The sequence below is a fragment of the Paroedura picta genome, chromosome 6, assembly GCF_049243985.1.
Source record: "Paroedura picta isolate Pp20150507F chromosome 6, Ppicta_v3.0, whole genome shotgun sequence".
In the NCBI taxonomy this organism is placed as follows: Eukaryota; Metazoa; Chordata; class Lepidosauria; order Squamata; family Gekkonidae; genus Paroedura; species Paroedura picta.
In genome coordinates, this window is record NC_135374.1 from 56,410,904 (window position 1) to 56,554,171 (window position 143,268).

General features: G+C 41.6%; 5 protein-coding genes across 17 annotated transcripts; 2 read left to right on the top strand and 3 right to left on the bottom strand.

The window, feature by feature from the left end:
* The first annotated feature begins 31,294 nt into the window (after window positions 1-31,294).
* On the top strand, window positions 31,295-38,423 carry HEMK2 (HemK methyltransferase 2, ETF1 glutamine and histone H4 lysine). 2 transcript variants are annotated; one of them, XM_077342494.1, is made up of 6 exons: window positions 31,367-31,594; window positions 33,333-33,419; window positions 34,816-34,906; window positions 35,864-35,947; window positions 37,295-37,436; window positions 38,256-38,423. In XM_077342494.1, the coding sequence occupies exons 1-6, from the start codon at window positions 31,464-31,466 to the stop codon at window positions 38,360-38,362; spliced, it is 642 nt and encodes a 213-aa protein (XP_077198609.1). In that variant the 5' UTR covers window positions 31,367-31,463; the 3' UTR covers window positions 38,363-38,423. The 2 variants fall into 2 exon arrangements, with proteins under 2 accessions (XP_077198610.1, XP_077198609.1); XM_077342495.1 differs by lacking the exon at window positions 35,864-35,947 and having other exon boundaries at window positions 31,295-31,594.
* An 885-nt stretch (window positions 38,424-39,308) lies between these two features.
* Window positions 39,309-73,883, bottom strand: LTN1 (listerin E3 ubiquitin protein ligase 1). Of its 2 annotated transcripts, XM_077342479.1 has the most exons (30): window positions 73,689-73,883; window positions 71,863-72,066; window positions 69,504-69,602; window positions 67,714-67,944; window positions 66,993-67,045; window positions 66,352-66,532; window positions 64,877-65,050; window positions 64,018-64,208; window positions 63,500-63,647; window positions 61,663-62,430; window positions 60,929-60,970; window positions 58,449-58,641; window positions 57,897-58,136; window positions 57,404-57,557; window positions 57,164-57,314; window positions 55,035-55,236; window positions 53,811-53,970; window positions 53,537-53,641; window positions 51,474-51,616; window positions 50,769-50,904; window positions 49,578-49,719; window positions 46,564-46,777; window positions 44,925-45,162; window positions 44,063-44,137; window positions 43,321-43,507; window positions 42,105-42,276; window positions 40,838-41,058; window positions 40,302-40,496; window positions 39,701-39,868; window positions 39,309-39,485 (listed from the first exon to the last, which is right to left on the bottom strand). In XM_077342479.1, the coding sequence occupies exons 1-30, from the start codon at window positions 73,728-73,730 to the stop codon at window positions 39,423-39,425; spliced, it is 5,292 nt and encodes a 1,763-aa protein (XP_077198594.1). In that variant the 5' UTR covers window positions 73,731-73,883; the 3' UTR covers window positions 39,309-39,422. The 2 variants fall into 2 exon arrangements, with proteins under 2 accessions (XP_077198594.1, XP_077198593.1); XM_077342478.1 differs by having other exon boundaries at window positions 39,309-39,868.
* Window positions 73,884-76,532: 2,649 nt separating this feature from the next.
* Window positions 76,533-84,372, bottom strand: RWDD2B (RWD domain containing 2B). 3 transcript variants are annotated; one of them, XM_077342490.1, is made up of 5 exons: window positions 84,183-84,372; window positions 81,351-81,574; window positions 81,196-81,263; window positions 80,369-80,731; window positions 76,533-77,111 (listed from the first exon to the last, which is right to left on the bottom strand). In XM_077342490.1, the coding sequence occupies exons 2-5, from the start codon at window positions 81,555-81,557 to the stop codon at window positions 76,877-76,879; spliced, it is 873 nt and encodes a 290-aa protein (XP_077198605.1). In that variant the 5' UTR covers window positions 81,558-81,574; window positions 84,183-84,372; the 3' UTR covers window positions 76,533-76,876. The 3 variants fall into 3 exon arrangements, with proteins under 3 accessions (XP_077198605.1, XP_077198607.1, XP_077198608.1); XM_077342492.1 differs by lacking the exon at window positions 84,183-84,372 and adding an exon at window positions 83,766-84,161; XM_077342493.1 differs by lacking the exon at window positions 76,533-77,111 and adding an exon at window positions 77,150-77,379.
* On the top strand, window positions 84,248-119,736 carry USP16 (ubiquitin specific peptidase 16). Of its 7 annotated transcripts, none has more exons than XM_077342481.1 (20): window positions 84,273-84,408; window positions 87,935-88,182; window positions 89,334-89,391; window positions 94,057-94,152; window positions 95,764-95,975; window positions 96,095-96,198; window positions 101,461-101,564; window positions 103,466-103,653; window positions 105,225-105,320; window positions 106,699-106,829; window positions 107,333-107,420; window positions 108,629-108,707; window positions 109,846-109,937; window positions 112,356-112,412; window positions 113,875-114,048; window positions 115,757-116,507; window positions 117,323-117,417; window positions 117,895-117,981; window positions 119,197-119,353; window positions 119,452-119,736. In XM_077342481.1, exons 4-20 carry the CDS (start codon window positions 94,092-94,094, stop codon window positions 119,574-119,576), a joined length of 2,601 nt encoding a protein of 866 aa, XP_077198596.1. In that variant the 5' UTR covers window positions 84,273-84,408; window positions 87,935-88,182; window positions 89,334-89,391; window positions 94,057-94,091; the 3' UTR covers window positions 119,577-119,736. The 7 variants fall into 7 exon arrangements, 6 of the variants coding, with proteins under 6 accessions (XP_077198595.1, XP_077198601.1, XP_077198596.1 ...); XM_077342483.1 differs by lacking the exon at window positions 84,273-84,408 and adding an exon at window positions 84,630-84,870; XM_077342480.1 differs by lacking the exon at window positions 87,935-88,182 and having other exon boundaries at window positions 84,248-84,408.
* Window positions 119,737-120,798: 1,062 nt separating this feature from the next.
* On the bottom strand, window positions 120,799-138,859 carry CCT8 (chaperonin containing TCP1 subunit 8). Of its 3 annotated transcripts, none has more exons than XM_077342487.1 (16): window positions 138,682-138,859; window positions 137,348-137,438; window positions 136,989-137,068; window positions 135,741-135,890; window positions 134,558-134,738; window positions 133,325-133,386; window positions 131,173-131,310; window positions 129,225-129,403; window positions 127,623-127,689; window positions 127,233-127,320; window positions 126,638-126,753; window positions 126,391-126,462; window positions 126,144-126,308; window positions 124,135-124,254; window positions 123,583-123,681; window positions 120,799-121,030 (listed from the first exon to the last, which is right to left on the bottom strand). In XM_077342487.1, the coding sequence occupies exons 1-15, from the start codon at window positions 138,739-138,741 to the stop codon at window positions 123,589-123,591; spliced, it is 1,662 nt and encodes a 553-aa protein (XP_077198602.1). In that variant the 5' UTR covers window positions 138,742-138,859; the 3' UTR covers window positions 120,799-121,030; window positions 123,583-123,588. The 3 variants fall into 3 exon arrangements, with proteins under 3 accessions (XP_077198602.1, XP_077198604.1, XP_077198603.1); XM_077342489.1 differs by lacking the exon at window positions 138,682-138,859 and adding an exon at window positions 138,148-138,292; XM_077342488.1 differs by lacking the exon at window positions 123,583-123,681.
* Window positions 138,860-143,268: the final 4,409 nt, after the last annotated feature.

Here is a 143,268-nt window from a genome sequence, read left to right on the forward strand (position 1 = left end):
ACTTGGTGTCACTATAAATGGAGGCTGGGGAGTTCATTCTAGTTGTGCTATCCACTACAAAACATTTTATGATATACTTGGTTTCAGTAGCTTGTAGAACAGTTTATAGAATTCCAAAGCAATGTGCTGAAATATCACTGTCGTAAACTATCAACTGGATCCATGGAACTTAGTTGTGACAACTGGCATATCAAACTTTTTGTTTCCTTCTGGCTCCAGATGTTTGAACTGGAATTCCTCTATAAATATTTTCATTTAGTAAAAGATGAAGAAACCCAAAATTGCTTGCTTAGGGTTGAAGATGAACACACGTGTCTGGCTGAGTGCTTAAGAGGGCTGTCTTAAGCACAGCTACATGTTTCTAAGCCCATTGACTTCAATGAACTTTGAAGAGTGTAACTTGACTTAGCTTTGCATTGAAATCCCCGATAGGTTGATTGAATGCAACTGAGGTGTCAACCATAGGCCCTAGTAGTTATTTCATATAACATAGCATATTAATGCCATTCCTCACTCCTTACACTCATGGAGAGCTCTGCTATACTACCTACACAAGTTCATGGGTGCATTTCCGTACAGCAGTCTGTTATTGCAACCGTTATTATCTGCCTATTCTTGTATATGCTTTTGACAGTGACAGAAAATTAATTGCTGGAAATATATTGGCAATTACTCTTCTAACACTTTCAAGAATAATAGACATTTATTTATTTGTTTGTTTGTTTGTTTGTTTATTTATTTATTTATTTGGCTTGACTGGCTAATGGCGGGTTACAACTTGTCCATATGAAATAAACCCTATTAAAACCCAATAAAACAATTCTGACATAACATACAATAAAATCAGGTTCTTAAAAAACATGGTGGTCTTCAACCCCCTACTCCCCTAAAATATCTATATAGAGGAGTGGGAAGAAGGAGCATAAACGATGATGCTATCGCTTACCCTCTTAGCAATGGGGGGCCAAACAGATTTTCCTCGCCATGCCGGCCTCAACCATAGACCTGCTGGAAGAGCTCCATCTTGCAGGCCCTGCAGAACACCGGAAGCTCTTGCAGGGCCTCTAGCTCGTCCAGGAGCTAATTCCACCAGGTGGGGGCTAGGAACAAAAGGGCCCTGGCCCTGGCCCTGGCCCTGGTTGAGGCCAGGCATGCCTCCATGGGATTGGGGAATACCAATAAATTAGTACTCACAGAGCGTAGAGCTCTTCAGGGGGCATAGGGCAAAAGGTGGTCCCTCAGATATGTGGGTCCCAGATTGTGAAGGGCCTTGAAGCGGATCCTTGAACTGGATCCAAGCAGCATTGTTAGTTCCTTCTGATTATGATATTATACTACACTTTGCAGACTGGAGCAGATAATAAATATACAAAATCAAAGAAAAGAGCTGTGGCAGATGCTGCAAAATATATACATACTAGTAAAAAAGCCCATTGTATACCAAATACAATGGGCGCTAGCAGGCGGGGGCAGAGCGAGGGACTGGCGAGGGTAGGGTGAGGAAAGGTGACTTACCCGTGAGAGGGCTGTAGCGATGGCGGGCGGCTCCTTGATGGTGTCTTGTGGCCAGCGGCGGTGTCTTCGTCGAGGCTTGCGGCGGCTGTCAGAGGTGGCGGCCTGACACAGCGAGAGGTGCGAAGCTCCGCGTGACTGCTGGGGGTTCCCTCGGGTGGCGGCCTGATGCGGCGAGAGGCGCTTCGCGCCTCTCGCCGCATCAGGCCGGGAGCAACTGCGAGCCACGCTGCGCGCGGCTCGCAGTTGCTGGGGCTGGGAATCAGAGGGACCAATCGGCAGGCGCACAGCGCCTGCCGATTGATCCCTCCGATTGTCTGTGTACAGACAATCTGTGTACAGATAGCTGATGGTTTCACCTGTACAACCTCAAATAGGTTTATATTGGCCAATGACTCATTCTGGAGCAACAGCATAAACAGAAGGCAAAGCATAGCTGAAGTCTGAGGGTCTTCCACACACTCATTTCTGTCTCTTCTGTACTCATACTGCTTCAGTTTTTTTTTTTCCGTTTCTGCACATGTTTTGCTGTACCGAGTGGACAATTTGATATTACATCTTTTTGTATTTATATTTTCAAACTGTATTTATTTATATTTGTTTAAATAGTTTCAAACTGTGGGGAAATATGCTGGACTTGACCATGACGTAATAGCAGATGTAACAGCGGATCAAACACTAAAGAAAGCAAAATACATGCAGAAAAGAAAAAAAAAACAAAGCAAAAATGAAGAACACTCCTGGCCAGGAGCCATAGCGAGAAAGTATCTGTGAGCATACATTGCAAGCAGATATCAAGCAAAAGCAGGTCCCTTCTCTGCTTGTCACTCACCTTACCTCTGCAAATTGACACACTGTTTGGGAGGCAGGAGACAGGTCAAGAGCAACAACACTGAACTTTCTTAATCTAATATGCATATTATTGAAAACAGATTCCAGGGAAGTGGAATTATTGAAAACAGATTCCAACTTCATTACATCTGTACTGGTTTTTAGGGGGCCCATTAATGTCTCACTAAGTGGATGAAAACTGAGGGTCATTCCGCACACCATTAATGTTGCTGAAGTGTTACCATTAGGCTTGTGCGATTCGGCCGCTTTGGCGGCCGTTCCCTCCGGGCGCAGCCAGCACCGCGCCGCAGGGGAAGAGGGCGGTGCCGGCAGCGGTAACTAGGCTTGTTACAAGCCTAGTTACCAATTCCGCGCCTGCGTGGTTGCGCCCGCTGTCACGTCGCTGCCAGCACCGCCCTCCCCCCCACGGCGCGGCACTGGCTGCGCCCGGAGGAAACAGCCGCTTTGGCGGCTGAATCGCACAAGCCTAGTTACCATTGTGTAACGCTATTTATTCTTCGTTATTTACGATGTCGTACACAATCTGCAACACTCCTGCAAAAATCGCTTTGTTGTAAAAAAAAAACCCGCTAGACTCTTGAGAACAACCTGCAACACATCCGAAAATGACATGTGCATTCTCAGTATAGCGGTAGCAAGCATGTCCCTCCCTAATTTCTCGTACCCGAGCTTCCGGCGTCGCGATCGCCATTTTTCTCCTTAAACTGGCAAAAGCAATGAATAAGCGATGCTTCTTTTGCTGAAATCAATCCACAAGCAATTGTCTGTAAAGTTTCCAAGCACAATACAACCCCCCGTTCGGCACTGCCCGTAATTTCAGCCAGAAATAACACTGGGGGGAGTGATTTTTTTTTTTACTTTCAGAGCGTGTAAACGAATAAGCGCCAGCTCCTAAGCCAGCAAAAAAGGTCTTTCTGATACATCAAATGAACGAATATGTGTTGCTACTGGTGTTTTCGTGTTTTTAAAAAAACAGTTTTTAAAGGGAAACACAAACACAACAGTTAATTGGCTGCTCTGTTTGATTGATGGCCAGGGGAGGGAGGAAGCGTGGAAAAATATCACTTCCTTTGTTTCAATTTCGGCGAGACCGGAAACTTGTGCGTTACGAGAGCAGCGCTAGTGAGAGAACCTTTTTTTCGACTGAACCAGCTGTGTGTGTTACCGAGACCTGCCGCTTTTGCTTGCAGTGCTTTTCAATAGCGCTCAGATTTAGCAACAGTGCCCGTTGTGCAGAATGGCCCTGATTCTATATCCAGAAGCATTTCACTTGACCTAGTAGCAAATAACATGATCTGCTGATTCTAACCAAATGGGTAATACCTTTGTGGACTTAGTCCGAGGGTGTGATGTGTCTGGTAAATTTCAGTTTGTGTCCATGTGCAACTCTCTGCTACTACTCTGTAGTGAATAATGTAGGCCAAAAATCTGGCTGCTTCTTGGCCAGTTTGGAACGTGATACATATTTCTCTATCAACTCCTGATTGTGTCCTCATTTACTTGCTTGGTAACAAAACTCCACATAGACAGAGGTTTGTTGACCATGACAACTCTGAAGAAATCATGCACACAATGACCTGCTATAAAGTACAAGATGACATATACAGCTCCATTTCATAAAGAACAGCCCTTATATAGTCATACTTTCATTGAAAGTTTCTGCTTTGTCTATACTAATCCCATAGGAATCCAAACCGTTTGAATCTGTACCCTGCCTCTGTGTGTGTGTGTGTGTGTGTGGTGCAAGTGCCTAGCAAATAACTGGCAACCTCAGTTTGCTTTATATAAGTACATATATGTAATGCAATTTCTATCATGGAAATTTCCAAATTTGTTTTCAGTATTATCAGTGGAACATCTCTTAGTAACTTGGATACAATTAAAACCAAACCAAACATTTCTTTGGACTTCACAGTGGTACAGTGCCAAGCTTCAGCTTAATATATTACTATTTCCTAAATGTCAATAATAGGATTCCCAGAACCCAGTGTTTCTATTTTCCATAAAAGTAAGACATGACCCTATTTGTCACTTAAAATATGAACATTATCGGGGGGAGGGGGAGACAAAGATAGCAGAGCCAGAGGAAAGAGAAACTTATATCATTTCTTAGCTGTGTCGGAAAGTATTTTGTTGTCTTTACAGGGCACTTTAGAACTTAAGAACTTGTTTTGTGAAACCACAATGAAACATAGTGTAACAGCAATTTTATATTATGACTACATCAGTGTACTACACACCCTGACCTGGATAGGCCAAGCAAGCCCACTGTCATCAGATCTCAGAAGCTAAGCAAGCTAGTATTTGGATGAGAGACCCCCAAGGAACACTATGATCATGAATCAGAGCCAGACAATGGCAAACCACCTTCAAATTTCTCTTGCCCAGCTGCCAGACAATCCTGGAATTTCCCCTTCACATATTTTGGTTTGATTACCTAATGTTACTCCACACTGGTGTGGACCTAGAGGGAAAATGTGGGTTACTAGGCAGAAAGTTACCGATCAGGACCTCAAAGTTATTATTCTCAGAAGTGCTGCACAAGGCTAGCTAGACAAGCATGGATCCGGGGTCTTAATGCATGGATGAGCAACTGGTATCACAAGGAAGGATTTAGATTTGTTAGACATCAGGGAACTTTCTGGGACAACTTAGCCTGTACAAAAGAAACAGTCTTCACTTGAACCTAAAGGAAACCAGGCTGCTGGTGAATAATATCAAAAGGTGAGACATGCAGCTTTTAAACTAATCCCAGAAGGGAAGCCAGCAGGAACTGTGGAGCCTTTGACACAGGACAAGTCAGTCCAAAGAGAGTATTGCATAAACAGTCAGGGTAATATTGATAGGAGCATAATAGAATGTGGGAGTAGGGCACGATAACAGCTGAGGGCCATGGGACTAAGATGTTCAAGGAGGTGTGAGTTACTGGAGAAGGATACATTGTAGATATTTATATGCCAGTGCTAGAGGTTTCTGAGCCAAGATGGGATTCCTGGAGTGCTTGGTGTTCAATCACAATTTGGATATAGTAAGTATCTCAGAAACATAGTAGAATGGGCAAAATCTAAGGGATACAGTCATTCCTCGGCATAAGCTCTATAGGCAGGACACGGAAGACTGGGTTCATAGTGGTGTTGCGTTGTACATCGAAGAGGGCATAAAATCAAATAAATTAGAAAACATTAGCTCCCCAGCACATTGGCTGGGTAAATGTAAGCTCAAGTCATGCTGTAGAAATAAGATTCCTAGACATCATAAATGACTGTACACTGGAACAGTTAGTCACGGCCAGCCAGAAGGGTCATGATCTTGGATTTGGTTCTGGGCAGGTCTCAAGTCCTGGTGAGAGATGTATAGGTTGTTACACCAATAGGGAACAGTGACCACAATGCTATTAAATTCAAGTCAATTGAAAGTTATCACTAAAGATCAAAACTGTAACATTTGATTTCAAAAGAGGGAACTTTTGAATTCAAGAATTTTCAAAGAATATTCAAAGACAAGAATATTCAAAAAGAAGCTGAAGGGAAAACACAAAAGAGTCGAATCCCTATAGGATGCTTGGAAGCTATTTAAAACTACACGAATTGAAGTTCAAAGAGAATACATTGCACAGGATAGGAAAGGCACTGCCAAATCTAAAAGAAGGCCTGCATGGTTAGCACTACATTCAAAGAAGCTATAAAAGAGGCTTCTTTTAAAAAGTGGAAGTTATTTGAATAGTTATTTGATTAGGTTAGACCAAAGGATTTGGCAAAATACATGCAAGTCAATCATTAAAAATGCAAAAAGCAGTTTTGAGGAGCAGATTGCTAAAAGCATTAAGACAAAAACTAAAATTTAAATATATATATATCGAGCAGGGAACCATTTAGAGAAGCAGTGGGACCTTTGGATGATAAAGGAATCAAGAAATTGGTAAAGGAAGATGGGGAGATGGAGGAAAAGCGAAATGACTTTTTTGCTTCTATGTTCACTCTGGAAAGTATGGGCACAACCTCTATTTTCAGGAAGGGAATATGAAGAATTGAGCCAAATTGAGGTTACCAGAGATTAAGTTCATGACCTACTAGGGAAATTAAAATTTGATAAGTCTCTAGGTCCTGATGGCATACACCTGAGAGTTCTTAAGGAACTCAAATGTGAGATCATTCATCTACTAACCCAGTGGTCCCCAACCTTTTTATCACCGGGGACCACTCAACGCTTGACAATTTTACTGAGGCCCGGTGGGAGGGGGGTAGTTTACTCCTCTACTCTCAACCACTGCCCTAACGCTCTCTGAGCGCTATGGTAATGTTTAAACATCCCTTCAAAATAAGATACAGACACGCCACAACAATGAAGGAACAATGGCTGGAACATTTTATTTTCATGGAAATTTTAACTCATGACAACGACAAATCAGTGGGAACCCTGAGCTTGTTTTTCTGCATCGAGATAGTCCCATCTGGGAGTGATGGGAGACAATGACACCCGAAGTGTGTTGTAAAGGGCTGGGGGAGATGAAGTAAAGGGGGAGGGAGAAGGCGTCCTTCGCGGCCCACCTCCAATTAGTCGAAGGACCACATGTGTTGGGGTTGGGGATCGCTATACTAACCCATCTATGTGATATATCACTAATACTAAAGTGACCATAAATCTGGGGCCACAAGGCGGGGTGGCAGCAGCAGGCAGGCCCTCCCCCTTTAATTTTTTTTTAAATTGTAGAACACCGCGGGACAATTAGAAAACGCTGCAAATGCCCCAAATGCAGGCCTGTCCCACCAATGGACATCTGGCCACCTTAACCAATACAGCCATTGTACCAGAAGACTAGAGGGTAGCAAATGTTACACCAATTTTTAAAAAGGGATCCAGAAGGGAACCAGGAAATTACAGGCAAATCAGCGTAATGTCTGTCCCAGGCAAATTAGTAGAAACTGTACTCAAAGATAGAATTGTTAGGTACATAGAGGGACAAAGACTGCTGAGGAAAAATCATCCTGGTTTCTGCAAAGGAAAGTCCTGCCTCACCAAGTTGTTGTTCTTCGAGCAAGTGAACTAGCATGAAGACAATGGTGACCTGATAGACATATACCTGGTCTTTCAAAAGGCTTTTGACAAAGTACCTCACTGAAGATGCCTGAGTCAACTTAGCAATCATGGGATAAGAGGACAGGTTCTCTTCTGGATTAAAAACTGGTTAAATGACAGGAAGCAAAGAGCAGGAATCACTGGACAGTTCTCACAATGGAGGGAAGTAAGCAGTGGGGTCCCACAAGGTTACGTATTGAGGATGGTGCGATTTAATTTGTTCATAAATGATCTGGAACTGAGGGTTCCATAGCTAAAGGGTTCCATGGCATAATAGCTAAACTTGCAGATAACACAAAATGATTCAAGATGGTGAAAGCTGAGGCTGACTGTGAAAACCTCCAAGAGGACCTTCACAAACTGGGTGAGTACGTGACAATGTGGCAAATGAAGTTCAACATTGGTAAGTGTCAGGTGATGCACATTGGGACAAAAAAAAACAATTTCAAGGATAGGCTAATGGGGTCTAAACTTGCTGAGACTGAGTGGGGAACGATCTCAGAGTGATAGTAGATAGCTCAGGGAAAATGTCAGTATGCTGCCACAGTGAAAAAGGCAAACTTTAAGTTAGGGATTATTATGAAAAAGATTGACAATAAAAGGGTCAATATTGTGATGCCCCTGTATAGATTTATGGCTCTGCCTTATTCAGAATACTGTGTACTGGTCACCATATCTCCCAAAGGAAATTGTAGAGCTGGAAAAAGTACAGAGAAGGGCAATCAAGAAGATTAGAGGGTTGGAGTACCTCCCTTATGAGGAAAGGATGAAGATTCTTTCCATTTAGAAAAATGATGACTAAGGGAAGATATGGCAAAGGTTTTTTAAATTCTGCATCTTCACCTGAAGGTCTCAGGGCAAGTCACAACAATACAGAATAAAATAATCTAAAATACATTAAATATTTAAAACATAACTCCTACCTGCCCTCAAAGAGCCCGAAAGCAACATCAGAGAAGGCTTCAGCCTCTTGGCCATGTTGGCTGTCCATAGGAACTGGTTAGCCACTGCGTGAGACAAGATGCTGGACTAGATGAACTATTGGTCTGACCCAACAGGGTTTTTTGTCCGTTTACAAACATGGACAAACACAAACAAACACCATCAGCATTTAGACAACATGATTCATAATAGAGATCCTTGTGAATGGACAGAGCATGCTTCTGGATCAAGTTTTCTACATTCAAGGTTTTGACATTTTAAAGTTTTATGAACTTTCCAGCTTTGCCATAGCATGGCGACCTCATAGCCCATTCCAACTTTTTGAATACATTATTTAATGGAAAAAATGTAATTTAAAAGTTATACAACCTCTTCCTAACTTTTGTGATAGGTAAACTAGAAGTATTAAGTGTTAATTAATATAGATTTTGGTCTTCTGCCACCAATTACAGAGGGATGACAGCATAGTATAGCCTGATTGTGTTAGATCTCATAAGCTAGCAGTGTCAGTACTTGGAGGGAGACCACCAAGGAAGACACTGCAGAGGAAGGCAATGGCCAACCACCTCTGCTTCTCACATACTTTGAAAGCTCCTTGCTGAGATTGCTATAAGTCCATTGTGACTTGACCGCACTTAACACGCATACATAGACACACAGCTGCATCAACAAAATGTGCCAGTTGCATCTTCCCATAAACTAAGAATGGCAGTAATAAATGAAATAACAAATTTATTCCTAGAATGAACAAAAAAGTGGCTTTTAGTGGGGGGAAATACAGCAAGAACATTTGTTTTCATTGTTCTTTAATAATAGCCTAATTAATCATAAGATAACTTTAAACAGAGTAGAACATAATATGTATGTTTTTGTGTCGCCTTGGGCAGCCAAAGGAAAAACATCATTTTTTAAGTAACTTGAATAAGGGGAAAACATTTGAGTTCAAAACATTTGCAAAATTGCCAAATCACACCAACTCTGAAATGAAAATATTTAAATTGGTTCTTAAAATAGTATTGATAGTACAAATGTGCTATCTTTCCCAGCCAAATACCTAAAGCTGTTCTTGCAGTCTTGTGTCTGTCTATCCTAATTATTGTTTGTGAAATGTTCACAGAACTATTAAATTAGTCCAGCTATTATGCAATGTCACACAAATCAAAGTAGTGATTTTCAGTATGTTCTTAATGGTTAGTACAGAGCCACACCCTTAGAAGTCCAGTGCAGTCAATAAGCTTTGATGGATGTAACTCTGTTTAGTACTGCACTATGAGGATCTTAAATATTTTTAAAAGTTATTTATTGTTATTGTTGTTATTATTATTATTATGTCTGTACCCTCAATCTCTACGAGGGCACATCTGAAGCTCCTTTATTATATTAAACTAGCAAGAAAACCCATTGCAACCAGAAATGCAATGAGCGCTAGGACCCAGGGGACACTGGCAGACACAGATCTCTCTCTCTCTCTCTCTCTCTCTCTCTCTCTCTCTCTCATAGCAGGTAAGCAGGGCTGGTTTGCAGTTTGGCAGGGCTCTCTGTGTCTCTCTCTTACACAAGCTGGCTCCTGCAGCGTCTGAGAGAAAAGGGGATTCCCATGTTCCGCTGGAAGGCTGGCTTCCTATTTCCAAGTGTCAACCATTTGCTACTGAAACATGAGACATCTATTCACCTGATAAATGCTTGCTAAACCAGTACCTTTCTCTTGACACATAATTACTGCTCTTCTGCCCCATTTACCTTTAGCAATTAACAAGCCACTCAGAAGGACCTGCTTCAAATAACAGCTCTCTTGTATAGGAAAGAATCAGATTATATAGGAAAGAATCAGCCTCCTCACCCTATAATAACATGCCATCCATTCTCCAAAGAGTATGTTTTCTCTAAAGAAACTGATCTCTGTAGCTTGTAGATCAGCTGTAATTCCGGGAGATCTCCAAGCCCTGCCTGGAAACTGGCAACCCTTACTAGAGAACATACTAATATGTTATTCCTTTGTTCTTTACTTCTAGGCTTGAACTCTCTTTCAGCATGTTTAGTTGAGCATCCTAGCTAGCCTTGTTTCTGTCCTGCAGAAGTATCCTCCGTAATTTTCTCACTCATGATCAGCAATTGCTCCCCTATATTTCTGGGTGTACTGTATTTGCTAGCATATAAGACTACTTTCCCCCCCTGAAAAACATGCTTCCAAGTGGGGGGGGTCATCCTATATGCCGGGTGCACTTCAGTTAGGATAGACATAGCTGCCCATAGTGGCCTCCTGATGCTTGCCCGGTGCCCATAGTGGCCTCCTGATGCCCACCCACCTCATTCTACATACCATCTAGTATCGTGTGGTATCCAGCGTGGCCATGGCGGGTCATCAGCATGGCTGCGGCGAGCATCAGCAGTGAGACAGGGGTGCCAGCCTTTTTGGCATGACCGGCCCATTCTGCTCAGCGGGAAGCAGCAGTGCTCCGGCCCGCTCCGGTCACAGGGAGATGCAGGGGCAGGCCGGGTGTATAACAAACTCTATATTTTGAGTGGAAATGTTGGGGGTCGTCTTATACGCCCAGTCATCTTATATGTTGGCAAATACGGTATATATCCATGACACTCCTATATCACAAAATATACCTTTTGATGCAAGGTAGGAAATGTTCAAGGAGATCAGCTGAAGATCAGTTTGCCTTGGAAATCTGGTATGCTGTGAGTTCTGTAAATTTGAAATTATTCTCTTGTCTGCTAAATGTTTATCTGAGAACAAAGGTCAAAGAGGTTATTATCCTTTCAAGCTGCCTTTGTGAGCAATGAGGAGTAATATGGAATACAAGAAGGAATTATATGCCAGTGAAATGTGTACCATGCAAGAAAACAATGTTACTTGATAATAAACAAAAAGCCTGAAAAATATGTATTAATTCCTTTCAAGCTCATATCCCAAATTTGTATATCTTGTAAAAATAGAAAAGATTATGATTTATTGTAATGACTACACATTTACTGAAACCATTTTAGCATATTATCCAGCCCTTCAAAGTATTTCTGAACTAGAGAACACTTGCACATGATTTAAGATTGAAGCAGCTAAGGGAATACTACAGAACGGTATTATTTTGTACTTGAAGTCTCCAATAGGAAGTGACTCAAAGATCAAAGAATAAAGGCCTTGGCTTAGTGGTAGAACATTTGCTGGACATGCAGAAGGTGTAGGGTTCAGTCCTTTGCTTCTCCAGTTAAAAGGTTCAGGTAGAAGATTACAGAAAAAATCTCTGCCTGGGACCTGGGCAGAGTCTGCACTTACTTTCTTTATTCCATTGTCAATCCTGTTGAATTCAGATCGCTTTGAACTCGATTCTTCCTTCCCCCCCTCTTCCCCATTAAAACAGGAAAGTCTTCTGCACGTGGTTAGGCAGGGTCAGAAGGTGGGGGGAGCCAAGCCTCTTTCTTTCTTTTCTTGAAGAGGGGGGGGGAGAGGAGCCAGGCAGGGAGCCTCTTTCTTTTCTTGGAGGGGAGGGGGAGATGATCAAAAAAGGCAGAGGAGGGAGGAAAAATCCAGGACCAACAGAAGTTGAGAGAAATTAGGGGCTTCTCCTTTAAGGCAAGCGTGTCACATGACCAGGTGTAGCCTATCAGAGGTTCTCTACCACGGAGCTTTCTTTCCCAATCTGGATATTCAGGCTTAAAAACAGTCTGAGATATCACACAATAAAGGTAGGGTCACTCCGAAACAATCCTTCTTGCTGCAGAAGGAAAATTAAAATCGCCCAAAATCTAAACGGAAATCACATTCTGTGTAGACGGCAGAGATTGAATCGATCTGGGGTTGGAATAAAAGCTCCGTGCAGTTTACACCCAGGACAGCTGTTGCCAGTAACAGTAGACAGACCTTTATGAGTCTGATTCAGTGCAAGGCTGCTTAATTCATTCAAGAAAGATGTGAGCTCTATGAAGCTTGAAAAAGAGTAATCCTGTGTATTAAATGTACATTTAAAGTATGCATCAAGAGAGCTGCATATTTTAGTAAGGTATTTAGATTAGATATGATGATTGATTTTAATTTTTTTGATCAACAAGAAAAATTGGAGAACACTTTTAAATGAAATTTTAGCTTTAATATAAACATAGCAACAGTAGAATACCAGCTCCATCTTAGAACAAAAGCGTGTGTTTTTGTGGTGCCTGCTGCAACACTTTATTAATCTTTAATAAATATTTTATTAATATTCAAACTTGTGCATTGATTTGGGGACGAGCTGTGACTCACTGGCAGAACATCTGCTTGGCATGTGGTTGCAGTGGGGGTTGCAGTGGGGGATGAGTTCTTGCGCTCCTACAGACTTCCTTGCAGGGTCCCTCAGGGCGCGGTCCTCTCCCCCACACTGTTCGACATCATCATGCGCCCTCTGGTCCAGCTGGTACAGAGTTTTGAGCTGGGTTGTCACCAGTACGCTGATGACACCCAGCTCTATCTCCTCATGGACAGCCACCCGGACTCCCCCCGGAACCATTCGCCAGATGTTTGGAAGCAGTGACTGAATGGTTCGAGCAGAGTCGCCTGAAACTCAACCCCTCCAAGATGGAGGTCCTGTGGCTGGGATGTTGGGGGCGGGACCAGGAAGCACTCCTACCCACCCTGGCAGGGAGGCAACTTACCATCATGTCCCAGGCCAGGAACTTGGGTGTGACCATTGACACCTCCCTGACTTTGGAGACACAGGTCAAGAAAGTAGCCGGCCAGGCCCGACTACTAGCGCCCTACCTGTCCCCCGAACACCTAGCCACAGTGATCCATGCAACGGTCACCTCCAGAATAGATTTCTGTAACTCGCTCTACGCAGGCCTTCCCTTGTCCTTGATCCAGAAACTCCAGCTAGTGCAAAACACAGCTGCTAGGGTCCTCACTGGCACATCTTGGCACATCCAGCCAGTGCTGAGGCAGCTGCATTGGTTGCCAATTGCTGTCCGGATCTGGTTCAAGGTTTGGTTTTAACCTTCAAGGCTTTATGCGGGTTGGGACCCACATACCTGAGGGACCGCCTATCGCCCTATGCCCCCCGCAGGGCTTTGCGCTCTGCGGGTGAAAATCTGCTGCTCGTTTACGGCCCTAGGGAAGCATGCCTGGCCTTGACCAGGGCCAGGGCCTTTGCAGGATATTTCAATGTTTCGCAGGGCCTGCAAAACAGAGCTCTTCCGCCAGGTTTATGGGTGAGGCTGGGGTTGGTAAGATAGATCTACGCCCCCCCTGGGATCTGGGACCTGAAGTAAACATCATCAGGACCTTCTCTCCATCCGCCAGTAGTCGGGGGGGGGAGGAGTTCACTGATCTCCGCCATGTCGGTAATGTTTATGTCTTTTAATGGGGGTTTGAAGGGGGATTTTAAGACACTGTAACCCGCCACGAGCCGTAAGGGAGTGGCGAGAAACAAATATAATAATAATAATAATAATAATAATAATAATAATAATAATAATAATAATAATAATAATAATAATAATTAGCTGAATACCAAATTATGGGAACAATAGGAACGGCATTCCTTTATAAACCATGTGTGTCATATCAAAATGCTTTTGTCTGACACATCTTTGAAATTCTCTCCTTGGTTTTCAGAATTGGCGACATCTTTACAGGGGAAATGTGTGTTTAAAAACCTGTGTGTAGGAAGAATTATGTTTTGTGAAAACAAAATAAATTCCATATTGTAAAATATTATTAAGAGTGGATTGGCACTATGCCTGACATTCTGGTAAAATCAAAAACCACCCTTATCCCTTATCCACAGATCAACCATATAGGCCTGGACATCTTACTTATGAGAATGCTATAGCCTTTGCTTTGGACCAGAGAGCTGAAAACCAGTTCAACTGCAGATTTAACATGCCAGTGGGACTGTGATGAGATGCAACTAGATTATTTATCTGTCTCTGTGTCTGAGATGAAACTCTGTGACACATCTGGTACACAAATCTCTCCAAAATCTTGGAACTATTAAAATGTATGAAGGGTAAAGACCTGCACTTTGTATTCCACCAGAGAGATGTCTGCAACTTGCTATGTAATGACATGCCAGCTGCTTGTAAACTTGATGCAACTTCAGATTATTTTTAAAAATCCCTTTTCCAGAATTTTCTAGTGATTACATATGAAGCACAGTGTATGCACTACTCCAGTAGATTGTCATCATTTTTATTCTCATTGGCAGCTTCTCCTTGAGTAACAAATCAACAAATCGCTTCAATAAGAGAATACAGAGTTTTGTTACACTCTTCCTATTTTTCCTATCAGTGAGAAGTTTCAAGAGCCTGGGGAGGTGCACCTCCTGATCAGGTCACTTCTTTCACAGCATGAGGACCTCTGTCTTTGAGGGGTCCCATTTGAGGTAGCTTGCTTTGAGCCACTCTATCACTGCCTCCAGACATTGGACATTGGACTTATGTAGTCTGGTTCCTATTGGAGGACAAAGCACTGGAGATTTTCTGTAATATCAATGCATTTGATTCTAAATGCAGCCAAAACTGAGGATACTTAAATCTGGACACTTGACTCCAGAATGGACAAACCTGAAAAATGTCCTGGGTTTGCAAGGAAAAAATTATTTTTATTTATAGATTGATTTACATACCACCTGTCTTGGACTTGCCATCTTGGGCTGGTGAAGAACTGTTTGAAATTACATTGACAATAAAGCAATAAAATTACATCAATAATAAAACAATGTCTACATGGATCACAATGGCTAGGCACTCCATGGCCAGGTAGATTGCTAGTAGTTTAGCTTGGCATAGATGGAAGAATGCCAGCTGTGCTACTTTTTGGACAAAGATCATTCCTGGGTCCCTGGCTGACTGTGCAGTTGTAAACTGCACCCCATCCAGCCTGGGGAGGTGCACCTCCTGATCAGGTCACTTCTTTCACAGCATGAGGACCTCTGTCTTTGAGGGGTCCCATTTGAGGTAGCTTGCTTTGAGCCACTCTATCACTGCCTCCAGACATTGGACCAATGCAGTTAGAGGGGCATCTGGCCAAACATCCATCAGGGGATAGAGCTGGATATCATCTGTGTATTTGAAATATAAATACACACACATATGGGGAGGTTAAAACCTCTAAAGTGATAAAAGGAGCATCTGTAGCTTTAAGAAACAGATGTCCTCAGTGGTCATTGCTAGGCAGTCTCAAGAGTTTTGCCAGTTTCATTGTCTCCCCATTAAGCCATTTTCCCAGGACACTATCTGTGACCAATGTTGGACTTTACAGTCTGCTGACCATATTAGCTGGATCCTTCCTCATGCCGTGCCAATACTCCTGTTTGGAGTTGTAATAAAGCTGCAACCTATATTTATTCCAAAGATATATATTGTGTAGCGTCTTTTGTTCCCGGGCTGAAATATGCCCTCTTGCTAGGCAATCTTCCCCTTTGAGCCTGCAGCTCAGAACCTAACTGCGCATTATGTTTTTCTCATGTCTTCCAGGGCCCCACCTAATCAAACATATAGGGTGAATTCTACACCTAGAACTCAGTTCCCAGGCATATGAAGTAGGGCTTCGATGGGGACCATGGAGAACACCCCACATCATTTCCTTGACAGTCCCAGAGAGGCACTATTTGTTTTGTTGAAGAAAGATACATGCAGCCCATCAGAAAAAGTTATTTCACCACATGCTACAAGAACTATCTGAGGATGGGGGCAAGGACAGGTTCTTCCATGTGATACAACTTAAGGACCATACATGCATGGATCATACATGCAAACATGAATCCAGCAGCAGAATTTCTGGACAGGTCTGGAATCAGTATCACACAGGGTTAATTTCTTCCAGATGGTGGCAATTCATACCAAAGATCAGAACATGTAAGAATGCTGTGAAGTGTGCATAAAGCCCCTTTAACAACATATGCTCAGAAGTGATAACATGGGTCAATGAAATCTTATGTTGGAATAACATGTTTTTAGTTTTTTAAATGTCACAAGAGTATTTTTACTGCAACTAGCTAGTGCTTCTACCTCTCTGGAATTCACTGATTTATTTAAATGTATCAGTGATGCTAAATATATCTAGTGTTCACCACTTTGAAATGGTTAATTGAACTTGCTTTCCCTTCAGATTTCCATCTACCCCAAGCAGTAAAAAAATCTGGTTTGCCAACAATAATTATATTTTTGAAAGTCTAAATAATTTAGAAGTGTAACAATTGCTCAACGAATTAACTGAGAAAGTTTGGCATTTAGAAACTTCGTTCATTTTAATTAAAACTGATGGTCCCTGATTAAATTAAGAGGTTTGTATAATGTGCGGTCTAATTCTTGGAATGTGAAATGTAAAGCTAAGTAGAACTTTTTGTTTTTAGTTCCAGCAGCCAAATAAGATAATCTACAGTTCTTTGCTTTTATGAAGGTACCTCCTTCTGTTAAGATAATATAGGCAAGTATTACTGATATCTACTACTGGCAGTGTTCTCAAGGTTATCTTTGAGACTGACCACCTTAGGAGTGTGTCTACACAGGAGGTTTCATGTTCCCAGTCTGGACATTTGGAGCTCAACAAAAAGTATAGAGAAATTATCTCAAACATAAGCACACACGTGGGAAAGCCTTACCTTGCTAACCTGACTCAGGTTGCCTGGAACAAGGAGGCAGTTCCTCAGTGGTAAACCGCCTACTTTTCCTGTACACATTCCCCAGATTCCATCTCTGATATCCCGAGATAACAGGAAGGAAAAGATTTGTCCTATTACAATAAGGAACTTCTGCTTTTCCTGGTAAGCAATACTGGACTTAACAAGACAGACTAGTTTCAGCACAGCTCCTTAGAAGGCAAATCATATCATTATGACAGTTTACATGTCTTTGGAACGATAAGGATTTGCTTTAAAAAAAACTTTCAAAACTTTGACCCAAGACTGCCTTTCAAGAGTTATTTGTTCATTTCTATATAGTATAGTTAATTTCTTATTCCATTTTTCATTAAGAAAACATTTGTGGCACACGAAACCATGATGATTGTCCAGGACTGCCAACTCTGTCATGAAGCTTCAATGCAAATTAAAGGTTTTCTCACTAGCGGACTGTGAAATACAGAACTTGTTTCTGTAGTATAATAATACTGTACTTGCTGTAACTCTTTCCTTCTTCATTTATGGATGGAAGACCAAGACTAATGATACTGAATTTCAATTAGACATCATCATAAGTGATGGAAACTTATGTCACCCTAAACCATAGAGAGTTTGACAAAAAAAAATCCCTACAACATCTAAATGGATAATCAATCCATCTATTAATCAATCCAGCAATGTCATTCATTCATCCACTCATTCATTTTATTTCTTTACTGCCCTCCCTACAGGCTCAGGGTGGTTTACATATAACAAAGAGGAAGTACATATAACAAGTAGTTGTTGTTATGTGCGAAGTCGTGTCCGACCCATCGCGACCCCATGGACAATGATCCTCCAGGCCTTCCTGTCCTCTACCATTCCCCGGAGTCCATTTAAGTTTGCACCTACTGCTTCAGTGACTCCATCCATCCACCTCATTCTCTGTCGTCCCCTTCTTCTTTTGCCCTCGATCTCTCCCAGCATTAGGCTCTTCTCCAGGGAGTCCTTCCTTCTCATGAGGTGGCCAAAATATTTGAGTTTCATCTTCAGGATCTGGCCTTCTAAAGAGCAGTCAGGGCTGATCTCCTCTAGGACTGACTGGTTTGTTCGCCTTGCAGTCCAAGGGACTCGCAAGAGTCTTCTCCAGCACCAGAGTTCAAAAGCCTCAATTCTTTGACGCTCGGCCTTCCTTATGGTCCAACTTTCGCAGCCATACATTGCAACTGGGAAGACCATAGCCTTGACTAAACGCACTTTTGTTGGCAGGGTGATGTCTCTGCTTTTTAGGATGCTGTCTAGATTTGCCATAGCTTTCCTCCCCAGGAGCAAGCGTCTTTTAATTTCTTTGCTGCAGTCCCCATCTGCAGTGATCTTGGAGCCCAGGAAAATAAAATCTGTCACTATCTCCATTTCTTCCCCTTCTATTTGCCAGGAATTGAGAGGGCCGGATGCCATGATCTTTGTTTTCTTGATGTTGAGTTTCAAGCCAACTTTGGCACTCTCCTCCTTCACCCGCATCAACAGGCTCTTTAGTTCCTCTTCACTTTCTGCCATTAGAGTGGTATCATCTGCATATCTGAGGTTGTTGATATTTCTCCCTGCAATCTTGATCCCAATTTGTGACTCCTCTAATCCCGCATTTCTCATGATGTGCTCTGCATACAAGTTAAATAGGCAAGGCGACAGTATACAGCCTTGCCGAACTCCTTTCTCAATTTTGAACCAGTCAGTGATTCCATGTTCAGTTCTCACTGTTGCTTCTTGACCTGCATATAAATTTCTCAAGAGACAAATAAGATGCTCTGGTATTCCCATCTCTTTAAGAACTTGCCACAATTTGTTGTGCTCCACACAATCAAAGGCTTTAGCATAGTCAATGAAGCAGAAGTAGACGTTCTTCTGGTACTCCCTAGCTTTCTCCATGATCCAGCGTATGTTGGCAATTTGATCTCTAGTTCCTCTGCCTCTTCGAAATCCTGCCTGTACTTCTGGAAGTTCTCGGTCCACATATTGCTGGAGCCTAGCTTGTAGGATTTTGAGCATAACTTTGCTAGCATGAGAAATTAGTGCAATGGTGCGGTAGTTTGAACATTCTTTGGCATTGCCCTTCTTTGGGATTGGAATGTAAACTGACCTTTTCCAATCCTGTGGCCATTGTTGAGTTTTCCAAATTTGCTGGCATATTGAGTGTAGCACTTTTACTGCATCGTCCTTTAAGATTTTGAATAGTTCAACTGGAATGCTGTCACTACCACTAGCTTTATTGTTGCTCAGACTTCCTAAGGCCCATTTGACTTCACATTCCAGGATGTCTGGCTCCAGGTCAGTAACTACCCCATTGTGGTCATCAGGGATGTTAAGCTCGCTCTTGTATAGTTCTTCTGTATAATTTTGCCACCTTTGTTTGATCTCTTCTGCTTCTGTGAGGTCCCTACCATTTTGGTCCCTTATCATACCCACCTTTGCATGAAACGTTCTCTTCATATCTCCAATTTTCTTGAAAAGATCTCTGGTCCTCCCCATTCTATTGTTTTCTTCTATTTGTTTGCACTGTTCATTTAAGAAGGCATTCTTATCTCTTCTAGCTTTTCTCTGGAATAACAAGTAGTAGTACAGTGTAATTCATACATTCGGGTAAAATATAGTCACAGTGGTTTTAACTGGTGATAACAATGTGTGTAACATCTAGTTAACTTGCTAACTGTGCAACAATGTTTCCATGGGTAGACCGGTTCAGGATTCAATATATGGATAGGAGTTCTCCGGGGGCCCATTGTTACCTCAACCAAATGCCTGGTGGAAGAACTCCATTTTTCAGGAAGTTCAGACAGAGTCCTGATCTCTTCAGGGAGCTTGTTCCACCAAGAGGGGAACAGGACAGAGAATGCTCTGGCCCTGGTTGAGGTCCGAACTGCTGCGGCGAGGAATCACCAGCCAGTTGGAGGTGGTGGTGCATAGAGCTCTTTAGGGGTGTAGGCAGTGTGACAGTTTCTCAGGTACACTGGGCCCAGACCACGTATGGCCTTGAAGGTGATAACCAAAAACCTTAAGTCTGATTCAGAATTCAATTGGGAACCAGTGCAGTTGTCGGAAAGCGGGCCGAATGTGGGACCTCTCTGGTGTTCCTGTGAGGATCCTGGCTGTGGCATTCTGGACCATTTGCAGTTTCCAGATCAAGGTTAAGGCCTGCATAGAGTGAATTACAGAAGTCTAGTCTAGAAGTGACTGTCACATGGATCACTGTGGCTAGGTGATCTGGGGCCAAGAAGGGCACTAGAAGTTTGGCTTGGCATAGATGGTAGAAAGCCAGCTGCACTGCTCTTGTGACCTGCACCTCCATAGAGAGGGAGGCATTGAGGATCACGCCCAGGTTCCTGGTGGAGTGAGCCGTTGATAGCCACACCTCATCCAGGTTGGGCAGACACGTTTCCATGCTTAGACCCTTCCTGCCCAACCATAGGACTTCTGTCTTTGAGGGGTTGAGGTTCAGATGACTCTGCTTGAGCCATCTCATCACTGCTTCAAGACATCTGGCTATGGCTTCTGAGGGAGAATCATAGTGGCCATCCATCAGGAGGAAGAGTTCGGTGTCATCTGTATATTATAAAAATGTAAATGCATTTAAATAAATCCTGATACAATCTTATTCCAGGGGCCTTATTTGGGTTTTATCAAGTCCTTATTAATAATAATAGTGATGTGGATATGAATTATGTACTGAAGAGTTCTGACGGCAACAGCTCTAGGTGGCAATGGCTAAATAAGGATTAAGTAGGGTTGCAAATCCTGGGTTGGGAAATACTTCTATATTTTGGAGCCTGAGGAAGGTGGGGTCTGAAGAGTGGAGGGATATAATGCCATACAGTTCACCTTCCAAGGTGGCCATTTTCTCCAGATGAATTTATCATGGTTACCAATTCTAATCGCAGGACCTCTCCAGCCACCACCTGGAGGATATCAAGCAGGGCCTGAGGCTGAAGAGGCAATGGGAAGAGATAGGTAATCCAGACAAGATGGATGGAGAAAGCTGTAGCCTAGGAAGAGATATGGAAATCACAGTGTACAAGAGAAGGAAAACTGGAGCAGTACCACTTGGGAGAACTTTTAAAAAGAGAATCTCTCATTCCATCTACCTCATTTTTATTCCACCATTCCTTCAAAGAGCTCAAAGAGATGTATGTAGGGTTCTCACTAATTTTATACTTAGAATAACTCTATAAGGTAGGTTCAGCTCTGACGTTGTTACTAGCCCAAGATCTCTCAATGAACTTCATGATTATAGGGAAATGTACAGGTCCTCCTAGTCTTACTTTCTGGCTTTACATCACACTGGCTTCCAACAGAGGGTGAGGCAATGTGGAAAGGAGAGAGAAGCAGCCAAATTTTAGGAGGGAAAAGGAAGAATGAATTCAACAAGAGGGATCTCAGAGCCTAACCTACCTCATAGAGTTGATCCAAGTATAAAATGGGTGGGAACTCTACATACATCTTGAACTCTTTGAAGGCATGGTTTGTGCAGTCCAGTCCTTCCCTGAACAGATTGATTGGCATTGCTGCTAGAAGCCCATGTTCTCCATGGCTCCATCAGACAAATTATCAAGCTAAATATGTTACCTCTTTGACTATCCTTAAATATCTACTATACCAAGTAAACAATGCTATTAATTTTGTTGAAGGGCAGAATTAGGTGAATTCCTTCATCTGAAAGGATATGTCTTTGGGGGAGTAATGATGCTGAGTTTGTTTTGCCTGCATTATCTTGCAGAGTTTATTCTGAATCTTGATTTAATTTGCTTGAGCCCCAGATTTGTAAACTTTTGGTATGTCTAAACTTTATAAACTTTCTTTGCTATATTATATAATGGAAAAGATTGTTTTATTGGTAGCAAAATTCTTATATATTGCAGTTAAGGAGTGTGATTTCTAAAGGTCAAGCCTATGTAAGAAAGTATTTTGCTCATGTTCTAAGATTTGTGATGTTTGTTTTGTGTAATACGATCTAAACATAAAACTAAAAATGAATTACTCATTTTAATTTGGAAGGAAAACCTCCCACAAAACAGATTTTTTAAAACCTGAATAAAAACTGAACAGGCCAGTTTACCCCTGTGGTGACCTCCCTCTCTACCCTGGGGCAGCCTAACCATATATGTGGAGGTCTGGAAGTCATGCTGTCAAATCACAGTATTTTCCATATAGAACTGTAACTATGGACTAACCATGAAAAAAATATTTGCAGGGATCTGGTGCTAATATGCCTTTAATAGAAGTATCAGTAAAAAAACATAGTGAAAATGAATGACTTCTGGTTACTTGGCATTCCATTATTATTTATATATTCAGCATTAAAAACTTATTTCCTGAGAGACAGCCAAGATTCTATTAAATAATTACAATTAAGCTAAATTTGTTAGAATCATTAATGCAGTTCTGATATGAAGCAACGCTTCAAATATTTGGATAGATTTAGCCCTTGGGACATATGAAAGCATTGTTTCCTCAAACAGTCTGTAAATCTATCCAAAGGAATTCAAGCGAGTTTGGCAAATATGTGCTAAAATAAACTGATATTTATATAGATTGAATGTTTATAAGTCATATCCGTTAAATTCTTATGTGTACCTTAGGGTATCTGCAAATTAAATAGAATAGCAGTTTATTTTTACAGCACTGTATTTTACTGCAAATACAAAAAAAGTTATGTAAGAGCCTAGATACAGTAAAAATTTATAACAAGAATTTTATAGTAGTTTGGTGGATTTTTTTAAAAACAAAGACTATTCATTTCCTTAAAATGTGCCATACCATAAAACTAGTTATCATGAACTATTGTTTATATGTATATACGTTTATTATCTTAATTGCCAAGTTCCTGTATCAAATAATACTATAAAGTTCCTGATGGTCACCATCTGGAATATTTCACTCAACAAAACAAAATTTCTGGATTCTTTTAACCATGTGAACTAAGCACTGTAATTTTCTGGGAGAAACATAATCGTATTATTTCTGAAAATGCAGCCTTTGTGAAAACTACCTCTATTTGGCTATAGACCTAACAAAAAGACTTCCCTCCCCCCTCAGAGCAGTTCTAATTTATCATCGGGGTTTCCAGGGCAATGGCTACCCCTCCCCCTCCAGACACACATTATGTTGGAAGCTTCTGCCAGGCTGCTCTTCCATTGGTATGCCTTCAAGTAGAACATTTGGTACAGAAGAGTGAAGTAAAATAGTTCTGCTTACAGACAGTTAAAGAAATAGCCATACTGTGTAATTCAATGAATTTCAGTGTTGCTCAGTTGTCATCTAGTGCAGTGGTCCCCAACCTGCGGGCCGCGGCCCGGCGCCGGGCCGCAAAGGCCATGGCGCCGGGCCGCGCTCCCTCTCCCCGCCCCCCCCGCAGTAAAAAACTTCCCAGGCCGCAAGCTTGCGGCCCGGGAAGCTACTTACTGCGGGAGGGCGGGCAGGGAATCAGGGCCGGGCCGCGCCCGTGCAGGCCGCGCCCACTCGGCCCGATCCGCGGGCGTGGCCCGATCCGCGGGCGTGGCCCGATCCGTGGGTGCGGCCCGCGGGCGCGGCCGGGCGCGGCTCGTGGGTGCGTCACGCGGGCGCGGCCGAGCGCGTCTCGGGGGTGCGGCCCGCGGGCGCGGCCCGATCCGCGGGCGCAGCTCGCGGGCGCGGCCCGAAACATGGGCTCGCGGGCGCGGTCCCTGCGGGCGCGACCCAATGCCCTGCCGGTCCCCAGCCTAATAAAGGTTGGGGACCACTGATCTAGTGTAGCGATCCCCAACCTGTGGGCCGCAGACCACATGTGGTCCTTCGACTAATTGGAGGTGGGCCCCGAAGGACGCGTTCTCCCCCCCCCCGGCCCTTTACAACACACTTCGGGTGTCATTGTCTCCCATCACTCCCAGATGGGACTATCTCGTTGCAGAGAAACAAGCTCAGGGTTCCTATTGATTTGTCATTGTCATGAGTTAAAATTTCCATGAAAATAATGTTCCTTATGTTCATTGTTGTGGCGTGTCTGTATCTTATTTTGAAGGGATGTTTAAACATTACCATAGCGATCAGAGAGTGTTAGGGCAGTGGTTTAACAAATATGTTTAGTTCCTTCCACTGTAAATGGACATTTGTAAACAGTAGAACATGATAGTAATATAACTAATTCTTCTTTAATGACCATTCCACATTCAGCTATTCAGGAGTTAATTCCTTGAATTAAGTGCTTCTTATATAGAATCATAGAGTTGGAAGGGGCCATACAGGCCATCCAGTCCAACCCCCTGCTCAACGCAGGATCAGCCCAAGGCATCCAAAAGCATCCAAGAAAAGTGTGTATCTAACCTTTGCTTAGAAGAGCCTCTTGTGGCGCAGAGTGATAAGGCAGCCGTCTGAAAACTTTGCCCATAAGGCTGGGAGTTCAAGCCCAGCAGCCGGCTCAAGGTCGACTCAGCCTTCCATCCTTCCGAGGTCGGTAAAATGAGTACCCAGCTTGCTGGGGGGTAAACGGTCATGACTGGGGAAGGCACTGGCAAACCACCCCGTATTGAGTCTGCCATGAAAACGCTAGAGGGCGTCACCCCAAGGGTCAGACATGACTCGGTGCTTGCACAGGGGATACCTTTACCTTTACCTTTTAACCTTTGCTTGAAGACTGCCAGTGAGGGGGAGCTCACCACCTCCTTAGGCAGCCTATTCCACTGCTGAACTACTCTGACTGTGAAATTTTTTTTCCTGATATCTAGCCTATATCGTTTTACTTGTAGTTTAAATCCATTACTGCGCGTCCTTTCCTCTGCAGCCAACGGAAACAGCATCCTGCCCTCCTCCAAGTGACAACCTTTCAAATACTTAAAGAGGCCTATCATGTCCCCTCTCAACCTCCTTTTCTCCAGGCTGAACATTCCCAAGTCCCTCAACCTCTTTTCATAGGGCTTGGTCCCTTGGCCCCAGATCATCCTCGCTGCTCTCCTCTGTACCCTTTCAATTTTATCTGCGTCCTTCTTGAAGTGAGGCCTCCAGAACTGCACACAGTACTCCAGGTGTAGTTTAACCAGTGCCGTATACAATGGGACTATGACATCTTGTGATTTTGATGTGATGCCCCTGTTGACACAGCTCAAAATGGCATTTGCCTTTCTTACCATTTCATCACACTGCCTGCTCATATTTAGCTTACAATCCACAAGTACCCCAAGGTCTCATTCACACACAGTGTTACCTAGAAGCATATCCCCTATCCAGTAGGCATGCTTTTCATTTTTCTGACCAAGATGCAGAACTTTACACTTATCTTTATTAAATTGCATCTTGTTCTCATTTGCCCATTTTTCCATTGTGTTCAGATCACGTTCAGATCTTCTTATAAAATGCCACAGCCCAATAGAACAAAATAGAAATCATACAAGCAGTGCTCCCCAACCATTTTTGGGCCGGGGACCGGGGGGGAAGAGGGAGGCCCGGGGACCGGGGGGGAAGGAGGCGCAAGTGTGCTGGCAAGCACAAACATACAGGCGCAGCAGCTCCATACCTGCGGGTTTGCGCCTGCGCCTCCCTCCCCCCCACAGCGTGCCGCTCGCTGCGCCGGGGCCCGGGAACGATCGGCCACCAAAAACAACCGGTTGGTCTCGGCGCAGTGAGCGCCGTGCTGCTAGGGGAGGGAGGTACCCCCACCGGCGTCCCAGTGCCCGCACCTCCCTCCCCCAAGGATGTATCTTCTTTTGGATTATTACTATCTCATTAAGATACTAGAATGTAAGCCTACTGTATGTAAAATACAGCAGTCGCTAGCCTCGGGTCAGGCAAAGGGGCAGTCCTGCCATGTCCGCGATGCGGTGGGGCTTTCCCTTTGGCTGGGCCTTCCCCTACACCCGCCTCCCCCCTGATACCACGGCCTCGGAACCTACCTGGCGTGTCGGTGGGCAGCACAGTAATTGCGGCCGTGGGCCAAAGGTGGCCCACGTTGGGGTTGGACGGGTTGGGAGGCGCTTTGCGCCTCTCAACTGGCCAGTCCTGGCCCAAGGGGCCAATCGGCAGCTGATTGGGCCCTCTGCTTGTCAGTCTGGGACCAAGGGGCCAATTGTTGGCCCCCCCATCCCGGACAGCACCCACCCACACATCCCTTACTGCTTTATTTATACCGCAGAGGGTTGTAAAGATAATTAGTTAAAGCTATAAAACCATTTCAGAGCAGCATCGACATCTATTTTTACTGTAATTCTAGTATACTCTTCACATTTGTCTTTTTATCTAGTAATGGGTGCTTTCATATGGGGACCCTTAGATGTTAATACTCACTGGCCCCAACTGAAACCTTGGTGGAAAAGCTCCATCTTACAGGCCCTAGAGAACTGAACCAGCTCTGTCAGGGCTTGGATCTCCACTGGGAGCTCAAATGTTTTTAATTAATCAAATCCTTTTATGTGCTGCTTTTAAGAACCTGGGTGGAAAGATGGCATTAAATGTTTTAAATAAATAGATCTGTAATCAGCATAACAATGAATTTTTTGACTTGGAAGAAATCTTGTATGGCATCTTCCTCACTTCTCAGACTAACAAAGAAAAGTGAACCCTGCATCATATAAGTGACAGTTTCCATCAAGAAAAATGTTTAATATCTATAAGATAATTACATGATAGAAATGCTGTCAAAACAAATATTAACTTGCCAGTAATTTTTAGAAACTGAAAAAGACTCTTTTTTGGCAACAACATCATGCCTTCTTCCAAGGCAAGCAATAAATTCAGGTTATGTAAGCACTAAAAACAAATGTTGTATAAGCACAATTTTAAAGTATTTCTTTAAAACAGAAATAATTAAGCAGATTTCATGAGCACTGAGATGGCCAAAACCAACATCTACTACAGATCAAAACTATGAGGTCATTTTCTTGTATGATAATCCAAATGTTGGCCACCTGTAGAGATAAAACAACCTTCAGATGAATTAACTGAATAAATATTGATAATAAATAAAAAGTTTCAGCACCTATTGCAATTCTCCATTTCAATAATAAGGGAATGCATCCCAGTTAATTTCCTTTACGGGAGTAACTGTAGACAACAGGATACGTCTAGAAGACAACAGATTCAGAAAAGAAAATGTCATAGAGATATCAGCTAAAACTACTCTAGCATGTAATCAGTGTTAGCCTATTCCATACTATAAAAAAATATCCCAAGAATACAATAATATTGTGCCTAGCATTAGACCTCAGGCTCCATACAAAATCACAAGCCTATAAACCATCACAAATAACATTTTATTCTTGGCTACTACAGCTTTCCAGTGTTGTTCAAAAAGACCAGAGATAATTTTAGATCAGCCCACAGGAGCTTTTGCTGAAGCTGAGTTTCCTTGGCCACCCATAAACAAGCTGAAGAATTGGAATTGATCTTCATTCCTGGACAGAATTTCATATTTGCCCATCAAGTTACACAGCAGGGCTGGCTGTTATTGGGTTGCAAAGAAGGGGAAGTGTGTTCTAAAGGCACTCTTTTGAGAACATTCTGATATCATATTTGTTTCTTGTGAATCCTACATCAACAGTGTATTTATTACTTGCATTTATTAATCATCTTTTTACTCAAATGGATACATAATAAAACACTAGGAAAGCACATTTTGAAATGGACCTTACAACATTTATTTAACATTATTTATAGTCCGCCTTTCTCACATGGACTCAAAGCAAAGTACACACAGTGAGTCAGTACAATGAACAAAATGCAATATTCAATAATGAATGCATGAGCCAGTGTGGTGCCGTGGCTAAAAGTGGCAGACTCTAATCTGGAGAACCAGGTTTGAATCCTCCACATGAAGAATGCTAGGTGATCTTGGGCCAACATGATTCTCCCAGAATTCTCTCAGCCCCTCCTACCTCACAGGGTGATGTGGGGAAAGAAAGGGAAGGTGGTTGAAAGCTACTTTGAGACTCCTTAGTGTAGAGAAAAACAAGATTTAAAACCCAGCTATTCTAAAAGAATGGGAACACCAGAAAGGAGAATAGCGTAAGTATTAACATGACATGTTAGGTAGTACCTGAAATTACAAAATAGGGTCCTACTTACAAATACTCTATACAGCAGGTCCCAATCACTTATCTTAGTAACTTTATGAAACCATTTTAGCCTGCACAGCCTGCACAGAAAGCCCTCTTGAACAGTTCAGTTTTGCATAGTTTGAAGAAGGCCAAGAGATCAGGAACTTTCCTAACCTCCTCAGTCAGGCCATTCCACAAGATGGGAGCCACAATGGAGAAAGCACATGTCATGTTGCTGATTTGCAGGTCAGTAGCTGAAAAAATCCCTGCTGCCATGAGTGGAGTTGTCATGGCAGAGCCTAGAGAGACAGGAAGTCCTGCAAATAAGGAGCCAAGACCATGATGGGCTTTATATGTGTTAGTCGATACTTTAACCTGAGCTCAGTAACAAATAGGCAGCCAATGGAGGGTTTGCATAATTGGTGTAATATGCACACTGAGTCTAGTTCCCACTAATAGTTGAGCTGCAGCACTCTGGACCAGCTGAAGTTTCAAAATTGATTTTGAGGGGAGACCAATGTACAGTGCATACAGCCTTGATATTACTGTGGCATGGATCTAAGTGGGCAGGCTACATGTATCAAGGTATGGGGCCATTTTACAGAATAGGCAGAGTTGGAAGAAAGCCTTTTTTGCAGCTGCATTAACTTGCTTCTCCAGCAATAAAGCTGGGTCCAGTATGTCTCCAAATATTTCAACTGAACTCAGTTGAGCTCCTTCAAAAGTGAAGAGAAAAATGTCCTTCCAAGCTTCCACTTTCCCAGCCAGCTAATGCACTGGGTTTCATTTAGCTAAGTTAACCACTGCAACCAGACAGCAATTCGCCCTCAGAAAATCGCTACACTCTTGCCAACAACCTGCAACACCTGCGAAAAAGACATGTGCGTTCTCAATGTAGCAGTTGCAACGAAGTCCCTCCCGGGGCTCTCTCCTCTGAACTTCCAGAGAAGCAATCGCCATTTTTTTTTTCCTTGGAGCGGGGAAAGCAACAAACCAGCGAGGCTTGATTCAACCTGCGAAGCTACAGTCCCTCCACAGAAGTGCTTTAAAGCTCCCCTAAGTCCCCAAGCACAACACAGCCCCCTGTTCGCCATTTCTCTTTAATTACTCATTTATATGATTTCTGATTGATTTGTCTACTTAAATCACATTTTTTTTACAACTGAGAGACCCCTGAAACTGTCCTTAGGCTTCAAGAAACCCTACAAGTGGTGCAATTGTGAAGAATATGCTTGGGAAACAGCAGAGTACATGCCCACCTGGGGCCCTTCCCCTTCCTAATCCCTCCAGGTCTATCATTGACCATTTTGGGAGGGGAGGCAAATCAACATGACCATATTATGGTCATATCACCTAATACATGTTTAACAAATTGAAAAAAAAATTAAAAAATTAACTCCCTTTCAGGAAATCCTCCCAGGACCATCAAAAAACCCCAGGGTTTCACAAAATCCTGGTTGAGGAAACCTGACTTAAACAATTGCCTACTAAGATCACTGAAGCAACAAGAAATGAGGGGAGGGTAGCATAGGTTCCTATATCATGGTTAACCTGTTAATGGAGGCTGGAGTGCAGTGTCCTCTTGGGGTTGGTGGGGGGGGGGGATTCAGGTTTTTATTACTCTGAGTGGGTTGGAAGGGGAGGGGGGCCTAACTCAGCCTCAGCTCTGTGGGCTGCTTCAGGGTGGGTGGAGACCAGGGCCTAGCTCCTGCCCACCATTGGAGCCTGGCATTTCGGTCTCAGGGTGTGTGAAACAGGCTGCTGTTCTCTAGTTGGGTGAGTTCTCTTGGGGCAAGTTGGATAAGGGGATTGTTTCAGGTTGTTTTTGTTTTTTTTTGGGGGGGGGGTGACGTCAGTGACAAGTCAATTCCAGGAACATGGCAGGAAGGTGTGGTCAGCTGACCCTTCAGGTTTACTTCAAAGGCTGTTTTAGAGGCTACTCCACAGTCAAAAAGTTAGAAAAGACTGCTCTCAGGTCTCCAGTTCCTTCCTTTTCTGTTTCCCCTCAAGCCATTGATCTGCCTTCCCTTCTCTCCTGTGCTACTCAGAAATGCTACTTCTAACTCCACCAAAGAATGGACACAAATCTGACATCAAAGATCACAGGACTGAGAACCTGTATACTTCAACCTTCCAGGGCATTCAACAAGGGATCTCAAAGTAGCTGTTTTATTGCAAAAAAACTTCAAGAACAGACTGGAAAGGGAGGTTGCAGAAATGCAAGTTATTAAAACATTCAAAATGATGGAATCCCCAGGACTCAACAAGGACACTGGGTTTTGTCTCACTACGTATGTTAACCTCATTCAATTCTTATATCCACACTCCTTACAATCCCCTTTATTTTATTTGGGATGGGACAATGTGACTGTAATGTTATGTAGGACAAAATAGCAAACTCAGCACGGCTTGTCACCTGTGGGGATGCTTCCGTGCTTGGGTGGAGACAGATGGGGCTAGCGGCTAGACTCTTTTAATTTTTTTTCCACAACTGGGAAAGTGTCTGCCATTAATTACTAACCTTGACATTTTTATTCCCCCTATAATTTTGTGAACTACAATTGAACTGAAAGTGTTGCAAGATTGATCATACTTCTTATTTAGGATGTTGTGACGCTGTTTACTGATTTGCTACTAACCTTTTTTCTCCTTACATTTGAACTCTTATGATCCTTGTTCCATGGTCTGAGGAACTGTGCATACACAGGAAAGCTCACGCTTTGAATAAATCATTGTTGGTCTTAAAGAGGCAATTGGGACTCAAATGTTGTTGTTCTCCCAGATTTTGTTCCTCCTGGCAAGCATCTGAAGTTAACTTTTGTTCTGTTATTGCGCTGTCTCAATAACTGAGCTACCTTCCGAATGCCTAACTGCCCATTACCAATTTGCACACACATGTTCCTTCTGCATGGATAAATGCTCACTTGCCTCCGGCGTTCCCTGATTTCTGACACCCAAATCGGGCCCACCCCCATGTCCTCTGGAGTTTCCGCCCGGAACCGCAGCTGCATCACCCCCTTCCAGGCAATCTCCTTCAGACCCCGATTAAAGCCATTGCCAAACTCGAAGAAAATCGCGTTGCTACTCTGCGGTCCTCTCCCAATTAGCCCGCAGCCTCTTCAGCTGCCGCGCACCCATGAGGACAAGACTGCGCGCCTGGCGCTCCTCCTGCTAAATCATCCCTAATCCCGAGAGGAAAACTGTACAGCCCGTCTCTCGCCGGAACAGGGGCAGCAGGGTGGGCCGGAGGGGCCCTGGGGCGGGGCACTTGCGCACAGAGAATTTCGGGCCCGAATCCATCGCTCGTCCATCGTTTCTGAAGCCTGCTATCGAAGTCTGGGGCACCAGCGCGCTCGCAGGCAGGCAGGCAGGCAGGCAGGCGGGGCTTGAGTCGCGTAGGAAGGAAAGGCACAAGGCCGCTTGCGCCGCCGGGCGAGGAAGGGGGCGTGTCATGATCCCCACGCCGTGGCACGCGCATGCCGGGGCGCAAGGCCCCTTCAGCGAAGTCTACGCGCCGGCCGAGGACACTTTCCTGCTGCTGGACGCCCTGGAGCTGGACGCCGAGAAGCTGAGACGCGCCAAGTGAGGCCCGGGAGCATCCCTCGGGAGGGGCGGGCAGGGGCTAGGAGAGAGGAGGCCTCCGGGATCTCTGTAATGCAGACATTGGTAAGAGCCGCCAACGAGGCTCATCAAGGTTTGTGATGAACGACTGGCGTCTTACAGGGTGGTGCATAAGGTTGCCAACTCTGGGGTGTAAAATTCCTGGAGATTTGGGGGTGGAGCCTGAGTAAGGACCTCAGCAAAGCTTGATATTACAGACTTCACCCGCCAGTCCACCCATTTGCTCCAGGGGGACTGAGCTCCGTATACTGGAGTTCAGTTGTAATTCTCGGTGGGTCTCCGGGCCCCACCTAGAGGTTGGCAACCCTCTAGGGAGCAACCGTGTTTGCAGCTTTTCTCGGTGGGAAAACACAGTTAAGTGGTTCCCCTCCTATGAAAATTTTTTAAAATTGGGTGGGGGGGGGAATTTAACATGTTAAAAGTGTTTTACTTCTGTGTGTTGGTATCAATGTGTGTAAGAGCTTCTAGGATTTAACACAGAGCAACTCAGCAGCACAAAGAGTATCAATGTATTTGATAAGAGCAAGTCTGGAACTCAGTGCATAACATTTAATACCAACCTCTTCCACTAATGAACAAGAAGACCACAGGTACATAGTATTGCTGTTCAGTGGTTTCAGCTGGACTTGACAGAATTGCTGATAACTTGTCATGTGAGCCAGAGCTGCCTTTTGCCCTAAAGGCCCCCAAAATACAGATTGCCAAAGGAAGCAGCTACTTCACTTGATCTCATTCTTTGCATGAATGAAATTGCATCTCTTAATAATCCAAGTTGCATCAGATGTTGGGAGAGTTTACTGGTGGAAGCAGTTATCCCAGGCAACAGGTGGCCTTTCCAGCACCTCCTATTGTGATAAGTATCCTGTGTTTCAAAGGTTGCTATTCACTTTATTGCCATTTCCTCAGCTGTGTGCACCCAAACTACCATTTCCTCTCTCATGTCACCATGGGGCTTCTCAAAAACCTTTAATATCTAAACTGATATAGCATTATAACTTTATGAAGATCAATCTGCTAAGTCTTTGGGATTCTAAACTAAACGATGTCTCCAGCCGTTTCAGTTGCCAAGATCCACCTTTTCCATTTTATGTCCACAATAAAAACTAAACAGGAGTAGAGATTTTTCAGAATGCAAGCTGGGAATTCAGAGAATATAATGTTAGATTTTTATAACATCATTGAGATCTAGATGTTGTCAGTTGTTTAAAAAAGGCCTCTGGTGGTAGGTGAGAATGGAAGCTGTGAGACAGTGTCACGAACACCCAACACCCACTATTATGAGAAACCATGATACTGTACTGAGTTGGAAAATGTGGCAACAGGAATGCTACAGGGATTGTTGCTGTGTAGAATACTCTGTTTCCAACACACACAAACTATTTTGTTTGCAAGCAGTACATTTTGAATGAGCTACAGCATCTTGGAAAACTAGATGTAATGTTTAGGAAAGATAGACAGCATGAATTCAGGATTCTTAATAGTTACAGGGTATTCTACTAAATTAAAGCTTATGCTAAACATTGGTTTCTTTATCTTTTTCATTAATAAGAAAATGCAAATGTTAAAAGTTCAGGATTTTAACAACATTGTATAGAATAATCAGAAATATTAGAACCGATATAGCCATTCTTAGGTAATCTGTATATATAACAGTATGACATTCATTTTCTTCCAATATTTTTATGTTGAAAACATTTAGTGTTGAAATTTGCCTGGAAGTAGGATCCGGATCTGGTGTAGTTTCAACGTTTGTGGCATCATTAATTGAATCCAAAGCTTTATACTTGTAAGTATTAAGTCATTTCATATTGGGGCTAGGTGAAAAGTTGGATGCATTTTTCTGTTTAAAACCATCCCTCCCTCCAATATAAAAGTCATATAAAGGTAACTGTTTATTTGTAGTAGTGAAATAAAGAGCTGTCTGCATTTCTTTCTTTGCTTCATATTCACTCCTACCTAATTATATTGTATCCTCTGGAGCAAAGGGCACAATTATGGCTAGCCAATGCAGACAAAGAAAAAAGTGGGTTGCAAATAAACTCCATAGTGTAAAAGACTTTATTGGTTATTGACAATTCCAGCACCAGGAGCGTGTTCTGATTCTCCCGATGAAACCTACATGGCAAAACGCATAGAGACTTTGTAAAATAAATCTATTTCTGGCATTTTTTCTTTTTCAGTTTGTAGTCAGACGGTATGCAAACCGTGCATTTCCAGCCCTACTGATTAATTTTACTTTACCAGTTTTGATTACATGCTTTTAAAACCATGGTTTGACATGATCAGTTGACCTGTTGTATCGATGGAAGCACTCTCCTCTTTCATAAGGCTTGGTTAGTGGTAATAAATGAGGATCACAACTATGCTTTCTTTGCTTTAGTGGCAGATACATCCCTGTGCCTGATAAAACTCCCCTTAAAGCTATGTACCAGCTATTTAGTTACAGTTACTAATATCTGAACTATATTGATATAACAGTTTTATGAGCAATGTTTCTCATGTCTTTAATAGGAATGTGCAGTATACCATCAGGCTATGTTTCAATTCTGAGTATGATGTTCTTTGTAAATAGTATCCTAATCCTTAAACTGGGTAAATAATAATGTATTGGATTAGATTTTTATCATACCACTCTTCAAATGAATTCAGATCAGCCTGTGCAGGTGCTAGCCTTCTGCCATTTCTCACATCAAAAGGCAAGGCACAGGGTGCAATCCTAAGCACCCTTAATAGGGAAGAAATCCCACTGCACTTAGTGGGTTTTACTTCTCCGTATACTTTTTAACGTAGTAAAACATTTATCTCCCACCTTTTGTCTTGGTGGTAACAGTATGCTTAGGATTGGACTGTAAGTCTCCCAGTGCCCAAGATACCCCAGTAAGCTTTGTGGTACAGCAAGGATTTGAACCCATTCTGCCTCTTCTTTCTCCATTTTATATGCATTGTAAGCCTGTGAAGTAGATTAGGCTATTGAGCTGTATGGAAGAACAGGAATTTGAACCAGTGGCTCTGTAGTGATGGTGTGGCTTGCCATCTACTGTGTCGCAATAGCTGGATTGCCTGAGATTTTAGTAGGCAATGCAATTTGTATGTACTAAATTACCCATAAGGTTTCCTAAATGTGTAAGTTCATAAAAGATAAAATGTGTTAATTAAAAATGTTACTCATTTTGTGCTTACAGATGCACGGATATTAACCCTGTTGCAGGTCTGTGCACAGTGGAGACAGCTATACATAATAAGGTTGACATTCAACCCATAATTACTGATTTGGTGAGATATAGATTATAATTGATCTATCTGATAAGCCAGCCATTTTAGTGGGTTGTTAAAGTTGTCCTATGATTGCATTTTTAAAAATTGCTGTTTCTGATCAATTTCAACAAGCCTTTCAGGTTAGCTCAGATCCTCTGCTTTTTTCACTTACCTATTAACTGTTATAAAGAATGATTTCTCCTGCCTTCCTTGTTTATCCTGAGCCAGACTTAGTGGTGTTGGTAGCATCTGGCTTTGGCAAGCATACGACCGGCTGTCAGAAACAACAACTGTTTCTTTAAGAATGTGCCAACAAAAGATACTAAAAGAGTAGAAAAAAGATTGGGCTGAGTTTGGAAGAAAATGTTTGCCACAAGTAGTGTGGAGTGTTAGTGTGACTGAAGGGGGAAAGAGGCTGCTCTCTTGTCCCAGGTTAGTTTTCTTTCCCAGTGAAGAGACAGCCATTTGCATTGGGGCTCAGTGCACTTTAATGCTGACAGCTATACATCCTATTAACATTTTGTTTAATCTTGGGTAGGGTCCTGTCATTCCACTGCGCTCAGAAACACTCTCTGGAAGATCAGGGTCTGTATTTTGCAAAGCAGAGACAGGATACAGACTACCTTTCACTGTTCAGCTTTCAGTGTATCCATTATGGCAGCATTGTGGGAGAACTAGGCTTGTTCTAATAGACTGGCAAGTTCATGGGAAATTTTACAAGACTAATTTAGCATTATATTTGTGGTGTTTTGAAAGACTGCAGAACTGTCAGTTTTCTGTATGTAAGTCACTTGCCCTGTTTGCATCGCTGTAATTCCCCCCTCCCCAAATTCTGGAAGATGTTTTTTTTGTATTTTTTAAACTCCTGTTGCATTTCATGTAATGAGATTTATTATATGTAACCTTTAATGCAAAATGGAATTTCTTGATTAAAAAATAAAAGCCATCTTTTATTTTGCTTCAACTCATGCCTAGGTCACAGGACTGTTGCCACGACTTTTCGGGAAAGTTGATTTGCTGTTGTTTAACCCACCTTATGTGGTAACTCCTTCTGTTGAGGTGAGATCATGTATTAAAGGAAAGGCACACTAGATACCAGCTGTTACACTGAGAGTATGCAGTATTTCACTGTAGGTCTATGGAGGTTTTAATATTTAACAATTCACCTTCAGTTCCAAAGCTGTTGTCATATTTAATTAGGTAATCTTGTGAGAAATTCTTATCCTCAATATTGGTTGAGAAAATGTTTTCTGACACCTGCACCCTTACCATAAGCATGCTTCTCAGGAGCACAGTCCTCTGATCTATGGGGCATGTTCTCAGATAATAGCTGGTGGTGAGTAGTATGTGTTTCGATATGTGATTCCCCCCCCCTATTTTCCTTCCACTGCAAAACCCCCCCCCCCCACCCCACTTTAACCCACATACTGTTCCCTATCTACCAGGAACAGGACAGCAATGAAGTCCATTTTCAAATACAGAAATCTATTTTGTCAGTAGAAATGACTACTACACCTAACCCACTATTTACAAAATGTGCTCAGGGCCGTAGTTTGCTAAGGATCAAAGTAATCCTTGAAAATAATTAGCGAAAAACCTAAAATGTACCTTTGAGTTTAATAATATTTACTGAAGTGAGGTGATGGTTTCAGTAAATATCCTAAGATGGATGGAAGTTTTATTTATTTACAAAATTTATACCTTGTATTTTCTGGCCTCTTGAGAGCCATCAAGACAGCTAATAGATTAAAAACATACACCATAAAAACAACTAAAACCAAGCTTAAAATACAAATACAAATATATTTAAAACATCAACTTAAACAGAACAGGGGAAAGGATCACTGAGGGAATGTCATATGAAATAAAAAACGGTTTCACCTACTGGTAGATAGAAACAGAAGGGGACAGAGTTTTCGTGCCACAACCCAATAAGGCCTTCTTTTGGGTTATTAACTGCTTCTCAGGTGGGGCTCCTTGAGCAGGGTGTTGGAAAATGTTCCTAAGGAAGTTGTTGGTTGTTCCGGTGTGCTTGTCCAGTTTGGTGTAGTGGTTAGGAGCGCAGACTTCTAATATGGCATGCCGGGTTCGATTCTGCACTCCCAAACATGCAACAAGCTGGGTGACCTTGGGCTCGCCATGGTGCTGATAAAGCTATTCTGATCGAGCAGTGATATCAGGGCTCTCTCAGCCTCACCCATCTCATGGGGTGTCTGTTGTGGGGAGAGGAAAGGGAAGGCGACTGTAAGCCTCTTTGAGCCTCCTTGGAGTATTGAAAAGCAGCATAGAAGAACGAACTCTTCTTCTTTTCCTTCCAGGATTTTTAGAGCCCTAAAGATAAACACCTGCGCTTTGAATTGTGCCTGGAAATGTGTGTTCAGAATGCATTTTTCTTATTTATTCTAGGTGGAAAGCCATGGAATAGAAGCAGCCTGGGCTGGAGGTAAAAACGGCAGAGAAGTTATGGATAGGCTCTTTCCAGTCGTGTCAGACTTGCTTTCAACAAGAGGTTTATTTTACCTAGTTACAATTAAAGAAAATAATCCAGGTATTGTTATTTGCTTTAAATTCTTTAGTTCACTGAAAGATTTTTAAATACTTATCCTGAACTTGTCATGTTAATAATTGCCTGAAAATACTGTTTGTGAAATTTTTGAATATGTCTTGGAGATGATTTTATATTCTGAGCTACATATGTCCTTCAAGGTGGAGCTATTGCCACTGAACACATCCTATCAATAGATAACCTTGTGTAGAACTTAAAATTTTATTAAGCATGTAACAAAGGGTGTAAACGGGTGAATGGTACCTTATAGCCCAGAATTTCTATATCTTTGTTAAGCAGGTAATAATGGGGACTGCCAGAAGTGACAGTACAATACCAGTACTGTTAAAGTAGGCTTGTCCTGGGTATTTATTAGATAATAAATAAATAAATGCAAATCTGCCTTTTTAAATCCAAGTTTAGGGAGCTTTCTCATAGGGAGTATATATACATGATCATTTTGCCTGCTCAGAATGGCAATGGCCCTATACTCTCAGCACAAGTTATTTCACATAAACTACTGCCTGATCCCTTGAACTGGCAATATGAGGGATTGAACCGAGGACATTCTGCATGCCACGCAGATGCTCTGCCACTGAGCTTTGGTCCCTCCCCACATGTAACTGTCCTGTATACTTCTTTTCCTGTTATTTTTCTAGCTTCAGTCTCCCCTTTTGCCTTTGTTTTTTGCACTTTCTCAAATAATCAAAAGGGAAGAGATTTCCAAATTAGAGCCATTTTTGAAGAGATGTAGCAAATAATTATTTAATAGAATGTGGCTAATAACTGAATTTAAACTGAATTTTTATTGTTTAATTGCAGATGAAATTATAGAAATCTTACAGAAAAGTGGTTTAAAAGGCACCAAGGCAGTATGTAGACAAGCTGGAAGTGAAAATCTCTCAATACTCAGATTTTGTAAATCCTGAAGACTTCGTATGCTATTACAGTGGGGGTAAATAATTAATTAAAATATTATTTGTACCATTATGCTATCAAGAATTTGTGAACAGTTTGTCAGGGGGAGAGGCAGCCAGGCTTTGTTTGTTGAAAGAAGCTAATTTGTAAACTTTTACAAGAAACACAACTGGGTGAAGACCATTACCAGAAATACAATGTGGACTGTTCTTTTCTACCATCCTGATTGTAAGCAGAGTACTTTTTGCCTCCCTTCATCTCACAGCATCCTGAACACTTGCTAGGGCCATCTTCCATACACTTTACCAATAGTTTGAAACATGGAAGTAGGAAGCACTGAATGCACAGCAAAATAGCTGCCATGGGTACTGAGATCCAATCATAAAATACTGGGACATTCTATACTACACGTCCTCCTACAATAAATATAGCTGTTTCCAAACTGGTGATCCCTGCAGCAGCAGAGGTGACAACTGCTGAACTCTTCTGATGTTATCTCATACTGCAGCAATACACATTGGTTTGGCTTTTTTTTTTGGAGAAAGAAGCAAATGGGCACTACGAATCAAACTGGCGGCCACAGGAATGGCAGTGGGTACCACTGTTGTAAAAAAATTCATTGGGTTTATTGGTTTACCTTTGCAGAATCCCTAGTTTTAAACATGGGATGGAAAATTTTAGTGTTGGGGACTTTATGAATCTATTCTGATCTGGGACCAACTGACACAGTGCAGTCACCTCCCCGCACATTCCCCCCCCCCCCATGCTGTTTTCCCTGATTGAAAGTGTGAGGTAGACCGAAGACCTTGGGCTTAAGGGTTAGATGTTTTACCATTGGAGGGGGTGGGGAGCATGGGAATCAAATCTTCCTTTGCTTTCAAATTCCTTATCGCATTCTTACAATGTGTGTAAGTGAAGGGAGGAAAAAAACAAGTCTCTTTAATAAAAATTCGCAGATTATGATGACCAAACAATGCAAGATTTTTATTTTAAATATAAGGCTAATAATAGCTGATTTCATAACTGAATCCAGGTGTGCTTGGTGTCTGACAAATTCACAGAAGATATATTTCAGAAGAAGGTCTCCCGACAAAGTGGACAGGTGGACTTGTTAGAGGATGTAAACCACTTGTACTGGAGAAGAAGAAAACACATTAAAGGCAGTCATGGAGCAAATATGCTTGATATTAGGCAGCTACTTAAAGGGACAGATCAGTGCTGCCTTTTTAAGGAATATTCATTATCTCTTTTTCACTAAAATGATGGCAGTTATTTACCCATGGCACTTCTTGGCTCTGTTTTGCTTCTTGCCGTTTTAAATGAAAAGTGTATCTATTTGAGGTACTTACAAGGCAGGCGGAGTGGAACTTTTTCTTGCATGTTCTGCAGGCTTTTTTGGGAAGAGAGTAGTTAGAGCCATGTATAACAGAGAAACAGATCATGCAGTCTTCAACACCCTCAAAACGCTTATCCACATTGTTTTTCCATAATGCCAAGCCTTCCATAATGCTTCCATTCTGGGGGGGAAAGAAAAGAGGAAAGCCTTCATAATAATGGTTACTGTCAGAAACAATATAACCCTTCTTTAGATTTCCCTCTCCTCTAGATGGTTATCTCAGGGGAAAGCCAAGTTGTGGTGAGGTATTTTAACTATTATTGTAAGCTGTCTTGAACTGAGGAAAAGTGGGATATAAATGTTTTAATAAACTATCAATTTAACTATATGATATTTCAAGGCAGCACTGTCTTAGAAAAAGCTGGGTTTCTTGATGGGACAAAGTTATACTGGTCAAGCCATACTGGCCATGTCCAATGGTCAACTGCAGGAATAGCACCATTTTCCTACACCTCAAAGCAAATCTCTTCTATAATGGGGGTTGTCTGATATACAGAAAGAGCTGAATTACTACAGTGTTCTTCAAATTGAGAGGGATTTGATTCAAAACATACCTGATGTGTGAGATATGTACTCAACTGTAGCATCCAGTTGCGCCACTGTTGAACAGCTACACCAACCCTCTTTCCGCTCTCCACAGTGATGGAGCCTAGGGGGTAATTGGGGGGAAGCTGTATGATCAACTCGATGAAGATATCATCGACTGAGTATGTAGCAATGACTTCTCGAGTAGCAGACCGAGCCTTTACCTGTGGAAAACAGAAATGTTCAGTGCCCAGAACACTTCCCAGGGATCTTTATACTGCCAAATGGTTTTGAATGTACATCAATGCAGAGCATTTTACTGTGGTACATGCAGAGTTCAGTAAGTGGCCACCTGATCTGTAAAATAATAAATCATTCAACCTTTATTTACGGAACAGTTGTTGGTACTAGGGGCGCAGAATTACTTCTTTGGCAAGCTTTGATTTTTTTGGTCTTCCTTATTACTAAGCACAAGAAAGGGTCAGAAAGCTGGCCAAGACTTTTTATCTGGACCCATTTATGATGGGAGGGTCGGTTTACAAAGAGGTAAATGCATTATACAAACCATCATGCCATTAAACAACTGTGTGCTGGTTTGCACTGAAGATATTTCTTGGGACGAAAGGATGTTACTGACGTATCTGCTTGTAAATTTATCTACAATACTGAAGACACGTTTCTCACAGCTATTCCACCAAAGGCGAACCATGGCAGGCAAATCTTTTAATGCCATGCAATAAACCGAGCAAGCCAGGTGTGGGATCTGCGATGGCAGTGCTGACATATCTGGAGAACACATTGGAAGAGTGGTTATAAAACAAAAGAAGTTAGACTATGGATCCTCCCCCCGTCTCCCACTATTTCAATGACTGTCTTCTCATGATGTAATAAAATATGTCATACTTAGAATCAGACTTGGAAGGGACATCCAAGGTCATCTAGTCCACCCCCCTGCACAATTTAGGAACTCAGAACTACTTGCCCACCCACTGTGACCCCAGTTTCATGTCCGAGTGATCCCTTCACCAAAAATCTATAGAATCCAGCCTGGCCTGAAAGAAATCACCTACTATCCCACAGTAGCAATCAGTAATTGCCTGGAAGTGTCACATGAGACAAACACTGGCACATCCCTTCCTGCCCACCCACTCACAGTCCGCCTAAATACTCCTTGTTGTTGGAATACACGAAAGACCAAGCGAGAGACAAAGCTTTGCCTGTTGACAATCCTGACAATCCCCCTGCCTACTCTACAATGACTAATTTTCTTTGCTCCTCACCTTCCCCATGCTAAAGGGAAAAATGTAAGTCAAAATAAACAATAGACTGTTAACAGTTTCCTTTCTCGGACACCAAAGCTATCACTCATCGTCTGAACAATTACATACTGCATCAGTTATAGCATGAGAACTTATTTGGCAGATATAACCGAGCACCTCAACTGGGGAAAATCGAGACGAAATGTGCAGAATAACTATTATAATGAACGACAAATGTAGAATTAACTTCAACTGTAAGAGATATAAATTCCAAAACTGTCCAGTTCGTTTTGGGGGTTCTGTTCCTTGCATGATTTGGATCATGACAAAACAATTACAATAAATTTGCTGTGTCTGCTTTGAAGGAAATGTTTAATGACAGGTGTTTTCTAACAATAGCTTTGCTTAGGATTTAAAATTAGAAAGGGTTTTTTTAGATGGCCGTTCTAAGAACACTCCTGGGAGCCTCACTGACTAAAGCGGGAACCCTGAGACCTGCACGGGATAATTTTGTTTGACTTTGAAATATGTTTAAACTTAATAACGTAAAAGCTTAAAACCACTTTGACTGACCTTTAATGTCTAGATTCAGCTCTTCAGTAAAATATGTTTTTGTGTCCTTATTAGGAAATTCAGCTGTTGATCCTGAAAAAGCTGGGTTTTCTGGCATAAGCCTGAACAGGTGATACAATAGTTTATTCAAACTCTTAGTTCTTCGAAGATACAGGGAATAAAGAGCTCGTAACTGATAGTGAAGACAAAATACATAAAAATGAAATTTTGTTTTCAAAAGAATGTATCCAACAACAAAAAGTTTAGTGTAATTCAAGGCAGATTTGATAATGTTCCTCTACCAAGTTTTAACTCAAGCCGTTTCAAGAGTATCAAAATCCAACACGCAGTCGTGTAGATAGGATGAAATTATCCTGTCTAGCGAAATGTATCTTCTTGAGATTTATTGAATCCTAAATAATTTTGCAACCAGAACGGGGTTCCAGGTATTCAATTGAAGAAGTGACCCCTTTATTGAAGAGCTATTGCATATATGATATCATCTACTTGTAATACTGGTGATTTTATATGTTATATATGATGTTATATTAAGACTATAATTGCAACCACTGAAGAAGCAATAGAAAGCGGGATTGAATACCTGGGACCCCGTTCTGGTTGCAAAATTATTTAGGATTTAATAAATCTCAAGAAGACACAACCTGTTGCCTATTGGTTTCATTTGTTTTGGGTGTATTTCTACAAGTAACCAATGGTGTTTCTTCAATGTGCCAAACAATACAAATTCCACCAAAATCTTTATGTTGGTGAGACACTGCAGAAGGGAACAGAGAAAAGGACCATGAACAAAAGGTTCACTCAACAAAATGCCAGGTCACCCCAATATCAATTGTGCATACAGTTCATAGGCAAGTAGAACTAAATCCAACACACAGTCATTCAGAGAAGATGAAATAATCCTGTCTAGCTAAACTATTTGCCAAACAATACAAGCCCTGCCAAAAACTGTACATGAGTCGATAAGCGTTCCTTTCAGCATACCATTAACATTCAGTATACCATTTTTCTATAAACACAGCTATTTAGTTCCTTGGAAACTGCTCACATATGGAAGAGCCAGTGTAAGAAGTGCCTTCCAAATCTTTCCTTCCTCGAGCCAGAAATGACATCTCTAGTGCCATATTGTGTGCAGTTCAATGCTATTCATCCCAACTGCTACAGAACAACTCATGTGCAAATATATGGAAGTGCAATTTGCATAGAGGGCTACATTTACCTGAGAAGATGCTGCCTTGAAAAAGGTTAATATTAACTTCCATGTGAGCAGATACCCTAAAACAAGGCAAAATTCCTCACTCAATGGCTGAACAACCACAAACTCTCCGACTGGAATGCATTCTAGGATGTTTTCTAGTAAGTCTTCTTGAGTGGCAAGAACAGTCATAAGAGCTGCTGGAGGAGACCTAGAATGAAAGGGAGAAAGGAAGCTATTGATTTTACTGTCAAACAGGCTTTCCTATTCAGAACATAAAAACAGATTGTTTCTGGGATCACATGCGTGCCTCCCCATCCCTAGTTTGTTTTGAAAATCATGATGAAACAATTAACTACCTATGATATACACTGCCAGTCCCTTTTAGCTGTGGCTTCCTTCCATATTTACAAGTCTTTTTGCAGTTCTGTACATACAGATAGGTCTGTATATCTTTAGCTGTGAAAGTACTTAGTACTAGTAACTAGTACCCAGTACCTAGTACTGATTATCTGCTCCTTGCTTCAAAGCCTGAAATGTGGTATTATACCAAAGAAGTCATATTAGGTAAAGCTAATAAGTTAAAGGGGGGGGATCTCCATCTGACTGAAATTCATGTTTAAGAAAAATGTTGTAGGAGCAAATAAAGCCTTAAAATTTGTTTGCAAAACCATCTCCATTATATTTATAAACATCCCCCTATATATAAAACAAATGTTCCAAATGTGTCAATTTCAACCTCTATTCTATTAGCAAAGAAACATACAGTGATAATTCTTCCTCTTCATCACCATAGGATTTGAGGTCTTTATTGTCAAATGCAGGCAAATCAGACATTAATCTGGAAATTGAAAAAGGAGAAAAGAGGGGGGGGAATTAGTCCTTACTTTTAACATACTGAATTTATCGTATCCTGAAAGGGTTTTTTTTTTACTAATCACTGGTAATTATGTAAGAAAGTGAACACACTGTTACATGCTACAGATAAAACTGCATAATTGTTTGGAGACAAGAAAGTTTTCTATCCCTAGCACCTGAGCTGGTGACTTTCATAATGCAAAATATGCTATGATGCTGACTTTGTATTGTCATCTCTCATCCTTGGCCCACCATTGATTATATTTAATATACTAGCCACTGTATATGGCAAGAGTAGACCTGCAATATCTCACTATTGGATGAAGGAAGGCAGAAGGAACAGAAGATTCACCAGTTTTCCCTTTCCTTCACCCGTTTGCCCTTGGGAAAGGAACATGTGGAGGAACCCACCATGAGACAGCAATGGTTGGCCATTTGTCTGCAGAAGATTGGCCCAGATGAGACACTCTCTGGGCCCCTTACTCCAGGGATTTTCCAGTAATGTGTATTTATGACAGAAAGAGCTGTGTTTTAGGATGATGTTGGGTGGGGTGGGGGGCACTTGACTGTGAGGATTTAACAGACTCCTGATTTATATGATTAAACAAGGTCAGGTAATTGCTAGTACATAGACTATATTTATTGCTTGTGTAATCTGTGGAACATTAAGGCTCATTTGTTAACACAAGATGATGCCTAGTTGTTTTTCTCTAGGCATGTTTTCGACTGAAAAGAATCAAAATATATATATAGTGGAGTAACCAACTTACTTATTTAGCATGTGGTATACTGTGATCTGAATAGGTCTAGCTCTGAACAGCAGTAGTGGAGATAATGTATTTAACAAGGTCTGCACTTTATCGGGAAGGTTTGTTTTCTGGCTAGCAACAAATCTGGCGGGAAGTTTGTGGTTCAGTAACTGATCCTTTGAGACAAACATCAGAGCTTCGCCCAAGGGCTTCAACACCGAGTTCTGAAATGATGTTTCTGAGGTATTTTTTTCTTCTCCTAGTGAAAGGAAGATAAAAGACAAATTTCATTTAGTTTTGCGTTTGTCGCAAAGGTTACAGAGCACACTTTCCCCCCCCCCCAAACCATCCAAAAATATTAAAAACAAGCATGATACTGTTCTTGTATGTTTTCTCAACAGCCAAAGGGAAAAATGGGATAACGTATTTTAATAAACATGTAAACAGACTTCAAAAGAAAATGCATTATCAGACAGTTTAACTGGCTCATAATTTTAATGTTTAAAAGTGTGGAAAACAAATGGATGTAAAATGGATGGCTATTTATCCTATTCTCATCAATTTAGCCTATGTGGAAAGGTTTAGAAAAGTCAACAAGAGGTAGAGAAAGTGGACGGAGGGAGCTGTTTGTCCCTTTGCCATAATACTAGAACTCAAAAGTCACCCATGTAGTTGATGGGCAATGGATTCAAGATTAATAAATGAAAGGAATGTCTTTACCCAACAAACAATTAAATTGTGGAATTTGCTACCAGAGGATGCAGTGAGGGCCATGGGCACAGATGGCTTTAAACGGGGTTTAGTTAGATTTATGGAGGATGTGTCCACTGGAGCTGCTAGAATTAAGAGAACCTCCGCGTTCAGAAGCAGCAAACCTAGAAAGCAACATTAAGCCTTGACTCCTATACCCTATTTGTTAACCCTCTAGGGCAGCTGCTGAGCTATTCTGTAAAACAGGATGCTGGGATAGATGGACCACTGCTCTGAGCAAGCAAAGCTCTTCTGTTCTTATGATTCTACAAGAAGATAAAAGACTGGACTTTTCACAAATCTTTAAAAATTGAGTTTGTTATTCAGTGGTGGCAACTGTTAAATGCAGGCTACGTGTGGTAAATGTCTTACTACAACCAACCAAGCTACAGCTTTAACAGGAGCAGGGACGTGTACATGTGTTTTTAAGAAGATTACAGCTTTGGTACCTTCTGCCCCTTTACCAAAAGCTACATTCACTGGATATAAACTTAAAGATCTGTGAAAAAGAAGACACATTTTTAAGACTGCAAGTAATATCACTATAAGCATGCAATGCACATAAATTTAGGAAATCTTGATTTAGGAAATATTCTTACAAATGCCGAAGTATGTAGGGAGCTTCCCAAGGGGAAATGGGAAGGCACTCAAAGCAGCAGGATTAAAACTGGAGGCATTGGCAGAATGAAAGGAGATTGAAATCATGGGAACAATACCTCTAACTGAGGATTGTGTATCACTTGAGAATAATTGGCTGTAGCTTGCACTGCAACTCTAATGTTACAGCATCAGTTTCAACAAAATTAACAGAAATAAATGTTATTAAAATTAATTACCTGGCACTATTGACAGTGTATCATGGATTCCATACTATGTCAATTAGTACACTTGTGTTTTGACACAAACTTACTTGTGATTTTTACCATTAAAGGTAAAAGTAAGCTATGAATGCCTTCAGAAAAGAACTCCTGCCATTCACTTATGAGGTTGTCTGGAAATTTTTCAATGATTTCTGGAGTTAATGTCTGGAAGTAGACGCTCAAGGCAGTAGTCAAGTCACAGCTCACGCAGGCAAACACTTGTACCAGTGCAACAGAAAAGACTGCCTGGCTTTCACTTGTGGTCTGAAAAGGAAGAAGACATTCTTTTTCTCTCATGCTAGTACCCAAACACACAATGTTGACTAATGTTGCACATTTATTTAATTCATCAACTCAATCAAGCTCCTTATTTTCTTTTGACAAATAAAAACAATTTCCGTCTTTGAGTACCAGTCTCAAAAGTCTTTAAATCTTAAGTCATGAATGAAGTAAATATAAGTAATAAATAAAGCTGAAGATGGAGGGGCAGACAAAAGGTTGGCTGGCAGGTTCCCCAGTATACAACTGGGCTTGCTTTGTCAATCATCACCATACAACTTGGCTGTAGATTTCCTGGGTAAAGAGTGCTGGGGTAGGATGAAAGATGGGGAGATAATAAGCATAAGTGGATGTGAAGTAAAGGAGGAAGAGCTATGGAAGCTTTCAAGAAAGAGTAAGAAGGAGATAGTGGGGGAGAGGGAAATTCATCCCACATGTCCTTGTAGATTCCTGCTTGTCAATACATCTAATTCTCAACATGGCTAATTCTGAGGATACTTTAATAACTGAGGACATGAAGACAAGACAGATCTATGAACCTGAAATTGCCCAGATTTGCAATTTCTAGTTTTAAAAAATGCACTAAGGAGTTAAGCTGTACTTCTCAAATAACAGAAGCATCACCCATAGTTTTAAAAGCAAATACCCTCAGTGGTCACTGCTAGGCAATCACACCAGTACTGCCACCCTTTAAGCCTTGGTTGGTGTGAGAAAAAGGTGGGAGGAAAAAACAGTTGTTTCCAGGGCTATTTTGGCCTTTTAAGGGTGCACTCATCAGCGCCAGGCCTGGCCACAACCCCTGGGTGACTTGAACAATCCAACCAGATCTGGCTACTTGCTTCTCCTGTTCAACAGCAGTCACTCCATGAAAGCAAGTGTTTGGTAAGGGTTAGATCTGAGTTCAAATCATCACTGTGCTGTGGAAGTTCATTAAGTGATCTTGGGCCAGTTATACATTTTCAGCCTTATAAAATGTTTGGATGGATGACCACTGTGTTAAAAGGTGAGATATAAATTAAATAAGTCATAGAATCATAGAGTTGGAAGGGGCCATAAGGCCCATCTAGTCCAACCCCCTGCTCAATGCAGGATCAGCCTAAAGCATCTACAATAAATAGCTGTCCACCTGCCATTAGTACGGCAAATCTCACCACCTCCTTAGGCAACCAATTCCACTACTGAACTACTCTGATTTTTTTTAACTTATATCTGGCCAATTAAACCCATTACTGTGGATTCTATCCTGTTACTAACAGGAACTGCTCCCTGCCCTATGAGTGACAACCTTTCAAATACTTAAAGAGAGCAATCCTGTCTGTTCCCTTCTCAATCTCTTCTTCTCCAGGCTGAATATTCCTAAGTCCATCCACCTTTCTTCATAGGTCTTGGTCCCCAGACCCTGGACCTTCCTCATCACTCTCCTCAGCACCTTCTCAATTTTGTCCATGTCCTTTTTGAAGAACTGCACACAGTACTTCAAGTGCTGTCTGACCAATGCAGGATTATGATATGTTGCATTGTTGATGTGATGATTCTGTTGGGACAGCTCAAGATTGCATTTGCCTTCTTTACCACTGCATCACATCAAAGGCTACATTCCAACAGTTGGTTTATGACACACAAATTCCCAGAGAGGAGAAGAAGTATGGATAATGGTTTGGGTAAACAACAGACTCGAAGGGAATAGCACTTCTCGAGGGAAAAGGCAGATAAATCCCAAAACAAAACATCACTGACTACAAAAGCTCCAGGGGAGTGCGGGAGAAAAAAGGCACAGACATCACAAAAGGATAGTAGGAATGAGCTCCCTGCCTGGTGGAATGAGCTCCCCAGTGAGATATGGGCCCTGATGGAATTTGCTAAGTTCTACAGGGCCTGTAAGGTGGAGCTCTTCTGCTGGGCTTATGGCTGAGGCCTATCAAGAACTATACCACAGCATCCAATCAGGCCTCCTGCCCTCCATCCCATGACTCCTCCCCCAATTCCTTTACCTCCGTATATTATAACACTCATGTCAGTGATCACTTATTCCTGGTGCTGATAGCTACATTTTAATTATAAGCTTAAATTCTGATTCATTGTTTTATTCTTGCTGAAATAAATTGCAAGTTGACATTGCTGTTCTCTACCCTGAGAGTGGAGTGGAAAGTATTTAAATAAAATATAAATAAATAAAATAGGAAGCAGGGAATGGCAAGGAAGTGGAGAGGTGCCAAGAGGTGAGTGGCAAGGAAGTGGAGAGGCGCCAAGAGGGTGAAAAGAGGAAATACTATGGGTAAGTGGATACAAGGGAAATGAGGTGCCCCCTGTAAGTCCTTGGCATTCGCCATCATGCAACTGTGCTTGGCTCCATGTCCATAAGTGGGCCACAATTTTCCTATGTAGAGGCTGCCAGAAGAAGAGAAGAAAAGAAGGCTGGCTGGTGGCTGGGAAGAAAAAAGTAATTGGAGGGGAGAGGCTATGGGGGCTTTCAGGGAAGACAAAAATAATAGGAGGGGGGAAATATGTTACTGCAGCTTTCTTACATATTTCTGAACAAGAAAAACATATCAGCATTGTTGTGAGAAGGAGACCAATCAAATATGTTAATTTGTAAGCCGTGACTTCTTCAGGTAGTAAGTTAATATGGAATAATACCGTAACTATGTTATTCTATCAGGATGGTTTACATGCTAGCCTCTGGTAGCACTGCCACCCTGTGGATTAAAAGGAAAAAAACTTGGAAGTTTAAGCCTTTATATAGAAGAAAATGATATCAATTTCTCCATTTATATTTGTTACTTACCTCTAGCCAAGCCAGCATGGAGCACATGACAAAATCCCACTCGGTGTCCAGAAGAGAGCAAGAGTTTTTCAGCAAGAGAGATAGGAAACGCATCATCTCAATATTGAAACCAAGTAACTGAGGGCTTGCTTCCTTTAGATTGCTTGGGAATGGAGAAGAGTTAAGAAAATAATTGCATGTTTTTATATGTAAAGATTCTTAATTTTTTGATGTGGGAACATCTAGTGGCACACCATGGTCCTGCCCCATGGTCCTGCACATCCACGGTCCTGCCCCAGGGAGCGTGCCAGTATGAATGGCAGTGGCAGTGGCAGTAGCAGCAGCACCAGGATCAACGGCAGGGGTGGGGGCAGCAGGAATGGGCACAGGAACAACTGCAGCAGCAGGAATGGCAGTGGAAATAGCCGCAGCAGCACGAATGGCCACAGCGGCAGGGTCAATAGCTGTGGTGGCGGCAGTATCCACCCAGACTAAGCACCTGCCCTTACCACCATGCCATTCCACCACCACCAGGGCCCTGGTTGCCTTCTGGCTTCATGCCAGAACCTAAATTCCCGGGCTGGGGGTGCATCTGGCTGTGGAAGATGGCTAGCAGAGGAGGCAACCTGGCTGAGAGGGGTGGTAGTTGGAGTGGGACGTAGCGCCAGGGAAAATGGAGCCTGGCACAAAACAGGTGAAACAAGGTAAAAGCAGCCACAGTCTGCTCTGCTTTTGCTGCCTGCTGGACCTCAGTGGCCTCCCTGCCCAGCCAGCGGTGAGCCAGCAACTCTCCCGATCTTCTCCAGGCCTTCCCTGTGTGGAAGGAGGAAGGGCTAAAGCAGCATGCAGGCTGGAGGGTGTATGTTTGGGGGCCGGTCTGGCCACAAATGCCAGGTCAGCAGCAAGGCAGGAGCCACCCCTTAGGTCACCACTGACCAGAAGACCCCTCTCAAGCGTGCTGATCTGAAGCGTGCACAATCTGATTCATGCACATTTTTATTAATCCTTATTAAGATATTCCTTTATAATGAGTCTTATTGTACTGTATAGCTTTGCTTCTTGAGAAGGCTTACGTTCCTATTCTGGAACTCTAAGTGAAAGTCTGCGTCCAAAATTTCAACAGAAGAAATTTTCACAGTGAACTTAGTAAACACTCTGAATACATATGTGTAACAATTTAATCATATCATAATAAATACAAATACCACCTACCAACTGAAAAGAAAGATGTCTTCATAGTCATGACGCCAGGATATAATAATCTTTAATATTCCAGGCATTAGTTCTCCACAATCAATGTTTCCACCACTCAAGCAAGAGTTTAAAATAGCAAGATACCCAAAAGGTCCTATAACAGAGTCAAATACTAGGATTAAAAGGCTATATTAAATGTCCTAACACAGAGCAAGAAAACAAACATCAGAGCAAACTAACAAAGAAAGAGACGTAAACAAATAATTCCCAATATTCCCCAACTATCTTTCCACCCTTTATTTTACAGGTCTGTGCCAGAACAAGGTTGTGCTATAGTTTCTCTTAATGTAAATTTGTATAACCAAGGACTTTCTCTTAAAATCCTAAAAATCCCAAATATCCATTTATTTTTGACATGGTTGCACAGAATTTACAGTCTTACTGTTAAACTTCATTGACTGCATCTTATAATAAATTAAAAACTATTAAAAAGAAGCTTATTTATACCTGATTTGTCTGTTAGGCTCCCTTGAGAAATAAGCAGTAATAAGCATCTAATAATAAAGGGTACCAATGAAATCCACAAGTCAACAGACAGACTTATGACTCTTAAGGAGTTTTCATATTGTCTTCAAAGACAGAGCCAACTAAACTGATTAAATATATATATAAATAAAATATACATTTAATATATCACTGGAGAACAAAAAATAAGGGACTGACCATCGATCTCAGAACGCCCAATTTTGTCACATGTCATAAGTTTAGCAGTACACTGAATGACAAGCTCTTCCTTATCTTCTTCAAGTAAAAATGGAGACAAATTCTGAAGTGTGTGCAAGTTGCCTTCTGTTAAAGGAAAAAACCTGCCCATTGAAATGAAACAAAGTGAATACCGAAATAAATAGCAGTTACTACTAAACATACAGTATGGAACGAAGAAAGAAGACTTCATATGCACTTTTCATTGCAGAATTTATGAAGGATGCCTTTTACAAACAAGGGCACAATATTTATTGACTTTAAATGACAGTAAAATCAAAATTATGCAGGAAAATGGGACCAAAGGAACAAGAAATACTAAAGATAGGCTAAAGCAGTGGCCACCTCACTGCTTCTATACCCTGATCACAAAATCATCTCAAATATTTCAAATAATAATGTCTGCAGTAATGTGATAATTATTAGGTATTTTGAGCACAGCTATAAGTTATGTCAGAAACAGAAAGTTTCAGTGAAACTAATTCAGAATAATGGGTATTTAAGACCTAGGTTTATAATAAGGCTCAAATGCAAGGCCACATCAGCATTACCTGCATCATTGTCTGTGTACCTCAATATGGTAATGTGCTTTCCTTGGAGTGAATCTTCATCACACCTGAGAGCCAGGGTGGTCGGTGTATGCATGTTTTGTTAGCTGCCTTGTAGCCCTATAAGGGCAGAAAGGCAGAGTAAAAATCTTGTAGATTAATACTAGTAATAGTATTTGCATTATCATCATTATTACGATGGTTAGAGTCTCTTACTAAGACTTGGAGGCCCATTCAGCCATGATGTTCAGTGAATGACCTTGGGCTAACTGATCTCTCTTAAACTTAAACATACCACATAGGGTTGTGAGGATAAAATGGAGGCAGGGAGAACTATGTAGCTGCTCTAACCTCCTGAGAGGTTAAGCAGAATACAAATAAAGTAAAATGGGGTTGCCATCTTGGCTCCAATCCACAACCAAGTTAGAACATCCAGACATTGCAGTAATATAATAGCTAATAATCTAGTCAAGGTCTTCCCAGTTGCAATGTATGGCTGTGAAAGTTGGACCATAAGGAAGGCCGAGCATCAAAGAATTGAGGCTTTTGAACTCTGGTGCTGGAGAAGACTCCTGAGAGTCCCTTGGACTGCAAAGCGAACAAACTGATCAGTCCTAGAGGAGATCAGCCCTGACTGCTCCTTAGAAGGCCAGATCCTGAAGATGAAACTCAAATACTTTGGCCACCTCATGAGAAGGAAGGACTCCCTGGAGTAGAGCCTAATGCTGGGAGCGGTTGAGGGCAAAAGAAGAAGGGGATGACAGAGAATGAGGTGGCTGGATGGAGTCACTGAAGCAGTCGGTGCAAACTTAAATGGACTCCAGGGAATGGTAGAGGACCGAGGACAGGAAGGCCTGGAGGATCATTGTCCATGGGGTTGTGATGGGTTGGACATGACTTCGCACCTAACAACAAATATCATATCACTGCAGGAACTTTGGGCGTTCTGCAGGGCCTGCAAGACGGACCTCTTCCACCAGGTCTATGGTTGAGGCCAGCATGGCAGGGAAGATCTGACCATCTATGCTCCTTCTTCCCATTCCTCTATATAAATGTTTTTTGGGGGATGGGGGTCCACCATGTTTTTTAGGAATCTAATTTTATTGCATGTTGTGTCAAAATAGTTTTATTGGGTTTTAATGGGGTTATTGGGTTTTTATATGGACAAGTTGTAACCTGCCAGAAGCTGGTTCGGGAGTGGCAGGTAATAAGCTTAATAATAAATAAATGAAATATATGATTTTGTCTCTCATCTTTTTTCAGACTAGAATACTGCTTCTGTTTCTAGCATTAAATGTGAAATAACAATTCCTACTTTGTCAGTGTGCCAGCAGCAGACCAATATCCCCACAGCATGCAAACAAGACTTTTATACATCCAGGTACCATAATCCCCAGCAGTCAATGAGGACCCCCTTCTTCTTCTTTCATCACTAGAAAAGTCAGTTGGATTCATCCCATAATGAGACAATTATACCTTTCTGTTGTATTGAAAAGGGCTTTTATCTCACAGGATGAAATATTCTTTGTATTTATTAATTTAGCCAAAGTTAAGGTCCAAAGTCTTCCACTCTCTTTAGATCTATGAAAGAACAGAAGAGTAACCATGATATACCTGATTTGTTTAAGAAATAAAAATAGGATTATTTCCATGAAGAATTCACAAGACAACATTTTGAAGGTAAGTAAAATGATATCCAACCAAGCAAAATGCTAGAAAGAAAAGCAGACTAATTGAAATATATACTTACTTTCTAAATAAGATTTGTAATAGACAGGGGATATCACTAAGTGCACATAATTTTTCAGATGAAATGTTCATTGCTTGGAGTTTATGAAGAAATTCAAGAAGCAGGGGTGGTGGGTTCGCTAGTTCTTCAATCCACTGTAATGAATAAAGCTGTTCTGCAACTAAGGAAAGTCAACAACATAAATAAATAAAGTATTCCATAATAAAATTTGGAAAAGGAATGAAAAGCCCAGTTCGCTAAGGAAAACTGACAGTAGATTACTGCTGTTCTCATGTAAAAAATATTGTACTGGCTCCACTGACTACCTTGCCCCCAAGTTAGATATGGACCCTATGAATCCATTCCACTAGTTGTAGTCATTTCCATTGGTACAAGCATCCTTCCTAAATGCAAAAGGGTCTTTTTCTCACAAAGAAACCCTGCTTTTTACTACTCAAAAGTCTCAAAACAGTTTACAATCGCCTCTCCTGTTCTCTCCACAACATCCACCCTGTGAGTGAGGTAGGTGAGGCTGAGAGAGCTCTGAAAGAACTGTGACTGGCTCAAGGTCACCCGACTGGCTGAATATTTAGGACTGGAGAATCAAACCCAGCTCTCATTAGAGGCCACCTCTCTTAACCACTGCACCAAGCTGGCTCTCAAAAGTGAAGAGTATCTCTGTAATAGAACAGCTCCATAGGGTCCAACCTAATGACTCCCCTTTTGCTAAGTCTTCTTCTTTCAAAGCAAAGGAAAAACAAAAGCAAAATGGAACGAGTGGATCCAACAAGTAGAGGAGTCTCCAGTAGGATCTTCCAGTAGGATCTTAGTTTACAAACAGAATTCCAACTGAGATCTGCTGACATTCCCTTTTTCCAAGTTTTAAATCCAGCATATCATTCAGTGGACCATACTGGTCTGCTTGTTGTTCATATATGCATTCAAAAGACCTAAAGAGTTTTCACAGAGTCTTCCCCATTCAATTCACCTGACAAGGCAGCTTTCTTTAGAAAGCTCATCTCTGTATTGCCAATGAACAGAATGTGAATGAGAAAGATCTGTGTGAGCAGCGATACTCCGTCTTTTAAGTCAGTCACAGTTTCAAGAAACAAGCCATAGAAAGCACAACGTAAAAGTGGATTATTATAACTAAAATTATCTTAACCAATTAATAACTGTAAAAAAAAATCAGATATCAAAATATTGGTTATTTTATGTCTATTTTCCTTTTTGGTTGTTACTTACTGACACTTTCAAGTTTGCCTTTTTCCATGTCCTGGTTTTGACAGCACACTCCTTTTCCCAATATCAACAATGTCACACTACTTAACAACGCTGTAGCACACAGATGATTTGGAAGTTTGTCCATCACACAAAGCCTCAGGTCTGTTCCAGAAAATTGGCAATTCATACTCAGCCTTCCTTCCAAAAGAGGTTTCTTTAGCCACTAAGGTAACATACAAGAAATGATCATTAAATATTAATTTTCCAAAAAATAATGCAACATGTTAAATGTCAATATACTTTTGAAACAATATCACACTACAATTCCACACTGTAGTTAAAACAGGCAGATGAAGCTATAATCACTAATTTATTTATTATATTTATTATATTATATTTAAGAAACACATTTGCATTCTATGTACAAGCATGGGAGAATTGTACATGCTAACTTTGTTCTTATGTTCATTAACAGATTAGATTACATTCTAGAGAAAAAAAAATCAAGGATTAATTTACCAGTTTATACACAAAGCACCTTTGCTGTAGACACCAACCTTAGCAGTGGTAACATCCCTCTGAGCAGTTACAAAGTAATCCTGTCCACTTTAACAAGATCACACTGTGCATAAGTATTTACAAAATCAGATCATGGTAGTATTCCTTTTGAAAATCATACTAAGGGAATAAAAAAACCCATGCCAATTTGACGTGGGTCCTTTTGCAATAATTTGTTTGCAGTTTTGCCAGTCAAATCACTTTCTTCTTTTTGAAAAGATGCTTCTACAACATATGCATATGTACAAGGAATCTATTACAAACAGCTATAATTTTATGTATTTATTTAATTTGCACACCCCCTTCCCCTAAGGCTCAGGGTGGTTCACATAGAATGTAAACAGAACAATACATCTATTATTATTATTATTATTATTATTATTATTATTATTATTATTATTATTATTATTATTATTTAGATTTATTTCCCGCCACTCCCCATAGGCTCATGGCAGGTCACAATAGTCTTACCCCCATTAAAATACCCATTAAAAGACTTTAAAACAATCCCAACATGGCGGAAGCTCTCATTATTCCCACCTCTGCTATCAGAGCGGTAGGGAGGGTGGGGAGGAGATCTAACTTACTAGGTCCGGGGGGGGGGGGAATGTGGCACTCATTCGCTGACCCCGGCCTCAATCAAAAACCCTGCGGAAGAGCTCCGTCTTGCAGACTGGTAAATCCCACAGGGCCCGCAGCTCACCTGGGAGCTCATTCCACCAGGTAGGGGCCAGTGATGATAAATTCAGTGATTATAATGGATGAAAGGGAACAGTAATAATAATCACAATAAACATAGAAAATAACATTCTAACACAGTAACAATCTAACAGATCCATGGTTAGTCAGATCTGTCATATGGGTTCAAGGGAGGAAGGTTCAGGGTAATACCATTGTTTATCTAATAGTATTGTTCACTGTTAATAATATCTAAAACTTAATTATTACAAACATGTTAGTATTTACAAAAGAATCTGTAAACTATAAATAGGAGAGGTAGAGTTTGTAAGAAGGAAGGAGATATTTTCACTTCCCCTCAGAACCAGCTTGGGGATCTACCCCATCCTTCTGCTACTATAGCTGCCTGATATCTCTATTTGTCCTATAGGAAATGACTCCTTCCAAACTTCTGAAAGCCTGCAGTCCAAGGCTGGTGACAGCATGCCTGCAAATTAGGATTCTTGGTTGTATCTGCAGAGAGTATTAATGTCATTATGAAAAGCCTAGCTAAGTTGGGAAGGTAAGAAAACACATTCTGTCCCCAATTAGGTCAAGACAGAGCTCTTGATATAGCTGTTAAAGTGGAGTCCAGAAAATCAAAAAAGGAGGCAGAGGAAGTGCTCTTCTTCCATTGCAAGGGACAAAGATTTCTTAAATGTGCAAGCACTATAACCTTTAGGGTAACCACCTAACGTTATTCACTAATAAAGAACATGTCAATGTCTATATTTGAAAAAAATATATCCTGTGCAATATACATGTTTGGACTCTCCATATTCAAGTTTTCATCTCTTACATGGATTTCTCGCTCATAGCACAAATTTTCTTGGGTAACGTGAAGTCACATTGCACATTATAAGTCAACTCTATACCTCTGAAGATAGGGATTCCTGCATCTTTTCCCATTCACATTGGCTTGGGGTCAGCCATTCAATGTAGTCTTTCAAAATATAAGCAGAAACTTCATCAGCTACCAACAGTTCAGTTAGCAAATCGCTGACTGCAGAGATCAAAACCTGCAGACTGATATGAAAGGAAACCAGCATTTTACATGAAGAGTAAAACACAAAACACAATAGTGAAATCTGTATTTCATAAGATTATGGTGCTACCTTTTAACATCCATCACAGATGCCTGAAGCTGGTTCTTCACCCAGAATGCAGATCTCTGCAGGAAGGTGCTCTCTTTATGTGTACCTCCAAGCTGATGCACAAGTGATGTTAAGCCACACATCCAAGTGTGCTTCAGCTTATTTACAAGGAAATCTACATCAATGAAAGAAAATGGTACAGTGTTTTAAATGCTGAACTAGTAAACATAATGAGCACTACGATTAAGAACAGAATCCAATCTGTAACTTGCTTTTGAAAGGAGTTTATGCTGTCTATTTCTCAACCAATTATCATATATCTTTTAAAAACCCGAGGAAGGACCCCATGAGTGAGGAAGGAAGTCAGAGCACTTGGGAGCAAGCAGACTGATAACTAAACAGGCTTTCCATCTCCTGCCTGCTGGGGCAGGTGGAAGACGTAATCCCACATACTGAACATCTTCCCACCAAAGCAGCATCAATAAGCAGCTGATCTGGCTACACAGAAACATACCTGACAAATGTGTTGTAGCTTGGCTTTTTGCACACAACTGAAAAATGGTGAACAACAAATCTTCTGACGATGGCATTAACAAACATCCTTTCACTGAGCAAAAGAAGTTAGAGGCTACGTCACAGATGAATGACACAGACGGCTCAGTATTTCCAGCTTCTGAAAGATCCTTTGCTTTAGAAAGAGCCGCTTGAAGTTTATCAATTATCCTTCTGACATAAACTTCACCAATCAAGGACTCTATTGAAAGCGACGGACAGAGTGTTAAAATTGCTGTGTGATCCATAAAAGCTCGTCATATCCTGTAATCTAAACATTCCACCATGTGAGTAAATTTGACCTGAAACAATCATGGTTTTTATTTATTTCAATTTATTTTTTCATTCATTTAATTTATTCCCTCACTGTGGTGTCTCGGAGTGTATATTGGAAACCCCGGCCATAACTGCTTAGGTTTGGCTTAACAGTGCTAGGCCTGCAACATTAACATCGTTGTTATTTCAAAGAACTCTGTACAGTTCATTAGTTCCAAGGAAAGTCAACGTCCCCTACCATTCTTTATAAGCTGTGATAACACCAGGCTTAGCAGGGCCCATTTTTCTGAGTGGAAGGATTCTACTGAAGCAATTGTGGTTTCCAGACTTGTGTTACACAGATCATCAGCCAGAGTTACAAGCTTCTCTCCTAACACACTCCCTTTGAGCCAACTAGAAACCAAGGAATATTTATCCAAACTGGAACATGCCTGTATTATAAGAACATAAAAACAGAGATTTATTCAGAGTAGCTGTTAGGCTTCACTTGGAAACAGGTGGCCTTTAAATACATTATGAGTGAGCAATCTATTGATCTCCAGTTGAACACTTTGCCCCCTTTGCAACGATTTCAGCCTGGGCCTTCTGCCATCACCATTCCTGCATCTCCTGTGAGAGCATCCCCTGAGGAGTTATAGGCCCAGATTTGCATCTTGCCCGGAAAAAGCCTGGTAGTTATTTCGGGGGCCAGTGACAAGGCCCCCCTTACAAACTCTGGCAGGATAGCTTCTGGAGCTGCAGGACTCCTGTCAGAAAGTGCCACAATCATGGTAGGTACTTCCTGGTCACGGGTAGTCTTCCTCAGCCAGTGGTCTTGGCTCTTCCTCTGAGAACTCAGAATCTAAGTAACTGAACTGGTTGGTGGGAATCACCACAGCAAGGACTGCTTCCCACCTTTAATATTTCCCTTCCCGTTCAGCTCCAGAGATTGTCCCAAGTTTTCTCCTTTTCCTTATTTGTGATGCAAGCAAAGCAGTTGTTTTTATTTTGTTGCTGCTTGCTGTAGACCAGAAAAAAGGTGGACCTATATACTCCTTAAAAATGGATATTTAAATGGGTGACTTAAAAACAGCTTAAATTCTAGTGTAAGAGGTCTGCCTTTTGGCAGTATGGTTAGAAAGCAACCAGGTTATTAGATTAATATATTAATTTGGCAACAAATCTCAAATTGCAAAGATTTACAACAGAGGAAATTCAGACGCTGCAACCTATTTTAAAAGGGGACATAAATATATAACAATGGTGTCTCTGTCTAGTGTTTGGTTAAAAAATCCAGAATGCAATTCTTTCAGATCACAGGGACTTGAACACACATTTTTTCTAGACCAAACTTTTATTTTTGCTTCAAGTAAAAGGTGTCTTGTGGCACCTTAAATTTAGGTTTCTGTAAATCCGCTAGTCTTTAAGGTACCAAAGAATACCTTTTTTCTGCAACAGACTGCCAAACTGGAAAATCTATGATCAGACACAGAAATAGGACCATCTTTTCAATAGACTAAGACTATAACATCATCCAACAATAATAAATTTAATGGTCCTTTTTAGCCTTAGTTAAGAGCCTCTTGTGGCGCAGAGTGGTAAGGCAGCTGTCTGAAAGCTTTGCCCATGAGGCTGGGAGTTCAATCCCAGCAGCCGGCTCAAGGTTGACTCAGCCTTCCATCCTTCCGAGGTCGGTAAAATGAGTACCCAGCTTGCTGGGGGGTAAATGGTAATGACTGGGGAAGGCACTGGCAAACCACCCCGTATTGAGTCTGCCATGAAAACGCTAGAGGGCGTCACCCCAAGGGTCAGACATGACTCGGTGCTTGCACAGGGGATACCTTTACCTTTACCTTTAGCCTTAGTTAGACTAACTGCGATTTTCAAAATAGACCCAGGAATGCTATGACACATACTGAGCAGTTGTACACATGTTTCTCCAGCATCTAGCTTCAGAATATTTCCAATATATACTGCTAAAACAACACAATTTTAGAAATGTTTAAAACTAACAAGAAAACTTGCAATAACACACATGTTAAGAAACTACCAAGCTACATGGATGAGATTCCTGTCAACTGATGGGTCAGACATTGCCAATCAACTATTTATTATTAGACTACACCCATTTATACAGGAGTCTGCAGATTTTACTGTTCCGTGACAACCCTTCATGTCAGTGGTCCCCAACCTTTCCGAGGCTGGGGACCGGCAGGGCATCGGGCCGCGCCCCCGCGGACCGCGCCCGTGCGGGCCGCGCCCGCGGATCGGGCCGCGCCCGCGGGCCGCGCCCACGCCGCGCCCGCGGATCGGGCCGCACCCGAGCCGCGCCCGCGAGCCGCGCCCGGGCCGCGCCCACGGATCGGGCCGCGCCCACGGGCCGCGCCCGCGGATCGGGCCGAGCGGGCGTGGCCCGCACAGGCGCGGCCCGGCCCTGATTCCCTCTCCCCGCCTCCCGCAGTAAGAAGCTTCCCGGGCCGCAAGCTTGCGGCCTGGGAAGTTTTTTACTGCGGGGGCGGGGCGGGGAGAGGGAGCCGCGGCCCGGCGCCATGGCCTTTGCGGCCCGGCACCGGGCCGCGGCCCGCAGGTTGGGGACCACTGCTTCATGTCACCTGGGGTATAGTTCCATCAGGGGGATTACTCAAGGAGCCACTACCATAATGGAGAATGGTACCATCACGGGGGAAGTGGACTCAAACCAATATGTATAAAGTGGGGTGGGGAGAAAGTTGACAATACCTTTTGAATTATTTGAAGGAGAATCTTCCATTTCAGATCCATCTAAAACCAAACAGAGAAAGCTGAAATATTATATAACATGGGGAACCTGGCTAAATTCCTTGGATGGCTTTGAATTTTTACGAACCTCTTTCACATGGCTGTTCATATACACATGACCTGTGATCAGCACTCACACCCACACATTCATAAGTAAATATACTGCAAGAGAAGCTCAACTACCTTTTCCTTAGTTTAGCAAGTTAAACTGATTCTTCATAAGCTTGATGCTACAGATTTGGATTCTTATTTATATAACTCTATGTTATGAACAGGAAATAAAAACGGATAAAACACTGATGAAATTGCATTATAAACAGCTAAATGCTAAATGACTGGAATATTCTTTTGCTTTAAAAGTTGTCATCAGTAAATTCCTGGCGGGAGCACATATTAAGCGTTTCAAGGCATACAGTGGATGGCTAGTGTTGGCTACTGCAAGAAATTTAACAACTAGTTAAAATCTAGTTTCAGAATTGTATCAACACTGCTTATTTTTATACTAAATATTGAAACTATATGAACCTCATCAGAATTATCTAAAAGAAAGTCAGAAGCCTCAGACAAGCATCAAACGAACCAATTAAAACCCCAAACTACTAAGCTACCCTTGCAAAATATCACACAAGTCTACAGAAAGAATCTATGCAACAAAGATTTTGGATTTAGATACTTGACTTATGCAACAACTGTACCTTTGTTAAATCACTGAGAATATTTTCTCTCTCTGTGGGGCTGGTGCAGCAATGGAGGACACTATACAAAATATCAACCAAAAAGTCTGTGTCTTTCCTCCAGTCTTCTTTCAGCCAATCTATTACGTTTTCATACAAAAACTGGAGAGATGGATTTTCATACTGAGGTTTCATAGCTTCCTGAATATTGCTCCTACTCTCTAGGAGAACTTGGAAAACTCTGTGAGAAGCAAAGTTGCTGAGCAGAGCAGAGAGGAACTTCAGGTGCTGGTCAGATCTTTGATCACTGGTATACACAATACTAAGTTCTGCAAGGGTGCAAACTAAATCTTCCAAAGGTTTTTTCCTTAGAGGGGAAAGGTGCTGGTCATGAAAAATAAATCCAGAGTCATTGCTCCTTCCCACATTCACACATGTCTCGTTCTCAGTGCTGTTTTCAGCTTCAGCTTCTTCTGAAAACCTGATCTTTACAGCTTTGCTTTTCTTTGATCTCATCTTCTCTTCTGGGTTCTGAAGAGTTTCTAGCAAACAGGACACAGCAGCCAAAGCTTTCTCATCCGCATCTATTATGTCAATGTGGACCACGCAAACTTTTGAAAGTCCCTCCCAAAAGTTCAACAACAGTCTTTGGAAAGTGAGAGCTGTTTCTTCACAACTTGCGCTTTCTGTTCTTGTTTCCCAGGAACTTAACAGGTCTGCTATCTCATAAAATAAAGGCCCGTTTTGCAACCTAGGCTCCTTAATCACCGTGTCTATGAGAGGAATTAGCTGTAAGGAGGAACACAAATCATGTTTAACATTAAGCAGACAATGGCTGTTTTCCATTAATTATTTTCCTGTTATGGGGGGGGGGGAGGGTTTTCCATTATATGCTCTTGTACACTGGGAAAGAGTATCTGCCTGCTCTTTAGGCTCAGGTGCGAGAAGAATTTCAGCATTCTTATTTCCAAGGCAACCAGGCCAACTGCCCCTATCTTCCTCTGCCGTGGGGACAAGCAATTGATTGGCTATGATATAATGATGCAAGGCAGGGAGCAGCAGCCCATGTCTTTCTTCCATACACCCCCGACACTTATTCACAGCATGAGAAATGGACTTCATCATGTTACGCAATCGTTCGTCAAGATTGCACGGAAGAGAAAGACACCATAAAAATGGCTCCCAAAATGCCCACAGCAACAGGCAGCAATGCAAAAAGACACAGAAACATTCAGCACCCCCAAAGTCACACCTCTTGCCCACCAGCTGTTCAGTGGGAAACATCTATCATAGTCTCAATTTGCTTAGCATAGTATCGATTAATTATAGGAATGTTTCCAGTCACATTCATAAATAACCTGAAAAAACAAAAATGATACAAACGATTCACATAGCCTCTAGCTCATTTTTCCTTCTCACTCCGCTTCATACTCTGAATGTCATTTTTTAGGCAGTTAGCAGGTGATGGCTAATTTTCAGTGGGAAAGTGAGGGCAAGACAGGAGATACCAGAACAGGTAAGTTCCTCTGGGGCTTTCAAAGCTCCCAAGCTATTGATTCCTCATATACAAAGAGATTGTGTACGCAGATATCAAGAAAGACACAGATTCAGTTTGTGCTACACCAGTCCTTTGTTCCTTCCCACGCCAACTCCAGCAAGTGCAGAAAGCTTCAGATGCAATAGCAGGGAGCCTAGGGAGGAAACAAGGGAGTTCTGAAAGGCGGCTTGGGAAGTTCTTTCTGTTCTCCATCACCTGCCGATTTAACAAATCCATGAATGCAATACCCAGCTGGAATCTGGTTAAAATAAATAAAAATAAGCAAAACTCAGTGGTATTTGAAAACCTCATCATAAATACCTGATCACTTATAAGCATTTCTTGAACTTTCATGTCTTCCTCTTCTTCCCCTATGTTCTGTAATATGGTAAATCGCAAGCATTCCATGAATGCCGATAAGATTGCAGAGCATTCTGAACGGCTAGTTGTAGCTCTTTCAGTCAACATGCTAGGCAAGCACAAAATTCAGAAACAGAATGAACTGCATTATTGATTTTGAATTAAAGTGTCAATGTTAAATTATAACTATCAATTTCACAAATCACTACAATACTCATTAGAAATTTAGTATGGAAAAGTAACAATGTAGGTAACAGTGGAGGGAAATGTACACTTTGAAACCCAGATTAGAGGAATTAAAACAGAAAGCTTTTTAAAAAATCATCTAGACACTATGGCTGACAGAAACATGATATTTTAAATACTGAGGTTTGACACATGAGGTTTTTAACATGGTTTAAATATTGTGTTCTTTATTATTTCCAGAAACACAGATAAATCAATTATTTAAATGCATAACCAAAAATAGATGTCCATACCCTTGAATTATGCAGGTGAAAAAGGTTCTAGAAAAGTCCAGCTTTGGTTCAGTAACATCATGAGGTACCTTGCTAATGAAAGGTAACAGATTAGGATATATGACAGTGGCAAGACCTTGTCCTCCTTCTTGAAGTACTATCCACAACTTTGGCAGGACTCCTTTTCTGGCATTCACATGAATCCAACAATCCTGGAGAATAATACAAGATGCATAAGCCAATGAGTGTTCTTTAATTTATTTCAGAAAAGCTTGATAATTCAAGTTTCAGTCTATTTCAAGAAATATCTCCCCAGACTGACAATCAATTGATTTTAGTTCAAATTAGCAATTTAATCTACCCAGATAGTTTCTCATTATGGGCACAAAACTTGCAAGTCCTTGGGTTTCTGAAATCCCATTCCACCACTCCTTACCTGCACCTTAGATTCTTGATTCTTGACAAACAACCATTTGTTGTGACGTCTGAACCAGACAAAATTATGGTTTGTTCTCTTGTCCTCAAACTAGGAACCTAAACTACAGCATATTGTAATGTATAAGTTCAGCCAATATTACAGGTTCTAAGAAAACATCAGAACACTTAGATCAATTTTAAGTGCACAGATGCTCTAAACAGAATCCTCACTGTTCTCTCTTATAGATCTTTATCTGTCCTCTCTTCAGAAAGATTGAAGAATTATAGTCACATTCTGTTTTGGAACCAAGTCTCCATAAATAGAGGAAGCCTCCAAAGGACCTTGCTACTATGTCCTCCCACATCAGAGTAATGACCTACTTAAGACAAGTTAATCACAAGCCCAATGATCAATTTCCTGATAAGTGCAAGAACTAACTCCCCATGCTGCCTCTTGCATTACCTCAATGGTTGCCAGGACATGAAGCACAGCTTCCCAAAGAGCAGGGCAAACAACAGCATCACTATCATCAATGCTGAGAAGAACTGCTGGGCAAACTCTTGATGCTTCAGTTTTCACTGACTCAGGAACGTATTGGCAAAGAGCAGAGATGAGTTCAAAAAAAGCTGAACGGACCTAGAATGCAAAAGGGAGGGGCTAAATGAAATTTTGCTGTACAATGTCTATAAAATGTCTATAAAATGTACAACGTTTATAAAATGACAAATGTTTGTCATTTTTCATAATACACCTGTATAGCTGATTAAAATCAAAGAACAAGAAAACATTTCTTTAAGTATTAAGCCTTCCTATTGACTGCCTACCCCTCCAGTCTAGAAATTATCCTGGAATATTAGGTAGATTCATGTGTATGGTTAGTGAGCAGGACTCTACATATGTGAAGGGTATATTTAGTCTCTGAATTCAGATAACTGATTATTTTTGGCACTAATTTATTGAGCCTATATAAAGACAGTATTTTTCTGCAGCAAGATGAGACTTAAGATTTCTAGGATATTAAAAGGTAAATGTAAAGGTATCCACTGTGCAAGCACTGGGTCATGTCTGTCCCTTGGGGTGACGCCCTCTAGCGTTTTCTTGGCAGACTCAATACGGGGTGGTTTGCCAGTGCCTTCCCCAGTCATTACTATTTACCCCCCAGCAAGCTTGGTACTCATTTTACCAACCTCGGAAGGATGGAAGGCTGAGTCAACCTTGAGCCAGCTGCTGGGATCGAAATCCCAGCCTCGTGGGCAGAGCTTTCAGACTGCATGTCTGCTGCCTTACCACTCTGCGCCACAAGAGGCTCATGCTAGGATATTACGCCCCTCAATCCTTTGTCCTTCTTTTTCCTATAATGAAAGGTTCCAAAGTTTAAACTTCACTGAGCATTATACTTCCCTAGTTCTTTACCCCAATCCAGGGCAGGGATGTCTTTGAAGGAGTAAAAACAGCAGGTTGACAGTAGGTATACATTGGCAAGTAAAAGGCACTCTGTACATGTTTGGAGGCAAGCACTGCTTTACACAGAAGTTAAGTATTTTGCAATTACTGATCAAAATCAGATGCCAGACTGAATGAAATTGGGCGTTCATATTTTTTTTGCCTCCCTGCCCTCTATGACTTACCTACTCTGAAGACAATTAGATTAGGCAACCCAATTTTCTGATCTCTGTTTTCAGTTATTGTGGCTACTAAAGAGAGCAGAAAACAGGAAGATAGAAGCAAAGGACCCAATGAAAAAAAGGTTATAGACCATAGAAGAAGATAATAAGTTTGATCATAGCACCAGCCCCCTTGCAGTGTTTCTTCTTGCATTCCTTCCCAGGCTATCCACACAAAACATGCACATTTCTTGGAAACATAACTGATGCTCTATCATAAAGGTATGGTTTGAAAAGAAACTCTGATTCAGCAAAAATAGAGGGGGGAAATACCTGGGGAGTTTTATGCTTCCCATATTTCCAAAACTTTGTTTGAGACAGAAGAGGCTTCAGTTTCTCTTCCAGTAAACAATTCTCATTATTAGGCAATACACTGAGCAGTTTCTTTACAGCCAGCAAAGAACAGGTTAAAATTCGAAAGAATTTGGCTTCCCTTTCTTCTTCTGGCACAGTTCTGAAAGTGAAAAAATGAATTAAATATATAACTTTCCAATTCAGTTGGCAATATGACCACAATATTAGTGCTGCAAATAAATAACATAAAATGCAAATTCCTGTGTAGACAAATACACTACTAAACTGGAATGTGATAACCAAGCAATGGCAGACAGAAGGCGCTCTTCTAAAAAGAGAACTCTCAGCTCACTTTAGTGGAACCAATAGGCAATTTGCATAAACACACAAACTGGGCAGGACTGTCCTCTCTAAATTCAGTGGGAAAGCTTCTTTGTGTGGGAGACAAGTGTGTGCACACAGAGCTGGAAAATGGGAAAAAATGCTTCCTCTGATCTAATATGACAGAGTGAAGCATACAGAAATGTCATCAAGAAATGTCATCTGTTCTACCAGCTTACTGAAACTAAAGCAACATAATAAACTTTATTACTTCCCATCCAACAATTAAATGTACATACTGTGGATCACTTAGTGTATCTGGTGTTTCTTTTAGAAGATGATCTTGTAGCACCTGCACAAAAACAAAACATTTAATGCCATGAATGAGGGAAAGACATATGCAGAAAAAAAATTAATACATTTCAGCATTTTTTCAGTGTAATACTTTTCAAACTGTACATGTGTCAAATTAATCTTGAATAAAGTCTATATTTTTCTTATTTAAAGACAGTCTTCTACCCTTAATGGCAGCAGCACTAGGATACTAAAGGAGGTATATTTGTTAGCAGCTCAGGGCAGTATACATGTTTCTCCCCTCCTCCATTTTATCTTCATATCTATTCTGTAGGTGATTAGGCTGAACAAGAGAAAGTGTCTCAAACCCAGTGTTCTTCATGACTCCTGTGCTAACAGCAGCAGCATGATCATCAACCAATAATAAAGGTCAAAGATTAAAAGTGAATCTGTGGAACCATTATTAGTGGTGTCTGCAGTTCAGCACCTCCTCTTCCTTTCTGCCTTCTTGGAACTATCCATTTCGATTGTGTGGGGATTATGTGTGTGTGTTTTTCCAAACATTTAGATAACCATTCATGTATGAAATAGCCTAAGAACAATATAAACATCATTATTATTATTATTTAACTATATTATAATCTCAAAAGAGAGTTTGATGCTTTCATACTACAAAACACCATCTGTTTAAAGGTTTAAAATAGCCATACAAAGTGGGAGACTCACATTCAGAATTTCATCTTTACAAAAGATTAAGGCTTCAGGTTGTTTGCTTGGTGGAAAAGCTTTTTCAAATGCCACCTTAGCTGCTGATGCAGCTGGGGAATAAGTGTCACACTGAGCTATCAGCCAGTATCCCATAAGACTTTTCAAATGAGGAGCCAAATTTTTCTTAACTTTCAGAATAAGCTGTTCAAAAGCTTGCTGTGTTGCTTCTCGGACCCTGCGATCATGATCCTGTAAAAGATGTTAAAAATATATAACGACACAGATAAATTGGGTTAGAGCCAGAACAGAGCTTGAGGAAAGCTCTTTGCCACTTTCCCCTTCTTTCTGAAGTCCCCTAAACTCCCTGGAAGATCTGCCCTTGAGGGTCAAGAAATCTTGAGAATGGGGCTGGATAAGAGGGCTGCAGTGGCAAATTCCTCCCTCTCCCACTCTTATGCAAGCTCCAGGTCTTCTTGTATAAAAATTCATACAAAAGCCAGAATAAAGTTGTTTCTGTCAATTCTACTTTTCAACTGCAGCCCCATTGTCATATCCCATGAAATTTCCACAGGTACTAATAAGTTGGTGATCCCTGGCCCACAGGAAGTGAGCATGGCCTCAACCAGGGCCAGGACTTTTTCGGTCTTTGCCCCCAACTGGTGGGACGATCTCCCAGAAGACATCAGGCATTTGGTTGAAGCCAGGGCAAGGGAGATCTTGGTGTCCCTCCTTTAGGGAGATACTCACACATCTATAAATCTCCACCATCTTCCTTGAGGAAATGCATGGAGGGAGGTCTGCAGCAATAAGAGGCAGTTGGTAGAAATTACCAGTGTGATCTAGATCCAGTGTTTTTAAAATATAGAATCCAGCTTTTCCTGACAAACATTTATTTTAAATTTCTGAATGTATATACTCGAAGCGATGCTGCCTTGCATTGGGTTACAAATAAAATCTCCAACATACAATAATATAAACCTCATCCCCAGTTACAACTATAATCCCCAACACGGTGGCAGATAAAACAGTCACAAAACCCCACCCTCCCCCGAAGTCTCCTGGAAGCTCACAGTTTATATATCCCTGGCAGCAGGTTGCTGCAAACTCCCTGGGAAGTTTGTTTTATGGGAAACAAAAGATAAAAAAGAGGGGGCAACAGTTCTGCAGGGCCTACAAGGAGGAGCTCTTCCACCAGGCATTTGGTTGAGAACAGACATAAACAGCGACCAAAGGGCCCCTGCTCCCCCCCGACCCCCCCCCCCCCAGAACACCACCTATATACTCTGGACCTGTTTGTATTGTTGCACTGTTGTATTGTTTATTGGTTATACTACTATGCTGTTATATGTTTACAATTATCAGTTATTATTGCATGGTTATTCAAATGTTTTATAGACTGTTCCATGTATTGTTCTTATGTTGTTATGTAAACTGCCCTGAGCCCCCGGGAGGGCGGTATATAAGCTAAATAAATAAATAAATAAATAAATAAATAAATAAATAAATAAACGAACGAACGAACGAACGAACGAACGAACGAACAAACAAACAAACAAACAAACAAACAAACAAACAAACAAACAAACAAATTTAAGAATAAGACATACAAAGCAATGCAAATTCTTCTACACCACTCTGTAAATATAACCATAAAACAAAGTTGTTCTTTTAAAGGCTTTAAGCATTCTTTAAAGCAATCAACCTTTCAAAAATAAGTTAAATGAACCAATGATTACGTTGACAATGATTGAGATACATTTTGAAAGGCACAGTGTAGTTCAGTTTAGCCATACTCTTTCAATACTCACAATGGATATTTTACAATAAATTCTAGACCAGTAAGGCAAAACTCCTTTAACAGTCTCTGTTTCTCTCTCTTTACACATTGTCCCAAATTCCTGCATAGCCTGAAATTAAAAACAAAATTATAAGAATTTACAAGATTTTTTAAAAGCAAGTGATAATTTATGAAGCTTTCAACATGTCTATGGATACGTCAATCTTTAACCGCTCCTGTGGAGCGGATAAAATAAAGCCCTAAGGGCTAATGGGGAGGAGTTAGGGCGGGCTTTTTCCGTGATAAAAACTCGGAGGGGCGAATCAGGAGCCGCAAAGCGGCTCCTGATTCGCCCCTCCGAGTGCCACTCGAGGGCCAAGCAGGCAAAGGGGAGCCGCGCAAAGCGCGGCTCCCCGTTGCCTGCTTCGCCCGGCCTCGCCCGCCAGGGGACTCACTGTGCAGAAAGACAAGCAGCCTTCCTACACGGTGAGCCCTCCTGGCACCTTCCCCTTGCCCTCGGGACAGGAGCTGGGACGCTGCGTCGAAGACGCGGCGTCCCAGCTCCTGTCCCGGCCGCCCCAAGGCTCACACGCCGCTACAGCTATCTCCTCTCCCTCAAGCCCCTGCCCACAATGCCGCGCCTCTCTAAGAGACACACACGCACCCACACACACACATTCACGCTCCCACCCAGCACAAAACACCTACCTCCCCCACATAACCCTTCCCACGCTGCCGCCGCTTCGACTCCTACACATACGCTCCCACACACACACACATGCAAACACCCACCCACCCCTCCATCATCCCCCTTGCCCCCAATAACCCCTTTCCACCCTGCCCCCGCTTCCACCACAACACACAGCCACCCACACACACACGCCCGCACCCACCCACTGCTACATGCCCCGTCCCTACCAACAGCCCTTCTAACCCCGCTGCCACGCCACTACGCCTGCCGCCATCCCCACCTTTCCCGCCCGTCCCTTTCCCCGCCCGAACAACACTCACTCCGCGCCGCCTTACCTTCCTCCTGCGCCTCCAACACCCTTTTCTGCCTTGCCGGTAGCGCTCTGGCTAGGCCGCCCGTCCTCCGCGGCTGCTGCCACGGCCCTACACTGAACCACGCATGCACGGACTCCGGCGCATGCCTGGTTCCCTTTCCCTATGCAGCCCTGCCTCACCCCTCTACCAGGCATGTGCGCCATCCCGCTGCCTCGCCGGCCTCCCCGTTGCCGCGCTCCCCACTACCCCACAGCCTCGCTACTGGCTCCCCCGGGCCCGCCATGGATACAAGACCACACCTGACGCCGCGACTTGCCCGCCTACACTCTCTCTCCCGCCCTTCTTCTGCCTACAGCCCCACGGCCGCGCCGCCCTCAGCAACCAGGATCCCTACCAGGTCAGTCGCCGCTGCCTTTCGCCTCCACTTCCTTAACTGGCCCGCCCACACCACTCCTGCCAGGGTGCCTCCCATCCCTCGACCTGGGTGGCTGCCTGCACCCGCCCGTCTCCCTTCCCCATACCCCCCTTTCAAAGCCCATTTTTACAAATGGGCTTTGAAACTAGTTACTATATAAAATGAATTAATTTCATCTGAACACTTGTTTTCACAGCCATGTTTCTGTCGGTACAAACACTTCCACAAGAGAAATACAATGTTCCAGCCTCACATTGTGCCAAGTTAGATTGAAAGACCTCCAAACCTTGTTCCCAGAGGACCTCTGAAACAGGATGGGGACACTCAAAACAGGGGGACACATAAAAGTTGAACTCCACAGGCTAAAATACTTGCTCCCAAAGAAGTGTTGCTCTGAATCCAAGCTATTAACTCTGGGTATACAGCATTAAAATCTGTATATTTGATGTCACATCTATTTTCATCAGTGCTGGATAATAATTTTACAAGACACGTAACAGGAAGGTTATCAAATATTTTTAAGTCCCCACTTCAAATATTACACCTTACTAAGAAACACATAATATATAATCCAAAAAATAAAGTGTGCAAGGTATTACCATTACTTTTCCTTGTATATTTCATTATTTGCATATCTGTTTTAATAATTTAAAACAATGAAAATAAAAATATTTATTTTGCCTCAGTCCTAATTAGAAAATGTAGAAACAGAAGACCATGGAGATCTTAGAGTAACAAAATTTCAACATGAACTTTCAGGCAAATTGTAATAAGGCAGCAACCCCAAGTTCAGCCACTACGGCACCAGGATAACTGCAAGCAAACAGAACAAGTTGCTTAACCCTGTGTACAAAACTGCATATGTGTACAAAACTGAAACTGAAAAAATAGATGTATAAATTATTTCTCATCTCTTTTGTCTGTAGGTACTTTAAATTATGAACCTTTAAAAACCATGAAACAGCCTTACCTTTAATTTGGTTATAACATCTCTTTTGGAAAGTTTTCGCAGAACCATTCGGAAGTCAGCATCTACAAGGCTATCTATTTCTTCCGCTCCTTGAACTGCAGGAACATATCCAAGATCGGCAGGAGAAGTGCCAAAGCCAATAAACCCAGAAACTGTTCCTTGTTCTTTGGCCAGAAGTTCTGCTGCTCTACCACTGCTAGAGGGCTGTATTGAAAGAGAGAGGGATTAAATTTACAACAGAATACTAAAGTTCACATTTATTGAAAGCTTTGTTTAATTTCACTTTTTGCTCTCATAACGCTCTATCAGTGTCCCCCTCCCAAATAAAAGTTTGGAGAAATGTACTCTGACTGAAGTCTCTTAAAACTTAAAAAAAATAATACAGATCATATTTTCATCAAACCAATAAAACTCTTGGAACAATCCTGTATTTTAAGGTAAAGGTATCCCCTGTGCAAGCACCGGGTCATGTCTGACCCTTGGGGTGACGCCCTCTAGCGTTTTCATGGCAGACTCAATACGGGGTGGTTTGCCAGTGCCTTCCCCAGTCATTACCATTTACCCCCCAGCAAGCTGGGTACTCATTTTACCGACCTCGGAAGGATGGAAGGCTGAGTCAACCTTGAGCCGGCTGCTGGGATTGAACTCCCAGCCTCATGGGCAAAGCTTTCAGACGGCTGCCTTACCACTCTGCACCACAAGAGGCTCATATTTTAAGTGGAGCTAAACCTGGAACAGGATTTGTTGATAGAAATGTTTGGGCTTACAAAAATGTACCAAAAATGGTCTGACCTCTCTAATTCAAGCAAACATTTTAAACTATCATATTTTAGCTGATATTAATCAGATTTGTCTGAAACTTAAACAGACTATATTATTTACAAGATAAATTATCTAAGCCCAATTTTAGGTCAACCTTTTGCATTGTAAATAAATATAAGCTTCAGACTATATAGTGGATGATCCAGGCAACAAAGACAACCATCAACTATAAAACCTCAGCTATATAATGTTGCAATAACTTTTCCCCAGGTCAAATGGAGACCATTCCATACACCTAAATAAAGTCAACACATCATAACAAAAGATGCATACATCAAACTCAATCTTAATAACTGTTCGTGCATAAAATGCCATCAAGTTGCAGCCAATTTATGACCCCATAAGGCTTTCAAGGCAAGTGATCTGTCATTGGCTTCCTCTGCAACGTTTTTCTTGGTGATCTCCCATCCAGTCCTGTTTAGCTTCTGAAATCTACGGAGATTGGGCCACACTATGCCATTCCACATCCCTTCTTAACCACTATAATGCTTTTATGAACTCAGTCAGTGTTATTCAGACTTTTGGTAATGATCAAATCAAGTTAAATGTTCAAAACAACAGGGAAAACACTGCCCCCTACCCTTCCTGACTGTCTGGGTCTCCCTGCCCTCCTGGTATTTAAGGGGAATGTGTTTAGGGATGCCAGCCTCCATTTGGGACTGAGGATTCCCTAGAATTGCGGTTCATCCCCATACCAGAGATCAGTCCCCCCACAGAAAACGGAAGCTTTGGAGGCTGTTTTCTCTGACAGAGTTGCCACTTCTCCTCAGGCTCCATCCCCCAATCTCCAACCTGACCCGGCAACCTTCCTCCCCCATCCCCCGCCAGTGGCCAATGGGGGCCTGGCCACCCCGGGAGTGTTGTGGGGACGGATGCCGACACGTGTGAGGACGAGGCAACCGAGAGGACGCCGCCGCGTTTCGCCCTCCGCCTCTTAGCCGAAGGGCCCCCCTCCTGCCTGCCCTGCCCACACGCCCGGCGGCCGCCCCGGGGCCTCCCCTCACCCGCACGTTGCCCTTCGTGCGCTGCTTGTTCTTGCCCCCCATGGCCGCGACCACGACGAAGCCGGGATGCCAGACGGAGCCGAGGCGGCCCGAGGGAAAGCAAGGGCGCTTCCGGGGCGGGCGCGAAAGGAATTGTGGAGCCGCCGCAGACGAGTCTCCGCCCTCCCGGGCCGTGAGAAGGGCTTTCGGAGGGAGGCTCAGCACAGCAGCCGCTTTGCCTCGACACCCTTCCGGTTTCCTAGAGCTGCGTGGCGCAGTTCGCGTTTAGAGCCGTGGAGAACGGCAATCCCTCGTCCAGCGGGAAAGAGTGGCTCAGATATGCCCTGTAGCTTCCTTCCGGGGAGCCCAAGGCTGCATTCAGTGGAATTATCTATCCACTTATTTTAAAGTTTAACTCCTGTGCTTTGGCACTTCTCTTTCCTGGAATAGAGAATCATCTTCGGAGGTTGGGGGGGGGGGTCATTTGTATAATAATTGGTTCGCCGAATAGCGCTTTTGAAAATGTACTTCGGATCTTCTACTTTGAACAGCAATTCATCGGCGCTTCTTTGGCGCCTCTGAAACTGAACAGATTTTTCAGTTTAGGACGGGAGAGTTCAAGCTCTTGTGGTAAGAAGTCTTCCTTGAGCGGATCGTTAATGGCAACAATTTCGCAACATTATCGACCTTCTGAAAGCTGCAAGAGAGTTCAGAATGGACTTTGCTACAACTGACATGCCTGGTGAGTTGCCCATCAAGGGCCAAGGAACTGAGATGAACTGCAAAGTTTCCCCAGGATTTTTACACTTATGACAAATAGGATTATAGGGATGTCATAGAATCATAGAGTCGGAAGGGGCCATACAGGCCACCCAGTCCAACCCCTGCTCAATGCAGGATCAGCCCTAAGCATCCTAAAGCATCCAAGAAAAGTGTGTATCCAACCTTTGCTTGAAGACGGCCAGTGAGGGGGGCGTTTTTTCCTGATATATTGTTGTACTTGTAGTTTAAACCCATTACTGCGTGTCCTCTCCTCTGCAGCCAACGGAAACAGCATCCTGCCCTCCTCCAAGTGACCACCTTTCAAAAACTTAAAGAGGGCTATCATGTCCCCTCTCAACCTCCTTTTCTCCAGGCTGAACATTCCCAAGTCCCTCAACCTATCTTCATAGGACTTGGTCCCTTGGCCCCAGATCATCTTCGTCGCTCTCCTCTGTACCCTTTCAATTTTATCTACGACCTTCTTGAAGTGATGTCCAGAACTGCACACAGTACTCCAGGTGTGGTCTGACCAGTACCGTATACAATGGGACTATGACATCTTGTGATTTTGATGTGATGCCCCTGTTGATACAGCCCAAAATGGCATTTGCCTTTTTATACCGCTGCATCACACTGCCTGCTCATGTTTAGTTTACAATCCACAAGTACCCCAAGGTCTCGTTCACACACAATGTTACCTAGAAGCATATCCCCCATCCAGTAGGCATGCTTTTCATTTTTCTGACCCAGATGCAGAACTTTAGTTATCTTTATTAAATTGCATCTTGTTCTCATTTGCCCATTTTTCCATTGTGTTCAGATCTCGTTGAACTCTGTCTCTATCTTCCAGAGTATTTGCCAGTCCTCCCAATTTCGTGTCATCTGCAAACTTGTTCCTGACTCTGACTTCAACCAAAGACCTAGCGGAAGAGCCCCGTTTTGCAGGCCCTGTGGAACTCTGATAGCCCTGTTATGGCCCTCAGCTCTCCTGGGAGCTCATTCCACCAGATTGGGGCCAGGACCAAAAAGGTTGAGGCCAGGCATATTGGGGGGGGGGGGCAGGGACCTCCAGTAGATTAGCAACACCAGAGCAAAGTGCCCTGCGGGAGGCATAAGAAGACAAGTGGTCCCTCAGATAGGCAGGGCCCAAGCAACAAATGGTCTTAAAGGTCAACACCAAATCCTTGAACCTGATTAATCAATGCAGCTGTCTCAGCACAGGCTGGATATGGTCCTTCCAAGGTGTAGGACCCTAGCAGCTGCATTAGTTTCCAGGTCAAGGACAAGGGTAGGCCTTTGTAGAGCAAGTTACAGAATTCTAACCTAGAGGAGACCATTGCATGGATCACTGGCTAGACAGACCTTGGGAAGATAGGGTGCTAGTAGCCTCACCTGGCAAAGGTGGTAAAACGCTGTGCAGGCTACCCTTCTGACCTGGGCCTCCATAGAAAGGAAGGTATCCAGAATCACCCCCAAATTCCTGGCTGAGGATATGCTAATTAGCTCCCCAGCTAGGGTGGCAAGTGCGCTTCCTGGTCTTCCACCTTTCTGCCTAGCCACAGGACCTCCGTCTTGTTCTATTGTTGAAATCATTTGACAAGATTAGGATAAGTCACATTGTTGTGTGGGTTTTCACATGCCAGAATCTGAAAAGTAGTATAATATATGTGAAATTTTCATACAGCAATTTCTGACTTTTCCTAAATCATATTGTAAATCAGTTGTTCTCAAGTCTGGATTCAAGAAGCACTAGCATTTTAGGTATGAGCTAATTGTCATCCATATTTAGTCATGCCTAATTCTACTTAATTTAGTGACATAGGATCAAATCTACGCATTTAGGGTTTCTGGGAATTATCTGGTGTCTGAAATGTACATGCACTCAAAAGCTTACAGCACACCTTGAATAAAACGTTGTTGGCATTAAAGGTGCCCCTGGTCTCAAACTTTATTCTGCTGCTTCAGACCAACACGTCTACCCACTTGGAATTAATGTGTTGAATAAATCAGTTGGATTACATTATAAGCAAACAGCTGGGAGTATAGAAGTGCTGTTATTAAAAATTACAACTAGATGCAAATAATATAAATCAGATACTGTACTGAATGTAGACAATTTTCCTTTTATCCAAAATTACAAAATCAAACTGCAAATTTTCAAATTTGAGACAGATGAAATTAAGACAGTGATGGGCTCCTGTGGTACAACAGTTAAGAAGAAAGAAGAGAATGAGACTGGTCATCATAAACCAAAGGTAGCATGTTATTCCTTATCACTGGAAATTACTTGCAGACTGGTTGCCTCCTTGCTTCCGGTTAAAATGATAATATGGTTTTTAGAAATGTTTTGTTGGTAAAAATTCAGCTCAAAGGGAAAAACAAGGAAGTCTGATCAACTCTCACTTAACATTCCATTGATTTTCCGTAATTTTTCCGAAGTTGCCTGCTTATTGCCCTTCAACTCCAAAGTACATTTGAAAGATATCAGCACATCTGTTATCAACTAAAAAATGATACAGCTGTCCTAGATCCATGTGGTTTCCTCTGGCACCATGCGCATCAAATATTTTTTCTTCAAAACAAGAAAATTTCCTTTGTTTCTCCATTTCATCTTCAGTCCCCTCTAAGGAAATGTCCTCTCTGTGGCGAATCAAAATTCGTTGCCATGATAATCTTCTGATTCTAAATATGATGAGATAATCACAAGTTGAAAAACAAAATAAAAACAGTGTAGATAAATTAGCCATGACTATACCTGAGTTTTTGGAACTGTCCAAGAGCCTAATGCTGGGAGCAATTGAGGGCAAAAGAAGAAGGGGATGACAGAGAATGAGGTGGCTGGATGGAGTCACTGAAGCAGTCGGTGCAAACTTAAATGGACTTCGGGGAATGGTAGAGGATAGGAAGGCCTGGAGGATCATTGTCCATGGGGTCGGACACGACTTTGCACCTAACAACAACAACAACATGCCTGAGTGAACCAAAGATAACAAAGTGAACCAAAGATTATATGATTCCACTGAGAATAGGATTTATTTACTGCACCTGTCAGCATATTTACTTGGAAGTAAATCTCAATAAATCCAGTGCAGCCAGCTCTAAGAAAGTTATGTTTAGGATTGCTGGCCTATATTGCTATCCAAGCAGGGCAATGAGCTTAGACTGGAACAACTTTGTATAAAATGTACTTCATGAAGGAAATAAGTATGTCAAAATCAGAGGTAGATGGTCTAGCTCCAATTCTGATAAACCATCTATCTTAAAGGTAAAGGTATCCCCTGTGCAAGCACCGGGTCATGTCTGACCCTTGGGGTGACGCCCTCTAGCGTTTTCATGGCAGACTCAATACGGGGTGGTTTGCCAGTGCCTTCCCCAGTCATTACCATTTACCCCCCAGCAAGCTGGGTACTCATTTTACCGACCTCGGAAGGATGGAAGGCTGAGTCAACCTTGAGCCGGCTGCTGGGATTGAACTCCCAGCCTCATGGGCAAAGCTTTCAGACTGCTGCCTTACCACTCTGCGCCACAAGAGGCTCTCCATCTATCTTAGATTTTGATATATTTATTTCCTTCACTATATTTTGCTCTGGAATTAAACCCAAACAAATGCCAGCCACATAAACTAAGCTTGTTATTTCAGTTTGTTAAGCACCATTTTTTATTCTTAACCTAATGCTAATTTGCTACTCACCCTCTACCTGTATGCATGGACTGGTAACTTCCATTTTAATGTACTCGAAAGCTTATACCTTGGATAAAATTTGTTGGTCTTAAAGGTGCCACTGAACTCAAACTTTGTCCTGCTGCTTCAGACCAACATGGCTACCCACCAGAGTCTACAATATGGGCTAGTATACAAGGAACCATTATTACAATAATAATATTACATAAATTTGACTGAAATACAACTGTCATAAGCCTTCATTCAAGGTACAAACAACTTTATGCAAATATTTCTGGAAGCAAGGTTGCCTTACCAATTTTAATTAAAATAGTCAAAGATAAAAAAAAATAATTTGTTTAGATTGCCCTTCTTTAAATTTCCCACGTTTTACTATGTATTTGGCTTTACATTTATTTATTTAATTTATATATCACCCTCCCTTAGCAACTCAGGGCAGTGTAGAACAATGATGTATGAACCACAATAATAATTCATTATCTGGAAAAGCTTTGCTGTATAATATAAAAAGCTAAGGCCTAGGCGGGAAGAGAGTGGATGGGCCAAGTCCGATCTTTGGACCAACAGAAATTCACAAAGTGCCTTCCGATTGGGCCAAAGATCAGACCGGCCCCACCCCCTGAACTTTAGACCAATAGGGAGGTGACATAGCCTGCCCCCCAGCTCAGCCAGGAGCGATCTGGCAAGCTCGTAGTCAGTTTATTCCTGGCTGCTGACAGGGACAGTGACCTGAGGGGTGGGGGTGGCCTCCTTTCCCCCTTAGGCTGGGAAGCCCTCATGCTGCCTCACAGAGCTGTCAGGAGGGTGGTGAGTGTGGTCCCTCCCCCTCCCTTCAGGCCTGCTGTGAAGGAGCCTTTGACAGCCCCTGACTGAGGGGAGGGAGGCATTTCCGAGAGCAACACAGAGAAGTCTGTTGGCACGGGTGTGCTTTCCTTTTGAGGTGGGATGCTTTCCCCTTCTGCCTAACTGTTGTCTGACAGGGAGGACACAGAAAAGCCCCTTCTCACTTAAAATACTGCTCTGGCCAGCCTTGCTGCTGGAGGGAGGAGGCAGCCCAGCAACCCTCTGTAGATTTGAGGCCTACCATGCAGGGTTGTTGTGCAGATGAAACTGGATGCTGTTGTGGGGTTCTTTTGCCTCCTGTTTCATCAGCACAACAACCCTGTGCAGTAGGCCTCAAATCTGCAGACAGTCATGCAGAAGAAATACATATGGCTTGGCTGTTTCTTCCCTCCAGCAGTGAAGCAGGCCAGAGCAGTATTTTAAGTGAGAAGGGGCTTTTCTGTCAGCCATCTGTTTGGCAGAAGGGAAAATCTCCCTCTACCCAAAAAAGGAAAGCACAAGTACCCCCATAAACTCCTCTGCATTGCTCTCAGAAACACCTCCCTCCCCTCAGTCAGGGGCTGTTAGAGGCTCTTTCATAGCAGGCCTGAAAGGAGGGGGGGAGGGAGCACACTCACCAGCCTCCTGCCAGCTCCGTCAGTGGTCTGAGGCAAAGTGAGGAAAGTTGTTGGATGTGACAGTTAGGCCTGTGCAGCCATTTCTGACTGGGGAGCTGATCTTTATACTCTGCAAATGAGCTGTAATTACAGGCACTCTCCAGGCCCCAACCTGGAGGTTGGCTATCCCTGGGTTGGAAATATTTCTGGAGGTTTGGAGGCAGTACTTCAAAATTGTGCAATGCCTCAGAGTCCAGCCTCCAAGGCAGCCATTCCTGCCTGCAGAGCTGATCATTATAATCTAGAGATGATGCTAGAGGCTTGCAGACTGTGGTTGGGGGGGGGGAGTGGTGTGGGTATGTCCTTCCTGGGCTATGGGCTTTGGCCAGCCCTTAAAAGCAATTCTGGGATGCAGACAGACTGACCAGCATCAGTCCTGCAAGGCTGGAAAGTGCAGGAAGATCTAAATAAAGAATATTCATGCCCTCATTTGTCACCATGCCACCACAACCTCCCATACAACCCCATGACCTTGCAGACTGGACAACTCCTAACCTTCCTCTTCCCACTGCCAAGCTCCAGCCCCTGTATTCCTGGAAACAACTGGCTTTGCCCCACTCCATCCATAAAACATTATTAAAACCTTAAAAACAATTAAGGCACATCCCAACATAGCACGTTAAAATCTTTAACATCAGTGCAATCAGTGCAATCTCTTTCAAATTTAGCCTGTCAGTAGTGTTCTCATACATGAAACATTACTGTTAACAAACTGCAAAAGAATTTTGAATTCAATATATAACATATGAAGAACAAACCTTGTCCAAAACTCCTCACACATGTTCTGTGGGCCTTCTACACAAATAATCCCTGGTTTCCCAGGCATGCTGAATCCAGACAGAGTAAGTTCCTTAGCCCAATCAACTATATTCTTTCTTTTTTGTTTGTTGTAAATGTGATGACTGTAAATCCAGAGTCTAGTGAAAATATCTTCTGATCTCTTAACATCTGATTTTCCCCCAGTGGAAGATGAGAGATTTTTGTTGATATAGGCAGCAGCATGATCTTTAACCCATTCTCTAGCATTTAATATGCAAACTTCACCAGCACAGTTTTTCTTCAAGTAAGCCAGGAGATCAGTGTTTAGCTGAATCTGCTGTGATCGGCTTAGGGATGATGATCTGGAAATATGGAAAACAAAATAATGCAAACATTCTAGACATACTAGGGAAAGTAGCTGAAAAGAGAACATTAGATTAAAGTTTAGGTGATAATGTTATGTAGGATGGCACACTGTAAAGTACAGAAGAAATTTTAAATGATAAATCTGCATCAGTAAGGACTTACAATAGTAATCGAACTACAAAAGATTTAAATAAAATCTACTCTTGTTGAATAGTGGAAGGAAATTGATTAAATCTTCAGTGATAGCCCTCATGTGGATTCACATGTGACAAACATATTTTCATGGTACCTTTAGACATGGCGATTCTGAATGTGTAGACACAAATGTTTACTTTGAGGTTACTGACCCTAATATATTTAAAACATAAAGTTGTTAAGATCTTTATGTTATACAGGGATGGCAAATATGGACATCATATCATGGTTATCAAACATTTCTCCATATCAAAACATGTAGTACCTGATAGTAACTTCTGGAAGAACAGCCGGGTACTTAAATGGAAAAGCGCAGGACATAGAAAACTCAGCCTAGAAAGAGATTTTTAAACACCAGAGATTACAAAAAATCTAGCTGCAGTTAGACTTGCTTCTTTTAGAACAAAAAGAGCATCTTACCTTATCACCACCTGGAGTCTCTAATTCTAATTTAAGCATAAATTGTACTTTTGAAGATTGTACTTCCGATGAACATCTTTCAACAAGATCCTTTAGTTCTGCTAAGGCGAGTTGATCAGTGACCTTAAATTCATCTTCATTAGGAAACATACTAGCAAGCAAATCTAACTCCGAAAGTTGTACTTCAGCTTCTTCCAAATTACTCATTTTTGTTTACGTGATTTCTGAAGAAGGTAGAGGAAAAATAATTTTAGTATTTTAACCTGCTAAAGCTATGTATGGCTATATTTGAAGGAAGAGATTTAAATCCTCAGTTATTACAATATACTCATAGTTATTGCAATGTATAATATGCGAGGCTACCTTGGAAAACCTTTCAGAAATTTACACCAGAATATAACAAGATTATTAAGGGTATATTGTAATGAACATGTATTTGTTCTAAGTGCCATACATCGAAAACTGATTTCTTTCCAAGTGCAATTCAAAGCACAGGTTTTGAATTTTTAAAAAACCTTGAGCCATCTGGGATATCTGAAGGACTACCATCTTCCTTATACGAGTCAGAAGTGCTTTTGTTGGTCCTTCATCCAACAGACATGAAGCACATGGAGATTAATGAGAAAGCTTTTTCAGCTACATAGAGTTTCTGTCCTCTCTAAAGAGGACTGCTTGAAAAGTTTCAAGATATCAAATAAATATCCTTTTATTCTTTTTTTTGGAGGGGGTGAAAATATTGTTTAGTTTTTTTTGTTATTTTGATACTGCATTTACATTCACGGCTGTTTTCCTTTGATTATTTATTTTACATTCTGATGGTTAATGGGTTTGAACAATATTTTAATATGAAAAATCACAGAATTCACACTAAATGGTATCTGCATTCAAATCCGATGCATATTTATTTAATAATAAACCCCTCTGTGTTCAGAAGGATAAGCTTACACAACTTTGTAGCCTTAATTATACATCAGCCCTTCCCTATTTCAAAAACTCTGAGAAAGAACAGCATAATAACATCCTTGACATCAAAATGAAATTGTTGCAAACAAAAACTTCACTCCTAAGCAAATACCCCAAATAAAATTATGCTGTATACTTTGGAATATAGTGCAAAAAGAACCTGCATACCTCCCCCCACTCCCTGCCAGAATTGAGGTCTTCTCTATATGGAGAGCTCATCATTTTGGTAACTATTGCCCAGTCTCACATGTTCCATTCCTGAGCAAGGTGAATGAGTGGGTGGCTGGACAACTTCAAGTTTTCCTGGATGAGTCAAATCATTTAAATAATTTCCAAGTTTCTTTTAGGTCTGGTTGTGAGATTGTGACAGCCTTGGTTGCCCTAGAGAACCTGCTCCAGGAGATGAACAGAGGGAATGCAACTATTTTGATTTTCCTGGCTCAAAACCATCAGTCAGGAAATCTTTCTGTACTCAGTTCTATCTCATGCTTCCGGGTGATCCAAGGGAGGCTGCAGAAACCCTGAACCAGCGCTGGAAGCAGTTTGAGAGTTGACACGGACTAATAAACTGAAGTTCAGGATGGAAACTTAATATCAACTGATAACTGATAATAAACTGAAGCTTAAATCCAATTAATTAATTAATTAATGCCAACAGGATGGAAGTGCTTCTGGTGAGCAGAAGGTCTGGCCAGGGTTATAAAGTGTCACCTGGGCTGAATCTGCACGGAACTTTTATTCCAATCCAAGGTCGATTCAGTCCCTGCCATTTACATTGAATGCGATTTCCATTTTGATTTTGGGCGGTTTAAATTTTTCATCTGCAACAAACATGATAGATCCGGAGTGACCCTACCTTTCCCCTGCAATATCCTGGCATAGATATAACCCTTGATATTTGAAAAATTGGCATGAGTAAAGGCACAGCTGCTTTTTCCGAACTAAGTTGCTGCCTCAAGCCTCCAACGCTGTAGAAAAGTTCCCAGGTTGCAAGGTTTCCCTTAAAAGGGAAGCCCTAACTTCTTTCAGTAGAGATTTTCCTCTTGGATTTAAATCCCCCTCCTGTGTCATCCCCAATCCTTCTCTCCTTCAAGAAAAGAGGCTCCCCCCACCTTCTGAGCTTCCTTAGTCAGTGCAGAACACTTTTCTGTTTCAATGGGGGGGGGATAGAGGAAGACCCGAGTTCAAATCAATCTGAATTCAGCAGGATCCACAATAGAATAAACAAAGTAAGTGGGGAATTAGCCCTATTCTGTATGGGGCTGCACCCCCCTTGAAGGAACAGATTCATAGCCTGCTCTTAAACCTAGGACTATTATTGGATAAGCCAGGAATGCCTTTTGCCAGCTTCAACTGGTTATAGTCAGCTGCTGCCTTTCCTGGGTAGAAATGTTTGGCTATTGTGGTGTATGCTCTGGTTACATCTAGATTACTGTGCTGCGTTGTACGTACCACTGCTCTTCAGAAGTGTGCACTATGGATATCTTTGGAGCCCAGCATCAAGTACTCCCCTCCTTCTGAGATTATGCAGGCAGCAATCCAGGAGAAGGCCTTTCGCTCCTGGCCCCCACATCCTGGAACCCTCTCCACTGACTTCTTCCATTGCCACCTTTTGCTAGCGGGTGAAGACTTTTTGTTTCGTCTGGCACTCCCCAGTGATTCTCCCTTCATGCCCAATATTTTAACTGTTTGCATGTCTCTGGTGGCATTTTAGTTCTGGCTTTACTAATTGGTGCTCTTCTCCTACGTGCAACAAAGCCTCGTCCCAAGGAAACCCACTAAACTCCTCTGATGAATAGCTAACTTGCAAAGAACCCAGGGGGGGGGGGGCTGCTGACAACTTCAAAGCCCGACAATCCATGCACGTACTCGGTTCACATGACGCCCTTCCGTCTGCGTTCTCCTTCTTTCCCAATAGTCACCGGGCCGGAAGTTGCGTGTACAGTGGGAAGGCCACTCTATAATAGCTTGTCTCTATGCTCCTGGCCCGCCAATCGTCTCACGTTGTCGTCCGGAGCTGTTGGGAACTGTAAATCTCCGCGGCAGGGCCGGGGATGTGTAGTGCGATATTTCCGCCCAGGACTTCGGATTCCAGGTAGGAGCCGAGCGTGACTGCGGAGCTTTTAGGCCCACGGCCGTGAACGTGGCCGCTGCGGAGGCTCCTTCCTAGTTCTCCGCTTAAACGCGGCGTGGCTTTTTCATTGGCCTTGCGCGGTGTCAGTAAGGGCAGAGGAGGCGGGCGGAGAAGAAGCTGACATGGCCAATCAACGGGTGGAGGAGCAGGTCCCTCCTGGCCCCTTGCAAGGGCTGTGTATGCCAGGGAAAGTCGTAACGAAGTGCTCGCGCGCGTGGAGGGGGATCTTCTGTCTCCTCCCCCCCCCCCGCCGAGTTGCAGGAAGTGATTTTTCAACAAAAGGAGCTCGGGGAGGTTTTGACTCCCTCCACTTTGAACAGTAAACATCTTGTGATGTCCATGCGAGCTCCGTGGAGAGCACCTCTTTTGCTTGCAGTGAAACCCCTCATGGATTGCTAGACTCCGCTGGTTAAATGATGTTAGGTAACTGGTCTTTGGAAAGACTTTTTATCTCTAAGCTCCTGTAAAACTGCTGACGGTCAATGGACAGCACTAATCCAATGGTCTGGCTTGGCATAAACCTTCCTCGTGTACCCAGAAGACGTGTGCTTGCTCTAACTCCTTTATGATTATTTACAGGTTTGTGCCTAAAAAGCGTTGGAGCTGCCATTGCTTCTGTAGGCATAATGTGAGGGAAGGCGTTGGTAATAGTGTCCGCCCGCAGAGGCCCTTTCTGGGAGCCAGAAACTCCTGTGTGCTCTGTTCTATTGCGTGGGGCTGCCAAGAGTGTTTGCAGGATCTGAGGATGGGCACTCTTCTCAAGCCAGTGGGGGATAGCATTTGCATTTGACTAAAAAGATCTGCCAATTTTTGGATAACCCTTCTAAGATTATTAGCATTCACCTAACATGCAAAAAATAAATATGTGAAACTTTTTCTAGGCATGGAGTTGAAGTAATGGAAAAAAACTCCTCTCCTGTGCTTAAGTTTTACTTGTTGGGCTATTGTTAAATCATCAGTTCAAATCTTTCAGTAGCGCATAGTTGTTCAATCTTGTATTCATGGGAATGTAGGATTTAAATTCAAACAGGATTTAAAGTGAGAAAAGTAGTAACATGGCCTCTTGTTGATAGTGTGATCGTTGCTTTTCCTCTTTGGGTTATACTTACAACAACCTTGAGATGTAGACTGAGACACGGTTACTTCACCATGGCCACCAGTGAGTTTTATGGCTAAGCGAGGATTTGAACTAAGCATGCCAGCCTTCAGGTGGAATTTGAGGATACTCTGGAATCTCTAGACCACAGAGATCAATTCTGGAGTAAATGGATGCTTTGGTGGGTATATATGGTGTTGTACCCACTATCCTCCCCAGGCTCCATCCCCAAATCGAAAGGAGTTTCCCAACCTGGATATGGCAGCCCTACTACCCCCCACCCCCTGTCCCCTACTGGTAGCTGGGAGGGGGGAGGCCTGACAACCTTAATTTGAACCCAAATCTTTGTAGTCAGCAGTCTGCACTAGCTTTTACAGCAAGAGTATTTTCCTGTGTATAATGAGCCAAACAGACAAGCTCCAGGAAGCCTCTACTGAGCAAGGTCTGAGTAGGAATATGTAATGGTGCTCTATATGGAGGCAGCTTATGTATATTCCTCAGTACAATGGCAGGCAACCCACTGGGATGGAAATCTAACAGTCTAGGCTGGCACATTCCTAGTCAGTAAATAAAAATAATACTCCTTGACTTTTTTGAAGCTCAAAGGGGAAAAATCAGTTTGCCTTATGGCATATCCTAGTGGTTAGGAATATTGCTTTGTTTTCTGTTTGCTTAGATCTCCTTAAATCCAAATTAGACAATACGTTTTGTACATGCTAATCTGCTGTTTAATCAAGCAAACAGCAAAAATAGTTGTTTTCATAAACATACAATGACACAGTAATGTATAATCAAAAATTGTAAGGCCTGTTTATTGTTCAATCCTTGGAAACCAAAGGAAAAATTTTCCAAGATGCATGCTGAACATGAATTTGGTACATGATTTTCTTAAGCAGCATTAACTAGAAAAATAACAATGTAAAGGATATGACAATGCAGTGTGCAAGCCTGCTGACAAAGATGGGGCATTTGTGACGCTGAAATGTATGTTGAACACCCAATTAAGTGATAGAAATTTTTATGACCTCCTTGTCTAGTGACATCACTAAGAAGAAGAAGAAGATGAGTTGGTTCTTATATGCCGCTTTTCCCTACCCGAAGGAGGCTCAAAGCGGCTTACAGTCGCCTTCCCATTCCTCTCCCCACAACAGACACCCCATGGGGTGGGTGAGGCTGAGAGAGCTCTGATATCACTGCTCGGTCAGAACAGTTTTGTCAGTGCCGTGTCGAGCCCAAGGTCACCCAGCTGGTTGCATGTGGGGGAGCGCAGAATCGAACCCGGCATGCCAGATTAGAAGTCCGCACTCCTAACCACTACACCAAACTGGCTCTCTAAGCATGTGGCTTCCTTAGTTAAAATAGTAGTGGATGATGGATTAGCAATGGGTTACATTATAGAGGAAGTTAGTAAACTTTTAATTAAGTTTCCCAAAATACCTGCCTTTTATGTTTTGTCAAAAATTCACAAACATGTTTTCCCTCCAGTTGGCTGTCCCATAATTTCACTGTTCTGGAACCCTGTTCCCTATACATTGATTCGTTTCTTAATCCACTAGCTAAAAATACTCCCTCATACATTTGTGATACAAAAGATTTTGTAAAACAGGTAGATGGTTTTAAAATCCCTAAGGATGCAGCAATATTGACCTCAGATGTGAATTTATTGTATATGGTCATTCCTCATGAAACAGTGAGAACAGTTTGCGAGAAAGCATTACCGGAGCAGCACAAAATTCTCCACCAGTCCATTGTTTGCTAGAAGTTATTGATCTATGTTTAGAAAAACATAACTGTAGATTCCAAGACAAACTTTTCTTGCAGACTTCTAGAATTGTGAATTTCGCACCCAGTGCAGCAAAACATGTTATGATTCAATTTGAGAGAAATTGTATTTTAAAACCTGGACAATATACAGTTGGATAATATGCTCTTTTTTCTTCATTTCATTCATGATCTTATTTTTATATTCACCAACAGGAGTTCAGCTATAGTTTTTAGCCCATGGGTTAAACAGTGTGCTGACCACCTGAAATTTTCTAACAAATGTAGTAAACTGCAGCTCACCTTCCTTGACACCGAAGTATAGACAACTCACCAACAAACACTAGCAGTTCATCCTTATCAGAAGCCTACTGATAAAAACTCATATTTACAGTACTCTTCATTCTACCCATGTGTTTAAAGAACAGTCTTCCCTTTAGCTTATTCTTACATTATAAAACAAATTCAACAGACTCGTTAGGTCATGTTAGAGAATAAAGGATAAATTTGGGCATTTTTGCAATTTTGTGATGATATAAATGTTTCACTTTAAATGCATTAATGAGAATGTAAGACATATGGCTCACAGAGGATAAGTCTCAGTTACTGTTTCTGAAATTCCTTCTGTAGGGAAATTCATTTACCCTAAAGTCGAATCCAGCCAGCACCTTACAAGATTTTGGGAATATGAGCCAAAACGCCCTTTGTCAGCTACACGTCAAAAAAGAGATTTCTGAATTCTTATATCCCAGTCAAAGATCTCCATTCCAACCCATACCTAACAAAGGCAGCTTTGTCGGAGAGCCAGTATGGTGTGGCAGTTAAGAACCCCAGCCTCTAATCTGGAGTACCAGAAAAATATTTCATATAGTTGATCAGTAAGTATTTTATGGGGAAAATAATTTCTAAAATATTGATAGCAATTATAAAGCTTTACAATTACAATTACAATTACAAGCCATTGTGAGCCAGGTGCCATTGTGAGCTTATGTCCTGATTGGGTGTTTCATTTATGCATATATTTTATGCATAATATAAGGTTGTATGATATGGCTATTCATATCCCTTTATGTTGTTATTCTTATCCTAGTTAATGCTGCTGAAGAAAGTCATGAAACAGTCATTGTTATATCGGATTCCTGTTCAGCATGTATTATAGAGAATTTTTCCTTTGGCTTCTAAGGACTGGACAATAAACAGGACTTGCAATTTTGGATTATATGTTGTGTATTTATGAACACACACACTATTTTTTTTTGCAGTTATCTTCTTTGTCTATGCTCCAGTTGCTTGAAGAAGTTTAATCAAGCAAGCCAGTGGCAGCAAAACAAGTAGAAAAGAAAATAACTGTATGTTGGGAATCAAGCCACCTGGTGTTTGCATTACTTACACATGTTATTGCATTGGTTAAACAAACTCAAGATATATTATGCAACTTTGAAATGCTTGGGCTGAATACAAAGATTACAGTGTATTTTTTAAAAACCTCTTAAAATCACATCCTTGTAAGAGAGTACTTCGTGATCTATTTTAGAAAATCTTGTCTGATTAGTTTGACCCGTGATACTTGAGCATAACCTGATATTATCTTCCTATTATTGACAAGATGTCACAGTGTTAGAAATGTCCATTGAAAGAAAAAAATACTGAATTCATTATATTTTAATCACCAGAGGCAGAGTTCTGTCTCCTATTTCTCTGTCATACCTGAATGTGGTAACAGTCTGGAGGTATATGAGTTTAATTTGCCTAAATTTCCTGTACAAGTTTCAGTTTGGTTGTTGCCAAAACTTTGTTTAATTCACTGTAGTGAACAAATTCTACCTTCAAGGAGCACTTCCTGTACAGGAGTCTCTTCTGGGAAAAAAAGTATGTTGCAAAGACACTTGGGTGCTTGCTAAGTTCACATGAGGCACAAGCCAGTGATTGGCACAGCATGGCCCTGTGAATTGAGCAAGCAAACAAGAAGGTACTCAGTTTTGCTAACAAGTGGGCCATGTATCTTACTATGTATGCTTTCTTTTTCCAGAAATGTCAACATTGAAACTTAGCTTGTGGATTTCATAATTATTAGCATCTATTATCTGGTGAGTTATATAGAATGGTTGTTTTTGAATATCACACTGATTTTGAATTTACATGAGTATCTGTTATCTGACTAAAGTGCCTTAAAGTTTTTGATGAAAAGGGTTTATGTAGCTGGCCTCCTGTTGCACCATGCTGCCATGATCTTTACTGCAAGTTCTCTAATCAAGTATTGTTTCACAATGCTCCTGCAGAATTTTAGCATATTATTTTGGTTGAAGCAGTGGTCCCCAACCTTTTTATCACTGGGGTCTGGTCAAGGCTTGACAATTTTACTGAGGCCCGGGGGGTTAGTCTTTTGCCGAGGGACATCACCGCCACCGCCTGAGCCCCTGCTCCACTTGCTTTCCCTCCAGTGCCCCTGACTTCTCGCTGCCCACTGGGGGGTGCTGCCAGAAGCAGCTGCGCAGTGCCATGCCAAGGGGGAGCTCCAGCCATGGTGGCTGCTGGAGAGCACCAAAGTGAGCCAACAGTAGAGTGGCAGGGCAGCCTCTGAGGCAGCAGCCCAGGAGGAGGACAAGGAGGAGCCGCAGCCTGGTACCGACTGATCGACGGACCAGTATCAGTCTTCGGACCGGGGGTTGGGGACCGCTGGGTTGAAGGATATATGAAAGAACTTGGTGTTCAACAGTGCTTTATTTTTTTAGTTTTGTATTGTATATTGTACCTTTCATTTCAATTTTGTGATTGTATCAATTTGAATGTTTTTGTATCATTTCCATTAGCTATACAAAGGCTGGTAAAATTGTACATACATTCTAAAATTATCAATAAGAAGACTTTCATACTATAAACTTGTTTTTGAAATATTCTTTATTTATACATTGAGTACACTGGATTCCTGTAATCCCTGGCATCCTATTTATAGTTTCAGCTTGGTCTTTGCTCCCCTCTCCCTATTTTTTGGACTTAAAATCGCCTACCCTTCCTCTCCCCACAACACGTGCCCTGTGAGGTAAGTGAGGCTGAGATAGCTCTGAGAGAATTGTGATTGGCTAAAGATCACCCAGTTGGCTGCATGCGGAGGAATGGGGACTCAAATCTGGTACTCCAGATTGGAGGTTGGTGTTCTTAACTGCTACACCATGTGGCTCTCAAGCAAAGCTGCCTTTGTTAGGTATGGATTGGAACGGAGATCACTGACTGGGATATAAGGATTCAGAAATCTCCATTCTGACTTGTATCTGACAAAGGGAGTTTTGGCTCATACTCCAAAAATCTTGTAGGTCTCTAAGGTGATGGCTGGACTCGGCTTTAGGAGAAATGAATCTCTTTAGAGAAGAAATTTCAGAATTTCAGTGCTGCAGTTGAGAAGGCCATTCTCAGGTTGCCATCCTTCTAACCTCAGGTGATAACTTGCACAGAAGTTCTAACCTGACTCTAAAATTTTTAATTAATATTTATTATCTAATGAGTCCAGGGGATTCCCTTGTTGGTCTGTTGCAGGCAAATTAATAAGGTTCTTGTGGTCCTTTAAAGACTAACATGCTTTTATTTCTACTTTCATGAATGGGAACCCACTTTGAAAGATCTTTCTTTGGAATAGAAGTTTATTTAATTTCTTTGAGAATGCATAGAAGCCATCTTGAGAATCTTTAGTTATGCAAATGGGGATAATGTACTTCTACCTATACATCTCCCTTTCAGTGTAGAACTCCATGTAAATACCGGTTGTACTAAAGCTCTCACATTCACATTCACCCTTTGCTAGGAAAACGTTAAGGTTTGAACAGAGTTCTATATTTGAATTCTATTCTTTGAAAAAGGAAACCTTCTCCTGCCCTCAGCTGATGATGTCATCAGCCTGTGCCAAGTAACAGATAACGGTTCAGTAAGTGCCAAGGAACAGGCTGCTTATTTAAGAAAGACAATAAGCAAAGAGGCCAGGCCACAGTTGGTATTACCCTGCATGTTTATGCAATCATCTTTTTGGATTCACTTGTCTTGAGCTGTCTGCCCACCTCCTGTCAGCATCCCCCCCCCCCTTAATTTAAAACTTTTTCTGTCAACTTTTTGCTATTAATCACCAGCAGCCCCATTCTCTTTTGGTTCAAATGGAGCATGACTCTTGTACATGTTCAGCTTGTCCCAGAATGTTCCCCAGTGCATAACAAATCTTAACTCTTCCTTCTGGCACAACTTTCTCATCCCTGATCTATGCCGTTTAGCTGACCCTGCATGTGGAAGAGACAGTCCTTCCGATAATTCTACCTTTGAGGTCATGGCTTTTAACTTTCTGTCTAGTAGCTTGAATTTTTCTTCAAGGACCACACAACTACATACCAAGCAAGAAAGTCATATGGTCAGAATGCCTGTCACAAACTCTGTATATTCCTAATGACCACATTGGCCCCACCAGAATCCCGCCTCCCCCTAGCCTCTCAAGCATATCCTCAGTACAAGAGAATATCTGTCACCCAAGGAAGGGGTCCCATTTAAGGGATTACATCCTTCCTCCTTGAACTGATGCCCTCTGCCCTCAAGTCTTTCTTTCCTCAACAACAACAGAGGCAGAAGAGCAGTCAGCATAGGAGTGGGACTGTTCTGATAAATCCATGAAGGTCTGCTTTCCAAATCTCTCTTTCTGCCTCAGTGTCCCTCTATTGGCTACCCTAGCCTCAAGGGAGTGAATCTTCTCCCTGAGAGCCATGAATTCCGTGCAGCAAGCGCATACCCGTGTTATCCACCAACTACTGTAGATAATCGTATATGTATTACAGTCTGCAAAACATTGGATAGCTTCCACTCCTCTGCTGGATAGTACAGCCATGAAAGACCCACTGAAATAAATTTTCAGGTTTCAAGAACCTCCAGAAGTGATGTCAGTTGACCATGTCTCTCTGCCATGCCCCCAGGAAGTGGCATCTGCACCCTTTGTCCTTCTTTCACTCTCCCCCCCCCCCACACACACTTTTACTGCCACTACAGTGCCTTTGCCTTATGTTGGCCAAAAAGAAGGGCAGGAGTTGAGAAGACAGCCTGGATCCCCCACAACTGACTCTTCCCCCTACCTTGACTTTTACATCCACAGCCCACCCATAAAGCTCCATGGGTGGAGACATCCAGTTCCCTAGCTTGTGGTGAAGTCCATTTAGGCAGGAGAGTAAAGGTCGCAGATCCCCCTCTGGAGCTCCCATGGGCACCTAGGTGTCTACGGACCCTGATTGGAATTCCCTGGGTTAGTGGTTCAAACTTTAAAGGTGTCTAGAGGGCCTGATCCCCACCGATGTCCCATTTTTCCACTAAGGTAATATGTATAAGGTTATCCCAAATATAATTACAAGAACCTTAGAGCACAGGAAACAACTTGTCCAATGTGGATACTAGTGACCTTTGTGTCTAAGCAAGGATTTCAATGGATATCTTTGTAACCCATTATCCTCACTAGCTTTCTCCGTGAGATTCACTTTCTCTATATAATATGTTTATAATAAAAACTGTGTTGTTAAACCAATTATATCATAGACTGGGTGGATTGTTCTGTGTAGGTCCTTAAGCAATGTGAGTCTGTCATAATATTCCTACCTGAACCTTGTGGGTGCAAAGAGCAAGGGTGTGCAAGTAACTAGATGTGTGTATGCATGAAATTTAATAGAAGATATTATATATATATATATATATATATATATATATATATATATATATATATATATATATATATATATATATATATATATATATATATATATATATATATATATATATATATATATATATATATATATATATATATATATAACAAAATATATTAGGTACAGCACAGAACTCTACAAGAAGCAATGCAGAAATGTAAGAACAGCTAGCTTACTTTGGGAAGCGCATTAGGCGGCATCATGTTGCTTAATTTCAGGCTGCAGTTCAAGCATTTTCTGTAGCTGCAGCAGTCCATAGATATAGGCCTCTGAAAATCGAAGCTAACCTGTTATTCTCCAATTCTTAGGCCAGTTATAGTTTTTGGCCCACCTGAGTCAATTGGTGACAATGTTTTAATCAGAACAAAACCCTCTAGAAAATTACCCATTGCTCTAAGGAGTGTGGACTTCTAATCTGGTGAGTCAGGTTCGATTCTGCACTCCTGTACATACAGCCAGCTGGGTGACCTTGGGCTTGCCACAGCACTGATAAAGCTATTCTGACTGAGCAGTGATATAGGGCTCTCTCAGCCTCACCCACCTCACAGGGTGTCTGTCCTGGGGAGAGGACAGGGAAGGCGAGTATAAGCCGCTTTGAGACTCCTTTGAGTAGAGAAAAGCGGCATATAAGAACCAGTCTTCTTCCTCCTCCTCCAAACCTGAGACACTCTGGTTCTAAGGTAATGAATTAGCCCATACCATGCTTGGCCTTGAAGATGATCAGACCTGTGGGCAGTCGGATTCAACTAGGAACATATGCAAGATGGAACCAACTTGACATATCTCACATTAACCCTTGGGAGGGAGGGATTAGAGTTGCTTTGTTTGACAGGGTCATTTCTAGTTCTATATTTAAGACTCATGCAAAGCAGGGAAATAAGATTTGTAATCTAAAGTTTTATTCCTATTCTTGGCCTTATGTTCAGGGTGTCTCTTCACCTTGAATAATTAAGTCTTTCATATTCAATATTTTAGCAGGTTTTTTGGGATTATTGAAAATGCAAGGTGCTAATTTCACTTTGTTCCGAATCACAGTTGTTTCGTATGAAATAAAATCCTCAAGCGTGAACATGGGAAAGAAACGAATAAAGGGACGACAAGTGCAGCCAGACGAGTCAGTGGAAGTGCTGAGTACGTTCCATAATTATTTGTTTGTTGGATAGTCCTAGAGAAGGAAAAGGCCTCTAAAAGAGATCACTTTTCCCCTGACAGCATTATGAAGATTTTGCTCCGGTGAAATTCATATCCCATAGAAACGCCACTGTGTTTTAATAAACTTGATCAGCCCAATTCATATTTTAAGATGTAATCCCAAAATCTAACTCTGGTCTAATTTGCAGTTAGCCAAGATTACATTAGATAGCATAGAACTTGCCAAAAGCTTTACTACTTTATTCCATTTAAATCCATAGGAACAATGAATTTTGCACGTAACCAAATCAACAACAAAACACAACCGTGCTAAATGCCCTCTGAACTGGGAATAAGACTACCTTGCCCAGATGTTATACTGAAATGTGGTAGAGAAGGATATTTGAGGAGGTAGTGTCCCCAAAGTAACAAATTGCCTCCCCTCTCTTTTCAAATTCTTTTTTGTAAAGGCAACTCATGTAAATGTCCATTATGTTATATAGATTAGCCCTTAACTTGTAAATGCTGAGAACATGGCAGATATAGGACACTGAAGCGGGAGGAAGGAAGCTATGAATGCCATAATACCAGGGAGTTAATGACATTGATCTTCACCAGTTTATATGCATTTTTAAAAGTCTGCATTTAGATGCCTTTATGTTAAAATTAAAAGAGTAAAGTAGCTGTTTAAAATATTTGTTTAACCATTTATAATAAGCAAACTATTGTAAAGGGTATTTTTAGACCTAGAGGAAAACCTCATTATGTTACATCCTGTGATATGTTATCAGATGGTATTTGCAGAAACAGCTGTTTACCTCCAGTCCACTATTTACATAGATATAAGATGTCCTCAATTCATACCTGAGCTAGAGATGTTGTGTAGGGCAATGGTCCCCAACCTTTCTGAGGTTGGGGACCGGCAGGGCATCGTGGCGCGGCCCGCGGCCTGCACGGGCCACGCCCACGCATCGGCCGCACCCGCGCATTGGGCCGTGCCCGCGCATCGGGCCATACCCGTGGGCCATGCCCGCGCATCGGGCCGCGCCCGCATGGGCGCAGCCGGCCCTGATTCCCTCTCCCCGCCCTCCCGCAGTAAGAAGTTTCCCGGGCCGCAAGCTTTCGGCCTGGGAAGTTTTTTACTGCGGGGGGGGGCGGGGAGAGGGAGCCGTGGCCCGGTGCCATGGCCTTCGCAGCCCGGCACCGGGCCGCGGCCCGCAGGTTGGGGACCACTGGTGTAGGGAATATAAAATGCAACTAAAAGATATTTTTCCACTTGCACTAGACTTAAGCAAAGAACTTCTTATTGTAGCACTGCCCAAATTGTATAAGAGCATTGAATTTCTATATCCCTCCAGCACATGGATCCTTGGATCCATTATTTACAGATCATACCTGCATTTTGCCTTTTCTCCAAGGCGCTGAGGTCAGCATACATAGGGCTCTTTCATGTTATCAGAACAGTCTTAGGGGGAGAATATAGGCTGTGAGACATCAACATAGCCAAATTTGACTAGAAATTTGAACCTAGGTCTTCACAATAATGTGATAATAATAATGACATGTAGTCCATTCTAACTGTAACCCTCACTTTCTGTATATTATTGGTAGAGCCTGTATGCAAACACCTTCGCAAAGGATTGGAACAAGGCCACCTGAAAAAGGTGTTGCACAATGTGAACTGGAATGCCTGCCAGGATTGCCTGTCATCGGACAATGAGACACATGAGAAATGTGCAGAGGAGGAAGAAGACAGGCCTTCACTATGGTTGTGTCTCAAATGTGGCCACAGGGTATCTTCCCCCCATTACACCCATACCAAAGTTAAATACGTATAACTTAATTAGCACAGAGTTATCTCTTACTGCTCTTTATAATTCAGATTTTGTTAAAACAGAACTTGATAAGTTGTATTTCATGTTTCTTGTTTTCAATGTTGCAGGGCTGTGGCAGAGATTCTAAAGACCAGCATGCTTTAAAGCATTATGAAACCCCAAGATCAGAACCTCACTGTTTGGTTCTCAGTTTAGACAATTGGAGTGTGTGGTAAGGTTGTCTGCTTTCCAGTGCCATGTGGACAGGCACATTTGTTTTTCTTTTGTGAAGCTCTTAGAATGATTGTGTGGCCTTAAATTACTATTCTGACTACTGGTTTTGTCATACTGTTTTTATGTGCTTCTGCAGGAATCAATATAATTGTGGAATGTAATTTATTTTAAAAAATAAATATTTTATTTGTCCCTTATATATCTATCTGTGGAGTTATGTCACTATACTGTTCACTATGACCCATTATGCACGGGGGGAATAATGCACATTTGGGGTGGAATGGCGGTGACTAAAATCACCGATAACGCACGGTGCCGGCTGCAACCGGCCGCAGTTTCGGTGCATGCCACTGAAAAAGCCGCGTTAGCAAAATGCGGAAGAAAGCGCAGCTTCCGGGTGACCGGGGCGCAACCAGAAGCGGCGCTAGGATCGCCGCATGCATAATCAATTACTCTGGGTTTTGCTGCCATCGCGCCCCGTCCCGTGCATAACCGGTGTGCTTCGCGTTTTCCTCCTCCGCGTTTTCCATATGACCCGAAATCGCCGTTTCGGCGGCCGTGCATAATGGGCCTGAGGGGCAAACTAGATATGACGATGCTTTCTTAGCTACCAAAGAAAGGTCATTACCATTCTTAAGTTTTTAAGTGCTCTTGTTCAACCCTGCATGCCTTTTCAGTTGCCAAAAATCACAGCTATTTCAAGCACTTGAAAAGGAAAGGAAGGGAAACAAGAGTATCAAACTCTGTGTGTGTGTTTATTTATTTTGGAAAACAAAGAGATAATATAAAGGAAATGCAGAAAGAAAAGGATTACATAACATAATTGTAGATATCAAGGAGGATTATATATAACAAAGGATAAGCAAAATATTCTCCCCCATGTCCCCTTTGTTACATTAAAAACATATGGGGACACTGTCTATAAAATAAAATTATATTTTTATTGGGACACATTTATGGTCAACATTTTAAATTTCACATTTCATAACTAATCTGTTTTGCTACTAAATTACCAGTTTCATCATTACTAATACTCTTAAATATTGCTTAGTTTTACTACTTCTGCGTACTCTTGATTAATTTTAATAAATAGGTAATATAACAAAAAAATCAGAGGCCAGTAGCACCTTTAAGACCAACGAAGATTTATTCAAGGTGTGAGCCTTCGAGTGCAAACACCCTTTGTTAAACGAAGGGTGCTTGCACTCGAAAGCTCAAAATCTTTGTTGGTCTTTGTTGGTCTTACTGGACTACTGGACTCTGGTTTTATTGTGCTACTTCAGACCAACACGGCTACTCACTGTAATATAACAAAAATAGGGAAGGAAAACCTGTTATCATAATACAATATTATTTGGAATTATACATCTTCTAAAAATCATTTAATACCAATTTTCTCTTACCGCTTGACTGGCTGTAAGCTTTTCCCTATAACCATTGATGCATGGATATCTTTTCTTTACAGTTGTTGTTTTTAGGTGCGAAGTAGTGTCCATGTGCGATGATCCTCCAGGCCTTCCTGTCCTCTACCATTCCCCTGAGTCCATTTAAGTTTGCACCTACTGCTTCAGTGACTCCATCCAGCCACCTCATTCTCTGTTGTCCCTTTCTTCTTTTGCCCTCAATCGCTCCCAGCATTAGACTCTTCTCAAGAGAGTCCTTCCTTCTCATGAGGTGGCCAAAGTATTTGAGTTTCATCTTCAGGATCCGGCCTTCTAAGGAGCAGTTAGGGCTGATCTCCTCTAGGACTGACCTGTCCTGACTGACTCCTGACTGAGTCTTCTCCAGCACCAGAGTTCAAAAGCCTCAATTCTTTGACACTCGGCCTTCCTTATGGTCCAATTTTTACAGCCATACATTGCAACTGGGAATACCATAGCCTTGACTAAATGCACTTTTGTTGGCAGGGTGATGTCTCTGCTTTTTAGGATGCTGTCTAGATTTGCCATAGCTTTCCAGGAGCAAGCGTCTTTTAATTTCTTTGCTGCAGTCCCCATCTGCAGTGATCTTGGAGCCCAGAAAAATAAAATCTGTCACTATCTCCGTTTCTTCTCCATCTATTTGCCAGGAATTGAGAGGGCTGGGTGCCATGATCTTTGTTTTCTTGATGTTGAGTTTCAAGCCAACTTTTGCACTCTCCTCCTTCACCCGCATCATAAGGCTCTTTAGTTCCTCTTCACTTTCTGCCATTAGAGTGGTAGCATCTGCATATCTGAGGTTGTTGATATTTCTCCCTGCAATCTTGATCCCAATTTGTGACTCCTCTAACCCCGCCTTTCTCATGATGTACTCCACATACAAGTTAAATAGGCAAGGCGACAGTATACAGCCTTGCCGAACTCCTTTCTCAATTTTGAACCAGTCAGTGATTCCATGCTCAGTTCTCACTGTTGCTTCTTCTTTTATTTTTGAAACACTATTTTTTTATTTTCTTAAAGATAAAGATAAAACAGAACGAATAGTATACATTGTTAATACAGAGAAAGATAGGTTATGCTCTTCATTTGATACACTTAATTCCCCGTTTCATGTCCCCTTTTAGTTTATTTTCTTAAATAATTCAGATAAGGCCCCATTGTTCTTGAAAGGCCTCTTCTGTTCTTCCATTAACTATCAATGTCAGTTTGGCCATCTTAGCAAAGTCCACTAGTTTGTTCAACCAGTCTTCTATCGAAGGTAGTTCTTGCGTTTTCCATTTCTTGGCCAGAACTAGTCTTGCTGCCGTCGTCACATAGGAGAAAAAGCTTTGGGTATGAGCTGGGAGGCACTGCGGAGGTATACTTAGTAACATAGATTCAGCTTTCATAGGAAATCTAAGACCCCACATTTTCTGCACAATGGTGTGTATTTTTGCCCAGAACCTATAAACTATTTCACATTTCCACCACATATGAAAAAAGAACCTACTTTATCACCACATTTCCAGCATTTATTATCACAATTTTTAGCAATTTTGGCGATCACTTTTGGTGTCACGTACCACCTGTAAAACATTTTATACCAGTTTTCTTTAAGTATTTGACTATTAGTATTCTAGACCATGCTAGTTCCCATTGTTCTATTGTAAAATTTTCTCAATATTTTGCATCCATTTAATCATACATGGCTTAACCCGTTCTATTTCCGTCTCATACCTTAATAACAGTTTATATATTTGACCCTGCAAGACCCATTATGCACGGGGGGAATAACGCATATTTGGGGTGGAATGGCGGCGACTAAAATCACCGATAACACACGGAGCCAGCTGCAACCGGCCACAGCTTCGGTGCATGCCGCCGAAAAAGCCACGTCAGCGAAATGTGGAAGAAAGCGCAGCTTCTGGGTGACCGGGGCGCAACCAGAAGCGGCACCAGGATCGCCGCGTGCATAATCGGTTACTCTGGGTTTTGCCGCTGTCGTGCCCCGCCCCATGCATAACCGGTGTGCGTCGTGTCTTCCCCCTCCGCATTTTCCATGTGACCTGAAATCGCCGTTTCGGCGGCCGTGCATAATGGGCCCAAGTGAGGCTTATCTTGGATTACCAAGTTTTCAAATTCTGGTATTGGATCCTCTGGATTTAACGGTTGCTGAAACTCTGCTTTAAATCTAGATAATAATTGGTTGTACTCTAACCATTGAATTTCTACTCCTTCTTTCTTTATTGTTTGCATATCCTTAAACTTGCAGGTTTTTACTGTTGCTTCTTGACCAGCATATAGGTTTCTCAAGAGACAGATAAGATGCTCTGGTATTCCCATCTCTTTAAGAACTTGCCACAATTTGTTGTGCTCCACACAATCAAAGGCTTTAGCATAGTCAATGAAGCAGAAGTAGATGTTCTTCTGGAACTCCCTAGCTTTCTCCATTATCCAGCGTATGTTGGCAATTTGATCTCTAGTTCCTCTGCCTCTTCAAAATCCTGCCTGTACTTCTGGAAGTTCTCAGTCCACATATTGCTGGAGCCTAGCTTGTAGGATTTTGAGCATAACTTTGCTAGCATGAGAAATGAGTGCAATGGTGCGGTAGTTTGAACATTCTTTGGCATTGCCCTTCTTTGGGATTGGAATATAAATTGACCTTTTCCAATCCTGTGGCCATTGTTGAGTTTTCCAAATTTGCTGGCATATTGAGTGTAGCACTTTTACTCTTTACAGTTACGCATCCATATGTTTATGCATTTTTTCACTTCTTCTGTAGCTGGAGTCATAAATTATAGATCCAGCATAGTAATATTCTTTTTGTTTTAAAATCATCTGTTGGAACTGAGTCATATTGCTTAGAGCTTCACCTTCAGTGTTAACAATCTTCTTTAATATCGAAGCAAATTAATAATATAACAACCACTGAGTGTTTATTCCCTCATCTCTAATAGTTTCCCCTGATCAGCATTTATCATAATACTGTATTTTAAAACATCATTTTTATTTTCTCATCACACTATATTTTAAAATAATTTTTAATGGTGGCAGCATCCTTGTGGTTGCCATGAGGATGCCATCATGTCTAGCTTGACCCTGAAGTGATTATAACCAGCATATATGGAGCAAAATACACAGGTGTGGATCCTTATATGACACCCACAGAATTGTATTTGCAATGGCAGAGGATGGATACTGTTCCACAGCCAACACCCACAAAACACCTAATGCTGCTTGTAGAAGTAGTTAAGGTGGGCTATAGCAAGGCTATAGCAAGGGGAAATGAGGCACTTTTGCTCACTGGCTTCCATTATGCTCAAATGTTACTGAAATTTATTCTGTGCCATTTTATATTTCTGCTCATTTATGGGACTGGGATTTAAGTGTAGCTACTTTTTCTTTGCACAGCATGTGGTATGATATAACATATACTTTGCTGGTGCCTACTCTGTAGCTAAAACAATAGCAGGACTGAGAAAGATTAGCTTGCTCTGGCAAGTCAGTTAATTCTAAATCCTTGTATTGGATTGCAGGAAAAGGTGTGCTTAAACTCACAGTTTATTGTTCTTATTATAGAGGATTTTTAATGGAATGGTGTATTTTGAATTAACATTGTACCTCTGGGTAGGTAATATTGCTTCAGTCATTACTGCCGCTATTACCAAAGCTCGGTTATGTCCTTTTCAGTGAGAGAAATGACATTAATCCTAAATTGCTTACCAGTAAATAAGAATTTAGTTCAGTGGAACTTTAATTGCTTAGTCCTTTTCTAGAATGAGCAAGGTTTCCCTACCACTTGCAACCACTTACTTCTGAATTTGTGTTTTCCTTTTCTTCCTTTGATCTTTCTGGGAATACAGGTGTTATCTATGTGATAATGAGGTCCAGTATGACAGTTCTACTCAGTTAGGCCAACTTGTGGATTACATTAGAAAGCAAACTCTTGTGAACGTTCAGACTCCAAGTAAGTTCCTATGACAGTAATATCCAAATGGGCTTGTTTCTATTGTTTAATTGCCACTAAACTCCTGGTTGGGAATATTATGGATCACAGTAGATTAATTTAGTAATAAATTGTTCATAGTCTTCCATGCTGAGCTAGGTTGCCTTAATACAGACATCAAAGCAGTTGATAATTGGGTAGACCATAAGAACTGGCTATGTTGCATGAACTTTGTATTCAGAGTGACTAATGTCCTATCTGAACAGTAATCAGAATAGCAAGCATTTAAAGGCCTGACTCTTTTGTCTTCAGAAAGGTCTACTATTTATTGCTCTGCCCTGCAACCATTTTGATGTAGCTCAAGCTTCTGTCTTGCTTCCAACCCTGAGCATTGTGGTGCATTATAACAATGGAAGAGGCCATAATTGCCTCTTCTGTATGATTCTGAACTTTAATTAGCCTTCCTCCTCATGTCTGCTTCTCATTAGTATCAGCTTTTTTAAAAACCAAGAAACTCTTGAATACCACATGCACACAATCCAGTCATCTTTAATATATTACTGTTCTTGAGCATGTAGGGTTAAAACTATCACAACTCTCACAATTTCGCAGGGCCTGCAAAAGGGAGCTCCTCCACCAGGCATTTGCTTGAGTCGGACCAGCCCCAAAATGCCCACTGTCCCCCCCCCCGACACCCCCTCCCATTACTGAAGAATCTGACCAACCCAAAGCTGTGTCAGTGTTCCTGTTCCTGTTTAAATATTGTTCTGGTTGACATGTTATGTTATGATTGTTATATTTGTTACAATGTTCTATGTAATTGTCCCATGTTGTTATATGTAAACTGCCCAGAGCTGTATGGAAGGGCAGTATACAAATCTAAAATCTTTAAACCGCTCAGGGAGCGGTATAAATAATTGGATAGGGGCTAAGTGGACGGAAAGTGGGCGGGGCCGGTCCGGGTGAGGGCCCAGTCGAAAGGCGCAAAGCCCTCACCAGGACAGACAAGAGTTCTAGCCAGTTGGGTGAGAGCCCAATCAGAAGGCGCGAAGTGCTTTCCGATTGGGCCCTCACCAGAACAGGACAGAGTTCCAGCCAGGCGTGACACCGTGACTACAGAGGGAGGCCTTCCCCTCGGGCCCAGAAGCACACCCAGGGTCTCGAAGAGGGAGGAAGGGGCCTCGAAGAGAGGGGAAGGCTGCGCCGTGGCCGGGGGGGGGGAGGGGGGGATAGGAGGCCTTCCTGCTGGGCCCAGAAGCTCACCCGGGGCCTCAAAGAGGCCCCAAGTGTGCTTCTAGGTCCGGTGGGAAGGCTGTGCCACCAGGAGGGAAGGAGGCCTTCCCTCCGGGCCCAGCAGCACACCCGGGGCCTCAAAGAGGCCCCAGGTGTGCTTCTAGGCCTGGCAGAAAGGCTGCCCTACTATCTCTATACTTTCTTAAAACTCTCCCATCCCTTCTGCCAAAAAACCTACAATACCCCTGCCACAAACCCAGTACCAGGCAAGACACTCTCCCGTCCACCCTTTCTAGCGCCCGTTGTATTTACAAGTACAACGGGCTTTAAATCTAGTAAATAAATAAAAATGTTACAGGCTAATGGACTAAATTCAAAGTACTTTTCCCTGAGTGGAATTCCACACTGCAAAAAAAGGGCCAGTTGCCATTGTTTATCCCCTTCTCACTTCAGACCCTCTCCCCCACACACACATCTCACTGTGCAGAGGATCCTGTGACATATATAAATCACTTTTCAGGTAGTTAAAGGGGGTGTGAGAGGTGTGAAGTAGTCATTTCTCAAACAAAACTGGTTATCCTTTAGATCTAACTCTGTGTATTGATATTTCTACCTGAAATATAAAGTATTAGCTCACATCCTTCCTGGACTACTGTTTTTAAAGAATGCATCATATGATTTCATTTCAGCATCCACAGATGAAGAGAACAAGCAACTGGGAAATAAAAAAATAAAAGACCATAAAAATGAGGAAGAAAGGGAGAAGAAAGAGATCCTGATGAAAGACAACAACCTTCATTTAAATGGCAATGTGGAAGTTACTGTGAAAGGTCTCAGTAACTTGGGAAATACATGTTTCTTTAATGCAGTTCTGCAGGTATGGTAAAAATTGCTTAGGTTCCTCAGTAACTAATGTTCTTTCTCTTTTGATTATATCAATGCAGCATCTGGGGCACTACTGGTTATTAAATCTGTTTCCACCTAATTTTCAACCAACTTGTATGTTCAGCCTTGTGAGGCTGGTATAAGGTGGTTCTTATTGTCTCCTTGTGTAAGATTTCCTTTTCTGTTTGTGAATCCTCTCTCACGGCTCTTTCTGTTGCTTCAATTTATTGTTTTTTATGTTTTTCTTCATTCATTCTTGGAAAGGTATATAAATTAAACTTACACAATCTATCAGTTCAATAAAATCACAACCAGTTTTATAAAGGAAACAGTTTTAAATAGGTATAACCATCTGGTTAGAGACCTGAAATAGAGAAACGAAACATTTCTAGCTGGGGGGGGGGGATATATTCTATTTAATGTTGCTGTACGTGATTTTGTTAACTACCTTGGGTGTTGTTTGCTGGGAAGAAAATTATTACAATTAAAGTTGGATCCAAGCTATATTATCAATCAGTGGAATGGAACTTTCCTGCCTCTTCTCCCATTACAACCCACTGATCTTCATGAAATATGTTTGTGGGGAATAGGGAGCCCTGAAGAATTACTGGGGGGGGGGGGGGTAGTGGCTGCACTGGGAAGGGGAAACGTTGGAATTTGCTAATTTAGTTTGGATCCAGCTCAAAAACTAAACTACAAAAGTTTTTCTAGCTAACTGAAATCACATAAAGCGGTAATGGAGGTGTTCCATACCTGCAGCACTACTTTTTTAAAAGACTTAGCTCTTGCATCTTTGATCAGCAGAACCTAAATTAAAATTATCTTGACAGTGTGCTCTCAGTTGTATTCTGTCCAGCCTGTTTAGGGTTTACGAGTATTTGCCAACAACTGGAGCTAGGCCAGGAATCTGCAACTTCTGAACAAGACCTTGTTTAATACCTTATTTGAGCCCCCACCAGTCCCCACCAAGAGACAGACAGCAGCCTTCTTCACTGGCTACGTTACAGGCCCACAGACAAATGAATATACAAATGAATAACAGCACTGTTGCTGAGAAAGGCTGAGTGCACCATTTATGAGAAATATAGGAAAGTTGTTTGCTAGAGCATCTTCTGTTTATTTAATAACCTCATTTCAAAACAACATGTATACATACTCTGGCCAGTTTGTATTCGTTGATCTGTCCTTTAAGTGCTGTTGCCCTAAACTTGGATCTTGCCTAGAATTTCCACAGATTTCCACTAATTCTGCATGCCTGCAGCAGTCAAAAATGTTCCCCCTGGGGGACTGAAGACCCCCAAGAGTATATGGGTTGAATATCAGAGGTCTCCTACAGGAAGGGAGGCGGAATGGGCAAAAAATCCATATGGAAACTATGGAAATTCTAGCAGCTCCTAAGCTATTAGGTCCACCTACTTCCATGGGGTAAGCCAAATGGGAGAATTCTGGTAAGTAAAACAAATGTTCACCTTATGATGGTCTTGAAAACATAAGTAGGGAATTCTCTAGGGACACAGATGGATGGCCCAGTTGCTAATGAAAAATTTCTATTATTTCCTAAAGAATTTATCACAGACACCAGTTCTGCGAGAGCTGCTGAAGGAGGTTAAAATGGCTGATTCGACACTTAGCATTGAGCCTCCAGACTTCTCAGTAACGGTAAATAGGCCTCTGGTTTGTAGTGTGTGAAACTGGCTAGGTGTCGCTTTTTAAAATATTTTTTCCTAGACTAGTTCTTCAAATATTGCATTTCAGCTCCCTTTCATTTGGTCATTGGTTAGTCTCCAGGGGTAGTTCGTACAAGGCTGAGAAACACTGTTCTGTTTTTACAAAGCTATAGAGACAGTTCAAGAATCTGAGTTTGAGACAAGGGTAGATGATAGCTTTGAGTTCATGTAGTGATTGTGTACCATCAAAACGGGTATCACGGTAGATGGAAACTAATGTACTTCATATGTTACGTTCCTTTGTTCTTGACAAGATGTCCCTTTTTGTAGAAAAGTTGCCACATTTTTCCTACAGGTAAAAATTTGTGTTTAAAGTGTTACTCAACACTTAGTGAATTCCTGCTGCTTCTGATGGTTAACCAACCAATGGTGGAAGGATTTCAGGAAGAAGGGATGAAGAAAGAAAGCTTTATCAAAAAGTGCAAGAGAGATGATATGGCATAGTGATTAGAGTGTTTTGCTAGGACCTGGCCAATGAGGTTCATAGAATCATAGATTGGAAGGGTCATCTAGTCCATCCCCTGTACAATGCAGCAACTCATAATTACTTGCCCACCCACACTGACCCCAATTTCATGCCCAAGTCATCCCTCCACCAAAAATCTCCAGACCACAGCCTGGCCTGGAGGTTTAGATATGAAGCCTTCGGGGAGGGCGGTATATAAATCTAAATAAATAAATAAAAAATAAAAATAAAATACCTGCTCTGTTGTGGAAGTTTTCCAGGATACCTAGGCCTGTCACCATCTTTCAGCCTAACCAAACCCAAAAAGGGGCTGTTGTGAGACTAGATCAGAAGAGGGGAGAATGATGTGACAAGCTGCTTTGGGTTCCAATTAGAAGAAAGGTGAGATATAAATAGAGAGTATTGTCCAACTCATACTAGGAAAAATTCAGCCTATAATGTTTACATTTTTGCACATACATATGGTGGGTACCATTTTTGTGCCATTTGTGCTCTAACAGAACCTTAGGAAATTTAGTGCATTAGCAGTTTCATAAAGACATCTTTTAAGCGTTGATTTTATGTGCCAACAAAACTTTCTTTAGACCTTTTTGCTTTTTTAAGGATCCTTTAAGAATTGCAATCCTAAAGTGACTTCACTTATTGGATCCATTCCAGAAATAACTGGCTCAGGAGCTTTTGCCCACCTGACTTTTAAAAAATTCATTGCATTTAGTTTACATTTAGAAAAAGGGATGCTTATTTTGCTTAGGACAAGTGGTTGTCTTGGTGGGCATATCAGGTTAAAGAATGGATTAAACTGTGAGTTAAATTAAACAGTTCTCTTGATTTTTATGGTGTATAGGAACCTCTGGTGGTTAAACTTGATCAGCCAAGACCTCTGACACTGGCAATGTGCCAGTTTCTAACAGAAATGCAAGAGACTAAAAAAGGGACTGTGAGCCCCAAAGAACTCTTCTCTCAGGTCTGTAAAAAGTGAGTATCTGCCTCAGTTGTTTTTTTTTATCAATAAGGATTCTGGTGCATATTAACATCTTTAGCTAACAACACAAAACATACACTACTAGGCTAACTGGCCTGTAATATCCTGCATACCCTCACCTTCCCTTAGCATGATGAAAAGTATTTGTGTGTTCCTGCTGTGTTTTATAAAATTCTTGAAAGTTCCCTGGTTCTTTGATACAGCTTTCACAGAAGGAAAGAATGCAAGAAAGAAATAACCTTTCCATGAACAGAGGAGTCCTGCCCTTTGGGAACAAAACATTGGAACAAATTTCCAGTGTTTCTAACTGATTTTCTATTAATGTCAGTTTTCTAGGATTGTTAGAGCCCAAATTCCTGGGAGTTTTTTTTTTTTAAAGTCATATGAGGCTTTTCCTGACCAAGTTACTTATGCCTTGTTTAGAAGTTTTTAAACCATGCATGTTATGGTTACATTGCATGTTACAGTGTGTACCTTTGTTTTGTTTTTCAAACAGAGCAATACGTTTTAAGGGATATCAGCAGCAGGACAGTCAGGAGCTGCTTCGCTATTTACTAGATGGGATGCGAACAGAAGAAACTCAGGTATGTATCCAGTTATAGAATGAACTCCAAACTCCCCATCTCCTTTGAATAACAGGGAGAATGAGGTTGCCTTTGTTGGGTTGGTTCTACTTGATTCCCTTCTGTCAAGTTTTCCTCCAACAAGGAAAGAATTCCTTCAAATAAGAGAGAGACAGTTCTCCACTAGAAAAGGCCATTAGAAGTGGAGGTCTTTTTCCCTTGAAGAAAGACTTGGCAGAAAATGTAAGGCCCACAGAGTTTGTGGGTATATCCCCTAAAAGATTATTTACTATTAGTATTACTATTATTATTATTATTATTATTACTATGACTATTACTATGACTATGACTATTATATTTATTACCCGCCACTCCCAGACAAGCTGGCTCGTGATGGGCCAAAATACACATAATAACACAATCTCCAATTAACCCTCTCGTTAAAACCCAATAAAATTAGAGAAAAATATAATAATGGCTGAAGATGTCTCCTTGAAAGCAATAAAGTGGAGCTCCTCTGTAGTCCTGTGTACTTGGAAGTAAGTTTCATTGATTTTGGTAGGACTTGCTTCTAGGTAAACAACATATAACTAGGCTCTCAAAATTGTATGTTTATTCATAATGTTTGAATTATGTATGTCTATGCACATACCACAGAAATGTGAGAAATATATGGATCCAAATGAGTGCTTATGGAGCAGATTTTCTTTTCCTCCTCTGCTGCAGGTCCAAAATGTTGCCCCTCGGGGTCAGGGAACCCTCAGGTATAATATGGAGTCTGTAATTTGAGGGGATTAGAGTGGAATCTGCTTTCTTCCACTCCCAGGAAACAATTTGGGGTCCTACCCGAAACACAAGGAACAAAAGTTCTTCCCAAATTCTTCTAGTAAGAAGGTGTTCAGCTCTGCTGTGCAATTAAATCAACTCTGTAATGTTAGGAAAAGGGAGTAAGGCAGTTCTCTAAGCAAATCCATATATTTTAAATAAAATTTCAAGCATAATCACAGATTATGCCTGGATTTTGTCCCACGTACATATGAGAAGCCCAGTGTATACCCCAGAAATGTTCAAATTGGGGCATCTGGGTATAAGGGATGCTGTTAACATGGATATTTTATATTCTTGTGATACATTGATTTGCAGATTAATTTTGCTGTTCACCTTTTAGGCTGCTTAGAATTAAACTGGGGAAAAAGTTGCTGACTTTATAAAATTATGTTTGCTTTTAGCGGATGTGTGCTGGTATTTTTAAAGCACTGAATAATTTTGGTGACAAAGAAAATGAAGAGCTAAAGAAGAAAATCAAAGGTAACATTTTTACACTTGTTTGCTACTTTTGATGATTGGCTAGTTGTGAATTCTGTGGGTGGTATGAAGCTTAAAAAGCATAGTTCTGCAACTATGCGAAGTTAAAAGTAAACCATGTAATAAACTTTCCATAAAGATGGTTTCAGAAGGTTGCATGTTTGTCTGCAGTAGAACAGCTAGAACAGTCCTTTGCATCTTGAGTTCCTTCATTGTAACACCCACTTTCTGAGTGGGATATAAGGACTCTGAAATATAAAGGCACAGAGATCTCCATTGCAACATGTATCTGACAATGAGAGCGTTGACTCTCAAAATCTTATATCTTATTGAAGATCTTGTTGGTCTCCAAAGTGTTACTAGATTTGAATCTAGGTGATTCAATTCTCCATTTGAAAAATCTTTTATTTCAGCATCTTTTGTATGTGTGCATTCCTTTTAAACTACATGTTCACCAATTCATTCTTATTTTATCCAGTCTGGAAACTGTTGGGGGTTATCAAATACAGATTGTGATAATATGAGTCATTGGTGTTATTTTTATGTATGGAAAACAAATTTTCTTTGGAAGTTGCCTTTGGCCATGAGATAAAGTCCTTAAAGGTAAAGGTATCCCCTGTGCAAGCACTGGGTCATGTCTGACCCTTGGGGTGATGCCCTCTAGCATTTTCATGGCAGACTCAATATGGGGTGGTTTGCCAGTGCCTTCCCCAGTCATGACCGTTTACCCCCCAGCAAGCTGGGTACTCATTTTACCGACCTCGGAAGGATGGAAGGCTGAGTCAACCTTGAGCCGGCTGCTGGGATTGAACTCCCAGGCTCATGGGCAAAGCTTTCAGACGGCTGCCTTACCACTCTGCACCACAAGAGGCTCTTGTCCTTGGGTGCATCTAAAACAGGCACTTGGCTTGTTAATTAAGTCAAAGGGATACAATACTGAGTCATTCAAAACTGGTGATTTTTTTCATCCCTATTCCTTTCTTTTGCCCAGCTCAGGATTTGTAGATTCTTTATTTGCCCCCAGGATGGAGTTTGTATTGTTCTTGCGCTGATCACTGTTGCGTTATAACATTTTCTAAAAGCCCACTTATTTTCAAAAGAGAATTCTATTACTTGGTTAACATGTTGCTTAACTTTTCAGAGTATAGTAAGAGAAAGGCACCACATAGCTTTGTGGATCGTGTTTTTGGAGGAGAATTAACAAGTACTATCATGTGTGAAGAGTGCCGAACTGTAAGTAGATTTATTTTTTCTCCTCCGGTTACCTTTATTTAAATGGCAGGTGCTCATTGTTTAGTAGCAAGAGAATAATTTGTTGCTAGCTTCGTACAAAAAAACTGAAATTACCTTCTGCTGAATAAGGACGTCTTGAAAGTTTTTTTACCTACCAACAGAAAATTCCAGCCTGTGTCCCTTGGTTCCAGGTCAGAGGTACTAGTTTCGTACACATAATGGTTCTCTCGCTATAGATTGGGCGGATTGTTTTTGTTAAGCAAGGAGCAGCCATAGCTTGTTTTGGAGGGAAAGTTAAAGTATAAAAAGGTTTACATGGAACTGTGAGCAGTCTTGTATTATGATTCTTCTTAATTTGGATGAGTATTCTGACTGAAAAGCAAGCAAAAAATGTTTCAGAAGTTGCAGAGGTTTCTGAAGGTGAGCTGGCTAGAATATGAATACATATTCCATTATTTTAATGATGATCAGAGCAATCTTTAACAACAGAGAAAATTGTGGACAGTATACTAACTAAGCTATCCTGCACATTGGTGTAACTCTTCCTGGATAATGACAGCAGTGCTAATCTGTTCCCTGTGGTCATAATTTACTCAATGGCCAGCAGACAAAGTCAATGGAGTCATAGTGTTTTCTGTAATTGCGGTAGCATGTATAGCAGTCATGCCACCATGGTCATGGAGGGGTTGACTGGAGGCTGTAGCACTGTGGTTCTGGCAGCCCTGCCCATCAAATAGGAACTAAATGGCAAGGGGGTGGAGTTCCACTCATTGTTAGGAGCAACCCTCCCCTCACATAAAGGGACCCACTCCTGTCAGAGCCAGGCATCTGATAGTGGGGAAGGGGGTTGAGCTGCTTCAATGCCCACACGGGCCACAGGGTCCGTGAAAGGCAGGAGTACTTCCATACGTAAGGATGTAGTAGTGATGTTTGGCAATGGAAACTATGAAAGTCATTTGTCATTCCTGGCTGCCAATATGTCCAATGGGCATACTCCCCCCCCCACAAAAAAACTCTCCACCCACCCTTCCGAAAATATTGAGTTTTCCCCCTATATTGCGCCCCCCCCATCCATTGACTGTGGAGGACATGATCCCCTGTCCCCACAGTGTTACATCCACAGATACCTTCTCCCTAAGTGATAGAAGCCCCCTCTTTCCTAAAGCAGACAACTTAAGCAGTTCACTCAATTTATTTCCGACTTTTCTCCTCCCAAATGGCTTACATTATTCCCTTCTTCTGTATTCTATGCTCACGACAATCCTGTGAGGTTGGTTAGGCTGAGAGTGTGTACCCACTCAGCTACCAGTGGGGAACAAAATCTGGATCTCTCAAATCTACTCTCACACTCTAGCCTCCACACCAAGCTGGCTCATTAATCTAGACCACCCTCTGCCCACTCCTTCCTTACACAGCAGCCTGTTGTTAGGTCATCTTTGGCAGTACTGCTGGGCCCCTGCTATGTTTAGCAGATGATGATGACCAATGAGACCAATACAACCATCCACAGTCACCCAAGGCATGAAAGAGCCAGACATGCCTATGGGAAGCCACCCTCAGGGCTAGAGAGGGAGTGAGACAGACTTTATTGAACTGCAAACCATGGCAAGGTTTGAAGACTGAGGATCCCCAGCATGGCATACATCTAAGTGGATGGTATTGCAGGTGGAACTTGGAAGGGCTGGCCAGGTGCTGTGCTCCACTTCAAGAGGAGGGCCGGAACAGCATCTGAGCATAATGGGTCTGAAAGAGCTCAGGGTCCAACTTCTGCTGGCCACATCCCCCAACCACTCACAACCATACTAACTCAGGGCCTATACCTCAATTGTGGAGCCAGCAGCTGCCACAGCCCTCCACCAGTGCCCAAGACTGACAGAGCGCTGCTGGGAGCCTGTGTTCTTATAACTGGTCCTTACACTGGCTTGTCTTGAAAATACATCAGTGCAAAGGTCAATTGATTCCCTGAGCACTTTCGACTCCACCACCACCACTACTAGAATTGCACTGTAAGCTCTAAGGTGCGGAATTGTAAGTCTATTGATGTTACCTTTATCTGTTTGTTTTTACTTAAAATTTTATATTGTGGTAATGTGCATTCAGCCCCAAATTTTAGTCCAGTCTGTGTTTGGATTTCATATTTATATCTGCTCTTTTTTAAAGCACTGTTGCTTTGAATTCATTAAAAAAGCAGCACCAGATCACAGTTTTCTTTTTACCTTTTTTAAAAAACTCTCAATTTAATTCTGGTCGCTCATTCACTGGTCATCAGTAGACTGTAAATAAATTTGATGATGATTCTGGAGGCCCTTAAGTAAACTGGATCTTGCATGTCTTCTTTCTGGAAACTAATGTTTGTTTTAAACAGGCTTAAATTATTCCAGCAATTTCTATAACAATCTGTCAAATTGTTTATTTCAGGTTTCTTTAGTTCATGAATCTTTCCTTGATTTGTCACTCCCTGTCTTAAATTATCAGGTAAGTATAGAGAAATGGGCGGGTTGGTTGTGGTTTAGATAGGCTGTCTATGAAATCTAGGCTTTGATATGTAGATCCTGAATGGGGAATGGAGCATTATAGAAATGGGGAAAATAGAAATAAGTAACAGCAGATTTTTGATGTGGAACACATCTACCAATGCGTTCCCTGAAACGGAAATGATAACAGGCATGACGTCCGTTATCCCACCTTAGGGAGGCACCAGTAGATGGCAGCTGCAGCAGCAGAACTGTGAGGCTCAGAGAAGGACCTCAGACAACACAATAATATACAGACAACACAATAGTATACAATCAGTCAAATCAAAACAATCCTAAAAACAATGAGCCTCTTGTGGCGCAGAGTGGTAAGGCAGCCGTCTGAAAGCTTTGCCCATAAGGCTGGGAGTTCAATCCCAGCAGCCGGCTCAAGGTTGACTCAGCCTTCCATCCTTCCGAGGTCGGTAAAATGAGTACCCAGCTTGCTGGGGGGTAAACGGTCATGACTGGGGAAGGCACTGGCAAACCACCCCGTATTGAGTCTGCCATGAAAACGCTAGAGGGCGTCACCCCAAGGGTCAGACATGACTCGGTGCTTGCACAGGGGATACCTTTACCTTTACCTTTAAAAACAGTCATCTCAATTTCCCCCAACTAGATCAACAGGTCAAATGGGTGGGGTCAGTGTTCTCCTCAGTTCCCAGCAGCAGGGTCAGCAGTTCTAGATGGTCTCTCCAGGCTACAGCCTTATGACTGTTGGAACAGCTCTGTCTTACAGAACAGATCTCCAATCTGGAGGTAGTACTGCTGGGCAAGCATCAGTGTCATGTGTGCCCTGCATTGGGTCCCTGTTTGGACCCATGCGGCTGCATTTTAAACTAGTGGAGTTTCCAGAGCAGTCTCAGGGGAAGCCCTGTGTAGAGCAACTTGCAGAAATCTAACCTTTGCATGGGTCGCCCCAGCTAGGTCCAGCGCTGAGAGATAGGGAGCCAGCTGTTGTCCCTGCCCTAGGTGAAAAATAAAAGAAAAAGAGGCAGGCAAGCGACATTCATCTCTCAAGCCTCAAACCTACTTGGTGCAATATTTTATATTCAATTGTTATGAGTTTAAAATAAAACCAGCCCTATGATAGCAGCACTTACTGGGTTCTTCTGCTTCAATTGTACAGATTCAGTTGGGTGGATTATTTCACAAGAAGAGATATCTATGAGACCAGTTGTGACAGGCTGCTCTATCCTTTGTGTTATGAGCTGAATGAGAGCAAGCTGGTCTAGGGAAAGATAAAGAAAAATCCATGATATGATAGCAAATAATCATTTACAGTGGATTCTTAGCTCTTTCCATCTTGAAGATTTTCATCTGCACTCAATTGATAGTGCAAGGAAGATAGAAAATTATTTTGTCATGACCAAATTCAGTTCCAGTACCTATTCTGAACTGTTCATAAATTTTGTTTTTTAAAGAGTGGTAAGAAGAAAACAAATGATAAAAATATTAAAAATGCAAATGAAAAGGAGATGGAAGATGAAGACAACAACCTGAAAACTGACAGTTATTTGAAGGAGAGAGATGAGGCTCCTGGGACAAGTAAACATCTCCAGAAAAAGTCAAAGAAAATGGCTAGAAAGCAAGCAAAGGTTGGTAATGAGCTGGGGCTGCAGCAAAATACAAAAGGGCCTTTTGTCTGGTGCCTTCCTCACAAGAACTTTGGGGACAGGGCATTCAGTACTTGTGTTTCTTAAATGCAGTTGGTATTAAAATGGGGGTGAGTAGTTTTGTTTTACTAATGCTTGGTTTTTCTCCTCCAGCTTTTGCTTCTAAGTGATACTCAATACTCATTTCATACAGTGTTTAGAAGACAGATTAAACCTGCGAATTGCAAGCTGTACATCTCAGTGTTGTGAAACAAACAAAAAAAGGCTTTAAGTAGAATTTCCTCATAAGTACCTCTGATTTCTGCTTTCTTCCTCTCTTCTCCAAGCCCATCTCTCACCACCCCAAGACATCACAGTGAGGGGCAGTATATAAATCAAATGAATAAAATAAACTTTTTGGCAAGCGAGCATGTGAAAATATGTATGGTGGTATTTATAAGGAAGGAATTAATATCTTTAAGTGTACACACTTCTTGTAGGTCACTGTTGGAGGGCATGTAGATGTAAGCATAACTAATAATAGTCAATTCACAGAGTTTTGAGTACCTGTGTGATGTTAAGAATCATTTTTTCTTTATTTTTAATTTTATTTATTATCAAATTTATAGCCTGCCAGTCCCAATTCAAGCTTCCTGATGGCGGGTAACGTAGTAAAACCCTCACAATAAACCCCCCTAAAACAGTATATAAAATTATCCTTCCTTTGTGGCAAAAACCTCCCCCCTCATCGCTCAACGGTCTACCCATTTTACCTACACCTCAGGGGACAGATGGAGGGATAGGCTGAATATTATTGCCCATTCAGGGGGGCCCTAAACAACACTGACCTCAACCAAAGATCTGGTGGAAAAACTCTGTCTTACGGGCCCTGCGGAACTGGAAGAGCTCCAATGGGGCCCTCAGCTTTAATGTTCTCAATTTAGGTTTCACCATACATTTGTCATAGCTAATAGAAATTACTACTTCAAAAGATCTAAGATACCTATGTCTACTCAGAATCACATTTTCATTACAGTTACTACACACACTGTGTATTTTTTCAGTTTGTGTTATATATATACTAGTAATATAGCCCGCTGTATGAGGAATACAGCGGACGCTAGGAATTAACCTTTGTGTGTGTCCCCCGGCGGCGGTCCTCTGGGGCGGCGGCTCTCTGGGGCGGCGGCTGCGCACGGCTTTCGGGGGCTCCCTGGGGCGGCGGCCCGACGTGGCGAGTTGCTCCTGGCCGCTTCAGGCCGGGAGCAACTGCGAGCCACGCTGTGCGTGGCTCGCAGTTGTTGGGGCTGGGAATCAGACGGACCAATCGGCAGGCGCTTCGCGCCTGCCGATTGGTCCCTCCGGTTGTCTGTCCAGAGGAAGAGTCCAATCCGGACCCTTCCTCATCACGAACACATCCCACCCCAGAACCCCTTAGCGAATTATTTAGTCCACGGCGCCGCGGGTGGTGTTTAGATATTCTAAACAGATATCCTACTTACCTGAGATTGAGACAGGGGATATCTCAACTGAGTGCCTTCTTCACAAGGTTCCCATGTCCCTAGCATCCGTTTTGTGGAGGGTTGCAGGGTGCCATTGGGGAGGGGCATCTGCTTGAAATACTCTGTATTTAATCTTCTTTTGTACAATACACACTAAGATTATTGTCCTTTTGCATTCCCTTTTAAGTTTTGTATATTGCACTTGACAGAATCAGCGTCGACAACAAAAAATGCAAGAAAAGGTGATCCATCTAACAGATCCTTGTGTTACAGAAAAATCTGAAGTTGGTCAAGACTGTAATAAAGAAATAGAAAGTAGCAATGAGGTTACTGACCTAAAACAAGAGGAAGAATCTTTAAATCAATGTGAAGAGCACTGTGCAGATGAAAAAGAAAACAATGATAGGCAAGAGGTAACAAAAAATGTACAGGATACAGAAAAATGTAGTAAAAATACAGAATGTTGTGACCAAGAGGCAAGCAGTGAAGCTGTAACAGATTTTCTCCCAGAAGATCTTGTCCCTGCTGCAGACGGGGAAGGGGAAATTGCCAAAGAAGAGGAAGATATTCCTAAGGAAAATAAGATTGATAAAGAAGAGGAGATTCCAAAGGAAGACAAGATTGCTAAGGAGGAAGATGAAATTTCTGAGGAAGACAAGTTTTTGGAGGAAGATGAGATTTCTCACATCTTTAACAAATTATCTTTGGATACGGAGTCTGATAATATGGATATTTCATCATATGAACTTGATTCTGATTCAAAAATCTATGAAGTAGTGAATGAGGACTCAGAAACAGCATTTTGTACTCTTGCAAACAGGGAACTGGTGAGCACTGAAGAAGGTTCAGTCCTTCACTGTTTGTATCAGTTTACTCATAATGAAAAACTCTGCGAAAATAATAAACTTCTCTGTGATGTATGCACACGAAGACAACTCTGTGGACCAAAGAATTCTACAAGTATGCAAAGTCATTTCTTTACAGTTTCTGGGTGTAACCATTAACTTAGAATTTGTGTGACTTATTTGACAAGGCAAATCTTACCTTGTCCCCATAGTTGATTAGATACATGAAAAGTGGAAGGGTATGGTAAATTTTGTCTCCCTATATTACAAGGATCCAGCTTCTCAGGAACCATCCATTTCCTCAAAATTAGAAGTATGAAGTATGATAGAAGTATGATAAATAAATAAAATTGTCCCATACTCAGTTTTAGCTTATGTGTGCTTCTGTTTATTCTAGATCAGCCTTTCTCAACATTTTTACCATTGAGAAATCCCTGAAACATTCTTCAGGCTTCAAGAAACCTCAGAAGGGATGCAATCATGGTTATGAAACATAGCTGTGTCCACACACCCCCAAGGTTCCTCCCCTTCCCACCTGCTCCAGGGCCATCATTGGCTATTTTTGGAGGGGTGGGGTTACATGACCATATGTGGTCCATCACCCGATAAATGTTGAACAGATTTAAAATGTATATTAAAAATTAATTAACTCCCACCCACTTGGGAAACCCTTTCAGGGCTGTCAAGAAATGATGGGCCTAGAGGGGGTGGAAACAGGAGGGGCCCTAAGCAGACATGTGCACAGCTATGCTTACCAATCATATTCTGCACTATCGTGCCACTTCTGGGGCTTCTCAAAGCCTGAAGAATGTTTCAGGAGTTTCTCAACAGTAAAAAAGTTAAGAAAGGCTGGCATAGATTTCAGCAATTAAACAGCAGGTGGTACTGTTCAATATCTAATTAGTCATGTTCTTTTTTCCCCCACATCAGATGTCAAGAAACACATATATACAAATGCCAAAAAGCAAATGCTTATTTCTCTTGCTCCTCCAGTTTTAACTCTTCACCTGAAGAGATTTCAGCAGGTATAATTAACTTTTTAAAATCTTATATTGTTTTCTTAAATCCAGTACTCCTGACTTTATCACTTCCTGATATATGGCATTTGCTAACTGCTTGAAAAAAGTCACAACAATTGGATTGTTGTATAAGATGTATATGAGAACATCAAACATTAAAACTCCATATTATTTTAATTTTTGTTTTTAAATTTTTTCCATTTTTTAAATTTTTATGTAAATTAAAGATTTCACTGAGACAAAACTATTGATTTCCATTGCATTTTTGTTGCATATCTTAAAGATTTTATGACTTCTATGTAAGATGTTTTCACATCAAAAATTATGCGGCAGAGTAGGAAATTGGGCTGAGTTGTTTATATGGTTACATTATTTTATACCCAGGTTTATAATCCTGAATGTTACTTTGTGTTATTGATAGAACTTGCTGCTCTATAATTTTTGCTTGTTTCATTTACCCCTCTCTTTTTTGTTTACTCCCAGGCTGGGTATAATCTCCAAAAAGTGAACAAGCACATAAAATTTCCTGAAGTAATGGATTTGGCACCTTTTTGCTCAGTTAAGTGTAAGGTAAACAAAAGTTCCTTATATTACCAGCTTCCCCCCCCCCCCCAAGGATTGCTTCATATTGTTGAGTTCACAGCAAAGATGCTTGCTGTGCAGTGGTTTCCAAATTATTTTGGGTGGCCACCTACTTGGCTCCCAGGCCACATCCCTAGTGCCTCCCCCCCCCCCCCAACACGCACATACATTCTTTCCTGGTTTTCGGTCTACTATAAATTGGAAACACACTATATTGCCTACACTTCTTTTTTGGTTGTTGTGCTGCAGCCATATTTTAGTCTGGAAAAAAATAGCAGATGACTGTGACCAGACTTGGTTACTTGGTCCTCATTGGGGAGGGAGAGACAAAGAGAAGCAAGCAATCCCATGGCCAGGAGATAGCAGAATGATTTTCTAGCCTTCCAAAGATGGCGACTTTTGTGGATAGATTGCCAATCCTTGGTTAAGAAATTCCTAGAGATCTGGGGTAAGGACAGATTCTGGGCAGGAGGAGGAACTCAGGAGGAATATGATCTCATCCAGCCCACCTTTTGAAGCTGTTTTCTTCAGGAAGCTAAGCAGGGTTGGCCCTGGTCAGCACTGGGATGGGAGACAACCAAGGAAGTCCAGGGTTACTGCTGCCCAGAGACAGGCTTTGAAATGTTCATGTTCTCTCCTTCCTTGTGGAGCTGGTCTGTAGTGTCTTCTCTTTTGCTTCTAGGTAAAATTCTTATCCTTCATGCTCTCCTGTAAATGTCAGCCATCGTGCTTCCCCCCTAGATTGTTTCTTCCAGAAGCTTGCTTATTCAGAAACTTTAGTGTCTTCATCTCTCCCTCCACCCATGCTTGTCCCAAGATCTGTGAGTGGGTACAATTCAAGACTAATGACCCTCTCGGTAGAATTCCATTTTCTACTAAGAAAAGTAGTAAGGATTTGTATGTTGTATATAAACAGCATTTTGGCTGTGGATTAAAATTAGAACTTTCATCTTATAAACAGTTTACGTTTTTGACAAAACACTGGGCATGTTTTGTATCTTTGTGCTGCTTTAAGCAAGGTATTAATAAGCCCCTTCGAAGTAGAAATACACTCGCTTCCATAAAGGATTGTTTGCTGGAAGTATGGCTCTGTTTAGAATACATATAATGTGCAGGTATTAATGAAGAACCAAAAATTGTCAAGTTCTGCTATGTTTACTGAAAACCGACCAAGCTACTTAAAGTATAATTGTATTTTCACAGAATGTTGTAGAAGGGAGTCAGAGAGTATTATACTCTCTATATGGTGTTGTTGAACACAGTGGTACTATGAGATCTGGCCACTACACTGCCTACGTGAAGACAAGAGCTGCCAACGACCAACTTTCTGATCTTGTCCTCCATGGAAAAATTCAACAAAGTAAGTTGGAAATAGTAGCATAGAATGTTAAATGAAAACAAATCCTACTAGATAACAGTAGAAATGCTCAAGACATTATTTTTGTTTTTGTTTTCCAGCTTCAGGAATAGAATCCTCCAAAGGACAGTGGTTTCACATTAGTGATACACATGTGCAAGCTGTACCAGTGTCAAAAGTACTCAGTGTCCAAGCATATCTCTTATTCTATGAGCGACTACTGTAAAAGAGCTACTTGGCCTTTTTTCAGCAGATTAAATTAAATGAGGGCCAGTGCAGTTGTTTCATTACTAATCATGTTCAATCTGTTGAACAATGTACAGCTGTTATTAATTGCCTGCATTTCAACAGATCTTTCATTTTAAATAAAAAATGCTTCAATAAAACTAATTTGTTTCTCTTTCATAACAGGACTTTTACTTTGACTCTTTAAGCTACACCTTAACAAAGCGCAGATGCAGGTGGACATTCTTCCTGTAGCTTAAATTCTGAAACTGGAAACTTTATTACTGTAAGCACCAAGAGATCACTATGAGTTTAATCTTTTTTAAAAATCTGGTGTCACAGGGGTCAAGTAGATACAAATATTCGACTGCTTATTTAGCAGCCTCATTGCTTTGGGTGTGTTATGGGTAATAGAAGGTACAAGACAGTTTATGTGCTAAATTAATTGAAAATGGAACATCTTATTTGAAGAGTGGCTCTTGCTCTAGTTAGTGTAAGACATAAGATACAAGAGAATCAGTAGGCGCCGACCTTACTAGATCAATGCTCGTACAAAAGTATCTTCATGTATTTGGTATTATGGCTGGAATTATAACAAATACAATTCCTAGTGTCCGCACAATCAGGTTTTCAGAAATCATTTGCTGGATTCACTTTTCCTGTGAAGAATTTCTGATGTACAATGATGTAAGTGCAAGGTGTCCATTTACTGAAATTACATAATACATCTTAAACCCAACCAGCCTTACACAATTTTTAAAATGCTGTGAAGAGAGTGTAGTATTCTAGAAACATACAAGCTAACACCTTGTCTGTGATCGAATGGTATGCAGTTTCGTATTACCTAGCTATTACAGTAGTTTCAGAAGTGAGACAGAAATGCATACGGAGGTTTTGGACCTTAAATGGACAAAGAGAGGGGACATTTCCCTCTCATTTAAGCTATGAAGGAGAAAATCTTAATGCTTTTAGAAACTACCTTCGGGGTTCAAAAATGCACACATTTCAAATCAAAATTTACACTGGATCTAAAAATACCCTGACACAAGCCTCAAGGCATTTTATCATGGATGGGGGAGGGAACAGAACTCTAAACCACACACCATGTTTAGTTTATACATACTATTACTGGAGTAGATCCAGGATTCAACCAGCCTCCAATAGGAAAGAACTTGCCTACTATATATAAAATCCATTTGAAATAATTGGCTTATACATATATATATGCACCAGTTTTGTAATATTTTATTACAATTAGAAAGTTATAAGAACAGGTGGAAACATTTCATTGAATTAGTGGTACAAGACAAGCATTTAATCTCATAATTTAGGTGACCAACACTAATACACAAATTGCTCAGGAACTCAAGTAACACTTTAGTCATTTTGGTCATCATCCAAATCTTTCTTCCCTGATGGAGGCTTGGGTCCACCAGCTGGCTTTGCCATGATTATCTAGAAGAAAAAGGAATGGTTAGACTTTTCTTATTTCTTAAGTAGCTGTGATGGACTATATTTTAAAAACTTAGAAGTTTATAAATAAGTGAACAAAACAGCTAAAGGACTGTAAAAGGCTAATTCTTCACAGAAACAGAGAGCCAAGTTCCAAGCTGCTTCCAGCAATCTGATTGTGGTTAGCATCAACTGAGCAGAGCAACTTTTGAACTGGATGCTGAGGAGAATTTAGTCTGAATTGTCACAGTTGAGAAGAGTCAAGTATTGACAATTTCAGAATTCATCCCTGAGTGACAGCAGTGTAAAACTGGCAGAGAACTGGTGAACAGTTGCCAAGGAAGTTTGGGGAGCAGCTAAAGACTCCCATTCAAAAAAGGGGATAGATCTTCTAGAACAGTGGTTCTCAACCTACCTGATGGTGCGACCCCCTTTAGGTCACTGAGGCTGCCACCGCCTCGATAATCCAAAGGGGGTCGTAAGGTTGCGCGCTCTGGCGCACTGGCAATCACAGAAGCCTGATGTTTCCGCGATTGATGAAATGGATGTGTGCAACCCTCACACCATTAGGAGGGCGACTGCGGTGTGGTGGGGGCTGTGGCAGTGGCGTAGTGAGGCTGGCAGCGGTGACCCCTGGGAAAAGGGCCTATCGACCCCCCAGGTTGAGAACCAGTGTTTTAGAGATAGGATAATTTGCCTATCCAATCAAACAGGGAGTTAATTATGAATACAGAGATTCCTAGTCTGGTATGGTTAGAAACATGCAGGGATCTGCATTAGGAGTTATTTAATTTGTTCATAAATGATCAGGAGTAGGGATGGGCATAAATGAAATTTCACTGTTCTTTGAGATGCTTTCCCTAAATCTTTTGTGGACTTTTGTCCAGTGCAGGGGTTAAGCTGGCAACCATTTTAAGCTGACAACAGATGGCTGCAAATACCCTGCTGTCAGCCTAACATTGCTGCAAGCCGTTTCAGCATACTGGTCCACTTTCCTAAACTGGTTACCCATTGCTGTCCATATCCAGTTCAAGGTTTTGGTTCTAACCTTCTAGGCGCTTCGCGTTCTTGGACCCATATGCCTGAAGGACCGCCTAGTGCCCTACGTCCCCCGCAGAGCTTTAAGCTCTGTGGGTGATAATCTATTGGTCCTTCCCAGCCCCAGGGAGGCACGCCTGGCCTCGACCAGGGCCAGGGCCTTTTCAGTCCTAGCCCTGACCAAGTGGAAAGAGTTCCCGGATGAGCTGCGGGCCCTGCAGGAGCTTTTGGTGTTACGCAGGGCCTGCAAAACAAAGCTCTTCCACCACAGGCTGGGGTAACAAAGGAGATCAAGCCAACCCCCCCACCCCCCCAGTCAGCCAGCAATCAGTCTGAGATCTTGACCATTTTTCCATCCCTCCAGAGATAAAGTCTGGGTGGAGGGTGGGGACAGTTTTTATAGATATTTTTGCTACGTCACTTGGGCTTTTCTCTGTGATTGTTGTCCTTTTTAATGGGTTTTTATAAGATGCTTGTAACCCACCACGAACCATCCTTGGGAGTTGTAGGGAATTAATCAAATAAACAAATCCCAAAGGGAGGCTGTAATAGCTGCCAATCCCAAGCAGCCCCCCCCCCCCATAGCTCAGTTTAACCGCAGGATCTGCTGGGCTGAATATACTAACCCATACATTTCACTCATTAAAATGTCATTAGAAGTCATTTTGCTTCCTCCTCCAAAAAAGCCCACTTTTAAGTGGGGAGATCCAAAACAGACCAGCTGGACCAGTTCACTTAGGAGGGTTGGGCTGTCTGAGTTCAGGAACACCCCAAACCAGTATCCAGTCTGTGTCCATCTTCCAGTCAGCATAGTGTCAAATTTGTGGATTACAAATAATTTCATGATAGAAACTTGAGCTTCAACACTTTTTCACAGAGTAAGAAGCAGGGCAAATAAAAGATTTCACGTATAAATGGTTATAAAAATCTTAACATTTTATCCCTGAGATCGTGACTTACCAGGAAAGGCTGAAAGTGGATAGCTTAATGAAGTTCATAGGCATTAGACTCAAACAAAATAGTAGCTCATACAACACAAATGTAAACTTCCCTAAAGAATAAGTTGATAACCCCAGCAGATTTTTTAAAGAGAATGAAAATTCATAGAGGATAAACTTAAAGATTAGTTGTCCTGATGGATGTATTATATTTTCAAATTTGGAATCGGTGTATCTTTAAATGTTAGTTGTTCTGTGACTGAGAAATGCTAGTTATGTGCTATTATGGCAAACAGGATGCTAATCATACAGAAAAGTTCTTATTAGTCTACTGTAGCAAAAAAAAACTATAAAGAGAATTGTGCATATTTGTATCTAGATTTAAAATCATGTTTTAGAAACACAGCACCACAAAACATTGCATCTTTAGTATTCTGAGCAAACTGTAATAAAGTGACACTTGCTTTGCACACACATGCTTATGCAAAATCTGGGCAGAAAATACACAACAGCCAGGCCACGTGTAAAATACTCATGCAAATGCCTGTTATTAATGTGGAACTTCAAACTAACTCTTACTCCATACTACTGTTCAGGATCATCTTTCCAATCATCCTTGTCCCAGTGTCCTGGTGATTTAGGGGCTTTTGGACCACCTGCTGCTTTTGCCATAATAATCTACAGAAATTCCACAAAAAATTCCAGAGTGTCATTCACTGTATATCAAAAACATGAACACCTGTTTTGTGTGTGCAACAGAACAGACCTAACCACATTTTCTGCTAGTGGAATCAAGGAAAGGGAAGATTATTTTCACCAATTTCTCATTCTCACTGCAGATTCCCACACTGTACTCAGTGCTGCTCCCAAATATTCCCCAATTGGGAAGGGAAGGCTGCAACTGGAAAAGAGAAAGTCAAGATCTATTTACAGAACTTTAGATCTCTCATCACCCTTTGAAAATATGACTGCAGTCCCCAGAAGAAACTTTTGTAAGCTAAAATGATACCGAGGTTAGCTCTAAACAGAACATCCCAAAATAACTGAATAAAGTGTGTGTTCCTGCAATAAAAGCCTATCAATTAACTTGACTACAAAACCCATAACACAGAAAACCTTGTGCCAGCTCACCTGATCAACTCTTAAGACAGTGACTGCAGCATTTGTAGCCAGCTTGATACCCCAGAGTTTGCCAAGGAATGTGTCTAACACACCAGCTTCCAACATGTCTTTCACAGCTGCAGCTTCAGCCTGTCAAAAGGACACAGAAAACACTATTGAAATCTGAAAAAAGTCACAGCTCCCACCTTCCCATCTTGTTGCCATGACTGTTCTCTGCCTTCATTGTTATGGCTCCCCTCTTTGGTATGTGACTAAGCCACTTGTTCTTTACCTGTATTTGTCTACAGAGCCGTTCACCAAAAGAATGAGGTGAGCTGCAGACAGAGGATATGTGCAACACAAGAGGAGATAGGATTGGCTGGGAGAAAGGGTGGGAGCAGACCTGATTTGCAGGACTGAATTTTGAACATGAGGTGTAAAGGCTAGCGTGTTTGACGATGAAGTGACAAAGCCACAAACAGCAAACCTAGAGATAGTAGTTAGCTCCACATCTCTTATTCTGAAACTTCTCACCTCATTCAATCAAAGCACAATAACCCTGCTGTGAGATCTACTCTAACAGAAAGAACGTCCAAGGTCTCCGCCTGTAACCAAAGTAAGCTTTTCCTGATAAGTAACCTCTTTTTTGTTCAGACCCTCCTTATTTCCTGAGTACACCTTTTCTACATATCAAGTCCCTCTTCAGTTAGTCCAGATGTTTATTTTAGGCATCTCTACTTCCTTCAATCCCATGAAAAGGAACATTTTGTCACTATTCTCCTATCCGATAACTAAAATTGCCTTTTCACATCTCAAAACTCCTGCTCAGTTCAGCGTTAGCTTATATATCCTGAGCTGCTTGTCATTCCCTCTCCTCTTCCACATGATCTTCCTTACAGATTTTCTTGGATTACTACATGAACTGCTGCATGGATTTCTACTTGCTAAGTGACTCCTCCTGGAACTCTTAAACGTTTAGGCCACTGTAGATCAGATGCCTGCACAAGTCAACAGACACACATAAAAAATAAGTCAGTCTCTCCCCTCCATTTTCTTTGCTATTCTACTCTCTCCTTCTCCAACATACTATTCATTGATACACGTGATATGAATAAATAATACAAAAAAGTTGGGATTGGCCAAAGTACTTCTGGGTTCCTTAGTTTATTTGTACTACAATGTCCTTGAAAATTACTTCAGCCAATGCATGTTTTGTTCACACAAACAGCAAAAATTTATATCCAGACATTCTAATTCACCAGGGAGAACCATTGGGACAGTTCTTTATCACTTCATACTAAACCAAAAAAAATCATGATTTTACCTGATCTTGACATTTCAGGTATGTACAGCAGATATTTTGAGACTTTAAAATAGAATTTATTTCATGCAGGGAAGAGCCTAATTCCACGGTGTAGCTGTGGTGTAAACAGAATTATCTTCTAAGGCATATGTGTTTTGTAGGTAAAATGAGAATCCAGGTAAAAAACTATTTCTAGTTACCCATGATATATGAGTGGAGGTTCATAAAAAAAAAAGTTGGGGGGGAGGCACACAAATTACATAATTGGGGGGTCTCTAGAATTAATCCTTGGCTGGGATTTTCCATCCAAAAAATAATGTATGAGGTGTACGAGTTCAGTTGTAGTCAGAGTTCATGCATATCTGGCTTAATATTGCCTTGCAGGAATATCTGAGTGTGCTTATTACTGATATCTGGCAACATTTTGTATTTATTTATTTTATTTATTTATCATACTTTTATACCGCCCTCCCCGGAAGCTCAGGGCGGTTTACATTATAACAGAGAACCATACATAAAACAGTCTGTAGAACATGTACACCAATAACCAACAATTGCAACCAAACACAACACAGTATAACAATAAACAATCATAACACAAACAGGTCCAGGGCTTGTTGATGGGATTCTGAGGGGGGTGGCTTATTGATTGAATTCTGAGGGGGGGGTGGGGGGGAGCATGAATGTGTTGTATAATTTAATTTCTGCTGGCGATTGCAGACAATTCATTTCTTACCTCAATATCAAACCCAACGTTTTTGTTGCCTTCTTGATGTACTGCATAGAGTTTTGAAATAAGTTCATTAGCTTTAACTCCAGAATTTTCTGCCAGGGCACGGGGTATTACTTCAAATGCCTCAGCAAATTTCTTGATAGCATACTGATCAAGACCCGGACAAGTCTAAAAGCAAAAGAGATGGTTTTTCAAGAAACCCAAGCAGCAAAACAGAAAGTTTCATTTAATAGGTCAGTCTGAAAGTTACCTCTCCATATGAAGTGATCTGCTTAGCCAACTCAATCTCTGTTGCACCACCACCTGGAACAAGGCGCTTATCCTAAAAACAGTGGGCATAAGGCAGGGATTCTTATCATCATTAAATATAAAGGCTTCAGAGTTTAGTTGTCTGCCACTTACCAAATAGTTTGTATCTTGGTAAGACAGCACCTTCACATGAGTACTTCAGCAACTGCAGATAGTTGCGTTTTAACAAAATGTCATTCCTTACTCACCCGAGTGAGTACTTTGAATGTATTGACACCATCATCAACTGCTCGCTCTACATCATCCATGAGATTGTCTGTTGAACCACGAACTAGTATAGTAGAAATGGCACCATCTTCCTTTTCTGTTAAGAAATTTGCTCTTATGAAATCTAAAATTGCAGACCTGGAGTATATGCCATATTTAAACAGTAAAATGTAATACAGAACTAGGTCAATTCCAGCACTGATGCTGAGCAGCATGTCACACAAAGGGCTTGGCACAAGGGGCTAGTTATCTGCCAAAGCAACCAATATGAGTCCACAAAGTGTGGCAGTGTCATTCAGGATGGTGGCACAGAAGGGAATGGACATGGCTTATGCCTGTTACTGCCTCTCAAAACTGCAAAGCCACTAGCTGAATCCAAAGCAAGCCCAAGCCACTAGCACTGAGGCTCAGCTTGCTCCCAGTGTATTTGGCCAAGTACAACCCTGATCTTCTCTCTACTCCACTCCTTCTTTGTCAGCACAAGCAACCTACTCAATGAGGGACACTGATGTTATGGGACACTTGAGCTAAAAAGACTAACTAAACTTCATTATTTAAAAAGACAAGGCGACATACCATGTTTAAACACAACTACTTGTGTTTCTCCAACTTCTGACAAATAAACATTATCACAGTGACCCATTTCTTCTTGATTAGGTGGTGTCTGTGAAGGAAAACAATAATACTTATTTCTGCCAAGATAGAAATCTCTATTAGGGTTGTGCATGGTGGCGTCCAAAGCAGCCGTTCCAGGCCAAAGCAGCCAGCACCGTGGTGCGCGGGGAGGCACCAACACACAACACAGCGCATGCACTCAGGTGCAGAGCTCTGTGCCTGCATGTTTGTGCTGACTGGTGTGCCGGCGCCTCCCTCCGCCCCATGGCACTGGCTGCTTCAGCCTGGAACAGCCACTTTGGATGCTGCTGCACACAGCCCTAACCATCGCATGACTTCTTGGTTACATACCAGTCTGGGTAGGGCCGTAGCACCAACTGTTTTGCAGAGTCTCCTGAGATCCCATTTAGAATTCAGCCTTTGGAGAGAAAAAAGAAGTTTTCAGGAAAGATATAACGCTCGTTTGGAAAAGGTTATTACTGAACAAAAATCAAAGGTTCTGTGAGTGTTTACTACCAGCCCAGTCCAAATAACATCCAGGCTGTTTTCTTCCCTTGTTTAAATAAGCCCTGTGCAGCCAACCTGTCTGAGCACACTCTGCCATATAAGGAGGAATACTGAGCTCAAGTACACTGGCCCGGCCTCTGCGCAACTGCTGACGCATTGGCATGGTGCAGATGATGTGATGATGATATTATCATCACATCATCTGTCACGGTGCTGATAAAACTGTTCTGACCGAGCAGTGATATCAGCGCTCTCTCAGCCTCACCCACCCTCGGCGATTCTATAGGAAAGTCTTCGTCATGCAACCCTGTCTCTGACTGCTGCTTTTAGTTTGTTCATGGTCATCCCTGTATCGGCTTTGATCGTGTCAAACCAGCGGATCCTTTGGCAACCACACTTCCTTTTGCCGCTGACCATGCACAGCATTAATGATTTTTCTAGCGAGTTTGATCATATGATGTGTCCAAAGTAAGTGAGCTTTAGCTGTAATATCTTGCCTTCTAATGACATAGTTGGTTTGCTCCTCTCTAAAACTATCATGTTGGCTGTCCATGGTATTCACATTCGTCTCCAACACAATACGAAAGCATCTATTCTCCTCCTGTCTTCCTTCTTCAGGGTCCAGCTTTTGCATCCACAGGTTGTTATGGGGAAGAAACGGTGTTGACTAGCCAGCACTTTGTATTAAGGCTGATATCTTTAGTCTTCCATATTCGGTTCATGCCTAACATTACGTTCTGGCCCAGTGTTATTCGCCATTTGATTTCACGTTTGATTATAGAGCCAAGAAAGATGAAATCATCAATACATTCAGTGTTCTCGTTGTCAATCGTGACTTAGTGCTACTGCCAGTAGCTGTCACGATCTTGGTCTTTTTGATATTTAGATATAGTTGCATCTTGGGATTATACTTGGGAGTAAAGGCCCCTTGTGCATGCCCCCTTCCTATTAATAGCACTTCTTCCAAGTGTTCACACCATGGGAACAACTTGGTGTTTGTGCAGAGGCAAGACCTTGTGCCAGTGAATAAATGTACCAATGAGTCATCTATGCAGGGCTACAGTAATAAGGTCTTCTAGAAAGATTTACTACAATACGATAATCTCCAGCACAGCAGTAGGCTGACTTTTTTCTTACATTGCTAGCAAAATCTACTGATATGTTTACAAAGCAAAAACATTAGCTGAGCTGACAGTGTTGTTTATGAAAAGAAGTGATTTTCTGGATCTGGCCAAAACCTAACCAGCCCAGAGTTCCTTGGAAAAAAATGAACAAACTCAGAGACCACAAATATTAAATAATTCCCAGGTGTTAGAATCATTCCCATGTTAGAAGACAGATGGGATTTTGATAATGGATCAAATATTGTATCAGCCTTGCAAGAGTACCTTTTCTAAAATAGCTGATTTTGGGAACAGAATAATATTTAATTTTTATAAGCCTTACCTGACTACCATGAGATTGTATTTGTTAGCATAATGAAGGGCCATGTCTGCTATTTTCCCACCAGACACCACAACATTTGCACCAGCATCAGCAATAGCTTTGACTTGCAATTCCATTAAATTCTCTTCTCCTTTACTAAAATTCACCAATTCTTCAGCATTCTTGATCAGTACTGTTCCCTGTAAAAAAATAAAATAAAACTAGAGATGTGTGGCAGAAGATTCTCTGAAATTGGAAGTTTCTCCATTTCTACAGATTCAGTGTTTCATAAGATTAGGAACCATTCATAGATGGCAAGCTACCAAGTTTTAAAGCTGTAATTAATATTTGCCAGGTAACTCTTATTAGAAATTGAATCTAAGAGTACATTTATGTTTTATAAATTTGTAAACCAGGGCTGGGAGACAGGATAGCACAACCCCCCACCCCTCCCCACATAATGAAAAGAAAAACTAGTTATGAATTCACCTCATGGGCAACACAAATCATTTGGAAACTAAAAGCTAAAATGTATACTAACAATAGTCCCCTCACACTAAATGGATATTGTAATTGCCAACATGATACAAAACAAGTAATACAAATGATGTTATGCAGCTGAGGTGCCTAGTGACTTCCATGGAAGAATTCTGTTAAAATAGCTGAGTAGAGAATAACAGCCATGGCATATTATGCACGATACTTTAGTTGTGCCAAAGTTAGTGTCACTTGTTTTCCGTTTTTCTTAAAGTTAAACCATATGAAGGCAATACATTCTTCATTAGCTTACATTAAAAGTATGGTTCCAGTAACAATAGTTTCTTCATAGAACTCTTAACTGGTTTGAATGTTAACGCTTTATCTCCATCCCATCCCCCCACCCAAATATTTCAGCTTAAGCGATTGTTCCTACTGAGACATAAAACATAGGATGTTTTAAGCTGTAACTACAAGTAAAAATACACTAAATCAGATCACATTTGATTTAGGGCATCGGAAAAAAATTTAATTACAACTTTCCAGAAAACTTATCACTAAATAAAACATTGCTTTTTTACACTCAAAGAAATAACATGCTAGTGATCTATTCAAGATGAAAAACAAAACAAAAACTAAGCTCTATTCCATTCTGAGTTTCAACATATTATAATTTCTATCTTACCTCTGTACAAATCCTGTTTTAAATAATGCAGGAACCAAGCATCGCAAGAGAAAAGGTAGCTTCAGTATTCAAGAGTCACTATGAACTGGCCTATGATCTAGTGAACTAGCTAATGGATATCTTGTGCATTCACACGATCTCTCATCTGTTACCTTATCAGCACTTCCATCTACTGAGGTTTAGTGAAAGATGGGGCAGCTGCTAAGCAACAAGCTGGACAATTCTCACAGCAGAGGGGTTCCACAAAGATCAGGACCAATGCTGTTAAATTTGTTCATAAAAGACCTGAATTTTGAAAATGAATGGCATTGTGGAGATGATACTAATTTGTTTGGAGATGATACTAATTGGAGATGATACTAATGTGGAGTTTGAAGATGATACTAATTTGTTCAAGATAGGCAGAAGAACCCCCAAAAATTGGGGGACTGAAGAACAATCAGGTAAGTGTGGTTTAAAGTGCATGGTGATGCACACTGGGACCAAAATACCAAACTGAGAGAAGTGATTTCGGATAGTTGATGAAAATGTTAACATGCAGCAGGGACAAAAAACACAAACCACACTGAGATTATTAAAAAAGGATATGAAGGTAGCAAACATTACACATGGCCTAGATAGGCTGTTAGGACTGGGGTGAAACCAGTGCCTGTATAAATGTTGGCACCAGTGATGTGGGGAACTATTGTCAGGTTTCCCTGTGTAATCCCATTTATAAGAGGAATCATTTAGAGAAAAAACAAGCAGCAAATATATGAACCAGTCCCTAATTAGTTATAAACATTTATGGTAAACTCCCAGACATACCTTGGTTTCCGTTATCATACCATCAAAAGGACAAGAATATACAGCTATTTTAGCATCTTTGACAGAGGTAACATCACCTTCAGTTTCTTTTTTAAAAACCATGCCATGTAATACTGTAGAGGCACAAATACCAGAACCCTGAAGGAAATACAAATTACAATCATTATTAAATATTGGTTAGTCACAAATCTCAAAAGTGCTTTACATAAATTCAGGAGTACATTGTGTTTGTAAACTTTGATCTCATCTGAAGTTCTCAGACTCAAATGAAATCTATCATAGTTAAGAACTCCTTTTTCTTGTGCTTCTGCCTCCACATATCCTTGGCACATACTTGGACCTATCTGCCTAATTTCATGTAAAATAAAGAGATGTAACAGGAAAGGTCCTTTTATATTCACAGGATTCTCTATTAGGGAGCATTTCATGACAGTTTGAGAAGCATTAAATTCAAGTGCCAATTTAGCTTAAAGCATTTCTATCTGAAATGTTTACCAAATTTAGTAAAAACTAAGAGACAATAGCTAAAAACTGCCAGCACTATGTTGTTGTTGTTGTCAGCCATTCAGTCATGTCTGACTCTTGGCGACTATAGTATTAATTCAAATAAATACGCTACATCATTATAGAGGTGAAAGCCAGAATTTGAGACAAAGGTTGGTAAATTTTCCAATGCTTTATTGTTCTGTGGAACTGTGTTAAAGTGTGCACATATATTTTATTGATGTATAAATAGGAATATGGGGAGGGAGTGACAAGAGCAGCACTTGTACAAATTAAAAGCTAAAGTTATTAATTCAACAAAGTAGCTGTATAGGTCAAATTTGGTCATCAACCTGATTTGCCATTCAGAGATTACTGTCTATTATTCTACTGGTTTATAGTAAATGTCATTTGGAGGCTGCCGCATAAAATTGAGGCTCTCCAGTGATGTCAAAGGAGTTTAATTTTGCTTAAATAGGTGAGTGGACAATCATGTTTTGCACAGTTCTCTGGGAGAGCCAGAATTCATGCATCAACTGTTTTCATTGCCTTAGCCCCCCACCCCAAATGTAAAGGATGTACATGCTATACTGTATTTGAACTTGTACTATTCCAATAAAAATAATTTCTACATATAGTTCTGAATTTTATTTATATTTATTCATTATAAGTTTTATATACCGCTCCTCCCAGTGAGCCAACTTGGGGCAATTTAGAACTGCTAATAATCAATTATCACTCATGTTGCTGTGGTTGGATTGGGGGGGGGTGTAACAATATAGAGGGAGCCCAGTTGATGTTTTATCCAGAATTATCATGATGTTCATTGACCCTAACCAAATGCCTTGCATAAAATCTCCAGCTTACAGGTCCTGCAGAACTGACCTAATTCTGTCAGGGCCCTTAGCTCTTCTAGCTCATTCCACCAGTTGGGGCCAGGACTAAAAATGTCCCTGCCTTGAGAGAAGTTAAACTTACTTCTTTTGAGCCAGGGAATACCAGTTTATTGGAACTGGACAATGGTAATGCAGTTTGGGGACGAGGGGGTATAGTCAGAGACGCGGGACCCAGACAGTAGAGCATTTAAACAATGCAATCTTTTTTCTAATCATTCGTTTCTACTGGGACCTAAAATTAACATGCAGTACTTTTACATTTTGTTTACTAAGCAGAAGTCAACATAGATGCAATATCAGGTGATACTATTTCACTACATTGGAAAACTCTCCAGAAAACTGTCTGTAAAATTTTCCAATTTGTATTTTTCCACAGCGGGAAGAACTGTCCATGACCAGTGCTTTTCCTTTCCCACAAAATATGCTCCCTAAATAATCTCAACTTTTGTGTATTTACAGACTTCAATTTTGTAGTTGTACAGAAAACTTTGTAAATATAAGTATGCCAAAAATTCAAATTTACAGATAAATGTATTTAGGAATTGATACTCCACTTTTCTCCCCTATGGTTATTAAAATAGCTTAAAAGTTGAATAAACTAGCCATCAGTATCCTATCCTCTTATTTGGTTCCAATGAAAATACAAAAAGAAATTTGAAGCAAAATTTCAAAATTCTAAGAACTCCAAGATTATCAAAGTCTGCATTTTAGTCATCTGAAAGCTCCCCAAAGTATGCTCCTCTCGACCACACAATACAAAGAAAAATACTTACTAAGATTTTGCAGACTCGGATGTTATCGACATTGAAATGGCCGGACTCGGGGAAAATAGACACTGTGAGAATTAAATCAAAGCCACAAGTTTTATTGGGGGATGGAGAGAGGATTAAATGTATAGATGAAAATCTTTTACTAGTTAGTTAAAATTGGTTTAAAATATGCAAGAATACAACTGATGACAATATATCGGTTCACATAAAACCAGTTTGGCACTTCAGAAACATTTTGTAATGACTTATGATTTAATTGTTTCCACTTCAGTACCATTTTGCAGCTTGATCCAGTTAAGGCACCCATTGATCATCAGCAAAAGATACCAGCAGCCATGTATCCTTTCAGCAGTCTTTTCCTGCCCCACATAAATTTATTCCTAGAGTTACAGAACCCACAAAAACAGAGAGGGTACAATTTAATCCCTTCTCCATCTGAAACGCAGCCACCTGAACTCCACTCCCACAACACAAAATTAACTTCCTGAGAAAGGGCTGTTGGGGGGAAGGGGAACACAAGAAAAGTCCATGAATCACAGGATCCAAAACCATGGTATACAATCCTAGTTGGCCTCTAACAACACAAACCTCAATTTATTAAACTGGGTATAGCACATTTCTACTACACGTATGGTCTCCCCCAAAATGGAAGTAACTGACTGACCACAAGCATAGAAGTTAAAAACAAAGAATGGAAATACAGAACATTTTACACACAGCCAAACTATGATATGGTGCCAAAGAAAACTACACCAATATCAACAAAAAAGACACACTGTTGCAAAAGGGCACACTACAGCTGCAAGCCCCTTCCTTTGAAACATGTGCTGTGGCCCAAATTGAAACCAGCAGCCCTTAGGTCTGCTGATGCTACCCACCCCGTGCTGTAGCTGGCTAACAAGATATGGCTGCCAAAAGCCATTTGAGAGCCACCTAACAGCCAATGACAAACCCAAGTGCCCAGTCTCATTCTGTTCATTCAAGCACAAAAGAGAGTCTTAGGCTGCAGGGCCTTATAACTGATCTACCCAGCAGACCCAGGAATGCTATGATCTAAATGCTGAAAGCAGCATTCAACATAACAGATCAAGGTTACCAGAAAATTCAGAAAGAGACTTCAAATGTGTTCCCTATTGTAAAAGCCATACTTGATTCACTTTAATATGAATAGAAAAAATCAAAGACGTCACAGAAAAAAAACTTTTATTACATTTAGCTAAAATGGTGCTTACTTACCACATGCCTGCGCAAGAAGCTTAGACAGAAACATTTCATTGCCACATTGTTTACTCATCACTGACGTATGTAGTAAAGATGTCACTTCTTCAGTGTCCCGAAGATTTTTTGCGGAGCAGCACACTAGATCAGGAAGAATCTCTAGTGCTTTTTTACAAGCTTTTTCGTAGCCTTCAATCACCTAAATTAAATACATCAACATGTCTAATAATGACAACAACATGTATTACGGTACAGCTCAAAATAAGCTAGGTGTTGTTTCAGAAACTACTATCTGGCTGTGCAAAGAACATTGTACAGACAGCATAGCAGAACACAATAAAAACATATTACCGTTCTTCAAAGGCATCAACCATCAAAAGAGTTTATTCTTTTCTCTTACTATGCAACCTAAAACTTCTGTTTCGTAGGGTTCCTTAAGAGCTGCATAAATTGCAGTGCACTGGGCTGTGTGGGAGCTCTGTAAAAATGGCAGATTCTTCCTTATGCATGTGCACTTTACATGTGGCCTTAAGGGATGTCAAGTCACAACTGACTTTGATGACCCTAGGAAGGGGCTTTTCAAGGCAAACAAGATTCCCATTGTTTCTCGCTACAGTTTTCACTGGTGATCTCCCATCCAATCTTTTCAACATCTATGGTGTTCTGTTTCTACAGAGGCTGAAGGAAGCTTAGGCAAAACAACCTTTTGAAACAATGTGCTGCCAAGCAGCAATTGTATTTTTTAAAGATTATAATAACGATAGGAAGAATCTGAGCTCTATAGAAGTCACTAAGGTTCCATAGTTTTGGAATACTATTCTGAATTACAATAATCTGTTGGGAAGGAGAATACAAAAACATATATCCAGCCCACAGGCTATCGCAAACCACTATGCTATGCACTACATGAACCAATAGATGGACGCATTTCAGCCCTTATGGGACCTTCTTCAAAGGTCTGGTTTTAGCACACACCTATTGGTTTACATAGTGCATAGCATACTGGTTTGCGATAGACTATGGGCTGGATATGTGCTTTTAATTCCTAATTTTTTAAAAAAATTGTGCACAATAAAAGTAATATAACTTTAACAATATAGACATTCAACCTTTGTAGGTCCTAACTGTTACCAGTTGGGTTTTTATGGTTCCAGTTCTAGTCCCCCCCCTTTTTTTGTTTTGTTTTTGGAAAGGAGTGTACCTCTGAAACAGAAAGTCCCATTCTTAGAAGTTCTTCTGCAAGTTCTAAGAGAGCTCCAGCAAAAATAAGAACAAAATTTGTTCCATCACCAACTTCTTGCTCTTGCATGTGAGAAGCCATGACAATCATTTTTGCAGCAGGGTGCTGAACCTGTTTAAAATTTTATATAAGAACTATTAAATATCTCTCCTAGCATGTCTTACCATACCACAGTAACAGTACAATCCTATGCAGACTCATTTCAATCAAAGCCCATTGATATCAATGGGTTTGGACTACAGTAACAGAGTACAGGTTTGCACAGCTAGATATTCAGCTTATATAATGCCATTGTTTTATGAGACACAAAATTAGCCACCATGAGCACTTGTATGAAATGCCAAAACTATTTCTACCAAACGTCAATGCAGTATTATCACAATAATCTATTTCAGCATGAAATACACTTCTTAAAAGCCTTTTGTCTGCACTAACCACCAGTACCTGAAACAGAGAAGAGAATAATATAAGCTGGTTTTGGTTCCCCACTGGGAAAACTGCAGGATATGCAGTAAATAAAAAGACAAGATGCAAAGAACTCCACTTAGTTTAAATCTTTCCCCCCCCCCCACCATGCATCTTATCTTTCTGAGCTTTACGCTCAGCGGGGGAGAATCTCCTGATCGTTCCTGGCCCTAGAGAAGCGTGCCTGGCCTCGACCAGGGCCAGGGCCTTTTCGGTCCTGGCCCCTACCTGGTGGAATGAGCTCCCGGGTGAGCTGCGGGCCCTGCAGGATTTACCAGCTTTCTGCAGGGCCTGCAAGACGGAGCTCTTCCGCCGGGTTTTTGGTTGAGGCCGGGGTCAGCGAATGAGTGCCAACATTCCCCCCCCCCAGACTTAGCATCTCCTCCCCACCCTCCCTGCCGCTCTGATAGCAGGGGTGGGAATAATAAGTTCCGCCATGTTGGGATTGTTTTAAAGTCTTTTAATGGGCATTTTAATGGGGATAGGACTGCTGTGACCCGCCACGAGCCTACGGGGAGTGGCGGGATATAAATCCAAATAATAATAATAATAATAATAATAATAATAATAATAATAATAATAATCCCTGTTCTTTCTCCGAAAAATCCTCATAGAGAAAATTTAATAACCAAAAGCATGCCTTGATAAATAACATATTAACACAATAGCTCAAGGAAGAATCCCCATGTTTAATGTGTATTATTTTAATACAGATCCTAGATGAAAGATACAAAAAGAACTTACCTCTAACTCTCTTAAGATAGTAGCAGCATCATTAGTAACAAAAAGCTTTTCCAACTGATTGATAACCATTTTGTTCATTCCTAAACAAATCAGAACACTTTTAAGTACAGCTGCAATCTACGCTGTAAACGACATTAATCATACTATTCATCATGTCAGGCATTTGTTGAACAGAAGATGCATAATATTTTGCATTTGTAAAATATGAAAGGTTTCAGAATAAGTGGTACATTTCCTAGATTTGTCAATAAAAGAATTAAACAAGGAATTATTTATTTATCCAAGAAATAAATAAGAAATTATGCCTTCAGAATTTCTCTTTTAGGTCTAAAAGGTTCTAAATATAAGGAAGAATTTACCATTTGGTCCATAAGCTGTCCGAGTTGTTTGAGCTAGCTCTTTACAAGCCTGAATGTTCCGAAACACTGCCTCTTCCAATCCTGAGTAATGCTGCAAAGAGAAAGCAAGCATTCAGTATGTTTTAAGATACATGGTTTTAAGTCAAAAAGTTATTCAAAATGAAAACTGGGTATTTTAAAACTACCAAAATATAAGCTAATTTAATAGGTGCTCATATTTTAGCAAGCCAAAGAGTGATTTGCTGATGCATTAATCTATATGCTCTCCAATTCAGGTTTCTATGGGCAAACCTTGAAAACACTTTCCTCCACTTATGACTTCATCACTTCAAAGTGATATATTTCATTACATTTTTTGTTAGAGGAAGGAGATCTTTAACTAATTTTCAACATTTCCTTGTAACGCTCAATTTTTTTCTCCTAGACTTGAGTGTTATGGATCCTAGGTGCTACTGGACTCTGATTTTATTGTGCTACTTCAGACCAACATGGCCACTCATTTGAATCTCTCCTCAAGCAGCTTATCTTGACAGGTCAGTTGCTTTGCAGGCCCTTTAAACACCTTCCCTCCCTCTCAACGAGAGGCACTGGCAGCATGGTGCTCTTAAAATGACTTCTGGAGACCTTAGATTTGGGCCAAATCTGTTCAGGCTGAATCCAAAATGGTCCGAATCTGTTGTGTGTGCGCACAGGTCAATCAAACTGATTGCACAGCAAAGCCCTAGGCACGGCTAATGGCATTATCACATTTAAAAAAACAGCAAAATGCCCCTTGGGAGGAGGGGGCCGTGGAAGAGCACCTGTTAAGGGTGAAGTATGATACATGAATTCCTGTACGGAGACCGGTCTCGAGATTCGCTGCACTCGTGCGCTCTCGAGCCAGAGCAAACAGGAAGGGAGCCAAGTGGCCCGGAAACTGTCATGGGCTAAAAAGGGCGCTAGAAGCCCCGCACCGCGCTTCCCAGCCTGAGAGCCGCTTCGTGCTACCAGCGCCCTTTCTGTGCCGCGGGCGCCAATGGCGGGGAAGGGGATGCCAATCCAGGCGGGGTGGGGGGGGGCTTCCCTCATGCTGCGGGGAAGTCGGAGGGGGGAGGGGGCGCTAACGCCAACCGCGGAATCCTCGAAGCAAGAAGAAAGAAAAACCCGTTAGTTCGGCCGCACGCGCGTCACGGCACCGCGTTGCCATGGGTGGCTCAGGCCCAGCAAGCCCCGCCCCTCGAGGCGCGCATGGGACCGGCCGAATGGCGCTCCCTGGACAGCCTCCGCTTCTGGAACCTTCCGCGCCCCTCCTCGGCCTTTCCCCGTCCCCGCACCAGCTCCCGTCTCGCGCTCACCTTCGCGCCTTCCTTCAGCATTTGGGCAAAGCCCGGAGCCTTCGGGACATGCAGCGCCATCTCTGCTCTTGCTCCGCTTTTCCCGGCCCCGACGCGCACAGCCACAAAAGGAAGGGGGAAATGACTGAAGCGGCGCGCGCAACTCGGTGTCCCGCACGCAGGCGCGCCAAGGGGAGGGCGGAAAGTAGCCGCCGGAAACGAGGGAGTGGAGGGGACGGTGAAGAAAGGCGGAGAGTCCCTGCCTTATCACGACGCATGCGCGGCTGAAATGTGGCCTCCGTTTTCTTCTCCCACAATATGCTCCTGTCCTTCCTCATTCATTGTGTGGTTTAGATACTGTGCTATTCTCTTTGAATTAAAATTTGGAATGGGATGGTTCCCGGCATACCGCTTGTGCGCAATTTCCAGCAATTGTGGTGGATTCAGGTGACTTTGGCAGTTATCCACTATTCTCCTATTCCATCCATGTTACTCGCTGGATGTTTCCAAGAGCTGTTGTTTTGTTGTTGTTGTTGTTTTGGGGGCGGGTTACATTTTGGTAACTAGTGTATAATGTATGATACAATTCTTGCAGTATGGATTGGCAATACTCTACCATTCATCCTAGGTGAAAGATACAAAAGCTAGTTTTACTGTACATATACTCTGGCCACCTCATGAGAAGGAAGGACTCCCTGGAGAAGAGCCTGATGCTGGGAGCGATTGAAGGCAAAAGAAGAAGGGAACGACAGAGAATGAGGTGGCTGGATAGAGTCACTGAAGCAGTCGGTACAAACTTAAATGGACTCCGGGGAATGGTAGAGGACAGGAAGGCCTGGAGGATCATTGTCCATGGGGTCGCGATGTGTCGAACACGACTTCGCACCTAACAACAACAACCATTCATCCATATTCTTGGAAGGATGTTTGTTTTGATCCAGCTTAGAGATGTTCTGCATCAGTGGAATGACATTTCTGTTCACTGCAACTTCCTTTCCTCTTGCCTCTGAGCAATGTAGCAACAACTGCCACAGTCAGCTTTTAAAAAAATGAATTTATCCCATAATATCACTAAAAATAACACTATTTCTCATGCTACCTACAGCTGGCCTGCACTGCAGCAATAGCTGCCAATCACAGTTTTATTTGCTTCCCTCATTGGCATCATAACAGAATTAAGAATTTGAGCTATTTTAATGGGTGGTTTTCAAAAAGAAAATTTAAATCTGAGGAAAAGCTTGCCGGCTCTATTTTGAGTTGGGTGAAACTGGGGTGCAAGGTTATTCGGGAGAGATTTGCACAAGCTGCTGTCTAGGAACCGAATGCTGGCTTAACTGGTTTACTGTATATAGACATCAGGGCGGTGATATAGTACCATGAAGTAATGCAAATAAACTGGAAGGGGGGGGGGGCAAAGTCTGTCCGTTCTACAAAACTTTTTCTTCTAATTGTTACTGTGAATCTATGATTGGTTAAGATCAGCTAGTTTTAAATTTAGGCATTTACTTGAAATAATAATTAAATATGTTTACTTACTTAAATTTAAGTTAAAACCAGCTGATCTTAATGCAACAACATTAACTCTAAACAAAACTTCCCTGTTTACTCTGCCTCGGATTCTGTGAAGTCTAAAGACTATCACACAGATACATTCTCATATTCAAAAGGATGATTTAAATCGCCAACCCAGCCCACAATTCATGTTTATAACACGTTTATTCACGTTTATAACACTTCACGTTTATAACACTACCTTCATCTTCTTATTCTGGCCCTTCCCAGCTGCTAGCATTCATTATCACAGGCCACCACTGGGCTGTACAGGTCTCCAGCTTCCTCTCTAGCAGTGGGAGTGGGGGGGAGTATTTGTTTGAGGCTTGTCACTGTCTGCCCTGTTGCACTGGCCTCTGTTCCAGGGTTTCTTGCTGTCTCAGGGCAATGGGGGTTGTGAGTTGTCTGGTGGGAGCGGGCTTAGTTGGAGATGGGAGTTGGCCTTGGATAGTTTCCTCAGGCTTTCCATTCACAGTGCATGACCTTCCACCCACAGTACATGGCTTTCCTCATCTATTCAGAAGCTTCCTCAAGTACTGTTCCTGTGGAGTGCCTATTCCAAGAGACCCCATAAACAAGATTTTTGGCCAAGCCATGACTAGCTGACTACCACCCTGAGCCATATGGAAGGGTGGTATAAAGATCTAATAAATAAATAGCTAATATTGTGCATGAAAAATCCCACCAATACTTTCATAGTAGTTGTTTTGATTAAAGGTGTATACATAAATAACCAGAATAATAATAACAAAACATTTATTTTAATCATGATATCTGCATACATCATTTACAACTGCATAAGTAAGTGTCTATTTAACTTACTATTTAAAAATGAGTGCTAGTGACTTTTCCCCCTCAAAAACAAATTTGTTAACATATTTCATAATTTGGATTTTAAAATATGCAGTTACATTGGTCAGGTTTATTGGTAGCCTCCAATTACCAGCAGAGCTTTTCCCTATATTTCCATGCACAGCAGGAAGTTTGAGGGCAGGCAAGTGGGCACAACCTGTCATGCATCACCAGCCTACTCATTGTCATAGTCTGGGCTTGAGAATTAGGTAAGTAGCAAGTTGACCTTCAGAAACACCAGCTGCTCCACCCACCAGGAAAGCAGGCAAAAATATTACAAGCTGACCATGTCACCCATCTGTGAAAAAAAAATCTGTTTATTTTGCACTCTTGCTGGAGCACAAGAGAAGCTTCTGGACTACAAGACAGAAATCCAGCCTCACAATGACCGTTTATGCACTGGAGGTTTCATGCCAGGCTACAGGCTGGGGTTTTAGTCATGGCAGGTTGCCCCACCTCTTCCTGCACCCACATGGGGGAGCATTTGGCCCGGTGCGCCTCATCCACCCCCGATTTGTGCTCCTGCACGAGAGCTGGGGCAGTGAAGTTCTCGGTGCATAAACGGTCTATGACCCATTATGCACAGGAGGAATAACTCACATTTGGGGTGGAATGGTGGCGACTAAAATCACCGATAACGCACAGAGCCGGCTGCAACCGGCTGCAGATTCGATGCATGCCACCAAAAAAGCCGCGTTAGCGAAACGCGGAAGAAAGCACAACTTCCGGGTGACCGGGGCGCCGCGTGCATAATTGGTTACTCTGGGTTTTGCCGCCGTTGCGTCCCATCCCGTGCATAAGCGGTTTGCTTTGCTTCTTCCCCCTCCACGTTTCTATGTGACCCGAAATCGCCGTTTTGGCGGCCGTGCATAATGGGCCAATCTCTCTCCTGGTCCAGTACAGCCCTAATGTGGGACTAAATGGACCACTGGTCTGAACTAGAAGATTCATCTTATGTTCTTATAATTAATAAATCTCTTTTTAAAATAAAAAAACAAACCTTAGGTTACTTTTTTGCCCCAAGAACACATTTCTCTGTAGAAAAGAAGAATCACCTGGTAAATTGATCATGACATGACAGGTTGTATCTTTCCAGAGCTCCTTTACAGGTGAGAATGATGTAAGAGGAAAAGGCTCTAAAGCTACTTTTCTCTGCATTCAGCCAGTGAACTGCAACCAGTAGAGTTAATTTACTCCAACTGATTTCCAGGCTAATATTTTCTTGAAGCATTAAAAATATATATCTGGTTAACATAACAGAAAAGCATGAGTTCCCACCAATTTGGAATGCATGTAAAAATACTGATTTGGGGCTCAGCATCTGACTTGTATTGGTCTTGTTTTATATTTACCTACAGAATTTATAGTCCATAGCTTGGCTGTGAGCAGTTGTCCTTTGTTACCAGTCAAACTCTATTACGATACAAATGTAAATCCCTAGGTTATCTGCACACACGTTTTTGGCAAATATCATGGATGTTCATTACTGTTTTAATAGAGGTTGACAATGTTTGAGACTGGAGAATGCTGGGGGGGGGGTCTTGTTTTGTTTTTACAATGTATTGGTTTGCTGAATAATGTTAGGAGAACTTGCAATGGACAGATGGAAATTGTAAGAACTTTTCCAAGAAATTATAAATTTGAAATGTATTTAGGTCTAATTTTATCTGGCAGTGCTAGTTGGCAGAAATACAATATTTATCTGCAAGTTACCCTTTATTATTACAAATACAAAAGTTAGGAAGACTAGCAGACTCCCTCTAAGCTAAAATGACTAAACTGAGGTTATCATTCTTTTGTCCCTTTATGAGAATCCAAGAGTTACTGGAAAAGACAATAATTCTTCGGAAAGTTGGAGCCAGCAGGAAAAGAAAAAGAGCCAATATGAGGTGGATTGATTCAATAAAGGAAGTCATGGCCCTCAAATGTTCAAGTTGGATTCCGATAAGGAAGAGTGATGGGGAGGTGGTGAAAGAAATGATTACAAACTTCTAAATGATCATTCAATTATTGGAAATTTGCCTTAGTTCTATATTGGAGACTGAGATTTCTTTCTCCTCTGTATGAAGAAATACTACCTGCTTTATGACATTTCACCTACAATGGAATATATGGGAAATGATTCCTAGAGGGAATGGTTCATAGAGTGCATTTCAGATAGCTAAGGAATCGAGCTAAAGACAACTTGTAGATAACTAGTGAATG

What these genes read in the sequence shown, in the direction of transcription:
- HEMK2 (XM_077342494.1), top strand. Translation starts at nt 31,464, where the DNA reads ATGATCCCCACGCCGTGGCACGCGCATGCCGGGGCGCAAGGCCCCTTC. An exon ending in GAATCCAAAGCTTTATACTT is followed by an intron (nt 33,420 to 34,815) that starts GTAAGTATTAAG and finishes TTGTGCTTACAG; the next exon opens with ATGCACGGATATTAACCCTG. An exon ending in TGGTAACTCCTTCTGTTGAG is followed by an intron (nt 35,948 to 37,294) that starts GTGAGATCATGT and finishes TATTTATTCTAG; the next exon opens with GTGGAAAGCCATGGAATAGA.
- LTN1 (XM_077342478.1), bottom strand. Translation starts at nt 73,730, where the DNA reads ATGGGGGGCAAGAACAAGCAGCGCACGAAGGGCAACGTGCGG. An exon ending in TTCACCTGCATAATTCAAGG is followed by an intron (nt 63,648 to 64,017) that starts GTATGGACATCT and finishes GTGCTTGCCTAG; the next exon opens with CATGTTGACTGAAAGAGCTA. An exon ending in CTTTTCAATACAACAGAAAG is followed by an intron (nt 51,617 to 53,536) that starts GTATAATTGTCT and finishes TTCAATGGGCAG; the next exon opens with GTTTTTTCCTTTAACAGAAG.
- CCT8 (XM_077342487.1), bottom strand. Translation starts at nt 138,741, where the DNA reads ATGGCGCTGCATGTCCCGAAGGCTCCGGGCTTTGCCCAAATGCTGAAG. An exon ending in CTATCTTAAGAGAGTTAGAG is followed by an intron (nt 135,891 to 136,988) that starts GTAAGTTCTTTT and finishes AATTTTAAACAG; the next exon opens with GTTCAGCACCCTGCTGCAAA. An exon ending in CTGTCTTAAGAGTTGATCAG is followed by an intron (nt 123,682 to 124,134) that starts GTGAGCTGGCAC and finishes GAATTTCTGTAG; the next exon opens with ATTATTATGGCAAAAGCAGC.
- RWDD2B (XM_077342490.1), bottom strand. Translation starts at nt 81,557, where the DNA reads ATGAGTAATTTGGAAGAAGCTGAAGTACAACTTTCGGAGTTAGATTTG. An exon ending in AGACTCCAGGTGGTGATAAG is followed by an intron (nt 81,264 to 81,350) that starts GTAAGATGCTCT and finishes ATCTCTTTCTAG; the next exon opens with GCTGAGTTTTCTATGTCCTG. An exon ending in TGTGAGGAGTTTTGGACAAG is followed by an intron (nt 77,112 to 80,368) that starts GTTTGTTCTTCA and finishes CATCATATTTAG; the next exon opens with AATCAGAAGATTATCATGGC.
- USP16 (XM_077342480.1), top strand. Translation starts at nt 94,092, where the DNA reads ATGGGAAAGAAACGAATAAAGGGACGACAAGTGCAGCCAGACGAGTCA. An exon ending in TGGACCAAAGAATTCTACAA is followed by an intron (nt 116,508 to 117,322) that starts GTATGCAAAGTC and finishes CCCCCACATCAG; the next exon opens with ATGTCAAGAAACACATATAT. An exon ending in CCATGGAAAAATTCAACAAA is followed by an intron (nt 119,354 to 119,451) that starts GTAAGTTGGAAA and finishes TTTGTTTTCCAG; the next exon opens with CTTCAGGAATAGAATCCTCC.